The sequence below is a fragment of the Anguilla anguilla genome, chromosome 14 (genome assembly GCF_013347855.1).
Source record: "Anguilla anguilla isolate fAngAng1 chromosome 14, fAngAng1.pri, whole genome shotgun sequence".
Lineage (NCBI taxonomy): Eukaryota > Metazoa > Chordata > Actinopteri > Anguilliformes > Anguillidae > Anguilla > Anguilla anguilla.
In genome coordinates this window covers 25,561,354-25,699,914 of record NC_049214.1, presented here as the reverse complement: position 1 = coordinate 25,699,914, position 138,561 = coordinate 25,561,354, and the positions used below count along the sequence as shown (strand labels likewise).

The window sequence follows — 138,561 nt, the reverse complement described above, 5'->3', positions numbered from 1 at the left end:
CATTGCTGATATTCCTGTCTAACTGCACTGACTCAGAACAACAGTGCAGTCAAAAGAGACAACCCCATAGCACCATAGCAGCCAACTGCCACCAAACAATCAAATCCCAAATTAAAAAATTTAAATAAAACGCCCAACTCACCTGTCTCCCTGGCGGATGTTCTGGAACTGTTTGGCGATTAGGCAGGCAAAGAGGGGCCCCACGCGGCCCCCGGGGACAAAGGGCTCTACGACGCCCCCCAGCCACACGTCGATGTTGGCGGGGGTGCCGTACAGCTGCAGCAGCCGCTGAGCCAGATCTGTGTTGTTCATAACCTGGGCCAGCTGCTCGACATTCTGGGGCTCTGACAGGCCACAGAACCGTCGCCATTCGTTGTAGCCTTCAGTGAACAGAGGAACAGACAGAAATTACAGAGATTAATACAGTGTGAAACTGCACAGAGATTAACACGGTGTGAAACTGCACAGAGATGAACACAGTGTGAAACGGCACAGAGATTAACACAGTGTTAAACTGCACAGAGATTAACACAATGTGAAACTGCACAGAGATTAACACAGTGTGAAACTGCACAGCGATTAACCCTGTGTGAAACTGCACAGCAATTAACACTGTGTGACAGAAGGATGAGATAAAAATGCACAGAGGTACAGCACAGATTGCAAACTTTTTGGGGGCGAGTTGGACAAGGTATTGGAGCGGTTATGTAGGTAGAGGAGTTGCCGTGGGGACCAGGGTGAAGGTGCATAGAGAGGGGGAGGCAGAGGAGGTGCATTGGGGAGGAGAGCAGGGGCAGGAAGGGAGGTGGAGGCGCAGTGGGGTTGATAAAAATCCTCACCAGGGATGCCGTGTTCACGACTGCGCTGCATGTTCAGAGCACCCAGGTCCAGCGCCAGCCGACTGGTGAACTGGAAAAGCCTATCACGGAGTGCCTCCACCATCACGTGATCCTGCGTGTTCAGCTTGGCGGGATGGCCAATCAGTCCCCGAATCAGGGGGTCTGCCCCACCTGAAAGGTGAGGGAGAAATGCCTTAGCTGGGTGTGTATGGGTGACCCCAGAGACTGTAAAAAATATGGACAAAGCTACTGTGACGTCACCCATTGCCTCTCCGTGGGTCTGTAAAACACGTTTTGAAGCTCAATGGCGGGCGCAGCCATGTTCTCGATTTGGAGCCAAAACCATAGAGTTAAGCGGTCTTGTGATTTTTACAATGTGATTGACAGTCCGGTGCGGAAAAGCCCATCAACCTGAACGAACGATTGCAGAACGAACTTGAGGCTAGCTGACTGTCTACCGTTATGTTTTAAAATATATTATCAAATGTTTAATTTCCATCCGTGACTGTACTGTGTCATGTAATCACGTTATATGTATGACATTAATCATACAATTATGTTCAGTTATCTTCAATTTATGTTTCTCGGCAAAACGAATATGCTTAGCTAGCATATCAGCTTGCCAGTGAGCTAGGTAAGCTATCCGTGGTTAGCTCACGCATTAGCAATATGAACTACAGGGGAAGAACATCGACTGCACTGATGGTCAATCAATCAGATGTGTAGACTACTGGTGATTTGACTAGGCTAATTTTCATATAACTGTCTGGTAGACCTGCTGTTAACCAAGCAAGTTATCGTCGTAGGTTTTCGCCACAGTCATTGCTACTACTCCATAGCCGTTTGTGGTGTTTACTTGCTCTGTGACGCTAGCTGACCGATCGTTCGCAAGTCACTTTTTACCGAATAAAAATTAACACTGTCAGCGGTGATTAACAAATCTACCAAGTATTTTAATAACTGATTTACAGGCGTGTAAATATGACAACGCACTTTGAAGAGCAAGTTTTCCACCTGTTGCATAAAGACAAAAATAATGTACATTGAATTTCTAATTATTATTATTTTCTTGCTAGCTTCTAGCTTTGTCACATTCGTGCAGCATAGCCCAGGTAGACATTTACGGAATGTACACGACTGACAAGCCGTCAAACACGTTTGACAGATGGAATATTTGCCGGTTAGGGTTAGCTAGCTAATCAAATGGCTTGGTAGCCGAAGTTGCGAACTGTTTTAGCATAGGCTACTGGACTACCACATATAGCAAATAAGCGTTAGCTGATTACGCTTTCTGCCAACTAATTATTTGGTTAAGTGGGCTAAAGGAAATAGTAAAAATGACTCGGCTACCGCAAAACTTCAGAGGAGGATTATTTTATGGTCGTCTAGTGCAGCTGTAAATAGCACACGCTATAATGAAACCACTACAAAATGGGATGCCTGCATTTTCTGTCTTAGCACAGGTGGACCGTGGCCGGAGCCGCAATGTCAAGGCCAAGAGACGCCACCTCCTACCCCAGTGACCACAGATTGTAGCCCCTACTGTAGCTCAGTGCTCCGCAGTAATCCGGAAGTGACGCAAGCTGTACCTCATTGGTCCAGAACAAATATTGGCACTGTGCCCAAATAACGCAATAAATCATGAAATCGACCCATGGACAGTCATAAGACGAATAAAATACATCTATTATGACTATTTGTTCTTGTGAGAAAAAATTATTGACTTTGTATTTTGATCGCATTTGTACCGTAGACTTACATGGAAACCGGATATGAAAACACCTATACTGGAGCCATCCGTAGTAACGCTAGTGAGCAACCAAGAACTACAACACCAGGAAATGAGCTTCAAAAACGAAGTCTGGTTTTGGCCGCTTGGGTGACCCCCCCAAAATGTGTCCCATACAAAGGAACATTCTCATCAGTCACCATTATTCATCAATGCTTGTTTATCATCACTTATTAATGACTTCTATTGGAGTCCACATTTCCAGCATGCAGTGCCTCAAGTCTACAGCGAGTCCGCTCTAAAGACAGAAGACAGGCAGCTCTTCTACAAACCTTCAAAGACCACCCTCCAGGGGGTGAAGAAAGCCTTATGCAGCGGCACGCTGGGGAACTGCGGGTGCTCGTTGTAGTTCTCATCCAGTCGGAACATGAAGGGCTGGATGGCGAGGTGGGCGAAGCGGTAGGCAGCCGTGGCGAAGACGTTGGAGATGGTGGGGTCCACGTTCTCATCGTAGCCGGGGTAGGTGGAGAGTCGGCGTGACAACTCGTCAGGGCCGACGATGTGCCGGAGGTAATCCCGGAACATGAGTACCTGGAGGGCACAAGAAAGCACGTTAAAAAGCCCCAGATTGACCCACTGGGAAATATTGAGGATGTAGTCCAAATCTAAATAGACCCCATGTGATTGCTATAGTGAGACCTGTTACCTGATGGTAGCCGCCCATGATCTTGCGCGCCTCCTGGTAGAGCGTCTCGCTGCTCCAGTGCGGGTTGAGCTGGCGCAGTGCCCGCGCCAGGCGGTTGTGCTCACGTAGGAACACCGTGTGCAGGGAGGTGAGGCCGATGTTCTCGTCCACGCGGACGTCGCCTGCAAGAGGGCGCAAAATGGAGGCCTTAGCAGCCTCACCTAGAGCTTCAGAGCGCCTCCACGCCCACCGCTTCACAACAAGAGAGCCATTTACAGAACCTTCCAGATGCTTAAATGTAACTGATCTGAAATGTAATATTACTTTGATTTGATGTTGCATCACCATGTTATACCAGAGCAGTGGGTACCAGTATAAAATAACTGTGCTCTTATCCCAAAGGGTGCAGGTTTGACTCCCAAGGAGGGCATTGCCGTAGTACCCTAGAGCAAGTCATTTAACCTGGTTACTTCAGTATATATCTAAGTGATTGAAAGATAAATAGTTCAATTGTGTAAGTCACTCAGGAAAAGAATGTCTGCTAAATGGCAGTAAAGTAATGTCTAAAACTGTCTCCTGATATTTGAGCCTCTTATTACAACCTGTCCACTACCCTTCTCCTCAGACTTCATTGGTCCTCACCTGCTACGAAACATGGCACCTCTTCCAGTCCAGAAGTGTTGGTGACTTTCTGGCGAGTCGCGCACATGTTGGGCTTCATGTTGGTGAAGGGCAGGAGCTCCCTGCCATTGTCGTTGAATCTCTGGTTGACGCGCAGCAAGCCCCCGTCGTTGGTGAGGTCACGCAGGTCCCGGGCCAGCACGTCCTCCGAGCCGTACACCTGCCCCACGTCCAGGTAGGCCGTCAGGGAGTTGATCTGCTCCAGCACGTTGTTCGCCCCGAAGATGAAACCCGTGCTCCCAGTCCCACACGCCGGGGCGGAGCGGAAGAACGGGAGGCAGGTTTTGGAATTTGCGCCGAAGCGGGGGTCCTGCTTCGGGATCTGATGACAGACAGAGAGGGGTTTGGAGCGGAGGTTAATGCCGGTTTATAAACACGCATGTATCAGACACAAAATGGGGGACATAGAATCTTGTTAAAACAACAGCGAATATGTGGAGTTAAAATGGAGGGAAGCAGTTAGTGATGGATATGAAGAGGGAGAGGACAGAAGAACGAAAGAGAAGAGACATTGTGTAGTAGAGAAGGTGGCCAACCCTGGTTCTGTGGAGCCACAGGGACTGCTGGTTTTTGTTTTCGCCTTAAATACGACCACTTAGACCAAAGAAAAACCAAAAATAAAAGGTGAGTTGAGTTAACTGTGTAATCAACTACTTCAATTGATCAATTAAGTTAAAACAAAAACCAGCAGACCCTGCGGCTCCCCAGGACCTGGGTTGGCCCCCCCTGGTGTAGATGGTGTAGAGCACTGACTGGAATGGGGAAGCAGGGGTTAGCCTGCTCGCAGGTCGCGTCACAGTCGATGCCGTTGCTGAAGGAACGGATGCTGGGAGATGCCGGGGTGAAGGTCAGGTCGTGATCGTTCCACTGGCCAAAGATGGTCACCAGGTGAGTGAAGACCTGGTCATTCTCCACGCTTTTGTTCACTGTGGTCAGAATCCGATTGGAGACCTCTCTCACCTTGAGAAAGAGAGGAAAGGTGAGTGGGAGAATGCAGATGGTCTAAAGAATGATGGGGATGACTTACAGTACTGTCTCATTTTAAGTTTGAATATGTATCATAATTTTTAGCAAGTCCCTTACGACTCTTTAGAATGGTTTCAATAGCATAGGTATAGGTACATAAATAAAAAATAAATTAAAAAATAATAATAATAGTTGCAAACGGCAATTAAGGGTACAAGCCAATTGTAATGGACATGACTGAAGACGAGAGTAAACGTGTAGAAAACATTGCTGACAATGTAGTGTATCCAGTCTCTTGTGGCAGCCATGCTTCATCATGAGGCAGTTTTTCCTTTTAAAATGAGGTTAAAGCTAAAGAACAAACTGGGTGCGTTCTGAGGATCATGTCAGTATCAAATACACTTTGTGAGAAGAATATTCTTAGCTATTTTTCAATAGTAAACAATGGGTGTAAAGGCTGAATTTTCAATTCCTCTTAACAGCTTTGAGTTTTTTTTTCAGTTATTGACACCATTCTCATTTTAACTTGTTCATGGTGTTTGCCCTTTCATTCAGAAAATGATTTAAGCCAGTAGACCAAGTCTGGATTTAATTACATTTTTTTACAAAAATGGCCAGAAAATGCTATATATTGAATCGCTTGTAGCAGCCATGTGTTTAATTCGATTGTCTCCAAACTTGGTACAGATCTATGTCATAAGACTGTGTTCAGGCACACCCCAAGTCTGAGAATGATTAACTCAACAATGACTGAAATAGCCTTATTTACATATGTAGTTATTTACAGTGCTGAATGATTTTCATGGAGTGCGGTTGTTTGTTTTTTGACTTGTTCGGGATCTGTACAAACATGCTAGGTACCATTTTTCATGTAGGTTGGCCTTACGGTTCACAAGGAGAAGATTTTTAAATATGATATTTTTACATTTTAAAATGGCCAAAAATACTGAATATTGTGGCAGCCATGTTTTTAATCCGATCATGTTCCAAATCGGAACACATTGATGGTATAGCACTGCCTTTTGGCCCACGAAGTCTGAGAATAATTAGCAAAACGCTGACTGACATAGCTTCATTTGCATATTTTGTTATTTAAGGTACTGATTAATTTGCATGTAGCAGGGTTGTAATAGAAATAACAATAACAACAGGGTTCCAATAATAATAATAATAATTATAATGATTCTAATGATTATAAATACCAGGGGGAGTAAGAATCCATTGTAGCTTCTTTTGGGGTCCCATCCCCTGGGTTGGGAGATCCCATCGTCGTATTTAGGGGGCAGCCAGCGGGTGAAGGGCGTGTTGGAGGCCCCACGCCGAGGGTTTTTCCTGAAAAATAAATGAAAAGGACAAATAAATTTTTTTAATGGCCCAATTGTAATTCACTTTTGAATTATCAGACCTTGTGTGGGCTGTAGGGGTCTAGAGGTCTAGAAGGAAGCATGTCACTCACAGGTTGTTGCAGACGCTAGTGGCAGTTCTGTACGTGTTGATCTGTGGGGTGGTGCGGCAGGACGGGGGCCGAACTCGAGCTGCACAGCCTGTCAGACGGGCGATGGTGCCCAGTTCATCAGGGGTGAGCAGATCTGTAGCATTGAGCGAGCGTTTGTGCAGGTGGTGCGCCCTCTGCTGGATCAGTGTGAGAGTGTAGTCCATGTAGTCTGCAGCTCGCACTGCTGAGCGTGTGTCCCGGGCCGGCTGCTTCAGCAGACGCAGAATATCTGCAGGGCTGGCCGACCCCTTCTGCACACGAGACAGACTCCTGTCAGGGACAGACAGACAGACAGACAGAGAGAGGCACAGAGTTATGGACAGCCACATACCTGGCTCTTCACTGGGAGGAAGAGAACACACACACACACACACACACACACACACTCGAATCCACACAAACACACTACAGTGTGAAGTGACAGTGAGAGAGTCTTGTGCGCTTACTCTATTCGTGAGTATTTGTAGGCTTCATCAACGGTCCTCTTTGCATCCTCCAGAGCATGCAGAATGAACGGTCTCCCCAGAATCTCTTCTGCAAACAACATGCACATACTTCAGCCAATCACCTTGGAGCTCTGACAGTCTATTCTGAGTTATGCATTAGCATTTCTGGCTAGTGCTAGGTACAGCATGCACAATTCAGACTCATTGAGCATGGCACTGAGCTTATTATTAATATAACATCGATTTTGTGGGATTTTACATTTGTAACTGGTGGGATGTGTTTAAAGGAGTCATTTTATTATATATGAAATCATTTTATGGTGGTATATGGAAGTGTTTGTGTCTAAGCTGTGTTTGTGTTTGACTCTCTTTGTGGTTGTATTAGTTTGTCTCCTGACATCATCCTTGTGAGGGCTCGCTCACCTGCAGAAAGTTGGTAGGAGAAAGCCAGGCACAGCCCCAACGCCAGGAAGCATGGAGCACGATTCATCTCTGAAAGGCCAAGAGAGAGCCTGTACATCAGTTACTGCATTCCAAGACTCAGGGCCACAGACAAACTGTCACCACTGTGAGAAACATATCAGCTCAAAGGCGGCAGTGCAGTATGTTTAGTATTGTAACATATCTAAAGCCTCTAACTGAAAATATGCTGTACATTTAAAGCTGACATGCAAACACAATTAATATAAAACCCAACATAAAACCCAGTTATTCTTCCCAGACTGCTACTGCTAAGCAGCTTAGCAAAATTATTATATCTCTGTAACACTTTTGCTACCAGTTTTAATTTGTAATGCTCAAGAACATTGCAATCAGTGGTCCTTCTCAAATTTACAGCTGCATACAACAGTAATTGCAACACTGCAAACAAACAAACAAACAAACAAAAAATAGGATCAGCAGGTGGCAGTCCAAAGAGAAGGGCGGTCAGGAGAAGAGACAGAAGAGCTCTTTACCTGTAACTTCGAGTCGCTCTTGTGTACGGCCTTCTTGTGGAAAGGTTCAGATGTCTTGCTCCGTCTGCATCATTTTGACCTTTATTTATATCCCGCAGAGCCCGTCCCTCAGCCTCCCTGTCCTGTCACAGTTGATGTAAACTGCAGTTAAGTAACTTCCTTCTTCCTACTTCCTACTCAGACGCTGACCTTCCATCCTTGCTGCAAGTTCTGAGGGCGTATATTGACTGGATTTTTCTGAACCAATGATGGGAAGATTAAGCTGTTAGGTCGTTGACCTTGGGAGGTGGAGGGGGGAGGGGGCGGGAGGTGAGTGGGATGTGGTGATCCACATGCGTTGCCCATGATGTTCCATTATGTAGTCGACCTGGACATCTAGACATTATTTGCTGTAGCCTGTTGTCATTCCTGATTGTTTTAAATTGTTGTGATTCGCTTGTCCGGCCGCCATAACTGTGAAGTCCTTCAGTTCATCCTGAACCGATGTGAGGAGAAACCATTTATCCCTGACAAAGAGCCTTCTGAGTGCATGAATCTTCTGTCAGTTAAACTTTTGTTTTTGTAAAATGTAAAGTTATTTCTTATCAAAGGCCATAACGATTTTCCTTCACTGATAGGCCTTCACAAGGCATGTTGGCTTTAAAAGAAAATGAAACATTAAAAAATGAAACTGTTTAAATATTTATTAATGGGTTACATGTTGTAAGTGCCAAAATTGGGGGGAAATATAGCCTATGCCAAAGGATTACCATGTTGTAAGGGTTCATTCTACAGGAATAGTGGTATTTGGTAACTACAGTGTCTTGAAATGTATGTAGGGTACAGTATTAACCTTTTAACTTCATGTATGTATGTTATTTTTATACATTAACGCAAAGAAATATTTCACCATCCTTTTGTCACTTTTTTCCTTGTACCTTGTAACGACATAAAAGATGACATTGACCTATTGTTTGCTATGTTTACGGCAACCGGCAGTTAGCGTGCAAAACAAGTTTAACAAGTGACATTTTTTTCACGGTCAAGTTAGTCTTAAAGAGCAGTCAGAGATAACATTATTTGCACCAGGGATGAAAAGAAAATTACTGGAAACATTCCTTAGAGATTTGGGTCTGATTTGATGCTAATTCGATAGCATCATGCAGTACCTGCATATCTTTCAGTCCTGCGTTCATACTACAAACCTCTCATTCCACAGCATATCAATGGTGCTCTATTGGATTGTGATCTGGGGACTGTGCAGGACATTGGAATGAATTGAGGTCACTGTCACGCTCGTGGAACCAGCTCGAGGTGATGTGTGCTTTCTGACAACCTTACAAAATAGACTGCATAATATAGCATGATAATGATAAAAAATAATTTTATATCATGAAGATGGGGATTAGTACAGGGATCAGTAATGCGGGGCATTTGTCACAGAAGTCGCAGGTCTCATGAATTCTGTGACTTTCCCCATTTTTTACTATTTCAAATATTTCCACCATTTTTAGTGCTTTCTGTGATTTTTTTTGGCAGTTTGTGGTTGGTAATTGTCAACCTTAATGTAGCCAATTGCATTACTGCGCTTTTTAACAATAGCCTATTGCCAAATGCTGGAAGAACCAAAGTGTCACAATCTATACAGATTCTGGAATGTTCTGTGATCAAGATTCTCGCTCTTGTCAGTTGTTGCTATCAGATGTTTGACAGCCCCTATCAACAGTGTTGATATCAAGCTCTTCTTCCCCCATTACGGGAAGGATTATGATTATTATCAGAGACTCAAACCCCTTTTACCAAAACAAACTTCGAGGAAATAAAAACAAGCACACAGTAACCGGGCTTTACATCAGTAATTCAATTTGAATGTGCTCTATTTCTAACAACGTTCTGGTGAATTAAAGGCAGAAAAGTACGCTCTTTATATCTGTGTTGGACTGAATTAAGCAAATTAAATGCACCTACCTATCGCTCATAGGCTGTCCATAATAGCTCATTGATTTTTTATAATTGTTACTGTTACTACCGGCATGCATGTTGTTTCAATTATTTCCCAGTGCCGCACCTGAGATCTATTAATTAATTTAATGAATGAAAAAAAAAACTGTGATTTCTTTGACTTTTTTTTCAGTTTTATATGATTTTCAACTGCTCCGCGACTTCAGACAATATTTTCCATGACACCCAGCCATACTGATGAGTAATCTGAAATGCATTCCCCTTAAAATTAGGCAAAAATGAACTTTACAGCTGATTTTCTTTCAAATCATTTCGATTAAAATATTTGGTTGGACAAAAAAAATTGAACCTCTTTGCCCATGTCTGCATGCTTTACATATTGAGTTACAGACACATGATTTGCTGCTTGGAGGAAAAGGCTGTTTCCATTAATGAACAGGTGCACCTAATAAAATGGCTGTTAAGTGTGAAAATAAATATTGAAGGAGGTCACTTGGGGACACTGCTCAGGAGGCAGTACCTCAGACAAGCAGCTCCAACAGGCTCTGATTTAAATGATACAAGCTCTAGGTTCCATGATAAAGTACAAAGGGTGTGCTGTGTTGAAGGTGCAGCACTGGTGGCTTGGATATGGTTCCCATTGAGGAAACTTACAGATCATAGTGAAAACCTTCCGTGTGAAGAAACGTTCACTGAATGAGCACTCTGGGTGCCAATAATGGAGGGGAAAGAGGACGGATGGACGACAGGTGAAAGAAAAAATAGGTACACAGAAAATGCACCTGACAAAAAGGTGGAAGGAAGATGCTAAATGTTTGAAGTTAACAAATTACAGTTTAGCTGCACTTCCCAAAAAGAAAAAAAAATCAAATTATCAAGCTCTGCTATAAACAGCAAATTAGGACAAAATAACTCCCAAAAGAGAAATAAAAATAATTGACTCCAATTAAAGACAGATTTGTTCAATTGTCTTAAAGCTTTTATTTTGCTATTCGTATTTTGTCTTGATAGGAACTGGTAATCAGCCAGAAGTCAACTTTAAAACAGGGCAGTCGGTCACACAAGTACCACCCAAGCTGATTCTTAATCTCTCTCAACCAATGCGTGACGAAGTGACAGATTACTTATCAGAACAACACCTAAAGGTCCTTGGCAAAGGTTGCTCATTGGTTTCCTCTTTTGGCAATGACTACTGAAAGTCCCACACACAGCAAGTAGTCCAGAAAATGCTGCATTTCAGTAAGCCAAGAATACATTTCCTTCCATTTACAGGGCTTTACACCTGGAAATTAAGAATACGTTTCCCACATTCATATCGCGCCTATTGTACTATATTTTATTGTGCTTACAGTCACATAAAAAGAGGTAATGAGGTTAATCAATAGGCTCCTACTGTAATTAGGTCAAACGTGTTTCATTTCTTTCCTAATTTTTTCATCAAACTTATTAGCACAATACGAGTTTGGCTTGTTATTATTTTCCTTTGTCTTTGAATTCTTCATCTTCAAGCCTTCTTAATCTCCCAGATAGTTTGTTTTAATGGCCAGGTGTCTACACTTTCCTACTGATTCACCTCAGTCTTTAACTTGATTAGTTAAAAATAATTTACTAGTTTGCAATGTAGCATAAGAAGCACAATAAAGACATGGGAATTGTATTACTGTGGTCATGCATAGCTATTTATGACATTATGTGTTTTAAGAGGGTGAATAACCCCCCCAGTAATTAATAAAAAATGACAACTTGTTAAAGTTCTGAGATTGCAATTGTGGTAGAAATGAAAACCAGCATATACAAGGGGGTCCAAAGACTGAGTTTGAAACCACAGTACTAGGCAAATCATAGAACACAGTCTTTGTCCTCTCAAAACGTTCATAGTCTGTGCAGTAGATATATTATTGCATCATCAACACCTAACTTGGGGTGGTAGGCAAAATGTAATGGATCTAGGTAGGGGCTACCCCAGACCAGAGAATGCTAATCCAAGGCCCACTCAAAGGTGTGATGTCAGGGCCACTGGTCTAGATTCATTTGGTACTGACCGCTCTAACTTCTTATGGACTGGTACTATGCATAATTCCTTCCATATGGAAGGGATATCAAAAATGGACAGGGATAGGCTGAACATGTAATGTAGGAGGAAGACTACGATCGGCACACAGAGTTCATTCTTCTAAGCTGTTTCAGAACCTGCTCTTCGGAGATGGTGACAGGGTTTACAAAGACTCCTCATCTGATAATTTCTTGACCTGCTGCTGATCTGTAGACAATGCAGAGGAATTCAACCCATTTTTTAGGATGTTTGACAGGTCAAACCTGGTTGAATTCCTCTGCCTGATCTAGCCCTCCCTTCCTCCTTCTGTGCTTTTCTAATGGAACCGAATAAACGAATTTTCGAATAAACACCCACTGATGTTGCTTTACCACTGGAACCACACTCACTGATGTTGTTCTCTAATGGAACCATAGCCAGTGATGTTACTCTCTAATGGAACCATAGCCAGTGATGTTACTCTCAAATGGAACCATAGCCAGTGATGTTACTCTCGAATTGAACCATAGCCAGTGATGTTACTCTCGAATGGAACCATAGCCAGTGATGTTACTCTCGAATGGAGCCATAGCCAGTGATGTTACTCTCTAATGGAACCATAGCCAGTGATGTTACTCTCTAATGGAACCATAGCCAGTGATGTTACTCTCTAATGGAACCATAGCCAGTGATGTTACTCTCGAATGGAGCCATAGCCAGTGATGTTACTCTCGAATGGAGCCACATTGATTCAACTGCAAACTGATGGGTGAAATCAGCTGAGTGTAGAAACCTGAAACCATCTGTGTAAAAAGAAAGGAGTTTACTGACAGCAAACAGCAACAAGCCAAACCTGCATTGTCTTATAATAAGTTTAAGCACACAATTATGGTAAAACGTAAGCACATTTTCAATAACCTTAATTGATCAAGAGGCTTTGAGGCAATCGTTTGCAATATGGCACAGCATGACCGTGGTAATGTTTATAGTTCATTAATGCGGTTAAAGAGCATGAGTAGCCCTCCATGAACATACATAATTATTGTAAGAAAAATAAACAGTTTGTTAAAATTATTGGATTGCAATTGGGGTAGGAACAAAAACCAGCATACACAGGGGTGCTCCAGGAACCACTGATATTGATTATTTCTTTTGGAGCTTCTTATGATCTGTTAAATTCCAACATTTTAGAAACAAAAGAAAAATAAAATAAAGGAAGAGAAGAAAATGGCCAAGGCAAGCAAAAATAAAATCATCAAAAAGAAAAAAAATGATTATGTTTTTTTTTTTCAGTTTGATAAACGTCACACAAGGACGTCACACATTTCCAGAATTCAAACAATGGCTTTTGCTCATTGTTGTTTTATCGTTTAAATATGGCCTAACTGTGTGGCCATCCCAGGGGCGCGGCTGTTTGTGGTGCGGTTACACATCCCCTGCTTCGTCCCGCGCCAGGAGAGGCCTCCTGCTCCGCCGAGAGTCCAGGAGAGGCCTCCTGCTCTGCCCCGAGTCCCGGAGGGTCCTTCGCCGCCTGATTCGCCCCGAGTCCCGGAGGGGCCTTCGCCGCCTTCGCCGCCTGGCCCTCGCTCCTGTCTCCTGAGTCCCGAGTTTTGAGTCCCGTCCAGTTCCTGAGTCCCGTCCAGTTCCTGTCCAGTTCTCGAGTCCTGTCCAGAGTCCTGTTCCCTCGTCTGAGTCCAGTCCAGTTCCTGTGTCCCAGTCCAGTCCCGTTCCTGAGTCCCATTCCTGCCCTGAGTCCTGAGTCCAGTCCTGTGCCTGTTCTCCTGTCTGTGTCCAGTCCAGTCCAGTCCCTGTTCCTGTCTGAGTCCAGCCCAGTCCCTGTTCTTGTCTGAGTCCAGTCCAGTCCCTGTTCCTGTCTGAGTCCAGTCCAGTCCCTGTTCCTGTCTGAGTCCAGTCCAGTCCAGTCCCTGTTCCTGTCTGAGTCCAGAGTCCAGTCCAGTCCCTGTTCCTGCCCTGAGTCCAGTCCCTGTTCCTGCCCTGAGTCCAGAGTCCAATCCAGTCCAGTCCCTGTTCCTGTCGAGTCCAGTCCTGAGTCCTGTTCCTGTCGAGTCCAGTCCTGAGTCCTGTTCCTGTCGAGTCCAGTCCTGAGTCCTGTTCCTGTCGAGTCCAGTCCTGAGTCCGGTTCCTGTTCCTGTCGAGTCCAGTCCTGAGTCCCGTCCAGTTCCTGTCCAGTTCTCGAGTCCTGTCCAGAGTCCTGTTCCCTCGTCTGAGTCCAGTCCAGTTCCTGTGTCCCAGTCCAGTCCCGTTCCTGAGTCCCGTTCCTGCCCGGAGTCCTGAGTCCAGTCCTGTGTCTGTTCTCCTGTCTGTGTCCAGTCCAGTCCAGTCCCTGTTCCTGTCTGAGTCCAGCCCAGTCCCTGTTCCTGTCTGAGTCCAGTCCAGTCCCTGTTCCTGTCTGAGTCCAGTCCAGTCCCTGTTCCTGTCTGAGTCCAGAGTCCAGTCCAGTCCCTGTTCCTGCCCTGAGTCCAGAGTCCAATCCAGTCCAGTCCCTGTTCCTGCCGAGTCCAGTCCTGAGTCCTGTTCCTGTCGAGTCCAGTCCTGAGTCCTGCTCCTGTCGAGTCCAGTCCTGAGTCCAGTCCTGTGCCTGTTCTCCTGTCTGTGTCCAGTCCAGTCCAGTCCCTGTTCCTGTCTGAGTCCAGCCCAGTCCCTGTTCTTGTCTGAGTCCAGTCCAGTCCCTGTTCCTGTCTGAGTCCAGTCCAGTCCCTGTTCCTGTCTGAGTCCAGTCCAGTCCAGTCCCTGTTCCTGTCTGAGTCCAGAGTCCAGTCCAGTCCCTGTTCCTGCCCTGAGTCCAGTCCCTGTTCCTGCCCTGAGTCCAGAGTCCAATCCAGTCCAGTCCCTGTTCCTGTCGAGTCCAGTCCTGAGTCCTGTTCCTGTCGAGTCCAGTCCTGAGTCCTGTTCCTGTCGAGTCCAGTCCTGAGTCCTGTTCCTGTCGAGTCCAGTCCTGAGTCCGGTTCCTGTTCCTGTCGAGTCCAGTCCTGAGTCCCGTCCAGTTCCTGTCCAGTTCTCGAGTCCTGTCCAGAGTCCTGTTCCCTCGTCTGAGTCCAGTCCAGTTCCTGTGTCCCAGTCCAGTCCCGTTCCTGAGTCCCGTTCCTGCCCGGAGTCCTGAGTCCAGTCCTGTGTCTGTTCTCCTGTCTGTGTCCAGTCCAGTCCAGTCCCTGTTCCTGTCTGAGTCCAGCCCAGTCCCTGTTCCTGTCTGAGTCCAGTCCAGTCCCTGTTCCTGTCTGAGTCCAGTCCAGTCCCTGTTCCTGTCTGAGTCCAGAGTCCAGTCCAGTCCCTGTTCCTGCCCTGAGTCCAGAGTCCAATCCAGTCCAGTCCCTGTTCCTGCCGAGTCCAGTCCTGAGTCCTGTTCCTGTCGAGTCCAGTCCTGAGTCCTGCTCCTGTCGAGTCCAGTCCTGAGTCCAGTCCTGTGCCTGTTCTCCTGTCTGTGTCCAGTCCAGTCCAGTCCCTGTTCCTGTCTGAGTCCAGCCCAGTCCCTGTTCTTGTCTGAGTCCAGTCCAGTCCCTGTTCCTGTCTGAGTCCAGTCCAGTCCCTGTTCCTGTCTGAGTCCAGTCCAGTCCAGTCCCTGTTCCTGTCTGAGTCCAGAGTCCAGTCCAGTCCCTGTTCCTGCCCTGAGTCCAGTCCCTGTTCCTGCCCTGAGTCCAGAGTCCAATCCAGTCCAGTCCCTGTTCCTGTCGAGTCCAGTCCTGAGTCCTGTTCCTGTCGAGTCCAGTCCTGAGTCCTGTTCCTGTCGAGTCCAGTCCTGAGTCCTGTTCCTGTCGAGTCCAGTCCTGAGTCCGGTTCCTGTTCCTGTCGAGTCCAGTCCTGAGTCCCGTCCAGTTCCTGTCCAGTTCTCGAGTCCTGTCCAGAGTCCTGTTCCCTCGTCTGAGTCCAGTCCAGTTCCTGTGTCCCAGTCCAGTCCCGTTCCTGAGTCCCATTCCTGCCCGGAGTCCTGAGTCCAGTCCTGTGTCTGTTCTCCTGTCTGTGTCCAGTCCAGTCCAGTCCCTGTTCCTGTCTGAGTCCAGCCCAGTCCCTGTTCCTGTCTGAGTCCAGTCCAGTCCCTGTTCCTGTCTGAGTCCAGTCCAGTCCCTGTTCCTGTCTGAGTCCAGAGTCCAGTCCAGTCCCTGTTCCTGCCCTGAGTCCAGAGTCCAATCCAGTCCAGTCCCTGTTCCTGCCGAGTCCAGTCCTGAGTCCTGTTCCTGTCGAGTCCAGTCCTGAGTCCTGCTCCTGTCGAGTCCAGTCCTGAGTCCGGTTCCTGTTCCTGTCGAGTCCAGTCCTGAGTCCTGTCTCCAGCTCCCACCCTCTGTTCACTCCCTCCCCAGGTCGGCCTCCTGGGACGTCAGGAGCCGGTCCCTTGGGGGGGGGGGGGGTACTGTCATGGTTCTGTGTTTCTGTCTGTGTTTCCCTTGTTGGGCCGCCAAATGGCGGCACTTCTGTTTTCTGTCCTGCTTCCCTGTTAATTGTATGATTATTTTCAATTGTCTAATCATTGTTTTCTGGCTGTCTCGTTTTCCCTTCCCTCTCTGTGGCCTGATTGTTCATTGTGCCCTCCTGTGTCTCGTGTGTCGTGGTCTATTTAAGTTTCCCTTCTCCTGGACTCAGGTGCTGGATCCTTGTTGGTTTGTCGTTGGTCGCGTGTCTTTGTTCATGTTCCTGCCAGTGTGTACCTTTTCTGTGTTTTTCATTTTGAAGTTTTCCTTTGTGTGAAGAGTTGCCCTGCGAGGCCTTCTGTTCCCTTGTGTTCCCTTTTTATTTAGTAAAGTCTTTTGTTCCTACCCTTTTGGAGTTGTGTTTTTCCCTCCTCTGCATTTGGGTCCTAACCCTCCACGCACCCTGACAGCTTCAGTATACATTCAGCTGTATTAAACGGATAATGGGCGGACGATGTGAACTGCGTTCGGATAAGCGTGTGTACTGAAGGCTGAAGTGTAAATATAGCGGCTGGTAGTCCAACGAGTACGGAGCTTCTAACATGAAGGATGGAGACCCGAGGCTTTGGAAGACCCAATGAAGTATTAGCATTGATGTGTGATCCCCACTGCCGATTCGGGAGAGTCAACACACCTGCAGTTCTTCTCAAAAGGACAACATCTCCTGTGTGGCTTTGGCACACAGTCAGTGGGCACCGGGTCAACCAGCGGGGGTCGCTAGAGAGCAATGAAATGTGAACCCCTAATTGACCGAACCCTCCAGAAGCCCGGGCAACGTTCTCTGTAAACGTGAGTCACCCTACAGAGCTAACAGCCACAGTCAGCACTGGCACAGCACAGATTCGATCCAAGACAGCGGGAGGCCAAAGCGCTTCTGATCCTGAATTTCCTCAGTAAACATCAAGATTCAATTCCAATTTTTTATTTATATAATGCTTTTTATAAAGGGCATTGTCACAAAGCAGCTTTGCAGATATTGAGGCCTGGACCCACCCACCAAGACCACACCTAGGGTTTAAGTGGCAAGAAAAAACTCCCTGGCTGGTAACAGGAAGAAACCTTGAGCCCATCTGCTGCTGGCTGGCACCATTTAATTGGAAAAGAACTGATATATAATACATGTGTGTGAGCGAAGCTATGATGGATGACTCCGCTCTTGATGAGATATGAGTTGGAAGGCCAACGGGTGGCGCTGTCAGGCAGGGGGACAGGCGTGGAGCTGGAGCTGGACCAACTGTGTCTGCAGGAGGGTGGGTCAGTCGGTCTCATGGCTAATGCTCTGGACAGATGTCCGAAGTGAGGAAAAGGAGAAAATTTGTTTTTAATATTAAAGATGACTAAATGGATGATATGTAAACCATGGATCAGAGTGCCAGCAAGGCATATTGTAATAAGGTGTAAAAGAAGATGTAAAACGCGAGAAGCTATATTTATGCAGTTAGATCTCGGAAGCAAACTATGCAATTGAAACGCGCATTAACTGAAGCGCAAGTGCAAATAAATGTTAAATCTCAACTCCTGTTACAGGAACACCAAGCAGCTTTAACTGTGTGTTGGTTTTCAAGGTAGGTTGCGACAGATTTTTTTAAATTTTTTTTATGAATAGGGGTAAGTAACGTTTGGGGGGGGGGGGGGGTGGCACTACTGTAATAGCAGGTCTGATAGCTCAGCAAGGTCTCTATTAAATCACGCCGACAGTTTGAATGATATCAGTGCTTCGCCATCCTCATACTCACGGGAGCCCTTCACCATAGGCGTTTACTGCCTACAGCCGACAAACTGAGCCATCCACTCGAGGATACACCGCAATTAAATCAATTTCCCCAATGTCAGCACCGTTACAAAGCACAGCTTTCAATTCTCCTCAAGGAAAAGAGAGAAAATATGAAACTGAAAGCGAAATCAAAATTAATATGGACCAATGTGATGCATGGCGTCATCTACTCGTAATATTTTGCCTGATACGACTACAAATTGACCTGCAACTATTTTGTGGGATGAAAACCAATAAGGGAAATAATATTTCCACACGTCTTTTTAGCTACGGCTACACTGACCGAAAGGACACAAACGACGCAAGTTGGAATGCCGGAAGACGGCGCATAATCGAAATTCCCACATTATTTTCTGGCGCCATCTAGTGGTGGCTAAAGGGGAAACGGAGTAGTGGAGAGAATGTGCTGGAAACGGCCTCCTTCCGCCCTTCCCAACCCAACATACCCAGACAACGCGCTCAGCGCAAAGTGCCGCGTTCAGCGTGCCGCGCAAAAAAAAAAAAAACATTCTTAAAGTTTCGACTTGATATTTAGGGACACTCTCCTCGAAGTAGATAGCCGTTAAAAGTTTTGGCAGGTTTACAGCAAAAAAAAAAAAAAAAAAGAGCAGTTTTGTGAAAAGATGCACCCTAGGGCATTTTACAAGGCTGTCTTACGTAACACGTTTTTGTCCCTTTTCACACTACTTATTTACTTATTTATTTTTGTGAACAGACTGGAGTCCCCATTTCTAGGACAATCTGTCGTAGAATGAAAACGATAAAAAAAATGTGAGTGGAATGTATTTTTTCCACATTGCTTAATACCAGGGGTCAGTCTAAGGCCCAGAGGCCAAAACTCGCTCATTTGCTAGAGCTGAACAAAGTTTACCAAGTTGCATCTTCCACTCACCTGCAGTTAGTGGAAAAACAAAACTATAACTATATCACCCTACGGACTGTAAATGATTTGCTTCGGTGGCAAGGTCCCAGTGGCCATTCCTTCCCACCTCCAGACATGCTTAATTTCTGCAGTGCTTTATAATTTTACAGCTTTTAGCGTGACCTAATTATAGGCGTTGGTTGTACTTTCATTTTTAATTTGTCAACAAGATTATGATTTGGACTTCGCACAGAATAGGCTGTTGTCACAATGTTCAAGTTGGGACCCAAGCACAGAGAAAACTCCAGAGCCAAGGACCATGCCTGAATCAGAACACTTGCCTGTTGAGTATGCTTGCTGAGTACACTGGATGAGTAAGTTAAGTAGGCTAAATTTCTCTAAAGGTAGTGTACTTAAAATTGCAGGATGATATACTGATGATATGCTTCACTGAGTATATTCAGGAGCATATTTTTCAGGAAGAAAATGACCATTTTCACCCCTTAAAGAAACGCAGCTTCCCTGACATTTTCCTTGAAAATGAACAACAGCAAGGACACGTGAGCATGGCTGCAAGGGCAGAACGTCTTACGACACTTCCACAGTACGGTTGGGAAATAGTACATTTAAGATAGGATGTTTTTAGGATAGACTATAGTATATTTAGGATGGGATATTTGGCTGGACCAACAGCGGGGCCAGCCCTATAAACACAAATGTCTGTGACTGAGTGACTGAGTGATGAAGTTACACCATTGGTCGGCCGAATGAATTGTGTTACACTACACATCAGACCGGCACATTGCAGATGAACATTTAATATCCAGGAATTCGCATTATAGACACTACCACTTACTATCCCAAATTGGCCACAATTTCGCACACCCATACACGGTCCAGCCATATACTAGGTTTTGACTTGGTCTTGTTTTACTAAGTGATAGGCAGTATATGGAAAACAAGACCAAGTCAAAACCTAGTATATGGCTGGACCGTGTATGGGTGTGCGAAATTGTGGCCAATTTGTTACAGGGATAGTAAGTGGTAGTGTCTATAATGCGAATTCCTGGATATGTCCACAGCATGCTTAGTAGACATTACATAGGCTACTGTGGACACAGCAGTTAGGAGGTCTATAAGGCCACAACACAGGCAAAGACAAGACATACTAGGAATGGGGAGCTTCCGCCCTCTGGTGGGAAATGTCCGAAACTGACAGCCTGTAACAAAATATTTTGTTAATAAATAACTGATTGAGAATAACGGATTGACCGCGCGTTGGTTATATAATTGTGATTATGTGATCCAAAGTAAAAAAAAAAAAAGAGAAAGACGACTTGGTTGATACACGCAAATTATGTCCAAGCCAAGCCTATAGCCTGTATTTATTAGGCTATAAACATCGTTGCAGATCAATTTAGCGTAATAAAAATCAATGAATGCATAAACGAGCAAAATCTCTAAATGAGAGGAAAGCATCGTCGACGTTGCCTGACACAGCACATTAAACTTAGAAGCAATGAACCGAAATTTAGATATATGCATGTTCTTGTTTCCATGTGTTTATCAGTTCAGGTGTTAAGAACAGGCTATTATACAGGTTTACATTGCCTCAACTAGCTTATTAAACTCGGTTAGCCAACATTCTGAATTAGACCTAGATAGCAAACTAAGCAGACCCTATCAGCTATGTTTTCATTTACATTTAGGCCATATAATTTAGCAAACGTTTCATGTTTTAATCTTATTAGTATCTATTAAATTAGGCTATTAATCAGATAGTTCCCTTCATACAGATACGACTGTGCAATAAATCTCCACACTGGTGAATGCCACTATATTTATACTCCACACTTTAAATATACTTAGTATTGTACACACGCTATTCACAAATATATAGATTGAGCTATGGACCACAGAACACAATTCTGCACTACAGCGTGCATATAGGAATGGCACATTCCAAACACATGAAAGAGCGCAGCCGATGGTAGCTCCACCCCCCTCCCCACCATTACCGGAACCCCGCGAACCTATGGACAGTAGTGTAGTTCAAAAGGATAGTGTAATGCAAAAGCGGGCAATGTGTACAAAGGCTTCATCGATATAAAAGATAGTTCTACCCAAGGGGAAACAATAGGGGCCGTCACTAACAGAGTGTGTTTGCGTGTGCGAAAGGGGCTTTTAAAGATATTCCAAATGTGTAAGAAGAGAATCTAAATGCGTGCTTTAGGTTTAGTGAATGCTAAGGGAGACCTGCTCTACCTTGTACACCTGAAAGCCACAGAGAAGCAATCAGCAAAACAAAGAAAGAGGGCGAGTGTCCACAATCCACAGAATACAGTACAATTTCTCACGTAGCCGAAGGGTGCACAGTTTTCCACTTAAGAAGTTTGGTCCGTTGTTTTCTCTCACAACACATGCACGCACAAAGAGCACCTCTCGCGCTCGCGAATCGTGGAAATGAAGCCCCTTTATAAGGTCTGGTCATGTGGCCTGGAAGGCGCAGGTGTACAGTAGGTAATTTGGCAGATTGTCTGTGAGCGTTTGTAGGTTACATGCAAGGAAAGGATATTCGCTCCATATCCACCCTTATTACAAGCGTCACAGAATGCGCTAATTCTGTCTGAGAAAGATATTAGATTATTATTTTGTAGGTAAAGCATTTTGGTTTACTCTATCGGTCTGTATTTCCGAACTATGAGAATTACAGCCTGATTAAAGCGTTTTGTGTAGCACGAAGAGCTAGTACAAAACATTTGGAATGTTAGCTGTAATAATGGACCCTATTAAACTGGTTAACCAACTGTTAGCCTATAATCTGTGCGTACAGTTGCTAAGGGCATTCAGTATAACGCGTGCTGCCGCCAGAGTGTGTCCCATGTTACGGCAACATTGGACAGGTCGGACGCATATCGGCTTGATATGCTAAGACTCTATTTTAATTCATGGCCGTACATACAGTACTGCAAAGAGTCACAGAGAATGGATGGATGTGTAGAGCTTCCTCTTTTTCACTGTGTGTCTTGCGATAAAACCTGCTGACAGGAAATGTGACTCAATGCTGCCCCCCAGTGGGAAGTGGGTCGACTGTTACTGCAGATGTTCCTATGAGGAAGCACTTGACCAAGCATTTTTCATTAGTTAACCTGTCTGCCGCACGTTCCTGAACCCTACGTCAGACCTGAGCTTCCCCACTTGGCACAAATTGCTTCAGTTAATAATAACTTTGCCTTGCCAGTATGGGGACGGGTCTCCCTCTCCTCTCCCCTCTTCGAGGAACATCTTATTCTTTTCCCATAGACCCTTTGGCCATTAATAGAGCATCCCACAATTTTCCCAGAACACCAGTGGTTGGCTAGACCACACAGGTCCCTGAGTCTGTAAACTTACAGCAACAGTGTCAAAACCTTGGGGAAATGGGACAGGAGATGAGGGAACCCAGTCTCTGTTCTAAGTCTAGAGTCAGGCCAATGATATACTTGCATCAGTATAATGTTTCAGCCAGCAGCTGGCTAAGTGTTAGCATGTAGCCTCTGGGACTTTGGGGATGCCATGTCATCAAGGCCCGCCTGCTCTTATTAGGTAATATATTGTGTGTAATATAAAGGGTCTCCTCGCACAGAAGCATCACATACTGTGGGAAATCCAATCAAATTTGTGGGACTACGTGAGGGTGGACGATCATGTGTGACCATGTAGAATTAGTCATGTAAAGAGTCAAGTCACAAGTATGGACAGAACTTTTTAAATTATTTTTATTTCTGAATATAAAAAAGACAAAACGTTTTACATAGAGTTGGGAGTCGGCATTAAATTCAGGTTCCCGTTACACTTCAATGTTTTGACCCAAGCTTGTTTCATGTTGCGGCACCATTTTAAGATGAAAATTTCCCAGCCATTTAAGGTCAGCTTGTACAATCAAGCTGAATGTGTGTGCCCATCTGCAAAACTGCAGTGTAAACAAAGGCACTATTTCTTTGCTGTGCAGATAAATCCAAGGTAGCAGCCTAGGGTATCCAAACAAACTTCTAAAATATATATTTAAAAATAATAATTTTCACAAAGATTTACAAAGTGATTAGACAATTCAGTGTCTGCAAAGTCCTTATTTGACATCTAAGATGTCCATTTAAGGGCAGTCAAGCGAAGCATTGCTGGGTGGCAGCATGAGCATCGGTGATTCAACAGCAGAAGCAACAGTCATCCCGTATAAATAAAGGTTAAGCAAGGCTAAATTTAAAACAGAGAATATATAAATAGTGCATCGGATCAGGAGCAGAAGCCTGTCCTTTTCAGTTCCTTCTTTAGTGCAGTAGAGCGGAATTACAGGTAGAGGTGCTACCGTTTTCACGCCATGCTTCCGGAAAGATCGGGAAAGAACAGAGCGGCACCGGTGAAAGTCGGAAGCGCGGGTGACGTAAAACACCGAAAAGCCACTACCACGAGTGCACGCGGTAGGTCTGTATGCTGTGGCTAAAAGAGAAGAGCGCGGAGAGAGAGGCGCGCGTGAGCCGGAGTGCGTTTAGCGAGCGCGTTAGACACGGAGTATAAACAAGCGCGTAGCGGGAGCGTCTGATCTACGGGGTGAAGAGCAGGTGTCCGGAGAAGTAGCTGTCGGCGGTCATGCCGTTGCCCCCGTAGTTGGCCCGCAGCCAGACCCGGTCCCCCCGGCGGAGCTCCACCATGGTGCCCCCGGAGCTGGTGACGTAGCCGTTCTGCAGCGTGCTCAGGGAGTGCAGCAGCACCCGGCCGTTGTGGCACAGGTCGACGTTGCCCACGTTCTGGTACAGGGTGCAGAAGAAGTCGAACTGGTACACCCCGGGCACCGCGCAGGTGAAGTAGCCGGTGCGGTTGTCGTAGTGCTTCTGCCCGTTGTAGAGGACCTCCCGGAAGATGATGACCTGATTGGGGTCGGGGTTGTTGTAGCCCAGGCGTACCGAGAAAGCCGAGCGCTGGATGCCGGGGCCGGGGGGACCGGGGGGGCCGGGGGGGCCAGGGGGCCCCCTCATGCCTGGGGGACCTGTAGGGGAGGGCAGGGAAGGGACACAGCACTTTTAGCTAACTGCAGAAAATACAACATGGTTGCAGTTTAAACACCTGTTTAGCACATAGAGACACGCATAGACACACACACACAGAAACACACACACGCACATACACACACACACACACACACACACACACACACACAAACAAACACTTGCGCACACACACATGCACGCAGGCACACACACAGAACTGCACACCACCTTCTAGAGTAAGACGGAAGTATCGAATGCCCTGTTACCTCGTTCTCCTGGCTCTCCCCTCGGGCCTGGGATGGGGTCGGACCCTGAAATGTAAAATAAAAATGTCTCTGTGTGCTGCCTGTTTGATTATTGATACAGATGACTGCTAGTAGAGGCAATGCTTCCCACACAGCTGATTGGAAGAGCTGGATTCGCTTGGTGTGTTTGGACAGAGAACCCTGGTGGAACAATCAGGAAGTTTGGATTTGTGCCATTTTAGAAATCAATGCTCTTCGCCCACAGTAACAGAGAAACAGAGCCGTCAGATAAACACACTGCAGGATTGGATTTTGCTGTGGTTGATTTCACGTGAGATTGTGTGGGGCTTGATTGGTGAGAGAATGAACATGGCTTTCGATGGCCATGCAAGCAAGCAAACAATCTTCTTTTCTCTAACCTGAAATCCGCTGATACCAATCTGGTTGTCATCTGGGTCTGTAATGTCAAACATCATAAATGAGAAAGTGATGGTGACAGCAAGTTGTGTGAGTGCGTGTGTGTGTGTGCGTGTGTCTATGTGTGCATGTATTACAATTTTTTAAACCATACTGCTTCAGACAGTAGATACTAATAGACCATTAGTATTTATTCACTTGCAATATTTAGAGACTGAATATTACAAAGGCGACAGGAAAATACCTGAGGGCCTGTGTGTGTGTGTGTATGTACGGGGGTGTGGTGGGTGGTGTAGAGAGTGAGGTCTGGTGCAGGGGAACGTGTGTCTGTGTGTGTGTCTACAGTGGGTGGTGTAGAAAGTGGGGTCTGCTGCAGAGGGACGTGTGTGTGTGTGTGTGTGTGTGTGTACAGTGGGTGGTGTCGAAAGTGGGGTCTGGTGCAGGGGAACGTGTGTGTGTGTGTGTGTGTCTACAGTGGGTGGTGTAGAAAGTGGGGTCTGGTGCAGAGGGACGTGTGTGTGTGTGTGTACAGTGGGTGGTATCGAAAGTGGAGTCTGGTGCAGGGGAACGTGTGTGTGTGTCTACAGTGGGTGGTGTAGTGAGTGGGGTCTGGTGCACAGAGACGTGTGTGTGTACAGTGGGTGGTGTAGAGAGTGGGGTCTGGTGCAGAGGGACGTGTGTGTGTGTGTGTACAGTGGGTGGTGTAGAGAGTGGGGTCTGGTGCAGGGGGACGTGTGTGTGTGTGTCTACAGTGGGTGGTGTAGAGAGTGGGATCTGGTGCAGAGGGACGTGTGTGTGTGTGTGTGTGTGTACAGTGGGTGGTGTAGAGATTGGGGTCCGTTCCAGAGGGACGTGTGTGTGTGTGTGTGTGTACAGTGGGTGGTGTAGAGAGTGGGGTCTGGTGCAGGGGGACGTGTGTGTGTGTGTGTGTCTACAGTGGGTGGTGTAGAGAGTGGGGTCCGTTGCAGAGGGACGTGTGTGTGTGTGTGTGTACAGTGGGTGGTGTAGAGAGTGGGGTCTGGTGCAGGGGGACATGCATGGGACACTCACCAGCTTCGATCCAGGGCGTGAGGTCAAAGGCAGGGATGTTGTCGCAGTTGGCGTAGCCGGACCCACGGGGGCGGTAGAGGAAGGGGTCGCGGGGGACATCTCTGATGCCCGTGTTGTCACAGATGATGCGGGCCAATGAGACGCTGGCCAGGGAAGCCCTCTGTCTGCTGGTGAACACGCCCTCATTTTGCCACCATAACCTGAAATGTGTATCGGGGGCACGTTACTAACATTGCTGATATTCCTGTGTGACTGCACTGGCTCAGAACAACAGTGCAGTCAAAAGAAACAACCCCATAGCACCATAGCAGCCAACTGCCACCAAACAATCAAATCCCAAATTTAAAAATAAAAAAAAACTCCCAACTCGCCTGTCTCCCTGGCGGATGTTCTGGAACTGTTTGGCGATTAGGCAGGCAAAGAGGGGCCCCACGCGGCCCCCGGGGACGAAGGGCTCTGCAACGCCCCCCAGCCACACGTCGATGTTGGCGGGGGTGCCGTACAGCTGCAGCAGCCGCTGAGCCAGATCTGTGTTGTTCATAACCTGGGCCAGCTGCTCGACATTCTGGGGCTCTGACAGGCCACAGAACCGTCGCCATTCGTTGTAGCCTTCAGTGAACAGAGGAACAGACAGAAATTACAGAGATTAATACAGTGTGAAACTGCACAAGGGTTAACACAGTGTGAAACTGCACAGAGATTAACACAGTGTGAAACTGCACAGAGATAAACACAGTGTGAAACTGCACAGAGATAAACACAGTGTGAAACTGCACAGCGATTAACACAGTGTGAAACGGCACAGAGATTAACACAGTGTGAAACTGCACAGCGATTAACACAGTGTGAAACTGCACAGCGATTAACACAGTGTGAAACTGCACAGCAATTAACACAGTGTGAAACTGCACAGCGATTAACACAGTGTGAAACGGCACAGAGATTAACAGTGTGAAACTGCACAGAGATTAACAGTGTGAAACTGCACAGCGATTAACACCGTGTGAAACTGCACATAGATTAACACAGTGTGAAACTGCACAGAGATTAACACAGTGTGAAACTGCACAGCGATTAAAACAGTGTGATAGAAGGATGAAATAAAAATGCACAGAGACACAACACAGATTGCAAACTTTTTGGGGGCGAGTTGGACAAGGTATTGGAGCGGGTGTGTAGGTAGAGGAGTTGCCGTAGGGACCGGGGTGGAGGTGCATAGAGAGGGGGAGGCAGAGGAGGTGCATTGGGGAGGAGAGCAGGGGCAGGAAGGGAGGTGGAGGCGCAGTGGGGTTGATAATAATCCTCACCAGGGATGCCGTGGTCACGACTGCGCTGCATGTTCAGAGCACCCAGGTCCAGCGCCAGCCGACTGGTGAACTGGAAGAGCCTATCACGGAGTGCCTCCACCATCATGTTATCCTGCGTGTTGAGCTTGGCGGGACTGCCCACCAGTCCCCGAATCAGAGGGTCTATCCCACCTGAAAGGTGGGGGAGAAATGCCTTAGCTGGGTGTTTATGGGTGACCCCCCTCAAAATGTGTCCCATACAAAGGAACGTTCTCATCAGTCACCATTATTCATTTAATGCTTGTTTATCATCACTTCTTAATGACTTCTATAGGAGTCCACATTTCCAGCATGCAGTGCCTCAAGTCTACAGCGAGTCCGCTCTAAAGACAGAAGACAGGCAGCTCTTCTACAAACCTTCAAAGACCACCCTCCAGGGGGTGAAGAAAGCTTCGTACAGCGGCACGCTGGGGAACTGCGGGTGCTCGTTGTAGTTCTCGTCCAGTCGGAACATGAAGGGCTGGATGGCGAGGTGGGCGAAGCGGTAGGCAGCCGTGGCGAAGACGTTGGAGATGGTGGGGTCCACGTTCTCATCGTAGCCGGGGTAGGTGGAGAGTCGGCGTGACAACTCGTCAGGGCCGACGATGTGCCGGAGGTAATCCCGGAACACGAGTACCTGGAGGGCACAGGAAAGCACGTTAAAAAGCCCCAGATTGACCCACTGGGAAATATTGAGGATGTAGTCCAAATCTAAATAGACCCCATGTGATTGCTATACTGAGACCTGTACATGTGGCGCCCCCTGGTGGCGCTGTTACCTGATGGTAGCCGCCCATGATCTTGCGCGCCTCCTGGTAGAGCGTCTCGCTGCTCCAGTGCGGGTTGAGCTGGCGCAGTGCCCGCGCCAGGCGGTTGTGCTCACGTAGGAACAGCGTGTGCAGGGAGGTGAGGCCGATGTTCTCATCCACGCGAACGTCGCCTGCAAGAGGGCGCAAAATGGAGGCCTTAGCAGCCTCACCTAGAGCTTCAGAGCGCCTCCACGCCCACCGCTTCACAACAACAAGAGGGCCATTTACAGAACCTTCCAGATGCTTAAATGTAACTGATCTGAAATGTAATATTACTTTGATTTGATGTTGCATCACCATGTTATACCAGAGCAGTGAGTACCAGTATAAAATAACTGTGCTCTTATCCCAAAGGGTGCAGGTTTGATTCCCAAGGAGGGCATTGCCGTAGTACCCTAGAGCAAGTTATTTAACCTGGTTACTTCAGTATATATCCAAGTGATTGAAAAACAAATAGCTAAATTGTGTAAGTCACTCAGGAAAAGAATGTCTGCTAAATGGCAGTAAAGCAATGTCTAAAACTGTCTCCTGACATTTGAGCCTCTTATTACAACCTGTCCACTACCCTTCTCCTCGGACTCCATTGGTTCTCACCTGCTACGAAGCATGGCACCTCTTCCAGTCCAGAAGTGTTGGTGACTTTCTGGCGAGTCGCGCACATGTTGGGCTTCATGTTGGTGAAGGGCAGGTGCTCCCTGCCGCTGTCGTTGAATCTCTGGTTGACGCGCAGCAAGCCCCCGTCGTTGGTGAGGTCACGCAGGTCCCGGGCCAGCACGTCCTCCGAGCCGTACACCTGCCCCACGTCCAGGTAGGCCGTCAGGGAGTTGATCTGCTCCAGCACATTGTTTGCCCCGAAGATGAAACCCGTGCTCCCCGTCCCACACGCCGGGGCGGAGCGGAAGAACGGGAGGCAGGTTTTGGAATTTGCGCCGAAGCGGGGGTCCTGCTTCGGGATCTGATGACAGACAGAGAGGGGTTTGGAGCGGAGATTAATTTCGGTTTATAAACACGCATGTATCAGACACAAGATGGGGGACATAGAATCTTGTTAAAACAACAGCGAATATGTGGAGTTAAAATGGAGGGAAGCCGTTAGTGATGGATATGAAGAGGGAGAGGACAGAAGAATGAAAGAGAAGAGACATTGTGTAGTAGAGAAGGTGGCCAACCCTGGTTCTGTGGAGCTGCTGACCATTTAGACCAAAGAAAAACCAAAAATAAAAGGTGAGTTGAGTTAACTGTGTAATCAACTACTTCAATTGATCAATTAAGTTAAAACAAAAACCAGCAGACCCTGCGGCTCCCCAGGACCTGGGTTGGCCCCCTCTGGTGTAGATGGTGTAGAGCACTGACCAGAATGGGGAAGCAGGGGTTAGCCTGCTCACAGGTCGCGTCGCAGTTGATGCCGTTGCTGAAGGAACGGATGCTGGGGGAGTGTGGGGTGAAGGACAGGTCGTGATCGTTCCACTGGCCAAAGATGGTCACCAGGTGAGTGAAGACCTGGTCATTCTCCACGCCTTCGTTCACTGTGGTCAGAATCCGATTGGAGACCTCTCTCACCTTGAGAAAGAGAGGAAAGGTGAGTGGAAGAATGCAGATGGTATAAAGAATGATGGGGATGACTTACAGTACTGTCTCATTTTAAGTTTGAATATGTATCATAATTTTTAGCAAGTACCTTAAGACTCTTTAGAATGGTTTCAATAGCATAGGTATAGGTACATAAGTAAAAATAATAATAATAATAATAATAATAGTTGCAAACAGCAATTAAATGGTAAATGGTAAATGGACTGCATTTATATAGCGCTTTTATCCAAAGCGCTTTACAATTGATGCCTTGCATTCGCCAGAGCAATTAGGGGTTAGGTGTCTTGCTCAGGGACACTTTGACATACCCAGGGCGGGGTTTGAACCGGCAACCCTCCGACTGCCAGACAACCGCTCTTACCCCCTGAGCTATGTCGCCCCCTGACATAGCTTCATTTGCATATTTTGTTATTTAAGGTACTTATTAATTTGCATGTAGCAGGGTTGTAATAGAAATAACAATAACAATAGGGTTCCAATAATAATAATAATAATAATAATGATTCTAAATACCAAGGGGAGTAAGAATCCATTGTAGCTTCTTTTGGGGTCCCATCCCTTGGGTTGGGAGATCCCATCCTCGTATTTAGGGGGCAGCCAGCGGGTGAAGGGCGTGTTGGAGGCCCCACGCCGAGGGTTTTTCCTGAAAAATAAATGAAAAGGATAAATAAATTTTTTTAAATGGCTAAATTGGAATTCACTTTTGAATTATCAGACCTTGTGTGGGCTGTAGGGGCCTAGAGGTCTAGAAGGAAGCATGTCACTCACAGGTTGTTGCAGACGCTAGTGGCAGTTCTGTACGTGTTGATCTGTGGGGTGGTGCGGCAGGACGGGGGCCGAACTCGAGCTGCACAGCCTGTCAGACGGGCGATGGTGCCCAGTTCATCAGGGGTGAGCAGATCTGAGGGAGAGAGAAAAAGAGAGAGATTCTGTGAGCTTATGGGAATGAGAGGTGGTCTGTCTGTGTGTTTGTGTGTGTGTGTGTGTATGTGTGTGTATGTTTGCGTGTGTGTGTGTATGTGTGTGTGTGTATGTCTGTCTGTGTGTTTGTGTGTGTGTGTGTGTGTGTATGTCTGTGTGTGTGTGTGTATGTTTGTCTGTGGGTGTGTGTGCATCCGTGCGGGTATGTGTGTGTTTGCATGTGTGACTGTGAGTGTGTCTCAGACCTGTAGCATTGAGCGAGCGTTTGTGCAGGTGGTGCGCCCTCTGCTGGATCAGTGTGAGAGTGTAGTCCATGTAGTCTGCAGCTCGCACTGCTGAGCGTGTGTCCCGGGCCGGCTGCTTCAGCAGACGCAGAACATCTGCAGGGCTGGCCGACCCCTTCTGCACACGGGACAGACTCCTGTCAGGGACAGACAGACAGACAGAGAGAGGCACAGAGTTATGGACAGCCACATACCTGGCTCATCACTGGGAGGAAGAGAACACACACACACACACACACACACACACACACTCGAATCCACACAAACACACTACAGTGTGAAATGACAGTGAGAGAGTCTTGTGCGCTTACTCTATTCGTGAGTATTTGTAGGCTTCATCGACAGTCCTCTTTGCATCCTCCAGAGCATGCAGAATGAACGGTCTCCCCAGACTCTCTTCTGCAAACAACATGCACATACTTCAGCCAATCACCTTGGAGCTCTGACCGTCTATTCCAAGTTATGCATTAGCATTCCTGGCTAGTGCTGGGTACAGCATGCACAATTCAGACTCATTGGACATTGCACTGAGCTTATTAAAAAAAAACATTGATTTTGTGGGATTTTACATTTGTAACTGGTGGAATGTGTTTAAAGGAGTCATTTTATTATATATGAAATCATTTTATGGTGGTATTTGGAAGTGTTTGTGTCTAAGCTGGTGTTTGACGCTCTTTGTGGTGTGTTAATTTGTCTCCTGAGCACATCGTCCTTGTGTGGGCTCGCTCACCTGCAGAAAGTTGGTAGGAGAAAGCCAGGCACAGCCCCAACGCCAGGAAGCATGGAGCACGATTCATCTCTGAAAGGCCAAGAGAGAGCCTGTACATCAGTTACTGCATTCCAAGACTCAGGGCCACAGACAAACTGTCACCACTGTGAGAAATATATCAGCTCAAAGGCGGCAGTGCAGTATGTTTAGTATTGTAAAATATCTAAAGCCTCTAACTGAAATATGCTGTACATTTAAAGCTGACATGCAAACACAATTAATATAAAACCCAATATTATTGGAATTATTCTAAAACCGAATTATTCTTCCCAGACTTCTACCGCTAAGCAGCTTAGCAAAATTATTATATCTCTGTAACACTTTTGCTACCAGTTTTAATTTGAAATGCTCGAGAACATCTATCGGATGTCTTTCTCAAATGTACAGCTGCATACAACAATAATGGCAACATTGCAAACAAACAAACAAAAAAAAAAAAATAGGATCAGCAGGTGGCAGTCCAAAGAGAAGGGCGGTCAGGAGAAGAGACAGAAGAGCTCTTTACCTGTAACTTCGAGTCGCTCTTGTGTACGGCCTTCTTGTGGAAAGGTTCAGATGTCTTGCTCTGTCTGCATCATTTTGACCTTTATTTATATCCCGCAGAGCCCGCCCCTCAGCCTCCCTGTCCCGTCACAGTTGAGGTAAACTGCAGTTAAATAACTTCCTTCTTCCTACTTCCTACTCAAACGCTGACCTTCCATCCTTGCTGTAAGTTCTGAGGGCGTATATTGACTGGATTTTTTTGAACCAATGATGGGAAGATTAAGCTGTTAGGTCGTTGACCTTGGGAGGTGGAGGTGGGAGGGGGCGGGAGGTCAATGGGATGTGGCGTTCCACATGCGTTGCCCATGATGTTCCATTATGTAGTCGACCTGGACATCTAGACATTATTTGCTGTAGCCTGTTGTCATTCCTGATTGTTTTAAATTGTTGTGATTCGCTTGCCCGGCCGCAATAAGTCCTTCAGTTCATCCTGAACTGTGAGGAGAAACCATTTATCCCTGACAAAGAGCCTTCTGAGTGCATGAATCTTCTGTCAGTTAAAGAAAAGCACAGATAATGAAATTAGTTGAGCCTAAGTAATCCACAGGAGAGGTTCAGCTCCTGTTTACATTCGGTAATACACTTTCGTTTTTGTAAACTGTAAAAAGTTATTTCTTATCAAAGGCCATAACGATTTTCCTTCACTGGTGCGGGTATTCTTGTAACAGCCTGTTGCGGACGGTAAGGTTGATAAGAATCCTCATTAACAGAGTCAGAGGTGAGCCAGGTCCAGAGGTGTCTGCATTTCCTTATTGAGGGTGTTGCACGATTATGATGCCGGGAAGTTTAATAGAGATTAGCAGCACAAAACTGAAGTCCATATCGTCATCATACCAACCCGTAACAGGAAGAAAATCACAATCATAATTTCATGAGGTTTACCAGATTAGTCTCTTAGTCTCATTTAGGGCAAATCTTCGCTCCTCTCTGAGCAGGGTGTGTCATGCGTAATGCATAATTCTTGCACATAAAATGCACACCTATGTCTTTATAACTTAAAATCCTATTGTTTTTGAACTCATAATTTGAATCATTTATAGATGCATAAAAAATAGTTTTGCGCAAATCCAGAAGTAATGATACAATCAGCTATATGGTTGGGGTCCCACTGGGTTCAATTCTAGGACCTGTCCTGTTTAGTATTTACTTCAATGACTGTGCCCCAAGTGTGTCCTCCTGGAAATGAGTTGCAAATATATGCTGACAACACAGTGATGTGTATTTATTACCACTTTATTAGTTACACCTGCTCAATAACGCAAATAGCTTGCTCCTTGTGCTTACTGGAGCCGCTTATCTAACCTCGATTGACCTCGATTGGAAGTCCCCTCCTCTCCCCTTTCTCTCAGTATTCATATATAAACTCACCAGCCACTTTATTAGGTATACCTGGTTGTTAATGGAAATAGCCTGCTCCTCCAAACGGTCAATCATGTGGCTCCAACTCAATATATAAAGCATGCAGTCATGGTGAAGAGGTTTAGTTGTTGTTTGACCAGATATTAAAATGAGCAAGACCGGTGGTCTAAGCAACAGAGGCTGTGGTACAATTGTTGGTGCCAGAAGTGGTGGTTCCAGAAACAGCCCCACCCCTCTTGGGATTTCCTACAACAAAATGTAGTCACAATACGTGTTTTTTTTTTTAATCTAATGTCTTCGCATGTGCAGATTTGTTACATGTTTTGTGTTATTCGGGCAATATCTAAATATTTTTTGTCGATGAATCCGGGACAGTTTGCGTCATTGCCGAGTCGCTGTATCTCACGCGCTTAGTGGACGACCCGGACTAGACCGGACTTCATGCCGTTATAAGGGTCCCCTTTATCCCTACTGTGCAGTCTCTCTCCAAATTGTACAACATCGCAGTGTGCAAAAAACTGCACTTCTGCGCTTTCAAAACACTTTCCACCAAGCCCATGGAAGTCAATGCGTGACTCGGTCCACATTTTTTTTCCAGTCTGTGATGAAATTCAACACTGTCAAACAGACACAATGAATGTTACAACATCTTCTCTGAAGAGCATATAAGATTCCTTTATCAACACAGAAATATATTAGGCAAGACAGGGTTTTTCCTGGCTCACAATACAGCATAGGCGGTGGCTTGGTGACAGAGACTGTGGTCGGCCCAGCTTTACAGCCGCTGTCAACTCAGTGCATTGTCTCCCCATGTTTAGCTACATTTAGAATGTAAAGTTCTGTAGAATCTTTTTTGTCAAGTCTTCAAGACACCACCACAAGGCATTGGGATGTAGGCTATAAAATATTTTTAGCTACATTTAGAATGTAAAGTTCTGTAAAATCTTGTTTTGTCAAGTCTTCTAGACACCACCACAAGGCATGTTGGCTTTAAAAAAAAATGAAACATTAAAAAATGAAACTGTTTAAATATTTATTAATGGGTTACACGTTGTAAGTGCCAAAATTGGGGGGAAATATAGCCTATGCCGAAGGATTACCACGTTGTAAGGGTTCATTCTACAGGAATAGTGGTATTTGGTAACTGCAGTGTCTTGAAATGTATGTAGGGTAGAGTATTAACCTTTTAACTTCATGTATTTATGTTATTTTTATACATTCACGCAAATAAATTTTTCACCATCCTTTTGTCACTTTGTTCCTTGTACCTCGTAACGACATAAAAGATGACATTGACCTGTTGTTTGCTATGTTTACGGCAGCTGGCAGTTAGCGTGCAAAACAAGTTTAACAAGTGACATTTTTTTTATTTCAGGGTCAAGTTAGTCTTAAAGAGCAGTCAGAGATAACATTTTTGCATTTTTGACTAGGCTGACCTGATGTCCTGTTTCCCAAGCAGTTCTTTCCAGGCAAGATTTCTACATTCCCAAAATGGTTAGGCTTTGCTCGTTCCATAGACCGTATACAAATAGCCTAGTGCAATGCCCACCCCTGATTTTTATTTTTATTTATTTATTTTTTAATTAAATATATGGTCATGTTGATTGTTACATATAGTTGTATGTTGCTTGTTTGCATGCAACATGCTAGTCTTTTTATTTTTTTGCATGCCTGTTTTAGCTGCCTGCATTACACTGTAGCCTGCTGTCTGCTTCTATGTTAACTTGTAGCACGTGTTTTTGCCTATATGTCTATTTTTCCCCCCTAACCTTTTAATTGTTACCTGCCAGGCACTACAGTTGAATGTTAGCCAGCTGGCTAAGACTGATACATTTACAGCAGTGTTGATGAATGTGCACTATCTTAGTCAAATAGACTTATCTACACTCAGTGGCCACTTTTTTAGGTACAACTGACTACCACCGGGTAAAACCCCCTTTTTGCAGGCTGAATTATTTGCAGCATGAATGAAAAAAATTACTGCAAACATTCCTTAGGGATTTGGGTCTGATTTGATGCTAATTCGATAGCATCATGCAGTACCTGCATATCTTTCAGTCCTGCGTTCATACTACAAACCTCTCATTCCACAGCATATCAATGGTGCTCTATTGGATTGTGATCTGGGGACTGTGCAGGACATCGGAATGAATTGAGGTCACTGTCATGCTCGTGGAACCAGCTCGAGGTGATGTGTGCTTTCTGACAACCTTACAAAATAGACTGCATAATATAGCATGATAATGATAAAAAATAATTTTATATAATGAATATGGGGATTAGTACAGGGATCAGTAATGCGAGGCATTTGTCACAGAAGTCGCAGGTCTCATGAATTCTGTGACTTTCCCCATTTTTTACTATTTCAAATATTTCCACCATTTTTAGTGCTTTCTGTGATTTTTTTTGGCAGTTTGTGGTTGGTAATTGTCAACCTTAATGTAGCCAATTGCATTACTGCGCTTTTTAACAATAGCCTATTGCCAAATGCTGGAAGAACCAAAGTGTCACAATCTATACAGATTCTGGAATGTTCTGTGATCAAGATTCTCGCTCTTGTCAGTTGTTGCTATCAGATGTTTGACAGCCCCTATCAACAGTGTTGATATCAAGCTCTTCCCCCATTACGGGACAGCAGGGGCTTATCAGAGACTCAAACCCCTTTTACCAATACAAACTTTTAGGAAATAAAAAAAAGGCACACAGTAACAGGGCTTTACATCAGTAATTCAATTTGAATGTGCTCTATTTCTAACAACGTTCTGGTGAATTAAAGGCAGAAAAGTACGCTCTTTCTTTCTGTGTTGGACTGAATTAAGCAAATTAAATGCACCTAACTATCGCTCATAGGCTGTCCATAATAGCTCATTGATTTTTTAAAATTATTTCAATCACTTGTTACTGTTGCTACCGGCATGCATGTTATTTCAATTATTTCCCAGTGCCGCACCTGAGATCTATTAATTAATTTAATGAATGAAAAAAAAAACTGTGATTTCTTTGACTTTTTTTTCAGTTTTATATGATTTTCAACTGCTCCGCGACTTCAGCCAATATTTTCCGTGACACCCAGCCATACTGATGAGTAATCTGTATTGTATTCCCCTTAAAATTAGGCAAAAATGAACACTTTACAGCTGATTTTCTTTCAAATCATTTCCATTAAAATATTTGGTTTGACAAAAAAAATTGAACCTCTTTGCCCATGTCTGCATGCTTTACATATTGAGTTACAGACACATGATTTGCTGCGTGGAGGAAAAGGCTGTTTCCATTAATGAACAGGTGCACCTAATAAAATGGCTGTTAAGTGTGAAAATAAATATTGGAGGTCACTTGGGGACACTGCTCAGGAGGCAGTACCTCAGACAAGCAGCTCCAACAGGCTCTGATTTAAATGATACAAGCTCTGGGTTCCATGATAAAGTACAAAGGGTGTGCTGTGTTGAAGGTGCAGCACTGGTGGCTTGGATATGGTTCCCATTGAGGAAACTTACAGATCATAGTGAAAACCTTCCGTGTGAAGAACCATTCACTGAATGAGCACTCTGGGTGCCAATAGTGGAGGGGAAAGATGATGGATGGACAACAGGTGAAAAAAAGGTACACATTAAAAGCACCGGACAAAAGGGTGGAAGGAAGATGCTAAATGTTTAAAGTTAACAAATTACGGTTTAGCTGCACTTCCCAAAAAAAAAAAAAAATCTAATTCTCGAGCTCTGCTATAAACAGCATATTAGGACAAAATAACTCCCAAAAGAGAAATAAAAATAATTGACTCCAATCAAAGTCAGATTTATTCAATTATCTTAAAGCTTTTATTTTGCTATTTGTATATTGTCTTGATAGGAACTGGTAATCAGCCTGAAGTCAACTTTGAAACAGGGCAGTCGGTCACACAAGTACCACCCAAGCTGATTATTAATCTCTCTCAACCAATGCGTGACGAAGTTACAGATTACTTATCAATTATTACACCTAAACACCTAAAGGTCCCTGGCAAAGGTTGCTCATTGGTTTCCTCTTTTGGCAATGACTACTGAAAGTCCCACGCACAGCAAGTAGTCCAGACAATGCTACATTTCAGTAGGCCAAGAATACATTTCCTTCCATTTACGTGAGCCAGAACGCGACATTGTGTCAAAACGGTGCAAATTCTTTGCATTCCTCGCCCCCTTAGATAATGGGGAAAGCCTGACAGACAGAACAACAGTAGGTGACACCACACACGCTCTCACATTTGTTCTGACAGACTTCTGAAATTCAACACCGAGTTTGTGCAGCATCGAAGAAGGTACGTGCTTTCCACATAGAGTTACATAATAGAGACACAGTAACTTTCTGTAATAAGATGATATTTACCCCTGGTATTTCCCTCTGTTCTGCCACTCCATCTGTAACTCAATAGCCTCATAATTCAGGCGCCATACCCGTCAAGGGTGTGATTCTATTTTTAAAACATTTGAAATGTTCCTTGATATCATCTGATATGATATGATATCTTATCCTTCATCCACCTTCAGTCTATTACCTGAAGAGTATATAACTATTTAAATTTGATTAGATTGTTTGGCAGTAGATGGGACAACATGAGAATACAGCTCCTTTCAAATTGGAGAGCAAGGCCATGCATTACATTACATTACATTACAGGCATTTGGCAGACGCTCTTATCCAGAGCGACGTACAACAAAGTGTATAACCATAACCAGGAACAAGTATGACGAAACCCCTAGAGAGAAGTACCGGTCCAAGTACAGGGAACAACCGCATAGTTCAACCTGGACCCTGGTGGTTAAACTGATTAACACTATGCTTTTATTTTTTTATTTTTTTATTGCTTCTGAATGTTTATGGCAGTCTACATAACAATTCATGCCTGAAGTTTACCTTCATGTAGCATCGACAGCACTGTCACTCAAAGATGGTTCATCAAAACTATAGACCACTATAAATTAGAAGGCACTTGAACAGAGCTTTACACCTGGAAATTAAAAATACGTTTCCCACATTCATATCGCGTCTATTGTACTATATTTCATTGTGCTTATTGTGCTTAGTCACATAAAAAGAGGTAATGAGGTTAATCAATAGGCTCCTACTGTAATTAGGTCAAACGTGTTTCATTTCTTTCTTAATTTTTTCATCAAACCTATTCGCACAATACGGGTTTGGCTTGTTATTATTTTCCTTTGTCTTTGAATTCTTCATCTTCAAGCCTTCTTAATCTCCCAGATAGTTTGTTTTAATGGCCAGGTGTCTACACTTTCCTACTGATTCACCTCAGTCTTTAACTTGATTAGTTAAAAATAATTTACTAGTTTGCAATGTAGCATAAGAAGCACAATAAAGACATGGGAATTGTATTACTGTGGTCATGCATAGCTATTTATGACATTATGTGGTTTAAGAGGGTGAATAACCCCCCAGTAATTAATACAAAATGACAACTTGTTAAAGTTATGAGATTGCAATTGTGGTAGAAATGAAAACCAGCATATACAAGGGGGTCCAAAGACTGAGTTTGAAGCCACAGCACTAGGCAAATCATAGAACACAGTCTTTGTCCTCTCAAAACGTTCATAGTCTGTGCAGTAGATATAGTATTGCATCATCAACACCTAACTTGGGGTGGTAGGCAAAATGTAATGGATCTAGATGGGGGCTACCCCAGACCAGAGAATGCTAATCCAAGGTCCACTCAAAGGTGTGATGTCAGGGCCACTAGTCTAGATTCATTTGGTACTGACCGCTCTAACTTCTTATGGACTGGTACTATGCATAATTCCTTCCATATGGAAGGGATATCAAAAATGGACAGGGATAGGCTGAACATGTAATGTAGGAGGAAGACTACGATCGGCACACAGAGTTCATTTCTCTAAGCTGTTTCAGAACCTGCTCTTCGGAGATGGTGACAGGGTTTGCAAAGACTGTCTTCCCCTCCTCATTTCTTGACCTGCTGCTGATCTGTAGACAATGCAGAGGAATTCAACCAATTTTTTAGGAAGTTTGACAGGTCAAACCTGGTTGAATACCTCTGCCTTATCTATCCCTCCCTTCCTCCTTCTGTGCTTTTCTAATGGAACCACACTCACTGATGTTGCTTTACCACTGGAACCACACTCACTGATGTTGCTCTCTAATGGAACCACACTCACTGATGTTGCTCTCTAATGGAACCATAGCCAGTGATGTTACTCTCTAATGGAACCATAGCCAGTGATGTTACTCGCTAATGGAACCATAGCCAGTGATGTTACTCTCTAATGGAACCATAGCCAGTGATGTTACTCTCTAATGGAACCATAGCCAGTGATGTTACTCTCGAATGGAACCATAGCCAGTGATGTTACTCTCTAATGGAACCATAGCCAGTGATGTTACTCTCGAATGGAACCATAGCCAGTGATGTTACTCTCAAATGGAGCCACATTGATTCAACTGCAAACTGATGGGTGAAATCAGCTGAGTGTAGAAACATGAAACCATCTGTGTAAAAAGAAAGTTTACTGACGGCAAACGGCAACAAGTCAAACCTGCATTGTGTTATAATAAGTTTAATCACACAATTATGGTAAAACATAAGCACATTTTCAATAACCTTAATTGATCAAGAGGCTTTGAGGCAATCGTTTGCAATATGGCACAGCATGACCGTGGTAATGTTTATAGTTCATTAATGCGGTTAAAGAGCATGAGTAGCCCTCCAAAAACATACATAATTATTGTAAGAAAAATAAACAGTTTGTTAAAATTATTGGATTGCAATTGGGGTAGGAACAAAAACCAGCATACACAGGGGTGCTCCAGGAACCACTGATATTGATTATTTCTTTTGGAGCTTCTTATGATCTGTTAAATTCCAACATTTTAGAAACAAAAGAAAAATAAAATAAAGGAAGAGAAGAAAATGGCCATGGCAAGCAAACATAAAATCATCAAAAAGTTTGATAAACGTCACACAAGGACGTCACACATTTCCAGAATTCAAACAATGGCTTTTGCTCATTGTTGTTTTACCGTTTAAATATGGCCTAACTGTGTGGCCATCCCAGGGGCGCGGCTGTTTGTGGTGCGGTTACACATCCCACTATCTGGAATCCCGCCATGAACTGAGTGGGCTGTTCGTGATTTCTTTGGCCGCGGAGGAGCATTACGGTTTGGGAAATGAGCCTGCAGTCTTTTTGGTTCGATTCCTAGGCGGGGCACCCTTTTGCTGTAACCTTAAGTGAGGTCATTCCATTGTCCTGCACTGCTTCAGTACACATTCAGCTGTATTAAACGGATAATGGGCGGACGATGTGAACTGCGTCCGGATAAGCGCGTGTACTGAAGGCTGAAGTGTAAATATGGCGGCTGGTAGTCCAACGAGTACGGAGGATCCCTGTCACCGCTCTCTGTTCCTTATCGCGGTGCACCAGCTGAGGCCTTTCCTGGTCTGACCGTGCCTTACCGTATGACTGCGGGTCACAGGCAGCGCCGGAGTCCATCTTATATCACGGGGAGCCTGACTGAGCCAGGAACGGGTGCTGTGGCTCCAAACGCTGATCAGAAGGCCATAGACCAGTGGTCTCCAACCCTGGTCCTGGAGGGCTACAGGGTCTGCTGGTTTTTGTTTTCACCTTAAAATCAGCACCCAGTTGTGACCCAAGACACCAAGTGAGTTGAGTTAACTGTGTAATCAACTGCCCTAATTGATTCATGAAGTGCAGGGTCACTATGAAAACCAGCAGACCCTGTAGCTCTCTAGCACCAGGGCTGGAGAACACTGCCATAGGCCAAGGGGGTGTCCAGTCCTCTCCGCAAAGGGCCGGTGCTGGCGCCGGGTTTTTGTTTTAGCCCCGGCACTATGACACCTGATTCTACTCGACCGCAGACCACGATTAGTTCGTTAATTAGTTCAATCAGGTGTTGTATTGAAGGGCCAAAACAAAAACCTGAACCCGCACCGCCTTTTTTGGATAAGATTGCCGTTATTCCTGAAGTCTTTCAGGGTAGGCAGTGTAACATAATGGGTAAAGGAACTCGTCTTTTAACCAAAAAGTCACAGGTTCGAATCCTGGGTAGGGCACTGTCGTTGTACCCTTGAGCAAGGCACTTAACCTGCAGTGCTTCAGTATATATCCAGCTGCATAAATGGATGCAATGTAAAATGCTATGTAAAAAGTTGTGTAAGTCGCTCTGGATAAGAGCGTCTGCTAAATGCCTGTAATGTAATGTAATGGTAGGAGTGCTGATCTAGGATCATTTTGGACTATTAGCCCGTAATGGATAAGCACTGAATATAGACAGAACCAGAGATACCTGCTCCCCCGTGCTACCCCCCGGCTCATGGCGTCTCCGTTTGGTTTTTCAGTGCGCCCACAGTGTGAAGAATGAGGAAGATTAGTGATTTAGTTTGAAGGGAATTCCCTCCCTTTTCAGTCAGCTGCTGATCAAACAGTGTGACGCATTGGCAAAAAAACACAATGCCGTTTGACCTCATGGGGTTTTCGTAAAACACGGAACAAGAAAACCAAAGGGCAGCGGAGTAGACAAGAAACCGAGACGGCTGAGATGAAACAGTTGTACAGTTGAGATGAAAAGGAAATAAATGAATAAAAAAAAATGTGCAAATAAGTGAATTCATTGTTTAAGTTCACATATTTGCACATTTTTAAAATTCATTTATTTCCTTTTCATCTCAACTGTACAAGTTGATTTGTATCCTCTTCCTTTCCACATAAGGAAATGTCAAGATTTTGGCTTTACGGAAAATGCGCCCATTTAGAAATGATTTATGTTCTATCACGCAAAGTGAAAACCATTCATCATAAGGTGGGTGTTTTCATTAGGGTGTGTATCAATGGCTAATGTGATGAAAATGTATTATAATAATAATAATAATAATAATAATAAGTTAATGTAAATACTTTATCCTTTTTAATGAAATAACGGCCAATTAATGCAATAAAAAAAAAAATCTTGAATGGTTAGCATAACAACTTTGTTGCATTGGGGTTTGGCTGTTTTAAAATGGCACATTGAAGCCCAGAATTTAAGAATTTTATTCTATGCAGACCAAAACTAATGAGGGTCCCACTTGAAATGTCAATGCTTGGGTGGACACAGGGGGAGTCTTCACAGCCTTTTCACACATTTCATTGGAAAGACCTGAGGCAGTGTTACTCAGGGTACTTTCCAGAATATCTGCTTAGTGACGTGTTGCTAAACTCACATAATGGGGATCCTCATCCCCAGCATCTGTCCACAGAGTGACGTTTAGCACATTTCATAAGCACTTTTTCTTTTTTTTTTTACACAAATAGGTTATTACGGAGTCCTGAAGCTGGTGAGTGCGGCTAGAGTTTCAGGGTAAAAAAGGTTCCCTAAGTGTGCGGTACAGCTTCCTCCACACACAATTTGATTAAATGGTGTAAGGGAAAATTAGTTCTCATCTAATTTGGTTGCTGATTAGACAAGGGGTCACGGAATCTTGCGATGACTGAACATCCAAAGTCTGGTACATGCACCTTGGTGTTGAGCAGTATACTGGTGCCACGTAGCTCCGCCCCCCTCCACTTCCCTCCCTCCGGCTTTTCTCATGGGGAACTCACAGGTCCAGTATTTTATCATTACATAATTTATGGTGTCCTCAGGACTTGGAATCTGCTTTTCAGAAACTCAATATTGAGACTTCTTTGAATCCTCTTTCCTGGAACCTAATCTTGTGTGTCCTCCAAAACTTGAAACCTGCTTTTTATTTAAAAACTTAATCTTGAGTCTTCCTCAAGACTTGGAACTTCCTTTTCAGGAACTCAGGCTTAAGCTTTTCTTGAGAACTGAAACCTACTTTTCAGGAACTCAAACTTGGATCATCCCCAGGGCTGGAACCTGTTTTTCAGAAACTTAGTTCTGAAGCTTGCACCCAGCCTCGGGGGAGGAGCTGGGGCTCCAAATCTGAGACCTAAGAACACGTACCCCTGAGCCTGGGACACCATACCTGGGACTGTATGCACTAGCTATAGCAGGTTCTAATGAGCTGAGCTCCAAGTATTTGTGAGGCTGCAGAAGAGTTAGAGAGGAAGATGCAGACGAGGTGGAAATATGATGGGTCTTTAATAAACACTAGCACTGGTTAAGTTAATGAGAGAAAATATGAACGCATTCATTACCTCCAGCTTAACACAGCATCACATGCTGGCTAAGCCGAATTAACGTGAATGTGTTCACAGACAAGGTGAATGACCAAATGGTTCCAAACGGCAATGACTATGGAGAATGATTATGGTTAAGAAGATTCTCCCCGAATGCTCTTTGAGCTTCCCTTAAATACAATCCAAGGCTTCCACACCCTCAGTTCCCTTTGTTTGCCCTAATAAGGTCTGGCCAGGAATAGGCATCAAAACACCTTCTCCTCCAAGAATAGAGAAACTGCAGAGTATGCTCCTCCATGATCTAGTGATAGCAATAAGATTTGTTGTGCGACTGAGCGCGATCATAACTATCCTTCCTCTGGATACTTTTCTATGGAGGTCCAAGGTAATGATCCCCCTGCGACCCAGACACTCATGCCGGCAAACCCCTCTTTGATGATCTGTACTTTCTCCTACATTCCCACATTTATTCCTATCCCAATGAATCAGATCATTTCCTCTTCCACATTCAGTTCCACATTCATGCAGACATGCACATTTTTCCAACTCCTTCCCCTCTTCCACATTCAGTTCCACATTCATGCCCATTTCTTGTGCTGTGGCGCGCTGTCGATGTGTTGCAGAGTGGTTCATTTCCATCAGAGTCCAGTCTTGTCCTGCCCTATTGACCCCATTCACCTGGTATTGTCCATAGCCTGGTATTCCAGGAGGGAAATCTGCCTGTCCTTTTGACCCCTATGCCTGGTAGGTACATTATTCCATATCTATAATATTATGGCAAATATCTAGTTATGCAAACATCTGTAGGCGATTCAATAGGGACATATGTTGAAACAATACTGGTTTTGTAATTTGTAAACGCATTCATATCTCAAATGATAGATCACTTCTTGAGAATTTGGATAAAACAGGTTTTAATTTTGAAAATTAAAAATTTTAAATGTTAAGGAATCTAAACGTACACGTTTATAGAACAAGGTCTCAGCAATCAAGCAATATTTTGGTGCAACCACCTGATTTTGTAATTTTCATAAAATATGTGTTTTTCCTGTCATTGTCAACACAGTCAGACACAATAAAAAGCTAATAATTCCTATTTATTTAGTCTTATATAGATTTAGAGCTTTTAAATCATTGTGTCTACACCATAGGTACACATATATGCTGTTAAATGTTGAAAATTCACTTTTTTTCATTTTTTATACTATTTCACATTTCAGATTTCTTGTTTTTAAATGATTTAGTGGCGATATAATTATATATTATTTACTCCTTAATAATATAAGGCTGGTAAAAGTTTTTTCACTTTAACCACCCAGACCTCATAATTATTAAAAAGTAATAATACTTCAGAAGACTAGTTGTTTAAAGTTGAAAAAAAGAACCATTGCAAAAAGTTTTTTTTTTGTTTTATTTTTTGCTTTAACCAACCTGACTTCCTAATTTTTAATAAGTGACTTTTTTTTTTTTTACATGTACATAGTACAAGACTTTGAGACTTTGAAACTGTAAGAGCTGATGAAGCTGAGCAGATTCTCTCCAGTGCAGTCACCAACATTCTGCACAGGAGGGCTGACCTGTCTGTAAAACAATTCAACTGAAGTTGTGAAAGTTAGCCACTGGGTGGCGTTCTTTGGTTTACTTATTAGCAGAATATAGCAGATCATGTGTACTTCTGAATATGAACACATGCCATATGTTCTATGATATACAGTGTAAAAACATTAATATGACCAAATATTTACCACACTCTATAACATATTTCCACAGGGCATGGTGCTGCATTGTGGCTTTGTAAAAAAAAACCTGTCCAGGACCACCACAGGAAATGGACCGGCTTTACTGGGCATGGGTCATGTGGGCAAGCCTGTGGCAAAAGAGGCCTGAAGTATAACTTCATTGTGTCACTGGAATAGGTAAGGCAGCTTCTCTTTGTTCTGTTTATTTTCACACGACCACATCGCTCTCACAAGCATATCTGAGCTACCTGATGATTACATTTATCTCCTCTTTTCCCCACCTGCCCAGAGCGATAGCCATAACACTGACTGAGCACCCGCAGACGCAGACGCAGCTCCAGCTCCACACCGCCTGTCCCCCTGCCTGACAGCGCCACCTACTGGCCTTTCAGCCAGTCTCCTGTCATGAGTCAGCTTTTCTCAGCCTTTTCTCGTTCTCATTTAAATGATAAATGGTAAATGGACTGCATTTACACAGCGCTTTTACAATTGATGCCTCTCATTCACCCACTCACACACACTCACACACCAACGGTGAAAGGCTGCCGTGCAAGGTACCAATCAGCTCGTTGGCAGCAATTAGGGGTTAGGTGTCTTGCTCAGGGACACGCCCAGGGCAGGGGATTGAACCGGCAACCCTCCGACTGCCAGACAAACGCTCTTACCTCCTGAGCTATGTCGCCCCCATGTTTATTATACATGTATTATGTAATAAGTTTCAATTAACTGGTGTCAGCCAGCGGCAGATGGGCTCCCTCTCTGAGTCTGGTTCTGCTCAAGGTTTCTTCCTGTTACCAGCCAGGGAGTATTTTTCCTTGCCACTGTCACCCTAGGCAAGGGTTGCTGTAAAGCTGCTTTGTGGCAATAGTGTTTGTAAAAAGCAATATGCACATTGAACTGAACTGAACTGAACTGATACAGCACAGTGGTGCACTGGGCCTCACAGTCAGAAGGTTATGGGTTCTAATCCGGCCTGGGCCTTTCTGTGTGGATTTTGCATGTTTTACCTGTCCCTGTGTCTGCTTGGGTAATCCAGTTCCCTCCAAGTGACAATATAACTCTGTGTAGATGGTTATATAAAGAACCATGTATAGCTTACAAACCTCTAAGATTGCCTGTTTAAAACCGAGAAATCTCTTTGTATACAGAACCAAATGCAAATAGCCCATGAACTGTATACCTGCGAGCTTCTGATATGAAATAGCTAATATTATGACAAGAGCGCGAAGTGAATTTTCCCTTTCAGGTAAGAATGCAATGTTATGAAATCTCAAGAAAACCTCTAAGCAACTCCGATTGGTTTGTTTCATAGATAACGCCTCCTATGAATACCTGCGACATTTCTCTACTGAAAAGCTGCATTCCCTCACTTAATTCGAGGTTTCGAGCGGTTATTTGAAGACAGAAACGAGATGGCCTTTTTGAAGTTTGGATTTTTCATTTTCGTCGTTTGCTACAGCACAGGTAGGCTAAGTGCGATCACTAGGCCTACATCACGGGCGTTTGAACCTTTCTATGTGATATGGGGGCATTCAGCTTGCATTGGCCAGCCTAAAATTACTCATATTTTCAAATCATTCCGGATTTAATTGCATTTAAAAAAAATGTATTTTACTTCTGAAGGTCTATCAATTTCTTTCCAGGTAGACCTATAGCCTATATGTTCTGTTAATTGTATTTTCTCGTTTTCTTGTCATCATTGTATGCTTGCTGCAATTAATAATCATGTAGGCTATACCATCATTACTTGCGTAAATATTTCATTTTTTACTTCCACATATTTGATTTGCAAGTCCGATCACTTGCAGAGAGATTGATTGATTCGTTATATTTTGCATTTGAAAGTTTTCAAATGGTTGAATTGGCTAGCGGAAATTTGTACATCAACTGAGTCAGCTGTCCGCTGTGTTACATTGACATTAATCGTAGGTTGACCAGGTTAGACTGAATGTTGTCTCGTGCCTGTGGTGTTTTGCGTCTCTACAGCTGCCGCTGGGGTTATCGATGCGCGGTCCGGACGGGGCAAGATGTCAGCGGTAAGTCCCTCCGGAAATTCGCATTGATTGTTAAGCTGTTTTGATTGTTCACCAGAAGGCAAAAAAAAAAAAAAAAACTTCGACATTCCGTTGTAACCTTGCGGTTGCGATCGACATAGACCGCAAAAGCGTCGGCCTTCACTTTTCATCAGATGGGAGGCGTGATGACACGTTTACTGCCCGCTCTTTTCTCCTCTCTCCGATGTAGACGCAGGACAACTGCAAAGACTGTAAGCAAATCCTGGAGCTGTTCGTAGATGTGATCTCTGACGCCGACACACAGGTGAGCAATGCTCGTGCTCGTTGCCGTCGAGACGCATAAACGGAGGGGAGATTCTGTCATCCGCTAAACAACCTCAAATTGCATGTCGGTGAATGCATGAAGTCCGAAAATACGAAATTTTCATTGGATTATTCTTATTATTCACTGGCTGTCGCCAAGGAACTGTTTAACGTGCCTTTAAGCCAGCGGCAAATTAGGAACAGATAAACAGACCCAGGAATCAGTTGTTTGAGAAAGGTATTGCTGGGATGCTCTTCCTGCTAACTGATCCCGGGTGTAGATATGTCCCATCGTCTCAAATTCTGATCGCAACTCACTCTGCCTGGTTATACACGATGCATTAAGAAAGCTAGGGAGTGCCAACCGCCAATTTACAGGTGACATGTTTTTGGTTCCATGCCCAAAATAACACATTGATGACGGGACACAACTGGTGGACCGTGAAGGTAAAATAAGTTTTGGTTGGTAGGGCATTTTCTGGCAGTGCATCTGAGCTCTCCAAAATTGATTGGGGAGGTTGATGTTATAAACTCTGGGTGTATAAATACCAACAAAAAATACAATGCTATATGTGATTATAAGCTTGATTGCAGATACCTTTTTATATTTGCATGCAGAGGGCCGCATCGAGGCAGTGAAAATCTGCGGCTTTACGTGACCTCCCTTCCCTGCTATAGTCTCAAGAGCTCAAATTAACTCAGGGTAATGCTTTGGTTGGCCAATGAGGCTCACCTGCCTCAATGTGTTTGCAGTGATATGCTCTACTAGCAGTTGTTTTCGCTGTGGGTGCTTCTGGAGTTGGGGCATCCGATTCTGGGCTAGCTTTTGGGGAAATCCCGGGGGGCTAGTGCACCTGAATGACAGGACTGAAATAACTGAGATAGGCAATCGCATAAAAAGGGGGACAGTCACATGAGAAGTCTGGGTGTGGTAGCAGAACTGTGGTTTACCAACTATTATTGTTATTCTCCAGGCTGCCTAATGACTACGGAACCCTGGCTGTATAAAAATGCTCACGTTTAATAGCATCGCTCAATGCCCACTGTGAGTGTAGTGCAGTGGCATTTTGGACAATTTGGGGGGGGGGGGGGGACTGAAATGATTGAGACTTTTTTTGCTGATACCTTCACAGACCGACACTTACTCAAGTATTTTATTCCACCCATCCCTGTACCCTACTGCGACACCACCCCCCCCCCCCCTCCCTCCCTCCCTCCCTGCCACCCTCCCACAGGACAAGTTCAAAAGCATCCTGGATGAACTGTGCAACCAATTGCCAGACACCACGACCCAGAATGTCTGTCAGGACCAGGTCAAGCAGATCCTGCCCATGGTCATCCAGTTCCTGACTGACTTCATTGTGCGTACCCCTGCATGAGATAACACTGAACACTGCATACTGTGGGCATAATTCTGGGGGTGTTTCACAGATCGGGCTTATTGAGTTAGCTGGTAATTCTTTCTACAACAGTCCCATGTTCCAGATTTGGGAGGGTTCAGGGGTTTACTCCGTGCAGTTATCCAGCTAACTCAGTAATCCTGCTTTGTGAAATACCCCCCTGTTGCTTTTCGCAGAAAACGAATCAGATATGCACAATTCTGGGAGAGTGCAAGAGCCAATCACAGGGCATGGAGCAGGAGTTGCTGACCAATTATATCACTGAGGTCCGCCTATCACCTGGGCCAGGCACTATGACAGAGGTAACAGCAATGCCGTTTTTTTTTTTAAGGGAATTAATTAGTTGGATGTGTGTCTGTGTGTGAGAGTGTGTGCGGTGCACGTGTATGCGTGTGGGTGTGTGTGTGTGTGTGTGTGTGTGTGAGTGCATGTGCAGGTTCATGAGTGTGAGTGTGTGCGCGTGTGTGTGTGCAGGTGCACGTGTGTGTGTGTGTGTGAGTGTGTGCGTTGTGTATCCCAATACAGACAGGATCTTTGTCATTTGCAGATGACCAATCTGCAGTGCACGTTATGCATGTATCTTTTCAAAACTCTGGAGACTCTGTTACCCAGCACTGAGGTAAAACACTCATACACACGCACACACACACATACTCATTATCTCTCTCTCGCTCACACACACTGTCATATTATACACACACTATCTCTCACCCACACAGACACACACACACACACACTTTCATGTACGCTCGCTATTTCTCTCTCGCTCACACACACGAACACACACACATACACATACATTGAATCAGTAGAGTTGCTGTGATGCGTGTTAATTAATTAAGTTGCTGTGGTGCGTGTAAACTAAGTACGGATCGCTCCATGGCCAGGGCATTGTAATAAAGGTGCTGGCCCAGGTCTGCTGGATCCTCCCTGCCAGGCTGAGAGAGAAGTGCCAGGTCGTCGTGGAGCTGTACATCCGGCAGCTGCTGGACGTCCTGCTGTCTTGGTTCACGGCCAAGAAGGTGTGCTGCCTGCTTCAGCTTTGCCCCTTCCGGGGCCCCACCTCCCCAGGTGAGCGTCCTCGTCGCCGTGACGACAGAGATCCATCTCGTCATGGCCTCTCCTCTGGGTCGTTGTGTTCGTTTCATACCTCTCTCATTTCTCGCCTCCTCTCTCTGTCTGTTTCTCTTTTTCTCAATCACATTTCAGTTTTCTGTTCACTTCCGTCTTCATATTTGACTTAATCTGTGATCTCATCCCTTTATCCCCCCTCTCTCTCTCCCTCTCCCTCTCTCTCTCTCTCTCTCTTTCAGACTGCGACTCCTGTCAGACGTTGGCGAACTTGGCGCGATTCCACCTGGGCTCCAATGCCACGGAGCTTCAGACCTCCGCCTTCCTGGAGTCTGTCTGCCTCTCGCATCCCAGCTCAATCCCAGAGGTAAGCCCCGCCCCCTACACAAACCCCACCCATAACCCCTCCCTTTCCCTACGACAGCGCCGCTCCTACGCCACCACCCCCATCACCTACCTGTACTCCTGCACCCTCCCCCCTCTTTTGGCTCCGCCCCTACATCCCCTGCCCCCACACACACCCCCTCCCCTTCAGAAGAACCAGTTGTCCATATCATGTCTAAGCTGGTTGTGGTTGCCATGCCGATGCAGAGCTGGTCGTGACTGTCGGGCTGTGTAGAGTGAAGTCACTGTCCCAGAGCTGCTTGACCAGAGCCCTGTTTCACTTACGTGGCTAACTGAATTAACCTGGTCAATTTGTTGACATTTTTGAATAAACCCAGGACTTTCAGTTTCTCAAGGTGAGTTCACAGTTTAGCCAGACTGGGGCCAACAGTGTCTTAAAGCCCAGTGTCTTTAATTGACGTATGTGAACCGGCGCCTTGGTGTCAGTGGTCTTACCTGTTTTCTCTCTATTATTGGTTTCAGTGTGATGCTTTTACCCAGCGCTATGGGCTTCTTCTGCAGAAGGCCCTGACCAAGCCAGTGGGCATCCTGGACCAGTGTCAGGTATGATGAACACCGTCAGTAATTACACTCAACACTGTCTCTGTGATTGTCGTTTTTCTATTTCATTTGTGTGGCAGTCACCCACATACATTGTTTATGCTCATGAAATAGATATTTGTTTTGGATTCAAATACTTTTCTGTGCTCTGTTGATCTTGCCTGGTGCAACTGAGCCTGCCAATAGGACCAGAAGGTGGGGTTTGCACTTTTTGAGAGTATATCATTCGTTCCAATACACCAGACAAGATCAGTAAAGTGTAGAAAAGTAATTTAATCTAAAACAAATATGTATTTGACCCAGGTCTGAACCCTACCTCTTTCTCGAGTATAACAGCTGTGTCCCACTTTGTACTTGAACCTGCAATACCCTGGTTACACAGCTAGCTCCTTATACACTCACACTGCCTTGCTGCCACTGCTAATAACAGCCCAGCTATCGCCAGCCTTGGTGTGCGGTTGTAAGCTGAACTCTATGGTCCATAGGGTTTGCAGTTTGGTTGTAATGTGGCTGTGTGGTCCACAGGAGGCGCTGTTGTGTGCAGCAGAGGAGGATTGTGATGTGGTGGGCGGAGTCCCAGTTGACCCATGCAGGAGAGGGAGCTACAGATGCAGGGACATAAAAACTGCAGAAAAGTGCAATGTGAGTCCCCTTTACCCTTTACCATCAGTTACTACACCTGCAATCACTGCCATTACACCTACAAACAGAATTGCAAAAAGAAAAAAAAAATACTTTCTCTGATTAAAACAAGGGCTGCATTTCAGAGTGACAGGGGAGCAAGGCTCTGTGAAATCCTTAATATTGTCGGTGGGTTTACCACGTTCTGTCAATCACTCACTCAATTAAGGCCACGGAAGGAGCAATGTCTCCACCAATTTAGGTGCGAAGGACAGCACAATCTTCCTTCACTGAGTTTGTTGTCAGGTGGCCATTAGCATTAAGTCCAGTGGCTGCATTCCTGTTGCCACTCATGGTCAAGAAAAACTGCTTAAAATACATTTTTACAGACAACAAATGGCTCCAAGAAACAACAACTGAAGAAAGGGCCCACATAAAAGTTTTAAGAGAGCTAAACTTCTTTAAGCACGGTGTTTTCATAAGTTATGCCAGTACTGTACCTCGTCATTCAACAATATCAAATATCCTTTTGAGGATAGAATGCAGCCAGTGTGACTTCCAGAAGTCTAACGTCAGCCAGCCTGCTGATTGGTTGAATGTATATGTGTCACATTTCTTTTTTTCTCTCCCCTTGCAGTCTGTGTCCTTCTGTCAGAAGTACATGTGGATATAAGGCCCACTGTCCCAGGAGCAGTCCATCCCTCCAAATGGATGGTAAACTACCCAATAGCGTCAGGCGTGATGTGTAGAATTGGAGCTCAGTATTTTAGAACTGATAACGGGGACTGCCCCCTGTTATCAGTGATCATGCTGATAACACAGCCGCTGATATTCTTGTCTTTCCTGGTCAATATTGGTTTAATATTGAACAAATGTGAATATCACGCTGAGTAAATTCTGATTGGGTATTTACTGATTCAGAGTCCTGGCAGGAAAGGTTCTGTTCTCACGTTAGCGCTGATAGCGCTTCCCGAATTCCCACTTTTTTTCATTCAGCTATTTGTGTGCCAGATGGAAATACCCTCTCTTTCTCTCCCTCTCCCACAAACACTCACACACACACACACGTATACATGCACACACACACGTACTCACACATACACACTCACACACATACGTGCACACACCCATACACACTCCTGGTGGAGTATATAAATCTTTATGTTTTGTGTTCCTTCTCCACTGACCCTGAATGACAGAATGAAGACTGAATCGGAAGCATTCGCCGTGAGGACTCTGGGGCTGATTCTTCAGCTGTGTTTCACTAACCCTGCACTTACATATCAGCCAATAAGATGCAAGATTTCATACACATCACTAACCCTGCACTTACATATCAGCCAATAAGATGCAAGATTTCATACACATCACTAACCCTGCACTTACATATCAACCAATAAGATGCAAGATTTCATACACGTCACTAACCCTGCACTTACATATCAGCCAATAAGATGCAAGATTTCATACACATCGCTAACCCTGCACTTACATATCAACCAATAAGATGCAAGATTTCATATACATCACTAACCCTGCACTTACATATCAGCCAATAAGATGCAAGATGCCATACACATCACTAACCCTGCACTTACATATCAACCAATAAGATGCAAGATGCCATACATGTCAGTAACCCTGCACTTACATATAAACTAATAAGGTGCAAGATGCCACACAATTCGCTGACGATGCACACCCACATTAACCAGCAAGATGCCGTTTCTCATCAGTCATTTAGAGAGTTTGGCCAGCTGACAGCATCAGTATCCCACAACTAAGCATGCTGTGCCCTTTTCCCTGTGCATTGTGGGATACTGTTCTTATACACATACATTCTGACTGGCAATGAATGCATTCCTCTGTATTATCAGGGAAGATATTACGTATAAAGGAAGCTCATTGAATACCAATATATTTAATAATTTGTTAGTTGTAGATATGATTAAATTCATTATGCTATTTGGTACGAAGGCTAACTATTCCCTGAAATGAAATAATATCTACTTTATGACATTCTCTACACATTTTTGCAGTATGAATGCATTGGCTCAGATTTATGTTAAGGTTTTCAGCTTTTCAGAATCAATTGTCATTTTCTTAATGCCAAACACATGATTTGTTGCTTTTTTTTTTTTACAAAAAATATTGAATAAAGGTTTCATAAAAAAGTATTGTCTGGAATTATCTGTGTTGGATATTGTATAGTCAGGCTGCAATCAATAATATTAACAGCAGTAAATATAAGTTGTAAATATGTAAAGTATGTAAATATATAGCACAATGCATTGCTAGAATGCAGCCAGTAAAATAAAAACATTCAAACACAATAAAAAAAAGACATCAAGCAGGAATACTTCAGAAATGATTCAGCTTTTAATTAAAATCATTTATTTGAAGAGGCAGGAAGCATTTGACCCACTCTGTGGGTAGGAGGGGAAAACAAGGGCAAGGACCAAAGGCACTTTAGCAGTACAAATGCAGGGAGTTCATTCCCGCCCACGGTGGGAGGGGCTTGTAAACATGGCCGGCTTCTCTGTACAACACCGGCCTAACTCCGCCTCTCCCCGTGAACGCAGGGGACCTATTGGAGCATTCTTCAGAACAAAAACAAAAAAAAAACAAGACTAACAAACGTGTGTGACCAACAATCAGCAGGCGTCCTGCGCTCCCCAGTGGCAGGACAAAGAAGGACAACACTGGGAGCAAAAAGAATCCATGACACGATTTAAGTTAAAGCCTTTTTTAAAAAATGAATAAAACCTTGCAGAAGCAGCCATTCTGAAACTCTGGCTTCTCTGTACAAACTCCAGGTTTCAGCGGGATCTTTTCCCTTGCTAGGACCGCCCTTCCCCAGGTGCATGCTGGGAGCAGGTCCCCAGGTGCATGCTGGGAGCAGGTTTCTCTGTAGCTACACCTGCGTTCATGACCTGAAGGGGGTTCTACTGACGGGAGACTGGAAGAGACCAATCAAATTCCACAGGACAAAACAGGAAGAACCGTCAGGAAGCAACAGGGTGCTAGGGGCAGATGCTAGCGAGAACCGCCCACAGTCTCTACCACCAATCAAGTAACAGCAGCTTTCTGGCCTAGGGCCTTATTTGGAGTTAAAGGAGCTGGAGTGTGTCAGCTTGAGGTGCATAGTGTTTCTCAATTTACAAAAAAACAACATTCATCTCAAAATGTCCTCCACACAACAATTACAAGTGTGAGAGAAATGGGGATAATGAAGGGTAAGGGGAGGGGTAATGGAAGGTGTGAAAGCTCCTCCCATGACCCCCACCCCCAGGGTCATGATTAATGGGAACAAGGACAGGACCCCCCCCCCCCCATCCAGCGCTTGTAGGCTTCTCTGTAGCGTACGCCCACAGGCAGGGAGGGAGGGGTGCAGAGGGTTCAGTACTCCAGCTTTTTCGGGACCTCCCAAGGGAAGCTGGACCGCCCGAAATGGCCATACGCCGCCGTCTTCTGGTACATCGGCTTCTTCAGGCCCAGGTCCCTGAAACGACACCAGAGTCGTCCAATCAGCACGCGGTCCACGGCTCCGGAAACCAACCGGTGCGCCCGACCCGACCGCCGCCCCCCAACTCCGCCCCTTACCTGACGATGACCCCGGGCCGGAGGTCGAAGTTCCTCCGGACGATGTCCAGCAGCTCCTGCTCGCTCTTGCGGGACGTCCCGTAGTGGAAGATGGAGATGGAGAGGGGGTGGGCCACGCCGATGGCGTAGGACAGCTGCACCAGGACGCGCTTGCACAGCTCCGCCTTCACCAGCGACTTGGCCACCCAGCGGGCGGCGTACGCGGCCGACCGGTCCACCTTGGTGTAGTCCTTCCCCGAGAAGGCCCCGCCCCCGTGCGCCCCCCAGCCCCCGTACGTGTCCACGATGATCTTCCGGCCCGTCAAACCCGCGTCGCCCTGCGCAGAGAAGAGAGGAGGGCGGGGGGGAAAGTGTGAGTGGCAGTGTAGTATAATAAGAATACCTGCGCTTTAAGAATATCTTTTTTTTTTTTTTTTGGAGTTGTAGATATATGTATTCATGTTTATTGATCTAAAAATGGGTTTAGTCTTGATTGTCTCGTGATTTTTCTTTATGAGTTTTTGACTTTTAAAGGAATGGGTTTTAGTTGTTTTGGGAATTTTAAACCAATGAAGATGGTTTAAAATTTTAAACCAAAATAACGATGTAGTATAATGGGTAAGGAGCTGGTCTTGACACCTAAAGGTCACAGGTTTGATTCCCGGGTAGGACACTGCCGTACTTAACCTGCATTGCTTCAGTATATACCCAGCTGTATAAATGGATATGATATAATGTAAAAGTTGTGTAAGTCACTGTGGATAAGAGCATCTGCTAAACGCCTATAATGTAATAGAAAGGAGGACAAGAATTTTAAGAGCTTTCCGCTTTTTGTTTTTCTAAACTTCAGGGCTTTCAAGGAATTCAAGAGAGCGAGCAAAGCAATGTCCGGAAAACGAGGGGCGCGGGACCCCCCCCAGACGGCCGGGGGGGGGACTCACCTGGGGACCCCCGATGACGAAGCGGCCGCTGGGCTGCAGGTGGTAGACGGTGTCCTCGTCCAGGTAGACGTCTGGCACCACCGCCTTCACCACCTTCTCCTTGAGCGCGTCCCTCATCTCGTCCAGGCACACGTCCTCGTTGTGCTGCACCGAAACCACAACGGTGTGCACCCGGATCGGCACCATGGCGCCGCGGTCCTGCCGGTACTGCACCGTCACCTGCGTGTGTGCGCACGTAACTACGGTTACCAAAAAACAAGGGTGACCAGCACTGTGCTCAGAGTTGTCTCAGGGCAGACAGACCTGGGTCAAATATTACATTACATTACATTATAGGCATTTAGCAGACGCTCTTATCCAGAGCGACTTACACAACTTTTTACATAGCACTTTACATTGTATCCATTTATACAGCTGGATATATACTGAAGCAACGCAGGTTAAGTACCTTGCTCAAGGGTACAACGGCAGTGTCCTTACCCGGGATTCGAACCTGCGACCTTTCGGTTACGAGCGCAGTTCCTTACCCACTGTGCCACACTCCGTCCCAAATACATATTTGTTTTGGATTCAAATACTTTTCTGTGCTCTATTGATCTTGCCTGGTCTAATTGAGCCTGCCAATTTCTTCCAGAAGACAGGGTTTGCACTTTTTGAGAGTATTTAATACCAATACACCAGACAAGATCAGTAAAGTGTAGAAAAGTATTTGAATCCAAAACAAATACGTATTTGACCCAGGTCTGATTGGAGCCAATGGAATGTCCTCAAAAAGTGCAAAACCCCACCTTCTGGTCATATGGGCAGTTACACCAGGCAAGATCAACAGAGCACAGAAAAGTATTTTAATCCGAAACAAGCACTTATTTGACCCAGGTCTGTCTCAGGCACAGTGCCTCTCAATCGCTGCATCGACTTGCAGTACCAGTGTTGACCACGTGAGGGCACAGAAGCGCCTGCAGAGGGATTGCAGGTGATTTAAAATGGCGGCGCAGTGCTAACGTGCTGCGCTGCGTGTGGGACGGGCCAAGGCGGCGGTTTCCGGGCCGACCGGCGTGGCTCACCTGGGTCTTGGAGTCGGGTCTGAGCCACGGCAGGGTGCCGCTGCGCCGCAGTTCCGCCATCTTGGCGTTGAGCTTGTGGGCGAGGACGACGGTGAGGGGCATGCACTCCTCGGTCTCGTCTGTGGCGTAGCCGAACATCAGGCCCTGCAGGGGGCGCCATCCCACAAACGCGTTAATGTGAAATCGCACTCACGTACACATCAACACTCACATGTACGCAAACACACTCACGTGTACGTCAACGCCATCACGCATACGTAATCATGCACGCGCATACACTCGCAGACAGAGATGCAAGAAACCCATCTGCACACACACACGCTCAGACTCGACTCTTCACACACATTTATGCAAAAACACGTGTAAAACAAACACGTGTAGCACTCATCCGCACAACACACAAATTAACAGTGGGTGATTATACACATGATCACATTCATAAACTCTAACTAAAGCTCAAGTCTTCCACATTAAGAGGGGGTGGGGGGGTGGGTGGGGCAGACGTGTCTCACCTGGTCCCCCGCTCCCACGTCCTCCTCGGGCCGGTCCAGGTGAACTCCCTGGGCGATGTCAGGTGACTGCTGCTCCAGGGCCACCAGCACGTTGCAGGTCTTATAGTCCAAGCCTGGAGGAGGAGGAGCATGGAGCGATGAGGGCCGGGCTTAGACACCACTACCACCACCACCAACCTATCAGCAGCCAGTCAGCATCTAAACCCCATCTGTCTCCGTAACCAGACAGGACAAAGTTTCCCACTTTCTGACAATCAACTACTGATGGCAACTAATAGGCACACACTCATAAAGACAAAAAAATATTCCATAACAATCAGGCTGATTCACTACTGTGTGTGAGAAAGTGTGTGGTGTAGGTGGGTGGGTGGATGGGGGTTAACAACATTAGGTCACATCAGGAGCCGTGATTTAGAATAAATAATTAAGACCCAGTTCTGCAGTACCTTTGGATGAGTCGTCATAACCAATGCGTTTGATGGTTTCCCGGACAACCTTCTGGTAGTCGACGTTGGCATGCGATGTCACCTCCCCCACCAAGAGGATCATACCAGTCTTAGCTACCGTCTCTGGGGTGGGGGGGGGGGAGCAAAGGATGTAATTTAGCAAACGCCCATTTACATAAGTTGACCTATCAGCATTTACTTGGAAACACACATGGGAATTGACTTTTAATTTTACCACAAGACCATGTGACATGTTCCAGCCAATCAGAATGGCCAGGATGGGGTACTCACCACAGGCCACTTTTGCATTGGGGTCCTGCTTCAGATGGGCATCGAGCACAGCATCACTGATCTGGTCACAAATCTTATCTGTCGAAATGATTTTTAAAAAAACAAAGCAATGACACTTGCTTTCTCCGTTCATATCTTCTACTCTGCAGTGTCAACGCCAGAGACTGTAAAAAAAATACGCACCGGAATAAACAATCAACCTACAACTTTTGCTGTTGCCACTTCGGACCAGCAGAGGGCAAGCAAGAAACAACATGACTGCCAAAGAAGCAAAAAGGTTTCTCCGTAGTTTTAAGATGCATTTCAATCATGTATAATTACATGTGTAATGGAGAAAATGTTAAATATTTTTCCATTATCAAGTCATACAGATCTGCAGGCACAGGGCACCCGAAGACTCACAGCACAGACAACCAACCTAATCCGGGCCTAAACAGAACCGAACCTCAGAAAGAGTCACCTGGTAACTGTAAACTTCCAATGAGAGGAGAGCAAGGGCCATACTATCAACGTACCTGCATCTGAAATCCAAAAACAAATCCTACATTCAAGCATATAGGCTACCTTCCCTCATCCCCAAATCACAACAATGTGATGTACTGGCTACAGACTTGGTCTTCTGACCAGTAGACTGTCTTTTTTGCTTGTTTGATTTCATGCCAGTTCCAGGAGAGACACTTTGAACGGCCAAAAAAAGAAGGTTCTGTACAGGCCCGCATAAGGGCACCGTGTGCAAAATGTTTTGCAATTGATGCTGCGTTAGTTAGACGAGAGGTCTCCATAACAACCACGTTTGCCAAATGTTTAACTGCAATAATCTCCGCGAATAAAATATTGATACAACGCCCTCCACTCCTACATACAAAATAATTCGTAGCTATGTTTTAAGCAATCGAACATGTCTTTTTAGGTAGATTCTTGGCACGTGGTCGAGGGGTGCGCTGCTGGGGGAGGGTGCCAGCCCAACCAGTTAATAAAAGGAAACGTCAGCTTGCACCGCCTAGTCGGCTGACTGAGCGCAAGGCGCAATCATTTTGCAGGGATGCAGACGGGTTTGAGGCAGTTTCTCGTTGATTTGGAGACCGAGAAATATGCGCCACAAAACTCTGAAGTAGCCTAGCTTGCTACGCACTTACCAGTAGCGTGGAAAACTGAGGGACAAAGCAAGCGACCCGCGTCCCCATGACCAAGCAACAGTAACCAGCTCATATTCGCTAGCGTCCGAAGCCACATGCATCATGATTTGCAAAACTGTAGCCTACACTACGCGTGTGCACACCGACTGCCGCAGCAACAGAACAGATTGACTGCGGAACATTGTAAACCGGCGACCAGCTAATGCCAAGCTACACATTGTTTCATGAGCGCATCAAACCGCAATGCTAAACTGTCCCGTAACGTTAACGCTATCCGAGGTCAATTCGGTTGCAAAACTAAGTTACATAAAGTCAGAGGTGTGTGCAATATCTCGCTAACTAGCTAGTATCGACCACCCCGTCACATAGAACGCCGAGTTGTCTGAAGAGGGGCCTTACCGGGATGTCCTTCTCCTACGGACTCCGAGCTGAAAAGAAAGGAGTCCTCCTCGATTACCGAGTTATAGTAACCATTGATGTGCCCGTTCATCATCTTTCCGTTAAAAATTGAACCGTTAGTAACGCACTGACTCTTAGCTTTATACAAATCTGACTGCGCTATCGACCGCTAACTCTACACTATATAATTACAGCACAGCTGCTAGGTTCTCTAAGCCGCTTAAAGCTTCTCAGCGAATTACTGTTACGAATTCTAGGACTGCCGCCTTTAGATTTCTCCGTAGTGTTGTACCGACTGGTGGGCAGCAGCATCTCTATTTATCCAGCTTCGCCGGGGCCTCTCTGACGTCAACTAAACACGCTACAGCATCCACTACGGTTCGGCTACCCTACCCTATGGACCCCTAGATAAGAGAGCAGATTTTCTGATGAACAATTTGCTGCTGATACATTTCAACCCTCATTCCCAAGTTAAAATGTGAACCAAGCCAAACCCTTTACTCAACTCCTAATTCTGAATGAGCCTATGCTGCAACTTTTTCAGTTCTTTGAAATGCATGTATATAGGAACACTGAAATTAGTTTTTTTTTTTACCTTGTCTCAAGCTTGTGGAAGACCCATAGACTTTTGTATTATTGGTGTTTTTGGGTCGTTCAACAAGAATAGTGGTATTTGGAATTAATATGTCTTGAAATGCATTTCATTGTTGGCACTCAAAACCTAAAACCTTAACGAATCCACATAAATGCCAGCTTAATGTCTTTAAATAATTTTTTATATATATTCACTCATAGAATGCTTGCACCATCCTTTTTTGTCACTGGTGTTACTTGTACCTAAAACAACTTTAAAGGCTTTTCAGAATTGTGTTTCTTAGTCCAATCTCCACATATAGGCAAAAACAGTGTAGGTTAATGATAATATAAATAAAGAGTTTTGATGATTATGTAGTTATTTTAGTCAGGTATGTGCAAAGTTAGATTGTATGATTATGTTTTGCTATAATTATAATAAAAATAACTGAAGGGCAATCATAAAAAATTAATGGCACTACCTTAAAAATCGTTACTCTTGAATAGAGAGGCTGAATTGACAGTCATTTATGTCATTGATTACAAATATATATTTCTCATTACATTACTCAAATATTGTTTATTAGTAAAATAGCTGCTTACATTATTCAAAATCATATATTACATGTGATTATATAGTCTGTTCAAAGCATTTTGATTGGCTTTGGCTTGTCTCCATCAGGGAACCCTTTTTGCTTGTTTCCAGAACCCATGGAAGGTTTGAAAAGTATGAAAGATCACAAATTTTACTATTTCACCAACAAGCAATACAATGGGTTCCATTGCATTTGGGGATTTTCTGCTCTCCACAATTTTAGAATCAAACAATTCATGTGTAGTGAAAGTGCATTCTCAGCTTTTATTAAAGGGTGTTCTTACACATTTTGGTTTCACCGGGTAGAAATTACAGAACATTTTATCCATAACCTCCCTTTTCAGGGTACCATAATGTTTGGGATAAATGGCTTCACAGGTGTTTCTGCTTACTCAGGTGTGTTCAATTGTTTCATTAGTGCAGGTATAAGAGAGCTTTCAGTACCTGGTCTTGATTCCATCTGTTATTGGCATTTGTCAACATGAGGATCGGTGTTATGCCCAACGTGGGCATAACACCGCGTTGACATAAGTCAAGGAAGCCATTATGAGGCTGAGAAATAAGAAAAAACAGTCAGTGACATAAACTTACCAAAATCAACTATTTGGAACATCATTAGGAAGAAAGAGAGCACAGTGAGCTCAGTAATCACCAAGGGCCTGGTAGGCCAAGGAAGAACTCTACAGTTGATGACCAAAGAATTCTCACCACAATGAAGAAAAAAAACCCAAAAACCTGTCCAACAGATCACGGCAAGATTTAAACCACTAGTTAGCAGCAAAACAGGACGACCAGTTTACAGTTTGCTGAGAAGTACCTAAAAGAGCTTGTAGAGTTCTGGAAAAAGGTTATACACTCTCCTGAACTAAAGGTGAACGCACAGCCTACTTGGCTAGCTGACAAGAGTGATGGGGGAATGTGCACACTATAATAGCATGATTAAATCTGACACTTACACACATTCAGGTTATAATTTCAAAGTGAAGGGTTTTGTTACTTGTAAATTTGTCTATTTAATCCAGTGTCCCTGTGGCCTAATTTATATTGGATAAACCGCCAGACAGATCATAACAGAAATCTCATAACACAAGTGCTATAAGACGGGCAGATATGACATCACCTGTAGCCAATCATTTTCTTCAATGCTGTAGGACGGGCAGATATGACATCACCTGTGGCCAATCGTTTTTCTTCAAGCTAATCATACTGTTGCCATGTTGCGCTTGACAGCTCAGCTTGACAGAAAAGAGGTGATGACTGTCAAACTTTGCTCTTGAAGAGGGAGGTCTTTTTGATACATGCATGAAATTCATTCACCCCCATAGTCTCAATGAGTTTTATGATTTGAGTTTGCTGTCTTTATGACAGATTAAATAATGGAGCTAATAATGATGTAAAATGGTTCAATTGACATTCGGGTTGTTTGGGAGGAGTCTATGGGATACTCTTTTCTCTTTCATTATTTGCAGAAGTGCAAGAGATTTAAAAAATGGCAGTCAGTTGTTTATTTTTTTTTTTCTAGAGAAATGTATCAGCAGAAATTATGTATCAATGGATTAAATTTGCAAGTTAATTGCTAATTAAGAAGAAAGGTAGCTACAAGTTTAATATCTTTACTTGTCAGTTGCATTTTTTCTTGCTTTATATAGTTAACTCAGAGTATATATGTTTTTTTTTTTCTAGGAAGCAGCCAATAATTGCACCTTTCCTAGAAATAGAATCCAAGAGCCTCAAGGTTTAGAGTCCAAGCACCACTCCACATAAGATAAAAGGCAAAATGCTTTTACTGCCATGACGATAAAACATGCTGCTGTGTTGACTGTAGGCCTGCTGTATAAAGTGACGTTGCACATGTAAGCTAGCACAAACAACCGTCAGTCCATTTGCAGTGAATTTCAATACTGTATAACTTGCAATAGGCACACCACAATAAATTGTAATACTATTATACTATATAATACTGTTTCCATTTAGAAGAAAGCTTAACTACACATTATCATGGTATTGCAGCACCGTTTAAGAGTTGTGCAAGCGAGCGCTATTTTACTGCATTCCATTGTGACTTTTTATGGGACCTGTTCCTGATATGAGATTTCGGAAATGGTATTACTACACTAAAATCAATAGCCAATGGTCTGTCACCATTTTAAAGAAGGCCTCATGTTCCTAACTTTGCTATTTCATAGATATAACATAGATTTTATAAAGATAAATTTAAAGAAGGAAAGCATCAAACTACCTTCCTGAAAATAACCGTTAAAAAAAAAACAGGAATGAATGCGTTGAACATAATGGGCATGTAGTGCTGGTGGAGTTGCTTTGTGGTTGTGCAGTAAGGCTGTGTGGATGTGCAGTAAGGCTGTGCCTCAGGCACGTCCCTGTCTTTGTCTTTGAGGAGAGGAGCACCAGCTGCAGGAGACGCTCTACCCGCCAGGGCGGCGACAGACTCCGAACGATAGGATCGAGGCCCGAAACGAACGCAACTCTCGCACTTCTGAAAACCGAGCACCGGGCTGCAGCCATCGCCGGGCAGGTCCCGCTGTCTCCACCCCTGCGCTCACCCGATGTGGTCCGATTCCCCCCGACGTGGAGACCGACTGTCCAAGGTCAGCGGCGTGTGGACATTATCATCATTCCACTGTGCTCCGTTGGCCTTAAAGTCCCCTTCCAGCCATGGAGGTCCCAGGCCCAAGGGTTCAAAAGTTACCTCTCCACATTCCGCTTATGTAAACCTCGATATATCACCTCTGCTATCTCACCTGCTCCTCTTAATCTCTCTTGAAACCTTCTGCCACAAAAATTTGTCAGGTTAGGCATAACCAGGATCTGTTGGATTGTGGGAAAGTGACCATGATCAAAGTGTATTGACAGCTGTGTTTGTAGGTGTGTGTGTGTGTGTGTGTGGGGGGGGGGGGGGGGGGGGGGGGGCGGGGGGTACAGGTTAACAGCTGTTACATAATCCTATGAGGCTGGTTCTCGTACTTGGTCCTGTGGGACCAGTGTGCATGCTGGTTTTCATTGCAACCACACTTGCCATCCCAGAATTTTAACAAGCTGTTGATTTTTCGTAACTGTTTGCTTTTCATGTTTGGAGGGACTATTTACCCTCTTAAGGCACCGAGACAGCTGCAGTTAGAGAATACTCTCATACCATGTCTCTCATACCATAACCATAACCATAAAACCATAACCACTGAAATGGCCTGACATTGTTCACAATATTTCCCTGACATAACCAGGGCAGCGTGTAAAGAAAAAAAAACTTAAAAAAAAAAACATTCCTTTGATGCACCTGGAGATTTACAGACGCAATTCAGGTCAAGTACCCTGGTCAGCTATATAATGGTAGCGGTCTACTCAGGAATCAAACCCACACACTCTGACCTACAAGCCTAGCTCTCTAACCATTATACTCTGCTACAACCTAGTTCCCCCAAACGACTGACAAAAATGGCCGTTTTTTTTTGTCCAAGTCTTTAGCAATTTTCTCAGCATTCATGAACCATTTCTCCTCACGAGCCTGTGATCGACTGCAGAGGTGTCCAATCCTAACCCAAAAGGGCAGGTGTGGGTGCAGGTTCTTTTTTGTGTTAGCCCAGCACTAAAGGTGGGAGTATACTTGATAAGAGGGTGAAACTCATAAACAAATCGAACCGCAGCTGAACAGGGCGGCGCATACAAACGTGCCTATACTCCTCGCAGCTTCGAACCGCTCGTCTCCACACCAGCCAAGTCTTCTCTCAGATGTGTGCCTTGCTCAGCCAAACCGAATGACGTTCAGACCACATGACTTTGTGCACTCCTTCTGCGGAGCTCCTGCAGGCTGTGAGAACATGCCTTAAGATGGCCGCTGATTGACTTTCTGTCACCGGGGTCCATGCCTGCAAAGGTCCAGCCAATCAGAAATCATCCCCATGAATCCCCAGCCAATTGGAACCCTCGTGGAAGGAACAATCAAAATCAATGTACATCAGCTTCCACTCATCAGAGCAGTGAACCACCAACAATGATGAAACAAGACCAGGTTAAAACCTAGTATATGGCTGGACCTAACACACGTGATCCGGCTGACCAATGGTGTGACTTCATCGCTCACTCAGTCAGTCAGTCAGTCACTCACTCACAGACATTAGCGTTTGTAGGGCTGGCCCCGCTGTTGCGGTCCAGCCAAAAACCACTATATCATTTTAAGAGCCTATTTCTTCCATAATAATTCATAGATAAATTACATAACAGAACGTACTCAATTATAAGTCAAGTACATTTGGTTACGCAGAAGCATAAAATCAAATGGAAATCCAACATGAATCAAGAATTCATTCAGATAATGTTTGTCCTCCTGCCCAGTGGAGTTTGTCTCTCCATTTATTAATCATTGAAACATGAAAACAGATTTACATAAATAGCTAATAATGCCAGAAAATGCAGCGATCTCTTCTGCAGATGATTGTCATCTAATATAATGATATCTGAGAGGTAGACAGATATATATGTACAAATTATATGCTATTCTACAGCAAGCACAACAGGTAAGCCATCTGCACTGACATTCCTAAATATCTTACAGGCTATACACACACACGCACACGCACGCATGCACACACGTGCACACGCACACACACTCACACACATACAGACACACACACACACACACAGCTTTACAATACCAGCCCCTAAACCACAGATTTATAGAATAAAGAAGCAGGTTTTGTATAGCGAACTGATCTAGGAGACCCTGGTTCTGTTCTACTGACCACAGATCAGTAAAGCGTCAGACAAGATTACCCCTTCTCCAGACCCTGGTCAGAGGCCGCAGAAAACGCCCTTATTTGAGAAGGGAAAGGAGAAAGGCCCCATCCATCGGAATTCTCAGACTAACTTCTTCCGTGCCCCAGGGAGGGGCCTAGCACAAAGTTACATCCCCGGACTCGCCTGGTGGCCTCCCCCAGGGAAAGCGCCCGGACCCGGGCCCATGATGGCGGCGATCAGGGCCTCGGGGGCGCTGAACTCGCTCCCGGGCGTGCAGGGGCTGCGGAGCCGGGCGGGGCCGGAGGGGGACGGGGAGGCGGAGCTGGGGGACGGGGAGGAGGAGGAGGAGACCAGGCGCTCCCTCTTGCCGGCGGCGGCAGTGGCGGGGCGGGGGGAGGGGCTACGGCGGGCGGCATCGCGGGAGTGCGGGCGCAGGTTGAGCCCCTTCAGGCTGGGCAGGGCGGGGCTGCGGCTGCGGCTGCGTGGGCTGGGGCTGCGGGACTGCGGCTGCAGCAGGACCAGCGTGCTGTCGTCCTCTGAGCTGCTGTCCGAGCTCAGGCTGCACGCGGGCAGCTGGACCTGCAGCGGGAGAGGAGGGGGGGGGGCGTTTCAGAACCGGAGCGTTCCCATGACGATCAGACAGGAAAGGGAAGTGTAAAGAAGGGAGAAGGTCGTGACCTGGAAGGGTTCGGTCACTCCCACGATGGTGCTGCTGTGGTTGCTGTAGTAACCCAGGATGTACTCCCCGCTGCTCTTAGGCAAATCCTCTTCAGGGAAAGTGACCTGGTGGCACGGAGATCCCTGTGTCAGATGTGTGTGTGTTATGTAAATGTGTGTGTGTATGTGGTCTGTGTTTGTGGTGTCTTTGTGTATGTGTGTGTGTGTGTGTGTGTGTGTGGCATGCGTGTGTTTGTGTGGTGTGTGTGTGTGTGTGACATGCGTGTGTTTGTGTGATGTGTGTGTGTGTGTGTGTTTGTGCGTGTGTGCATATGGTATATGTGTGTGTGTGTCTGTGTGTGTGTGCGTGGCTGTGTGTGCTTACTTGGTGCTCCTGAGACAGGTAATCAGACTCCTCCTGCTTGGCCAAAACATACGCAACATAGTCCTTATGATGCCTGAATCCCACCTGGAAAAATAGCCACAGACGCTGATACTGACCCAGACACCACTGCACCATAACAGCACAACAAAATTTAGTAAACCTTACACATCACATCAATTACTAAAAGAGATCGCTGACTTTTCCCTTATTTGTATGTCGCGGGTAGCTCCAAAGTGCCCGCCTGGTGCAGTCGCCATGGTTACCTTGTACAAGCCAATCCAGTCGGAGGAGCTGCGGGAGAAGCCGGCGGCCACCACAAACCGGACCGTGGCGTCCGACGGCCGGCACCACCCCCCCTCGACCGCAAGCGTCACCAAGGGCACGTCCACCTTATAGGAAAACTGAGCAGACATGATTAATTCATCATAAACGTCAATTATGAATGAGCGTGCGCACTTAATAATGCATTAATTCGACACAACAGCGTGTTGTTGTTTCGTGTAATCACGTTTAAATGTTAACGTTCCATAATTCATGTAAATGTATTCCATTATAGAAGCACAGCAGTAATATAGAAAGCATCACAACAGTATAGTCGGACCTGGGTCAAATACGTATTTGTTTTGGATTCAAATACTTTTCTGTTCTCTATTGATCTTGCCTGGCGTAATTGAGCCTGCCAATATGACCAGAAGGCGGGGTTTTGAGAGCATTTCATCGGTTCCAATACACCAGACAATATCAGTCAAGCGTAGAAAAGTATTTGAATCCAAAACAAATACGTATTTGACCCAGGTCTATAGTATAGTAGAGTATTGTCTGTTGTGGATGTCTACCTTGGATATATTGCACACAGAAACGTTGCATGAGGCATTTGATTGGGTTTGTTTTTCCACAGCAAAGGTCAGGATAGGATGGCGCTCCGAAAGGGGGCAGAGCTCCGTGCAGGTGAGGCTGACCTGTAGGGAGAAGTCGGCGGAGACGGGCTTGTGGTCGCTGACGGTGAAGCCCATGTGACTGCGGTAGGCGCGCTGCGTCACCTTGACCCCGGCGCTCAGCCACGACGTCAGCCCGCGCTGCAGAGCGGCATTGTGGGAAGGCCCGGGGGAGGCCGACGCCCTGAGCCGCCACAGGATCCGGTCCGTCCAGGCCGGCTTCCGCTTCTTCGCACTGCGGAAATGGAGTGAGGGGGAGAGAGAGAGAGAGAGAGAGAGGGAGAGAGAGAGAGATGGAGGGGGAGAGAAAGACAGAGAGAGGGAGGGGAGAGAGAGAAAGAGAGAGAGAGACTTGCTTCTTCAGCCAGTTTTTTGCTGTATAAACAGGACTGTACTGTACTTCTGGTTTTGCACACTCATACACTCACACACACACGCACACTCATACACTCAAACACGCACACTCATGCACACACACATACACACACGTTTGTATTGCTATACTTGTGAGGACTTCCCATTGACTTACATTCATTCCGTAACCTCTAACCCTAACCCTAACCCCAACCACTACATGCCTAACCTTAACCCTAACCTTAACCTAATTGTAACCCTAACCCTAAGTCCTAACCCTAAAACAGCCTCTTGAACTTGTGGGGATCAGCAAAGGGTCCCCACCTTGTGTAATTTTCCTCATCTTTCTATCCTTGTGGGGACATTTGGTTCTCACAAAGATAGCAATACATGCCCACACATACACACACACACACTCAGCGCCATACCTGGTATCATATGTGTGTGTTCCCACATCAAACTTGTAAGTGGGAGGGAACTGAAGAGGCCCCTCCATAAACCCCTCCAGAATCCGAGCGCTCTGCTTCACCATGTTCAGCTGAGAGAGGGACAGACAGGCTCCAGGTCACATGTTCACTTGCAGCGTAAAATACCATCTGGAGACTGAAGAGTTATCTGACCAATCAACTGACAAGGCCGAAGAGGTTGAGATCCCCTGATAGGGTTTTAGGGTCTGGGGCCTGTTTCACAAAGCAGAGCCCTGTATCACAAAGCTGGATGACTCAGTTAGCTGGATAACTGCACTGAGTAAAACCTGGATCCCTCCTAAATCTGGAACATGGACTGAAGTAAAAATCAGCTGCTTTGTGAAATACCCCCCAGGCTTACTGAGTTAGCCAAATAACTGCATCGAGTAAAACCCGGATCCCCTCCAAAACTGGAACATTGACTGAAGTAAAAAGAGCCGTTCCGGGTTTTACTCTGTGTAGCCATCCGGCTAACAGGCCCCAGATCTGTCTGGGGACAGTGTCTCAGTCAGCAGTGTTTCTGTGTCGCCCTCTAGTGGTCCATGTGCAGTAAGACGCCCTTATACCTGGTCTCTCTCCCACAGCAGTGAGAGTGTATTGTTGTCGATGGCGCTCTTTACAACGTGCGTGTCATAGCCCTCGATCCTGAAGTTCAGATCCCCAAACCAGAAGACCACGCTGTGGAAGAAAACGCAAGACATGAGAAACAAAATGTCCGCCAGGAGGGCTGGCTCTCCCGTAAGGCAATCTGGCTTGAGAGACAGATGGAGTGAAATTAATTTAACAGCATTAACTGTGATTATTTAGAAAGGGTTATTATTTTTAATTTCACATTCTATATTTTTATTATTCCTTGTTGTTCTCACATTTGACAAGCATTTTGAACATAATAATAATAATAATTACATTATAGGCATTTATCCAGAGCAACTTGCACAACTTTTACATAGGATTTACACTGCATCCATATATACAGCTGGATATACACTGAACCAATGCAGGTTAGGTACCAAGCGTACAACGGAAATTGAACCTGTGACCTTTAGGTTACAAGACCCAACTCCTTACCCATTACACTACACTGCCGCCCCTAATAAGGTGCTAGTAGCCGGTGAGCTCACTTGTGATCCAGCACTCCCATGGTGACTCCGCCCTCAAACTGCTGCTGGTGCAGGATGGTCTCGAAGTCCTCCATGCGCTGCTCTGCGTTCTGCATGTGCGCCGGCAGGTGGCAGTTCAGGAAGCAGATGGGGTGGCCGAACACCGTCATCCTCGCACTCACACCTCCCTTATTTCCCTGGGGGAGGGGAGGGGGGGGAGCACTCAATACTCACACTCACACCCCCTCCTGTGGGGACAGTGGGTGTGTCTCTCTGTGCCAGTGGGCGTGTCTCTGTAGCAGTGGGTGTGTCTCTCTGTGTTAGTGGGTGTGACTGTGTACCAGTGGGCGTGTCTCTCTGTGTCTCTCTGTGCCAGTGGGTGTGCCTCTCTGTGCCAGTGGGCGTGTCTCTCTGTGTCTCTCTGTGTTAGTGGGTGTGTCTCTCTGTGTCTCTCTGTGCCAGTGGGCGTGTCTCTCTGTGTCTCTCTGTGTTAGTGGGTGTGTCTCTGTACCAGTGGGCGTGTCTCTTTGTGTTAGTGGGTGTGTCTCTGTACCAGTGGGCATGTCTCTCTGTGTTAGTGGGTGTGTCTCTGTACCAGTGGGCGTGTCTCTCTGTGCCAGGGGGCGTGTTGTAGTCTCTCACCCAGTAGCCCCCCAGGCCTGTGCGGGTGCTCTGTGTCTGCACACCTCTCAGGAAGGGCAGGTGGGGGTACCTGCAGAACACCAGGAGCTGCACCCCCTGCATCCGGTGCGAGGTCACCTGTCAGAGTCACGGGAGAGTCACGAGAGGGAGAGGGAGGGAGGGAGGGAGGGAGGGACAGAGAGAGAGAGAGAGAACAGATGGCATGGAAAAGAAGACAGCTGGGAGGGGCGTTTTGCGTCATAAAAAATGTAATATCAGACCCAAACATCGCGGAGGCAGCAACGTCCCACATCTGCCCTGGAGCTGCCAAAGACACACCCCCCCCCCCACCCACCCCCCACCCCCCCAGCCCCCACTTCCCATAATCCCCCAGGAGCAGATCTCTTCCAAATCCTGTGTATATACATGTGCGCTTTGTAGTATAATTCCATATATAAAAATCCAAAAGCAAAAAAAAACACACACATGATTCTATCCCTCTGTTCTGTGAAGGCAGCTTGGCTTCACAGCTCGCCAGGAGATATTTAATTTCTACCGGGCAAAGTCGAGCGTATCGGGTCCCACGGCCTCGTTCTCCTTCAGACAAATCTCTAAATGATTCATAAACAAGCCCAAAAAACAGAGTGCGCACAGACCAGAGGGGCCATAGGCAGTGTTAGCAAGAGAGGTGATTGATTTTGACTGTGTATGCCTCAGTGAGTCTCACACACACAAACGCAAACACACACACACACACACACACGCACCATCTGCAACGCGCTCTGTTTGTTTCCTGCGTACAGTCTCAGATGGTCTCCTCGGTAGTCTTAAGTGTTCTGATTGCTCGCTCAGAGTGATGTGTGTGAGTCCCATAAGGACGAGGATGGAAACAGGACTGACACGCAGGGAAACCCTATAAATAGAGTGAAAGACACACTCTCTCTCTCATTCTCTCTCTCTCTCTCTCTCTCTCTGTCTCTCTGGACTGGATATCTCTCTGAGAGAGAAGGAGAGAGGGGGAAATGTGAGACAGAAAGGTGTGTGAAGGAGAGAGGGAAGTTGAGAGAGAGAGAAACAGATGTTTCTTTTACCTGTATTTATCTTTATCTCTACTTCTGTGTTTCTTACATTTGCCTTTTCGTACTTCTCTTAATTTATCTAACTTCTTTATAGTGCTATTGTACTAAATTGTATATAATAGAATTTGCACAATCTGAATTTAAACTGCCATTTGATTGGAATAAAAAACAGAGAGAGAGAGTGTGTGAGAGTGAGAGAGAGAGAGATAAAGAGAGGAGCATACATGTTTATTAAAAGAGAAAAGCCTCTTAAATGAACGCTGCAGTTGGCTGTAATCATTGTGGTCAAAGGGCTGTAGCGTCCCAGGCAGCGTAATGATGGAGAGAACACAGGCTAAAGCAGATGGACCAGGCTGCTGCGGAGAGCTTAGCGGTCCAATTGGATTCCACTGGAAAAGGAGAGGTTATTACCCCGCTCGGAATCTCCGAGGGGTCCCTTTAAGGATTTCACTGACACAGATAAGTCCACACTGACCAGCACATATCCGAAGCGGGACAGGCTGTCCATGCAGAGCTCAGTCCACTGGTCTGTGAAGAGTACGTCCTTCAACCTCATGTTGATCATGGAGTTCACCTCCTGCAGCCTGAGAGAGAGAGAGAGAGAGGGGGAGAGAGAGAGAGAGAGAGAGAGAGAAAGAGAGAGAGTGAGCACAGCCTGTCCACAGAAACCGGCTGTCACAGGCAGACCTGGCTGCCCAGAGAGGACAGGCTGTGCTCCCACAGCGAACAGGGGGCAGTGGAGACAGAGCTGCATTTCCTCACAGAATGCACCAAATATAAGGAAATAAGAAAGAACCTGCTCTCAAAAATTTCCCAAATTAAAATGATATTGAAAAACTCCTCTACGTACTGGGGGAGAAATCAGAATGTGTGGCATTAGCCGCAAGATATGTGGCCCCCGGCCACAAAATGGGGGACAACCAGCGAAGCACCATCTCTGTTATTTGTTTTGTTGGTAGTTTTCCTTCTTATCGTTGTCCTTGTCATTCAGGTTTGGCTTTGGTTATTTATTTATGAATTTAAATAATTAATTTTATTCCACTGTATTAATTATATGTCCTGTGTGTCGTTGTTATTTGCTTGTGAATTGCTTTGGTAATATTGTCAATATACATTTATGCCAATGAAGCATTATTGAACTTAACTGAATTGAGAGAGAGAGGGAATGTGGTAGAGAGAGATAGCGACAGAGAGAAAGATAGAGAGGGACAGAGAGGGCGGTAGAGAGAGATAGATACAGAAAGAGAGACAGAGAGAAAGATAGGGAGGGGCAGAGAGGGTGGCAGTGAGAGACAGAGAGACAGACAGAGCGGCAGAGAGATAGAGAGAAACAGGGAGAGACAGAGAGAGAGAAAGAGGGAACGAGACAGGGGGAGGGAGAGGGAGGAGACAGGGTGCACTGCTTCGGGCTCACAGGCTCAGTTTAGATGACTCAGTGGAGTATGTAAGTGCACTGGCAGCGCTCGGAACGTACGATAAAACAGGAAGTCCAGTCCTGGGGGGGGGGCTGCTGAAGTTACAGCGTCGGCTCTTTTCCGCGCGCTTCAGCACTTAACCGCGTAAGTAATTGATTGGCGCCGGTCCACGCCGGCGGCGTTCGAGGCCCGGGCCGCGCGCGGGCCGCTGACTGAAAAGGGAAGCCACAAGAGCCAGCAGCAGACAGCGCTGTGCCCCTCCAGGACTGAAGCACGAGAGCCCTCTCATAAAATATTAACCGCCCGTCCTTTGATGAGAAGAGGAGGGGGGGGGGGGTGGAAAGAGGGAGAGTGGAGGTGCGGTGAAAGGGGGAGAGGTGCTGAGAAGAGGAGAAAGACAGAGGGAGGTAAGAGGAGGAGACAGGTGGCGAGAGGCGAAACTCACCCGACCACGTACATATCGGTGTTGCCGTCGGCAACATCCGGCCCGAACAGAGAGGTGATGTCGTCGGGCGGAGCAGCTGAGCCAACGTTCCACGTGACTATGTGCACCCTATCGGACAGCAGGGAGGAGGTCATGTGATTGCGTGTGCACCCTGCCAGCATGTTGGCTACAGTATAGCAGGACCTGCTCTCCAGAGGGACGCTGGCTCACCTGAAGTCCTCCAGTTCGCTGCTTGTTTTGTCCTTCTGGGGCGGGGTGTGTGCGGGACCCCCGCTGGGACTGGCCTTGGGAGGTGGGGGGGCGGGGAGCAGATGGGCGGGGCCAGTGGGAGACAGCCCCGCCCCCGAGCCCCTCCCTGCATGTGGGGTAGCGGAGCTGGAGACGGATTCAGAGGGCCTTGGGGGCGTGGCTGTGGGCGGGACCCCGAGTCCTGTCGGCCTGGGCCGAGCAGTGGGCGGGGCTGCGGGTGTGGCTATGGGTGTGGCTAGGAGGCCCCTGGGACTTCGTGCCCCAGAAGCAGCTGTGGTGATTGGGACAGTTATTGAGGCAGTACAGCTGACTGGACCTGGCAATAGGGGTAACACATGGGTACTGGCTGGGGCAGTTACTGTTGCCGAATGTCTGGTGGGAGCTGGCGGAAGAGGTAGCACTGGGATAGTTTTTGGAGCAGAATTACCGATTGGACTTGGCAACAGGGTTAGCGCCGGGGTAGTTTTTGGGGCAACAGGGCTAGTCTTAGGTGGGGCGCGGAGGAATGTATTGGGACAGTTACTGGGGGCATAATTTCTAGAGGGAGCTGCCAGTTTGGGTGGTGCTGGGTTGTGCGATGTGGGTACCGGTACTGGTACTGGCATTGGAACTAGCACCGGTACTGGTCCAGAAGCTCTCGCTGGCTCCCTCCGGGTCTGTAGCGCTGGGTCCATATCTCCGGCAGAGCGCACCAGAACACCGGGCTCACCGGGCTGAGTGAGGGACGCGGACAGGCCCACAGGATCGCTCGCTGTGGAAAGGCAGAGGGACGTCGGCGCGAGAGAGCCAGAGGACACGCCCCCTTAGCGCAGCCTTCCGGTCAGGGCAGCAGGAGAAGCTAACGCTGCACGAGAAGGTGCGTTAGCGGGCGAACACAAACCCAAAAACGGACACACTTCCTGTTGTGCGTGACAATGTCGGAAAACCACAGTTGTCTGTCAGATTTTGCGCATGGAGGTGTTCTTGTCCAGACGGTCCAGGCACAGCCGTCCACATTTCAGTGCAGGCAGAGCCCGTTAATTAATCGTGAACATCACAGACATGGCCTGGGAGCGTGCAGAAGTTTCTGGAAATACTTGTGTGTCAACACAAGGAACCTACCGCTCATGACCGACGCACCCCAAACTGAACTGAAATTTAAGAGGTTGGATGTATTCCAGAAACTCAATTTTTCGGGGCAGGGTACTCTGAGCACCGCACGGGCTCCCCCGAGGTTGCATGTGTGAGAGCGCAGGAGAGTCTATCTCCTCTCACATTCACGCTAATCTCCGTTAGCAACCGACACCACATCCACGATGTCTCTCCGTGACGAGACCACCGCAGACCTCTGCCAAACAGACAGCTGAAGTTTCACCTTCGCATCCTTCCCAAAGCCGGGACTGATGTCTAACACACAGAGACCTTGGACTGAACGACAGAGAGGAACGGAGCCTGTGAGACGGGACTGGCATTCCCTCCTTCGCTGTTTAGCAGAGAACAGCGTAGCCCTCGGCAGAGATAAACCTCATTGTCCGTGGATTTAATACGAGCCAGAAGAGAGCTACACAAAGGAACGCGAGCAGATCCAAAGCGGGAATGAGGAACCCAACCACTGCTACACCCCCCCCCGACACACACACACACACACACACACCCGAGCCGCCACGGAATGCAGATCTCAGGCAGGTACAGGTGACAGGAGTCCCGGCCGCTGTGATGGATATCTCAGTGGCACAGTGCTGACTGCGCACACGCGAAGACACGGACGGGCAGAGGACACGGGCGAGCCACTGCGGCCGACGCCAGCCTGCCCAGCCTCCTCCCAGAGACCGGGGGGAGGGAGCGGGGAACGGGAGGCCTCTTCAGCAGCAAAGGCTGGATGCAGTGAATCTCGTGTACATCATCAAGGGCGTAATCTATAGGGGGGGGGATAGGGGCTTTACACCCCCCCCCCCCCCCACAATATTACAAAACAGCCGAAATAACCCCCCCCCCAATATTACAAAACTGGCTAAAGTAACCCCCCCCTCTCATTAATATAGGATGGTGAGAAAAATAATTTAGTATAATAAAGATGGGGATTCCAAGTCGTGACTGGGATATGCTGATCAGTAGTCTGAAGTACAGCACTCTCCCCTCAGAATTAGACCATTTCACAGCTGTTCTTTTGACAAAATTTTGTTCTGGGGCAGCATGCCCCCCCCCCCTAACAGGGCCGCAGTTCTCGGGGTCTATGAATTTCAACCCCCCCTCAATATTCATACAAAACTTACACCCTTGTGTGTCATGGAAGTATAGAAATTGTACACTGGGAGTGCCCGATCCTGTTCCTGGAGATCTACCATCCTGTAGGTTTTCACTGCAACCCTAACAAAACGCACCTCATTCAACAGCTAGAAATGTCATTGAGCTGCTAATTAGTAGAATCAGGTTTGCCAAATTAGGGTTGAATGAATGTATGAGTCACTGAATTTTAGACAGCACTCTTCCGAATGCTCAAAGAGCTTCACAGGGATGAGTGGGAACTCACCCCACCCACCACCAAAAGCAATAGCACCAATGGTGTAGCACCCACCTGGGTGATGCACGGCAGCCATTTTGTGCCAGAACGCTCTCCACACATTAGCTAAGGTGAAGAGGTAGAGTGCATTTTTTAGCCAATTAAATGAAAACCTACAGGTTTTTTAGATCTACAGGAACAGGATTGGGCACACCTGTTGTACACAGTCTCTGATGAATAAACAATATTTAAAAAATCATTTTGAGTCAACAGGACGTGTGGCAGCTTCACCCTCTATGAAATTCATGAAGCCTCAAACCTGTCTCATTCAGACATTGCAGGCGCTGATCGCAGGCCACCACCAGGGGCTGCTGACAGGGCTGCAGACATGGAGGTCCCCATTAGCTCTGGTGGGGTTTGTGTAACGTTGTCTTTTCACACTCCTCAAGTCCCCATAAACCCCACACACAAGGCCAGGTTTTTAGTATCCCTGGTGTAACTGAGTCCCACCTGGTTTGGAATGCCCCAAAGTTCTCTGTATCTACTAAGACCTGGAACCCTAATGAACCATGTAAAAAATTGTTCCAGATAATTATTGGTGCCAAAAATTTCCCACAATAATTGATCTAAAAGAGGCAACGAGTAAAATCAAAATAACCTCCTTTGATTAACACCCATTATTTTAAACTATATTTCCCAGCACCCTGTTGGCTTTCTTTGTATCAAAAGCACAAAGCTTAGATGCTGAGAGACTTCTGAGAGAATCTGTTACTTCTCTCTTACTTCTCAGAAGACTTTTCTTTCTGCTTCATCTTCTCCCATGTGTTCAATTTTTAAAATACATTTTCATTTGCCAGGCTTCCACCCACTTCTATATTATTTTGGATTCCGTTTGAAATTTTGAATTACCATGTTAGTTTCAAAACTCTGTGCTAAATCCCCAGTGTATCATCTTGCATGACTTTGGTTGTCATCATGTAGAACATCAAGCATTTCAAAGCACATCACAGTATGAGGAGGCGACGGCGGAGGGAACCTCAGTCTGGAATTACACCGGAAGTGGATCGTTCGCGTAGCGAAAGTGGTGCGAAGCTCACTTCCTTTCGGCACCCACGCTAGTGGACTACAGCTGTTACACAAGCCTTGGTCAGGCTGCCAAGTGTGTGCGCAATATGTAGTGTACTTGACTGTAGTGTGCACTATGTGAACTACGGGAATGTAGTGTACACTATGTGAATGTGCTGCGTCCACAGTAATTCCAGCCTAACAACCCTGCTGCTGTAGGGGGGAAAGCAGGTTGCTCAGTTTCACCACACTCACAACCGCCGACGGTCAAACAGAGAGAGTCCGCACGACAAGCTTAAGGAACGCAACAACCGCAACACCTGCTAGATTACAACAGACCCCGGGCAGGTTCTCACTGAAACCACTTCACTGCAAAGAAAGAGAACTGAAAATATATACCGTTACGGGGTCGTCTGGGACTATCACAGCGCTGGGAAGAATCAAGAATAGTTTTAAAGTTGGTAACACGTTTCCTGTAGCTGGAAATTCAGTCTGGCGGAGAAGCTAATGAAGCCCTTTTGTTCGACGTGTCAGTGTTGCTGCGCCGCGGAGTGGGAGAGCAGGGTTCGGTTTCTCCTCCTGCAATTAAGCTCTCCGCCCCCCTGAGAGTCCTCTGCTCACCATAACAGCGAGTCAGCCGCCTAATGCTGTAACTCCACCGGGTTAGGCGTCGCGCTGCGGTCCAGTGTGGTCATGTGACGCCCTCGTAGACCACGTATATATATATACGTATCTCTGAGTTAGGGAAAGGCTCATTAACGTTAATATCGTCCCAGCCACAGCCCCCGGAGTGGGAGGAATGGCCAATGAGAGAGCGGATCGATGAGAACGGTCAGTAGCCCTTGGTTACTCTGTAAACCAGCAGAAGCCAGGCCCCAGCGTCTCCATGGCAGCACAGACTTGTGGGAAAAGTGTGGTTTACTTGCCTGGCAGCCATCCGCATCCAGAGTGCTGCGCTTACATCTGAACTTATAGGTACTCAGCAGCCCAATCACAGAGCCCAATTTTCACTGGGGCACCTGAGGTCCAATTTCTATAACGAGTCTGGAACTCCACTCTCACCTGTGAGTCTTGAGCCCAGAGTCCAGCACTCTGACCACTACTCCACACTAACCACTGTCAATCAAGGTCCGGACTGTAGGGATTTTTAAAGATTAAAATACCAGGTGCTTCTTTTTTTGTTTGTACAAGATTTTATATCCTTGTTCATGTTTTCATGCGCCATCAAAAGTTTATAATTTTGGTTATGTAGTGGCTTTCAATATTCTGTGAAAAATTTCAAACAAGATAGCACTAGCGCACATTCAGATGCCACAGAAGGTGTTTGGTGATTGAGAATGAAAATGAATTTAGTGTCTCTGCAGTATCGCCCTCAATAGAGATATTCTCTGGGGATAACGGCTATCTGCAACTGAAGAGAGGTTGTGGAGTGGGATGTGACTCGTAGGAAGGGCTCGAGGTCACAATATGCCCTCTCCGTAGAATGCAGACTACAGGCATCAACTCCTACATCACGTCAAGTATACATGGGAAAAAAACAGCAGCAACAGATATTTGAGGACAGATGGGATTAGTCACTATAGAGACAAGAAATGTGTACCGCTGAATTATGCGCTATTAAAAGTAAAACAACTATCACAATTGTACAGACTAATTGTCTGTACAAAAAATATCATTATGTGGCATTCAGGGTCGCGTAGCCTACAGCACTAGCACGTCATAGCGTTACCGATTTCTTACCTTCGTCCCAGCGCAAGTTAGGATAATGCCGTTTTTCTGATGATTCCGGCTGACCCAATATGCTGCTTACAGGTGAAGACGACGTTTTTTTAAAAAACAACTTGGTCCAGATATCTTATCAAATTAAAATATCACAAACCATAGCTGCGTGTCCACCCACAGGAGCGTAGAAGTAGAATGAGGCTTTTCCCAACCTGTCCTTGGACAGGATCTATAATACCGGGAAGAAATCCAGCACACTTGCTTTTACTTACGGAGGGGTGTCTGTATTCCAGCGTGCGGCAGACTGACGCGGCACGAGCAGGTGAGCGGCAGCGGGGCGGGGGGGAAGGGGGGAGGAATCGCGAGGCGCAGGTCCGTGCACGAGCGAAAGATGCAGTGCATGAATATGTGTCGAGATCGACGCTATCTGTCCACGCTTTTGAGCTGAAAGGGCACCCTGCGTAATGTGATTTCAGAAGTGCGTTGGCTCGTCCGCAGATCCACAAACTCCAAGGAGACTAGTAAAAAATGTCCTTCGTATCGAAGTCGGTCTCAGGTTATTCGTATGCTCAGACGCCTGGTCTGCGACGCTATGCTGGTAAGTGTCTGTCCCGCGAAGTCACCTCCGTGTTCTAAATTGCCCTCCACCGGCTCACCCACGACCGCCAGTGACAATGATGAACGAACTCGAAATAAACATCAAATATCCGTGAAGGCTGTTGAAAGATGTCCGGGAGGGCTGAGAGGGCATCGCTAACTGACAGCCAAGACCGGAGTTGACTAAATAAGCATTCATTACAAATAAAACGTAGTCTTTTAGTGTTGCCTTTCTGACACGTCCGTACAAACCAACGGGGGGCATAATTGAGCTTGCGGTGTTCAGAAAATTAAAGGGACCGGTTTCGAGAAAATAAAACCTACATTACCTCTTCCATGCATGCCAAATACTGCGGAAAAAACGCCAGCAATTAAAATCACCAAGTTAGGATCGCATGACCTGCATTACGAAGCGCAATTTAAAAAAGCTTATAAAGCCATTGTTCATGTACATACACATTTTAAACCATGGAAGTAAATGTGTGGGGTTACTGTCATAGTCTAACGTACATTTGTGCTCTCGCTGAGCAAATCATGTTAAATATAACAGTTGTTAGAGTTTAGATGTCACCAGAGGCAGTTACGTAATGGAACAGACACCCGGCGGCGATGCAGAAACAGCGACAAGACACGCGCCTGGATCACTTCACTCCACAAGTTTAGCGAAGTGTTGCATTTAAAGGGGTAGAAATGTAATCAGGACGACGTCGAAAATTACTCAAATGACGAGTTTTTGTACCACTTAACGCACCTGTCTTGTACTGTGTCTTTAGTATTAATTTTAAAATAAATAAACGTTGTTGACATCATTTCTTGAATGCCAGTTTCCAGCTGCTTTGTAGTCACAAAGGCGATTGAGCCTGCTTTCCCCCCATACCACTCTTAAAGGGTATTGACACGAGATGTATTTAAGGAAGCTCTGTGTGCGTGCGTGCGTGCGTACGTGCGTGTGCACGTGGTATGTTTTCCTCTTTCGGAAATAATATGTAAGACGGATATTAATATTCTCCAAAAATAATTCTTATTGCAATAACACTTTTTTCCCTTCTGATAACTGATTTAAACACTCCCACACTGGACAGACTTTTAAAGCAAGATGCTGTGTCACCGGCAATGTAGTGTAGGCCTATATGTTCATGTGGCCTTATTTATGAAGGGAAGACATGAAGACAACGAAGATGAGAGAGTAGGCTAACTGAACACAATAAAGTGCTATTAGAAAACAGGATACAGGATCTCTATTCTCCCATGGCAAAACATTTTCCTGATCACAGCCATTCTATCTCTATAGAAGGTTTTATGAACAGAAATTACTTCAAGGTGAGTCCTTTCGAATTTCCTCGATACGGTTCCTTTTGGTGTGCACGAGGAACTGGATTTTAAACTATTTTCTTGAAAAGAGAAAAAACGAAAAACAAATGGAATTTAAATGTCATTTTAATTTTTTTGATGGATATATTTTGCTCTGATGTTCACACACGTGATAAAAACAAAACAAGCTAACAATGGCGCGCGAGCGCGCGCACACTTATAAACATAAACACACAGCCACAAATTTTGTCATATACCATTAATTTACACTCGAACAAGTAAACTCAGCCAAGTCCAATTTTCTCTGTAAGAATTATAGTTCTATATGATGACTCATTCAAACATTGGTGCCAACAGTTTTCCTAATGCACTTCAACAGTTTGAAACGGAACAACAAACCGTTTTAATCAGTTGATGCGTTTATTTAGAACACTCTCATTAGGATGTGGTGTGAAGAACAGTTACACGAGATATAACGGCAATGCAATAGAGCTAGTGTAAACCACACAGGACTGACTTCGGGGGACTGCTGCCCAATTACGCTTCAGAGACAGGCAATGAAGTTGTATCAATATTTGAACTCTCTTCCCAGAAAGGGTACAGCTCAGAGGTTTCCTTTCAGAATTGCAGATGCCGAAAGGTCAGATCCGACCCCGCTATTCACCAGGTAAATCACAGCTGCTAACTTCAGTAGTGTGCAGTGCTTAAATAGACAGCCTATTGAAATGGTGGCTGAGAGGAAATGTTTTTTTTTCCTTTTCCCTAGGCTGCTCCCAGTGGGGTCCGTTGTACATTAAGGAAAGTGCAATCTCACAGAGCATGCAGTGTTTACAGACTGAAAGTAGAACCCGTTCGTCAGCAATTGACATACAACGACCAGCCCAGGCAAATTTATCATGATACAAAGATAATACATGTAAGACACACACACCTGTGCTAATGTGTCAATCTAAAACATGAAGCTCTTTCCTTGCTTCTGAAAAAGGGAACGCATTTCTCCCGCTGACCTGTATTTCGTAAAAGAAGGTTAGTTTAATAACTGGCGTATAATAGCAAGGGAACTGTTTTGAGCGGGTTCAAGTAGCAATGCAGAGAAACCAAGAGAGAGCTTCAGCCTCTTTGTCTTTCTCCCTTCCTTAGAGATTCTTTCAGACACATTTTGTGTGCTTGTCCCATTCGCCTCTCTCTGCCAGTCTTAATGGTTGGAAAAGAAAGAGGGACAGAGTCTGCTAAAGGTGAGGGGGTAGGGGGGGTTTGCTAGAGCACCTGGGGTCAGAAGCAGGGGGGTACAGTCCAGGTTCAGAAGGTCAAAGTCCCCCCAGTATTTTCTTCCAATCTCCTGGATTTTCTAATGAGCGCAATTCTTCAGCAAGGAGGTGGAACAAATTAGTGAAATCAGCTGAATGAGTTAATAGGTGGAAGAAACACATGGCGGGACTTTAACCTTCTGCCCCCTGGACCTTGCGCCTCTGGCCAGAAGTCGGAGGGACCGCAGCAGACAGGCCTTCCGCTGAGATGCATGGGTGAACGCACAACTCCACAGTCCGGCTTCCAGCCGCCATACGGATCACCATTCCCCCATATCCAAAATGAGGCCTATCTGACAGAGACAGAGACGGAGAGGGAGGGAGAAAGAGAGAGAGAGAGAGAGAGAGGGAGAGACAGAGAAAGAGTGAGACAGAGACACAAACAGAAGGACAGACAGACAGAGAGAACTCAACCAAATTATGAAAAAAAATCCTGTCCAGCAACAATAGAACCAAATCTCAAATTGAACCCAACCATTACTGAACCTTAAATAGAGCATATAGGCTACACTGGAACACTAGAAGAGTATTTCTTGAGCTACAAAGCACTGACAGATCCTAGGTTTAGTTACCATATCCAAGTATAGGTATAGTTACCATATCCTTTACAGGTGAGCACAAAGAAAACTGGAAATGAGAGAAATGAACAGAGAAATTTGCAGCTCTAGAACTCAAGTTTTTACAAAAGCATTCCAAAAAATATGTATGGAACATTTTAAAATCATGCAAAGCAACATGTGTCCACTAGGGGTCGTATTTTACAAGCAGAGTCTGATTAGATTTAATGGGTACATATCTTCATTCAAAATCTAAAATGCAATGTGCTGTTCTTTTCCAATTTCCAAATAATACGTCAGCACAGGAACAAGAGGCTGACCTCAAGCCATTAAGCAATTTGCTTTTTTTTAATATTTGAAATTAAAATTCCATTCAAACTGAGTGAATTACATCTATAGCACTGTTAAAATTGATGTGTGATTGAGTTCGCAACAGTACGTAATAATGAATTTGTCAACATAGCATAAAAGACACAGAATTTACATATCATTCAAGCATTTAGAGTACTGTACTATATGTAAGAATTTTATTTAGCAAATGCAGGTTTACTAAAAATAGCAACATTAATGCACAAGGCCAAGTAGAGGTGAGGCAATGGTAGGCTACAATGTGAGAGTGACACCCAAAAATGGGCTGCAGAACCACAAAATCTTTGAAAGTTTGTTCTGATTTAAAACAAAATTAAGAGATTTTTGATATGGAAGCCTTCCAGGGTTTGGATCAATTCCTCTTTTAATTCAGTGAGCTCAGGAAATAAATTCAACGACTTTAAAAATGCCCATAACGTTCTGTGAGAATTTGTTTAGTTCATTTCCTGAAGCTAATTGAGTTGAAACTGAACAGACCTCCCACCCTTGTTATAACTAACCCATTAAAATGTGCATTTATACTGAAATGAACCTGCGAGGTTCCCGTCTTTGGTTGGAACAAATGTTTTTTATTGATCGCAGCTATTCGTTTTCTCGGCTGACCAGCCAAGACGCCCCGGTGACTCAAACAGACGATTTCTGGCGCGATTTCGTCCGCACAGTCGCAGGTTTAACCAGAGCCGCCGAGCGAAAGGGCGGCCCCCTAAACGAAGCGGGGTGCCGTTCGGCTAATCTCGGCGGCGCGGCCGGCGGCGCACCATAAATAGACGCCCAAAGAGGATCTGTCTCTCCAGAGGCGGTGAGTGTGGACCTTTAATCTGAGCAGAGCAGAGACGGCCGTCTGAGAGCACGCGCGCTCCAGAAACAACAGTAACGGAGTGATCGAGCGCAAAGCGATGGAAAAGCTCGAGATAACATCTGCCTCGTACTTTTCTCCTCTCTCACACACCCTCTCTCTCTCCCTCCCTCCCTCTCTTCCTCCCTCTCTCTCTCTTTCTCTCTCCTTCCCTCCATTCCTCTCTCTCTTTCTCTCTCTCCCTCCCTCCCTCCCTCCCTTCCTTCCTCTCTCTCTCTCTCCCTCCCTCCCTTCCTCTCTCTCTCTCCTCTTTCTCACTCAGTCTCCTCTCTCCCTCCCTTCTTCTCTCTCTCTCTCCTTCCCTCCATTCCTCTCTCTCTCTCTCTCCCTCCCTCCCTCCCTCTCTCTCTCTCCCTCTCCAGTGTCTGACAGTGAAGGCCGGGTGGCTCCTTTTAAAGTGCAGAGCTCCAGACTGCCGAATAAAGAAATCCCTCCCCTGTGCCAAAATCAGCCCTCAGTAATTAGGCCGTGCCTCTGGAACCCTGCGGAACAAAGAACAGAGGAATGCTGGGATATTGAGCGCATTAATCACCAAAGGCGCTGAACGCGGAAACACACTTAGATAGACCAATCACTGAAATACAGTAAAACACCAACATTTCCTGAAAAATAAAACATTTTCACATACATTTTTGAATTATTCTGTATCCTTTGTCTTAAAATCTACAAACCCCGCATGGTTTCTTTCTGGGAAATTGATCCCTTTTTTGGATTCAGGGTGACAGGACACATCAGCACATGAGGATGTCAAAGAGAACAACCGCTGCCCGGCCTGAGCACGCAGAGTTACTGAACACCGTCTCCTACACCCAGTACACACAACCCAACCAACACGCGACACGCCACGGCCCGCGTGAAGTTCGGCGCCCTGCCGACCCTCACCCTTAAGCGTGAAGGAGACGGGGCACAGGGTGAGGGGGGCAGGGGAGTGTCTTTAGCAGGACTTTTTGGTTTTGACCAGCCCCTTCTGCACGAGGTTCCTGTAGAACTCCTGAATGTAGGTGTAGACGCACTTCCAATCGGGCTCGTGCATGCGAACCATGTCCTCCACGTCCAGGAGGGCCGGGCAGTCCGCTAGCGTTCTGGAAGAGAGGAGAGAGGGCGGGATGGGACGGGGGGGACGGGACGGGGGACGGGGGGGGCGAGCGGTCAAACAGAGACAAATCCAGGATGTGAAAGGAAGACAAATCAGAATGAGAAAGAAAAATGACATGAAGGAAAGCTAAAGGGAGACATGGCGCTGTGGGGCTTCATGCTTATGCTGCCTCCTGTGAGCAGGCCTAAGAGGTGGTCGTGGATTTTAGAGCTCTCATACAGCAGCCCGTGCCCGTCTGCACTGGCACGGAATTAACAGACCGTCTGGGCGGTCTGGGCACCATCAAAAACCTATAATCGAGGGATGACACCCATGAGAGAAATTAGATCTTTGAAAAGTCAACAAAGAAACTATTGTCCCTGCGATACAAATTTTTCACTCAAAGCATCTTCTGTATTTAGTTAGGGTGCACAATAACCCTCAAATAACACCTGTAGCCTTCTAAACAAAATCTTCAATATTGCAGTCAAAATTGGACATCAATAATGAACGAGCAATGCTATTCTTCAATTCTTCCACGACTGCACACACACACCCACTATGAAGTACATCCTTTTGTCCACAGGCTGTAAATTTAGAGCCCCCAGCTACAAAAGAAAAACAAATATCAGAAAACAAATAACTTCTGTGAATATGAAAGACATAAACCGAGCCTTGATGCGCTGATATGAAATAAGGCGACTCAAAGTGTTGCTACTTTTATGTTTCCTGTGCTAGGCGTAGATAATTTAGTTTGGATTCATCCTACAAAATACAAAGGCTCCTGACACCTTATAAACAATTTGTGTGTGTGAGTGTGTTTGTGTGTGAGTGTGTGTGTGCATCTGCTTATGTGTGTATGTGTTTGTGCTTTGGAAAGTGTGTGTGTGTGTGTGTGTATGCATGCATGAGTGTGTGTGCATGTGTATTTGTGCGTGATTGTGTGTGAGTGCGCGTGTGTGTATGTGTGCATGAGTGTGTGTGTGCATGGTGCGTGTGTGTGTGCGCGTGTGTGTGTGCGTGTGTGCGTGTGTGCATGAGTGTGTGTGTGCATGGTGCGTGTGTGTGTGCGCGTGTGTGCATGGTGCGTGTGTGTGTGTGTGCGCGTGTGTGCATGGTGCGTGTGTATGTGCGCGTGTGCGCGTGTGCGTGTGTGCATGAGTGTGTGTGTGCATGGTGCGTGCGCGTGTGTGTGTGTGCATGGTGCGTGCGTGTGTGTGTGCATGGTGCGTGTGTGTGTGCGCGTGTGTGCGCGCGTGTGTGTGTGCGCGTGTGTGTGTGTGTGCGCTCACTCAGCCGAGCTGAAGGCCGTCTCAAAGTTGTGTCTGCGGTCCGTGGGCCGGAGGGAGGAGTAGTCGAAGGCGTGGGGGAAGAAGTGGTGAACGAGAGCGCAGAACGCCAGGCCATCGCTCCAGCTGGAGGAGAAGTTCTGAATGTTCACGTTCTGTAGGAGAGGTGGCGGGGGGTGAGACTGCAGCCACACCCAGCAGGTTTTTGTTTTTGTTTTTCAGCGCTAAAGACAAATGCATAAGCTAATAATTAAATGCACTTGAAGTGCATGAATGAGCGGGATGCCATTTGGCAGTGTGGGTTCATTACTCAGCGCTAAGTGGGTGGGTGAGATACAGTCCAACTTGCTGTTAGATCTGGACCCACACGCACGCAGGCACACACACACACACACACACACACACTATCGCACTCTCTCAGGAGAGCGTAGGCATACACACATATATACACATAATTTCTCTTGCACAAAAACAAACACAGGTAAACATGCAAATAGAAACAGACATACATACACACAGTCACACACACATACGCAACGCACATGCGCACACACACAATCGCATTAGCTCACGAATACCCTCACCTGCATGAACACACGTTATTGGACACATACACAAACACCCACACACTCACGCACACACATACACAAACACCCACACACACACACACACACACATTCTCTCTCTCTCACACTCTCACACAGAGAGGGGAGGAGCCTTGCACATCGCAGCAGAACCACTCTGACCTCATAGGAATGGGTCTTGGCCCGGCACCAGTCCAGCAGCATCTGTTTGACGTTTTTACTGTTGGGGACACCAGACCCAGGAGAGCGTGATATTTTGCAGACCTGGCTCACAGGCAGTCTGAAAGAGAGAGCTTATACATTATCATATTTTATTTATTTATTTATTTTTTTTGTTGTGAAGAAATAGTGCCCAGTTTATCTCCATTGCTATTTTAATGTAATTTTCTTGTTCTGTTTATCACTGTACTTATTGTGTTTCAGATAACACTTTGGAAACACGTGTGCACGTGTGTGAGAGAGAGAGAAAAACAGAGAGAGCAGAGAGTGAGAGAGCCAAAGAGAGAGAGAGAGCCACAGATAGAGATAAAGAAATCAGTGTGTCATATGAGAAAAAAACAATGCACAGTTTCAGGAAAGCAGATATAGCTCCCGGTGTTTCCATCCATCCCTCCTCATAGGGCTCCATCTCTCTTAACTTCAGGCTCCACCTCTCCATCTCTCCCTCCCTCCCTCACTCTCTCCCAGCCTCAAGCTATGGCTCTCCATCTCTCTCTCTCTCTCTCCTCACCCCGTGCCTCCGCCCGCCCTCTCCAGTTTCTGGATCACGGCCTGGCGGGTCGGGGTGACGGAGGATTTGGGCTTCATCAGCTCTTTGCGTCTCTCCGCCTGCCGCCTCTCCAGCTCCTTCAGCCCGCTGCTGCTGCCGCCGCCGCCGCCTCCTCCGTGCAAAGGGCTTTCATCCTGCCGGTCGAAAATACTGAGGGGCATAGAAAGAGCGGGAGAGAGTGAGAGAGGGTAGAGCAAGAGAATAGATCTGCTCTGTGTAGACAACCGGTCCCGCTGTGCCATAGAGAGCAAGCGGTCAGAGCGGTACCTGGGTCTACTGGAGCAGTACTGTCAGAACTGGGCCCTGGCAGTACAAGAAAAAGGATTTGCCCGAAAACAGGGGCCAGACCTCATTCGCCCCTCACTCGCCGTGGGTCCTACTGCTGGTTATGCATCTTCAGACAGAGCTAGAACTAGAGTAATGGAATTGCTACCAGCAGAAGTGTCCTTTGCGACCCACCTGCCCACTTTCTTTTTGCTGGTGGAAGAGGAGGAAAGCTGAGTTGGCACTGCCCCTTCTGTGGAGTAAAAAAGAATACAATAAGCAAATGGAAGATAAAATGGAGTGTGGCACAATGGTTATAGGGCCAGCTTTGCAGACACAAGGTAACAGGTTTTAAAGCACATTTGCAGACAACACCAGCAGTCTGACAGCTGTTTATCTGAACTCGGCAAAAAGACTACTGAGGCAGAGGTCACAGTAGAGTGAATCAGATGCATTCAAATTCAAATCCACTCCAGGACGGGTGGATTTGTGAAAGAAATCTGTGACAAACAAATGCCAGACAAGACCTCTCTCCTCAGTTAATGTTCACATCTTGGGAATTATTTGAGACCATCCAAATAAGTCCATCCGGAAACAAGGCAGAGGCATTTTACACAATGCAGGCGTCCTGCTGTAAAATGTTCCGTGAATCAGGAGGCGGTTCTCAAAGGTCAGGGGTCACTCACTGTGTGCACTGCTGTCAGTAGTCTTCTCAAACTTCTTCAGCACCCCACCTGCATCGCCCCCTCCTGGCCGAACCTTCAGCTCCACCTTCTGCTCCTCCTTCGGCTGCTGTCGAGAGGTGCGCTCCTGCTCTCTCTGGTCTGCAGAGATGACGGAGGGAGGGAGAGGGAAGGATGGAGGGAGGAGAAGAGCAGAGAAAGGTTGTGGAACACAGCAATAGATTTTTTGCGTGAGAAGCCGGTTCAGAGAAATAAAACATATGAGAGAGAGGGCGAGAGAGAGAGAAGAAGAGAAGAGAAAAAAGGTATCACAGAACAGCTCAGTTAAAAAAAAAATAAACAAAATGACCACAAGACCAAGTTCACTGTGGAACAGACCCATACCTGTGTCCTGCTGAGAGAGTCCTAAGAGAACCTCTGCAAGCAAAGCAGGAATAAGAATCAGACACAGAAAAGGGGAATGAGAGAGACATACACAAAGAGAAAGCAAGAAAGAGAAGAGAGAGAGTGTACAATACTAGATCATTTTGATACAGAACAAAAGGAGGAGGCCTACAATGGAGACAGAGGCAGGCAGGCAGATGGATGGATGTCCGTTCAGCCTCTCCTCCTCCTCTCTGATCTCACCTCTCTTCCTCTTGCGCAGCTCCCTCATGGCGGCCCGGATCAGCTTCCTCTCCTCAAAATCCGACGTCTCATCCAACTGTTCCCAACACACCACCGACACCAAACAACAAACGCACATCGGGTGAGTGTGCTCCCCGTCGCTGTCCCAGTGTTATTCTGACCTGGGGGGAGTGGTGCTGCTACTGGAGGGGGGAGTGGGGGCATGCTTGCTATCGCTATTGGAACATTTTGCGGACTGTGGAGGAGGGGGAATAGCGGACTGGGGGGTAGTTCAGATGACAATTCATTACAAACTATTGGTACATTCTTCCAATCAATTAATCAGACCGGACATTATATTGTCCAGGACATGGACAAATACTCTGAAAACCTGACATTCCATTCAAAAACCGAATATCTTGCAACTCTACTGTACGTCTGAGTGCATGTGAGACCAATGGCAGAGAGGGAGAGAGAAAAATGTGTGTGTGTGTGTGTGTGTGAGACCAATGGCAGAGAGAGAGAGAAAAATGTGTGTGTATGTGTGTGTGTGTGAGACCAATGGCAGAGAGGGAGAGAGAAAAATGTGTGTGTGTGTGTGTGTGTGAGACCAATGGCAGAGAGAGAGAGAGAAAAATGTGTGTGTATGTGTGTGAGTGTGTGTGTGAGACCAATGGCAGAGAGGGAGAGAGAAAAATGTGTGTGTATGTGTGTATGTGTGTGAGTGTGTATGCGTGTGAGTGTGTGTGTGAGTGAGTGTAAAAGAGTGAGTGACTCGTTTACCATCCTGTCCAGGGCTTCCTCGTCCTCGATAGCAGCCAGTTGCTCAGCTGTAAGCTTGGCGACGCTCTCCTTGGGGGACCCATTGGCTGTCACTGTCTCCACCACAGGCCCCGCCCTGTTTTTGATGGACCCCGCCCCCTCATCCACAGAGACCTCCCCCTCCTTCAGCTCCACCCCTGGCTCCATCTGAAACAACACAGGGAGAGTGGGAGGAAGAACATTTAAAGAGGAGAGGGAACGGAGGATGGCAAAGAGCACAATAAAAAACAGATGGAGAAAGGAGAAGAAAATGACAGCTGAGGGAACAGACAGAAGAGATGGATAATGATGTTTCGAAAAGAAAAGGTGCTGATAAAAAATTAAACAATGGAAACACTTAGCCAACGTACTCTTAATAATAACAGGGTTACAGGACCTTCTGCATGGTGCTGTAAATGCTCAAATCATCTGCTCGAGTGTCTGTGTGAGAATCTGTAGCAGACTGTACACTGATAAGCCAAAACTGAGAGGCCTATGTACAGATTTGTAAGTCAGAGATCAAAGGTCAGTTCAGTTCAGATGCCTTTATTGCCATGGCAACCATTACACTTATGTTTTCAAAGCGTAAGCTGGAACGATACACTACTCACAAATAACCAATAGCAAACTGAGCTACAAAAATAACATAAGTAATAAAACTTGAAATAAAAATCACATTTTTTTCTGTGAGCCAGACATATTTTCCCAGAACACGGCCCAGATATCAGTGCGGCAGCTTCTATTTGCCGCACGTTATAAATCCCTCTGGTGCTGCTAAAAGAATTACTGCACTTCTGAGGCACAAACCGGTGTGCACTAACCGCCCAAAACCACAACACACAACATAGTCATAACACACAACACAGAACACATACAAACTATCAAACCAGTGCAAAACACCACACAGGTCAAACTATGTAGCGAGGGCACTGATCCCCAATGATCATCGCTACCCTGCTGCCTGGGTCTGGCTAGGTGCTCCCAGCCACACCCTTAGCCTGTACTCATCATCAATCCCCATGCCACAAGACTTCATGGGGGGAGGGGGGCAAGCGGCTTGTGCAAAGGAAAATATTAAGGTGAGGGTAAAGGTGTGCCTTACATCCCTACACCCGCCATCTTGGCACTGCCGGGTTGATTCCAGTGGCTCGAGCAAACCCACAACGACCTTCTCCTGACTTCAGGAGGCTGCCGGATTTGGAATCCGCCTATGCGTGTCCCCTCCACAGATCTGTCATCAGGGCTGTCTCCCCTAGCCACTGTGCCAGTCAGGCTTAGCCTCGTGACAGAGGGGCAGTGGTTGGTAGATGGTGAATACATGGGAACCACTGCACCACCAACATTCCCTCCTTATTTGGCCAGTGCAGCACTATAGCAACAGTCACCACCACAACACTTGCGGCGCAGCAACACGGAACTGTAGTAATAGTCCCTCCTCACTACACTGGCAGCACAGGAACACACGGCTATAGCAACAGTCACCGTCACAGGACTGACAGCACAGTAACTCAACTCGAGAGCAACTGTCACCTTCACAGCACAGCAACTGAGAACTATAGTAACAGTCACCATCACAGTACTGACAGCACAGTAACTCAGCAGCAACCACTCTTATTCATCCACCATTACATTATGTTAGTTCATTATAATCATGTTCGTTGTATATCACTTCAAAGGATATGTCTGTCTCTTTCTCACAAACTTACACAAACACACATATAGACTAAGTGTGTCTCTTACCTTCTTAAATGCTGCTCAGTTCAAACGGCTTTCTTCATTTCTGAACACTATGACACTGTGAGTGTGTGTGTCTGTACCTAAGTCAGTCTTCCCAGCGTTCCCCCTTCTCCCCTCTGTGATGGGGGAGGATCTGACATTGACAGACAGACTGTCTGCTCCAGCCAGGGCATGGATTTAACCCCCCCCCCTCCCCCCTTTAATCAAGAGCTCCTCTGATCCCCTTCGATCCCAGATTACATTACAGTAGCCGATGTCACAGTAACTAACATACAGGTGAGAACAGAAAACGAGAGGTTATGCCCCCCCCCCTCGAACCCTCCTGTAACCTGGGCGATCCAGACGCCAGTTATGCTTTGTCCAATGGAGCGACTGGCCACAGTCGGCTCTGGCAAAACAGGCCTTATTATAACGACATTACTCTGCATTTCAGGACATGAGTGTGTAAAAATAACCTCCCTCCCCTCCCTCTTGACTTAACTCATCCAAGTTTTTAAGTGCAGTTTAGCAGTACACTATTCAACCAGCTGCTCAATAACAGTTTAAAACTGACAGAAAGTATTTCCATGAGTTTTGCTGTGTTACTTCCCTCTTTTTTTTTTCGCTCTCTGGGGCATACGTCAGAGCGAGCACACATTTTGGGTTACAGTGCTCCTGTTGGGGTGCATGGTGCAGTGGAAACATGAGAGGCGGAGGAAAAAATGATTGCAGAGAAGAGATGAAAAAGAAATTAGAGAGAGAGAGAGCTCAGTTGCTAATGTATGTAAGTACCAGATGCCCTAGAGGTAGCAGAACAGCGAGGTCTGGCTGGTATGCAGAGTTTGATGACCTAATTGAAAATATAACAGAGCAGTTCCTTTAGCCGGCACCAAGATAGAGATAGACAGAGAGGGAGAGAGACAGAGAAAGAGAGAGAGAGAGATTGACAGGAGCTGTAGCTCAGTTACCGTCACCTCTTCTGCCCTGTAGCCAAGCCCACACGCGTCTGACCAACTGACCGAGCGTCTGACTGAAACACAAACACCCAGAGGAAAATTTATTGATAGCTCTACTTTAACCCCTCCCACCATGGCACAAATGTACGACATCATATAAACAGGAGATAGCATCTGTTTGACTTAACAGTCAGTGAATTCATCGTAATGTATACAGTGAATGGTGGAGTTTATACTATAATGAAGCGCACAGACAGCGTTGCAGACGTTGTGAATAGTTCTCTCCCCTGTGAGGACTCTTCACAAGAACAAAAAACTCCCAGCAATAAACAGTCTTAAAAAACACACACACACACACACACACACACACGCACACTAACCCTCACACACACATACACGCACACACACACACACATACACATACACAGTGGAAATGTCCTCCAACTGGCACTTCCACTGGAAAAAAGTCATGACAGAATGAATTCTAAGCTCATGGAAAGATGTCCCTCAATATATCTTTCAAACCTAATACTACTTACTGCTACAGCCACACAAGTCAAAGTTTCAGGTCAAATTTTTATATAGAAAGCATGCACACAAACACACACACACACACACTCACATGCAAAGGTTAAGAAAGCACAGTCTTTGCCAGACAAGTGTCCACTGGGTGCTTGAGGGCTCCAGTATTTAAACGGAACACAGAGGAACCTGCACTTACCTGTTCTTTATTTTGCGGTGCTGTTGGATGAGCGGGTGGTGGTGGTGGTGCTGGTGTTGGTGGGCGCTGAGGGTGGTGTTCGCAGCGGCGTGTGTGTTCACGGGGTTCAGTTCTTCACAGCGGTTCGCCTCGCTCTCTCCCGCTCTAGCTGGGCGTGCGCCACTCTCTCTCTCCAGGGTCCTCTCCCTCCTCTGAGCCAATGAGCCGGACCCTCAGCTTTTCAGTCCTACCTGAGGCCACGCCCCCGCGCCTCGCGATTGGTCGGGGGCCGGGCATCGGGCAGGCAATTCCACACCGGTACTCAGATGCCACTCCACACGAGCTGAGGAAGAGGAGGGTAAGAAGAGAGGGAGGGACACTTTCCCCAAAGATTCTCTTCAGACCAGTTTTACAGTAACTCACACAGGCAAAACTCCCCCAGTCTGTCACACGCAAGGTATCCTCCCATCTCCTACAGCCAAGGAGGGTTTAAAGAGGTGCTGTGCTGCGTGTGTAGCTGAAGAGGACAGTTAAGTGTTAATAGAAGGAAAAGACTTCTCGTACTCTGAGGCAAAAAAAAAAAAACAGTGTTGCGAGGAAACATTGCTGTGTTTACAACCGACAGGAGGCAGATGTAGTCACACACACACACACACACTTGTAATGTGCCTTAAACTGTTGTACACCATAAAAGGTCATTTTTTCCATGCTTCCACGGGAACGATTTATACGCGGCAGTTCGTGAGGTCGCAGGCCCGATAACTCAGAATAAAGCGACGCCGCTCTTGGATTCCCGCGAGGGAATGTTCCCTCAGGAGCATGTTTGCGTTTGTGTTGAAACGCTCCATCTAGCACATCCCACTCGTGTGTGCACAGCCGGCGTGAATCACACCCCTGTCAGGAACATACTCCGCGTTCGGCGGTACGTGTACATGTGAACGCCGCACGCGCCCCGTGTGGAGGTGCCCTACATTCAGGAACTTTGACTTCGCTTGAAATCCTACGCAAGCCCAATGGAACATTACAAAATGGACACATAAAACGAGCATTAGATGACCGTCCAGAAATCGATGTTTACGATTCACGGAGTCAGGACGGCTACGGCACTTTGACCTCTCGCTCCTCCTCCGTCTCCTTCCTCTTCTTCCCTCCTTCCTAAATAGACGTCAACTGCAGCGCGTTAATTACGATTAAACTGGACTGTGCGGTATTATTTGATTTAGCTTAACGCCTTGCTGCGTGACACGGTACACAGATTGTTGAATGTTAAAAATCATGCTTAAGGACTGCCGGGTGGCACGGTTTTAGAGCACGGATGGACCATGCCAACACACAGCGCCAGCATTGCCCAGGGACGGAAGGGTTTCAGTCAGCTGGGACTATAGCTACCAGCCATTCAAACTAAAGGAGCATGTGCCCCCCACAGATTTTTAAGTTTTGCCCTCTCTCAGATATAAAATCCATCCATCCGTCCATTATCTGTACCCACTTATCCTGGGCAGGGTCAAGAGGGGTGCTGGAGCCTATCCCAGCATGCATTGGGCGAGAGGCAGGATTACACCCTGGATAGGCCGCTAATCTATCTCAGGCCATCAGATATAAAATTAACCTTCTTTTAAATGTATTATTTATGCACAATGACCTCAGATTATACATGTGCATCTCTGCCCGGGCTCGTCCGGGATTTGAACCCGGGGCCTCTCGCACCCGAAGCGAGAATCATACCCCTAGACCAACGAGCCCCCATTCTATTCAAAACCTCCTCCAGGACGGTGTTCAAAACAAGGACCTGGCTAGAGAGAAATTGGGGGTGGACCACTGGAAAGAACTCATCATATAGTCCACCCCCCTAGGAGGGGCACCCGCTCTTCACCCCATCCCGAGCACACGTATTGCTGTTTTATTATCCTTAAAATGTATTTTAAGTAAGTTATGTCTTAAAATAATTATTGTTGTGTGATTATTAGTTAAATATACACATGAGTGTTGGTATTAGGTTTCCTTTTTCTGTGTTTCTTAATTTCTTGAAATTTAGGGAATGTCCATGTTTAAATGTATTTTTGTTCCTTTTGACCTTTTAGAGCAGTGGTGTCAAACTCGTGCCATGGAGGGCCGTGTGTATGCAGGTTTTCATTCCAGCCTCAGATCTTGATTATATAATTAGTTAAATTATTTGCTGAATTAGGGATGCAGGTTTGTGCACAATGGTGACCCGACGTCTATGGTGACCCGCATTGTCTAAATAAAAAAATTCTTATATTCTGTGCTTCAATGCAGTTAAACGCATATGGCTGAATGAGTAATTGGACTCAATTAAGGCAGCATTAATTGGTTGGAATGAAAACCTGCATACACACGGCCCTCCATGGCACAAGTTTGACACCACTGTTTTAGAGGAATAACGTTTTAAAAATGTAAAATGTTAAAAAACCATTAAAGATACATTTTATAGATTATACAGAGTCAAGAATCTAAATTTTTCCAAATATGGTTACTTCTTCCTTCCCCCCAACCTCCAAGATACCAGCCGACCCTCTGAGCAGCCAACCTGCTCCTTACTGAGCAGATAGGGAGCACATGAGTGCACAGATGGAAAAGGTACATATACAATGGATTAGACAAACACACAGAGATGTAACACTGAATCAGACAAACAGACAGAGACAGAAACATAAACGCAGAATCAGACAGAGGGGCACATAAACCATCACGGTTGGAGAAAGATTAATGTGGGATTTATGTAAGAGTGGGTGCGTTGCCATGACGGCGTTTTTTATTGCGTGTGCCTCGTGAAAATGTCAATGAACATTCTCGTGTTTAAATGCGCTCCGGCAAATTGCAAATCTGTATTCGCATAAAGTTCATGAGTGAGTGAAAGTTCAGCTCGTTTAGCAGATTTACGTTTGACTCAAATGTCTCTCCACCTCACGAGACCGAGGAACATCGACTCAAGGCTAAGAACGAAGAGGAAAGAGAGCCACCCAATGGCCAACAGTAGAACTACAGCAGCCTTATATGACCCTTCCGTACAAATCCCCAACCGTACACACAAATCAGCACTTGAAAGTTACGTGACAATCTACCACTTTGGACATTACACAGAGCCAAATAACATCTTACTAACGCAGTTAGCTCAACAGCGTGGGCAATAACGTCATTGTACATTTTTGTTGACATTGTCAGCTTTGGAATTTTCAATTACATTGTCATCATTTTAGACACTTTTTGTACTGATAAACCAACTAAAAAAAAAAAAAAACACTATACTAAAACAAGATTGAATCTGAAGCAGATAAGGCAAGATTTGTTTTTATTAAAAATATATTTTGGCCATCATTTTTTGTATTTGTGAAGAATGTGGTGCCCTGGTTGAAATTTTTCCCATATTTTGGTCAATTCAGCTTGGGATAATAATAAAAAAAGAATCTTTGAGCAAGAATGATGTCAGTGTAATGTGTCTGCTTTTCTGCATCGTTTTTCAAACTAGCATTTAGCATTACTCACGACAGCACTGCCCAATCATATTCAAATCCACTGCATTTGCAAACCACAGCTGTAAATCCTAGTCATAAGCCACACCACACGTACGGTTGCCAGACTAAAAACTTGATTATTGATCCCACCTTTGCTGTGACTATAAGGTCGCGGACAGGCCTGTGTATACTACTGGTCTTTGACTCTGACTACTTGGGCATGCCCAGTACGGTAAATCTTACTGCAGTCTCCTGATACGCATAATTTAATTCTCTAAACAACAAACCTCAGCAAAACGCATTCTGTACAGCATATCAGCATTCCATTACTGAAATCATATACTACTTGCCACAGTTCAAAGGTGCCAAAAGTCCTGTGGTTGCAAAAAAAATTCTTCAGTTTTCAGTTTCTCTGTGTGAATTAAGTCACAAAAAAAGTGCACAAAGTGCCTATTGTTCACAAGACAATGAGAGTGTATGTACATAAAACAGTACTAGAGTGTACTTTCAGTGCATTCTAGTGCATCCTTCATTCGGAAAGTATGAAAAGGTAGAAGGTGCGATCGGAGACAAATGAACCCATTAAGGTGCAAGATCACAAATATGCGATTAGAATGCTCTTAACTGAACATTCTAATGCTGGTGTAACAATCGCCACTGGTACTAGAAAGTAACCGAGTTCTAGAACATTCCAAAAAACCTTCTCTTCAAACGGTTAAGAAAGCCGAGCTTAATATTTAAGCTATATTTGAACCATAATATGTGTATCCTATTGGATTTTTTTAAATTTTTTAAAGAAGACAACTTTGAATGCACCCCGATCCTTAAAATAATAATAAAAAACATGTTGGGTCTAATATTCTGATTTGTTGACAAAGCTATATGTTATACATGTACACACACACATTGTGCATGCTTGCTAGCAGTTGCTCAAAATCCCCAGCAGATGGAGCACAGTCACACAGTTCTATTGTTCAAACCTTGCACCATTTGTTTCCCATTCACAATCAATTGAAATAAAGACAGACAATTTGTTTCTTTTCCTGCAACCAGTATATTTAGTCAGTTTCCCATGATTGTAAAATGCATAAATATAATAAAATAATTTACATCTAACATTTGCTTTGTAAACCCCTCAGACAACACCGATAACGTAAAACGAGTAGCCTCGCTACAAAGGCAACATTTCCAGTGCAATTTCTGCTTCACTTCAGACAGGAGGACGCTAGCGTCTCACACGCGGTCCTGTCTCTCAGTAGGCCTCAGCAGAATCCACTGAACAGGCAGCCGCCTGGCTAATCTACCTCAGAACCTTCACACCCTGATCCCCAAGAGCACTGGAGAGGCAGCCCGACTAATCCATCACAGAACTGTTAAAAATTCTATTCCAGCAGAGCCACTCTCTCGACCTGCTCTGAGTATAAAAACCGGTCCAAACCGGTATTTCCCAACCTTGGTCCTCAGGAGCATGCTGCTGCAGCTGGCATTCATTATAACAGCTCTTAATTAGACAGGCTTAATTGAGTGGTTACTGCAATACTGATCAAGACTCGACATCAATTCACAGTGGAATGCGTCATTTGCACTTTGAGGAAGAAAAGCGCTGAATTTTTAGTAAAAGACAGTACCTGCCAATTAAATCCCATCAATTTGCCCGTTAAAATGAGTAATGTCAATGAACTTTCCATTTCTATTCACTTAAAAGTTTAGTCAACAATCGGTTTTGCGGTTAAGAGAATTCAAATGAATGACAATGTAAATAGGCCATACAGATGATGCAGGTGAGTGCTTACTTAGGACAGAAAACGGCTTATACAGCTCGCCTACAGGACCGAGGCTGGGAAACACTGAGCCGCAGATTAAGCTACTTTTATAACAGACTTACAGGAGCTCAATGGGGAGAGTGTGAAGACAAGTGCATGGCATTCTCATGTGACCAAAACAGGGCATTCGCCACCGTTTCACTTCCTGGGTCAAATGTCGCAACACATCCAGTGTCGTACCATGCGGAGTGCATGCAGCCAATGAGGGGGCGGGGGTAGGGGGGACAAACCTGGTGGCTGAACAGTTTTTACGGTTAAATTCCTCACATTTAAAAACAAAAAAATGTAAAAAAAAAAATTACAATAAAAACAAACGAACAAAAAAAAAAAAAAAAAAAAGTATCTGAAGTTACGGTCAGGACCGGACGTTTAGCAGAGACTTCCTGTCCCCTGTGCGCAGAGAGACAGCGGTGGGAGGTCAAGGTGAAAGGTCAGGGGTGGGCGAAGAATTAAGCCTGGCTCACACGCGGCCGTTCCCGTGGGCGCCCCAGTGCACTCTGGGAGATTTCTCACAGCCCGTGCGAGTTCCGCACCCACGTCTTCCAAAACACAGACACGCCCCTCACACCCCACCACCCCCGCCCCCAACAAGGGCAGGGAGGGACACCAATACTGCCCCAGCCTGGCATTATAAAAATTTTGAATAAAAATAAAAAGAGCTGAAAGCACATAAAAAGATAATTCACTACGAACTTCGCTGAGTAGCCCAATGAATTCTAGCAAGGAAGAGGAGGGTTATTGTTTGGGGAGGGGGGCAGTGGGGGCAGGTAGGCATGTATAATGTGGGGTATCTGTGAGACTTTGTGCTAAGTTTACAGGCTTGGGGGGAAGGACACTGGAGAGGCGAGCGGTGGTGTTGGGGGGGGGGGGGGCAGGTTGGTCTCAACAAACTGTATTCAGACGCTGAAACCATGGCAACCGTGCAAAAATGAAATGTCAGTACTACACATGATGAGGTAATAATAATGAAATAATAATAATAATAATAATAATAAGTCTGCAATTCAGAGCCCACTCACGATCATTGTGCAATATAAACCAAAATAAAATTTAAAAAAATAAATACTAAAAATAAATTTTAAAAAAGAAAAAAGGCAACAGAAACCCTGTTCAGCTCTCGTGTGCAAAACTGTGTCCGTTGAAAAGTAAACGGAACTCTGGACAGACAGCAGCGAGCCAAGCTGAGCATCTCTGTGCTTTACAGTAGCCCCTATATTTACAGAAAGCTGCCTTAAAAACCAGCCCAGACGTGTGTGTGGGGGGGAGGGAGGGGGGGTGACAGTACTTAGTGCTTCTTGTGCGTCAGTTTTCGGAAGGAAGTGCAGGGCGGTATTGACACCCCCCCACCCCCCACCCCAGCGTTAGCCTATGGTGGTTTCACAGTGCTGATACAGAACAGAGAGGAGAGGGGGTCACATGGATGCTGGCTGGTCTCATTATTTTTTTTGGGGGGGGAGGGGGGGGGGGTATGGTGGTGGACAGAACGCATTGGCACCAGATACAGAGGTATACAGTGAGACAGGGACAGGTGATATATCGCGCCGATAATCATCAAATGCAATACCGGTCACAGCCACCGTGTGGCACATTACCTTTATTTTCATCTTTTACCTGACAGGGCAGTAAACTACCTCACTTCAGAGGCCACGTGAAATGCTTCTGGAAAAACCACACAGCTGTTATCTGTTGGGTGACCATAAGACAGCCAATCGGCAGGAAGGCCTCGCAGCTCCATGTGATTGACAAAAACACATCACATGATCACGTGGAAGCTCTATGACCTTGGTGTTCATTGGTTGTCTTATCAACACCCAATAGATAACAGGGTAACATGTTTTTTTCCTCGGGATGCATTTCACAGTCTCTTTAGTTTGTTTACTAACCGCTTCAGGTATAATTAAAGAGAAAAAGAGAAAAGAAAAGATAAGGCACAATATGGCGGCTACAACCGCTATTGCATTTGATAACTATCGTTGTGATATATCGCGCATCCCTACAATGAGAACAACCCATAAGAGGTCAAGTAAACGTCCCAGGCACCATGACGACAATACCAGCCAGACTTATGCATGGAACACACCCCTCGCCCCTGGCAGCCGCCAAAACTGTTCTGTTCTCGTAGACTTTCTGTGGCACTGGGACGGCTGGGGAAGGGGGTGAGGGTGGGGGCACAGATGCAGGGGGGAGGGGAGGGTTTGGAGGGAGGGTTCACTGCAAGCACCCCAGTCCGCCACCAACCTCTACGTCCCTCCCTCTCTCTCCTCCACCCACTCCCTCAGTCCATCTTCCCGTCCGCTTTACGATCGGCGTCTCCCTCGCCGCCACCGCCGCCCGGCCGGGCCTCTCCCTGAGCCTGCCCCGCCCCCGCCCCCGCCTCTGCCCGGGCCCGCGCGGCCCACCGCGAGTCCAGGTAGCGCCCGATGAGCTCGGAGTTCTGGTACATGAGCATGCCGGAGAGCGTGAGCGCCGCCCCGGCACAGCTGAGCGCCGACAGCTGGCTCCCGAAGAGCAGCTGCGAGAGCAGCAGGTTGCCCACGACGCTCAGGTTGCCCAGGATGTGCAGCGTGACGGCGGAGGTGAGCGTGATCACGCAGCAGCTGGCCAGGTTGTAGAGCACCGAGCCCAGGCAGCTGAGCAGCACCAGGAGCCAGAGGCGCCGGTCGTACTGCGGCGGCCACTCCAGCCCCGACCAGTTCTCCAGGACCAGCGCCGCCACCGCCAGGATGCAGAAGCTGGGGATGGACATCAGGTAGAGCAGGAACACCGAGTTGATCTTCTCCTCCTGGAGGAGGATACCTGCGGCGCACACAAAATGGACGCCTTTTTATTTCCATTCAGCAGGCGCTCTTATCCAGAGCGGCTTGCGGTCCGGACACAAGTACAAAGACCAGGGATCGAAGTGCAGCAATTCCATAGAAGAAGCCGTACAGTAGTTCCAAGAAAGACAGCGAGTGCGAGTAGTTCAAAGTTGGCTGACAACTTGTCAAACAAACCACTGAACATTAAAATAAGTTATACAAGCAACCAAAACAAAATTACCCTGATGAGCATTAAACAAGCAAGCGCAAAACTAGCATTAGCGAGCATTGAACTTCCCGAAACGAACAGCAGCAAACAAACAGACGCAAGACAAAAATGTACACCTACATCAGATAGATCACCAGGGCTCTCCTTCTTCTTAATGATGTCCTAAACAATTGGTTTTGTTAAGACTTAGGTTTGGCCTATGTCGCTGACTGTTCTTTTTCCCCTTATTTCTCAGCCGCATATTGCTTCCTTGACTTTCATTGGCACAAATCTGGTCCTCATGTTGACACACGCCAAGAACAAATTTTAAAGGCAAACAAAAGGCTAGAATCAAAACAAGATACTGAAAGCTCTCTTATACCTGCACTAAAGAAGCAATTGAATACACCTGATAATATCATATATAAACATTCTTATATCTACATAAACATAAACATACCTACATACATACAGCGCCACTCTGTCCAATATGCAAGAAAAACAGCATTGAGCCCAGACTAAAGTGAGAGCCCCATCTTAGCTTATAACCGGTGTTTGAAATACAAAATACGCCATCCTGGTCTGTGATTACAACACACATACAAATATACACACTAACACACATACAAACATAGCCACAAGCAGAAATTATAGGGTCAGTTGGAGTGTGCTTAGCTGGAGTTTAAACCTCAGTGAAGAGCACAGAACTGCATTACAACTGGAACAGTCATCGTCCAAAGCTGTGGAATAAGGACTAGCTGTTCCAGTTTACATTCAGTTCTGTGGTTTAGAGCTTTAAACCAGAGGTTTAAACTACAGCTAAGCACACTGCAATTGACCCATAGGGTCTGAGCCCCAGCAAACAGCCCCAATGGGAAGAAAATGAACACTAAAAACAAAAACTTGCACAATTACCAGAAGGCATTTTCTAGTATTTGTATATATATAGGCCAGGGACCCAAACAACATGCACACGTCAAGATGGGTGTGGACTTCAGCTCCTGACCTATAAGCGGTTAAGAAGAAGCTGCAATATCTTCATGGGTAAAAGGTAAGGATGGCATTTTTCATATTTAGCAGGATAGCCTGTCCACTCTGGAACAAACTCTTGGCAGCTATACGTCACACTTTAAATGTAAAAGGGCTTAAATCCGGCTGAAAGCAGCCAATCCAGTAGAGATGCTAATCTGAGTGCAGTAACAGGTTATGAAACGTGTGTTTTTGCATTAGAAACCACTTTATCACAAAGGATGCGTAACTATGTTCAACTTTTATGGCAGTTCATTTGAAAATGTGTCTCACAGTGTCATAAATGCAACTGGCTGAGCCAAAGGCACAAAATGGAAATCATTATAGAGTAACACGCAATGCAAATTACACCGTAATGAGCACTGCTGTCGTACAAGACAGTCAGCAGCCTCAACAACTTCCTCCACCCACCTGGATCCATGGCTCGGCCAGGAATCCACAGGGTTGCGAAATTATTTCTGTGTGGCTGCGATTTAAGCTAACATGGATCAGCTGAGCTCAATTTTGAGGGAAAACCAAAACAGGAAGGATCACATTCCTTCGGGATGTCTTGCACACCAGAAGCAAAATAAAAAACATGAAATGCTGACCTAGGAGGACGCATTATAATCACTTAAGATTTAAGAGTTCTTACAAGTTACCAGAACATATACCGAGTGGGAAGATTTTTCACCCGCTAAAAAAAAAAACAGCAGATGGTGGTCAGAATACTGAATTCGGCACTGTGAGTCAGACCTCCCGAAGGTCTACGACCAGGACCTTACTCATGGAATGCTTGTATCCAATAAATGTATGTTGACGTCATATGAGCCGTCTGAACTTGGGTATTTGTTTTCCACGTTGCTAAGGTTACTTTAAAATGTATTAATTCATACATACATAATATCAGCTAATATATTTTAAACCGCACACTAATCTGCATTTAAAGTAGGTGTTTTTAAACATTTTCCCACGCTACCAAACTAAGGAAGCGACGGCGCTTCGCACCTTAGCAGTGAGCTAAATTTAATTAGCTGACTAGCTAGCTACATGTTTTTTGAATTCACCATGCTAGCCCACAACAAACACGGACCTGACCCAAAAATTACGGGACGCAATACGATAGAATAAATAACACCAGTGGCACAATATTAACATTTGAATTGCGAGTTACTCACTCTGTTGAATGCTCTTGACTCCTCGTAGCATGGTGGCGGCGAACACAAACAAGCAGCCGGTCTGGTCAAACTGAACCTCGCCCATGACACTGAAGGATGCGCCCAGGCAGATGGGCATCATAGCAGTGTACTTCAGGATGTGGTGCTGCTTGCCGAGGACCAGTGTGGAGATGGCCAGGGTGAAGAGCGGCGTGGTAGTGTAGATCATCTGAGCGAAGGACAGTTGGACGTAGTTGAGACCGACGTTGCCGAAGGCTATGCTGGCGCAGAACGTCAGGCTGAGCAAAAAGACCTTGAACTTGGCGCTGGCTGTCAGGTCTTGCTCACCCCCCGCCCTGTGCTGGACCAGCCGTAACTTGATCAGCCCGTAGTCCACCACTATGGCCGTCAGCATGTGTAGCGCCGACAGCAGCAGCGGGTACCTGAAGTTGTACACGGCGAAGATCCATTTGTTAAGACTGGATATAGTGGTCCCCGTTACCAGCCATACGAAGACCGCGGAGAGGAGATGGAGCATCTCTAGTGCCGGCCGTGCTGCAGCCGGAGTCGCCTCGAGCTTCGGGAGGCCATCGGCGGTTATCATGTTCGCTTCATCCTCTCTTCTGAAAGCCAAACACATAATACTACGTTCGTGACGAAAGTCGCTTTTTTATTTTTAAAAGTTAGCTACGTCTAAAGTTCTTGTTTAAAATGGAGTATTCTTCTTCAGGGTTCAAGTGTCAGCGATAACCAAACTCACTGCAAGCTATTTTTCCTCTAGCGGCGCTGCTAGTTAAGACTGCCTGTTGCTATGATGTAAACACGAACATTTTCTCCTCGGCAGACACGTGTTATTATTTTGCGTAGAAGCCGGGGGCTGGTGTTGTAACCCGATACCTCCGTCAGAGGCCGAGCAGATCGCGTTGCTGCTAGCGCCTGCTGCCTGCTAGCAAGCTGCAATCATCCTGAAAATTACATGCTGGTTTCCTCCACGGGGACTTATGTGATTGGTCCACAAGACGAGTTTATTTTTATACAGCCTATGGTTTAAATACTAACACTGTATTCTCCGTCGAAAAACAAACACGACACACGGGAAACTCATATCTACATGCCCATGATACATGGTTTTGTGGCAAGGTTCCACATTATTCACGAATGACGTGCGCCCCGCACAACAAACAGTGGCTTTCCCTGCAGCAAGCTACAGCGCCGCGGTCCATAATAGAAGCTTACTTCACTCGAAAGGTCCCGTGATCCCGGCAGGATGGATCGCAGCTATAACAATTGCTAGCGAGCTAGCCAGCACCATTCCCTGCTGCATTTCCATGTAGAGGTAATCTGTTTTCAGTTCCACCCAAAGCAAAGAAACACTGGTTTTGAAATGTAAATCGCTAATGTTAGGTCCGCTGATCGCTGCTCGACGATATTATCGTTTAGCTAGCTGGCAGTTTAAAACAAGCACTCGTTCATAATGCATCACTCCCTTCAGCTGCATTCTGCACCATAAACAAAAGACATTTAAAACATGTAGCTCGCTAGCAGAGCCACATAATGTAAGGACAATTGAAATACAACCCATTTTGTTTTACCGTTACATCCAGAATTCGAACAGGTTACATTAGCAGGATAATTTCCAGTGGGTCTTCATATTCTTTCGACGGGGTTTTGTTTACATTCAGAAAAAGAAAATAGCCTAAACCAACTAATATAGAAGGCTAGCAGTCACTAGACGCTAGCACGTTAACAATGACTGATCGTATTATAGGCTACGATTAAACTCATTTTTTCATTAACGCCAGCCTTTAACAAATCGCTATATATCGGAGTGTTTTACAAGACCCCCGTAAACTGTTTAAAATTTGCGGCTGTATTGCCCTTGTGATCCTAATTAATTATAGCCTAATTACAGAGTGATTTCATAATATCTGTTCCCACGGCCACAACGCAAGTTTAAAATAAACATACTTAGACTATAGCCTACTAGGCAACTGCATTGTAAAATGTCTTCAGTGTTTTTAGCCTACAGCGCGACATATCTGATAGGCTACAGTCCTACAGAATGCATGCGCCAACAGCAATGCAAGGTTCCAGAGTCATTTCGGAATTTCCAACATACCTATTTCGTCGTGTAGCTTTGTCATTGTGGACGCGCCGTAGCTACTTGCCCCAGCAGTGAAACCTACAGTCAAGGCTTCGCCGATGGTCGCTCTTGCTGTCTGTCAGCAAGACCAGTGCTGCCGCACGCACGTCGCTGAATTTAGAAACACTTCCAGGCACAGTGGGGTTGGATGTAGAGGTGACCCCCGTCAGTTTGCTAGGCCCTGGCCAGAAACGCAAATAAGCAACAGCTGGAGAACGCACAACTAAGACGCGCGCGCACAAAGACGCAGCGTGTGGCGCAACGAACCCGGCGCAGTCATCGCGTGTTCCGTGTCGAAGGCAATTGAACCCTATCAGTAGAATGCAAGGATGCTATTTCGCCTCTGATTCCAAGGACAACAATTAAGCGGCGATACGAGTGATTTTAAATCTCCTCACACCCAATTATGTTGCTGTTGTTTATTAGGAAGGGGGCAGGCAAGGGCGAATAATCATGACGTAGTCAAACTTGTATGGATGATGACCCGATAACTGTTCATCGTTACTATTCATTAAAAATTTTATGAAGTGTATCGGGAATTCACTTATAGCCGGGGTACAGAAGGAAGAAGGAACCTTGTAAGGCGTCCAGATGAATCTATTCAGGGACTGTGATTTTTAGACTGAGGTCCCGACGGAAGCTCTCCCTCTGGAGATTCCACGTTTCTTCCTGTGGCGACATTGTTCACCTTGAAGTTTTGACCAGACCCGAAGACATCGTTCCTGCATTTTGTGGCTGAGCCAGCAAAATGGCATTGTCTCTGAAGAGGTGTGCCACTGAAACCCAAATTTCCACCAGTATCACCACTTTATTTATTAAACTGGGCAGATCTTCTAAATCAAAGGTCAATGAATTTGACGAAGTATGCCAACAAATCCAAGTTTTGAGCTGAATAGATTAATTTATTATGCAAATTCAATTTTAATTGCAATGGTAGAAGTGCACTAAGATAGAAAGGCCAACTGACCAAGCATCAAAAGCAGTGTGTAGCCAGGAAACAGCAAGTGCAGAACCAAATCAAATCATAGTAAGCCACGTGGTCTGAAACTGTGTAATGGTTTTTCACGTTTCTGTTCACAGTGTTCATAGCCAAAATGACTGCTGGCAGTCAGGCAGTTTTCATATTTGACTGAACCCCTAACACGTGTCATTTGCATTTCATTTGTTTTTTGTATTTTTTTTTTTTTACCATCTCTTAAATTAACCAGAACAGTGATGTCATGTCTTATTTGAAATCCTCTAGAATTTTTTTTTTTTTTAAATTTGGTTTCAGCACACCCCTCTCAAAGCACTGCCCCAGAGGAGAGGTGAGGAACGCTGTCGGGTCTGCGGGGGTTGAACAGGGGGTCTCTGTGGCTGTTTTTTGTTTTTGTTTTTTTGGCACTGGGGCCCCAGAGCTGGGAGCATGCGCAGCTGTGGAAGTCACATGACAGGTGGTCAGGCGGTGACCTCACCATAGTAACGGCAGTCTTCAGTCCTGATCTGATGACGAAATAACGGAGACCTCTAGCGATAAACTGGCACGCTCCTCCAGAAGTTATACATTTCAAAATTCTAATTCAGTTATTAATGTTGCTTTATCTGATCTGATCTTATTTCACTAATAGCACCTGTTGTACCTGCGTGCTGCTTTTGGAAGTCATAGAATACAAAAGGAAGTATCAATCCTAAAATATAATTTAATTTACTGTCATTTGCAAATGGAGAGATTTCCCGGTCTGATTTATTTCACTCAGTCAGATTTGGGAATGGGGCCACAATTTTGCATTGCATAGCTACGACAACTTCACTCCATCAGTCTCTTTGTTTTTATTCAGTAGACATGGGACAGGGAAGTGAAGGGGGGCAACAGAGCAAACCTTCTGTCAGGTGGTACAAATGCCCACAAACACACACACACACACACACACACACACACACACACAGAAAAACACTGTCCCCAACGACAAGTTGATTGAATTGGCAAATTTATTGTCTTCATTTAATTAGTTTTAAACCAAAATAAATGTTCAATTTAGAATAGATAAAACTACCCTTTAAATACTAGCTTCTGCTTGCATTCTCATGGTTTGTGTGTGTGTGTGTGTGTGTGGGTAGAGGGGTGATGATATAAGAGCAGCAGGTGCAGTAATAAAATAAGTCCGCAATAACACCATGTGTCCTCTCTCATCCCTTCTGTAGAATGCCACTGACATCTTTAAGTTCAGTTGAAGTTCTTTTTAAACCGTGATTTTTTTCCCATCAAAGAAACTGTCCATAAGGAACACATTTTGTGTCTTTTTTTTTTTTTTGCATGTGCAGTTAAATTCAAAGCTTCCTCCTTGAAGAGCCCTTTTTTAAAGTAACGTTCAGTTTGAAAACTAGTGCTTTTCACACGAGGGTGGTCTTAGGGGTGGTGGACCGTGGACTGGATAAGGGCCGCTTTCATAAGCAGCTCAGCTTTAAGCCCAGCCTGCCTCAGCTGTATAAACGCGTAACTCGGAGGAATGCTAGCTATGAAGGTCACGGAGCGAGGAAACTTTGAAGCATCTATCTCTGCAGAACATGAACGCCGCACAAAACGGCGTGTATTTCATTTCTGGCAAATCTTCTGCATTCTTAACAGTGGCAGTTGATAGGCTCAGTGTATTGCTGCTCTGAGGCGTGGTCCAATCTAATTACATTGGCTAAGAGCTGCATATGAGAGCCAATGGTCAACGTTAGCTAGAAGCCATGACTCAGCTAGCCACTTAGGCAGACATAAACCAGTGAAAAGATGTGCTTTCTAAACTCTGATCTTCGTTTACAAGTGTTCCACCCACGACCACATTCCACATCTACTTCCATGTTTCGGGGAGTACTTATAAGACATAGTGACGCTGATAATTTTCTAAGGAAATAGTTCCTGGATACAATCTGTGAATGCTCCACATGCACTGGACAGCACAGCCTACAGCACAGAACCTCTTGTTGTTTCTCATGGTTTGTCCTGGTGGAGGTGGTTTTGAAAATGGATTCAAATGTGCCAAACAAGACGGCTGTTTCATAAGCTGGGACACTGGGCCGAGAAAAGGTGCATTATGGGTAAATGTGTTTGAAGCTCCTGGTTTTGGAAGGTTTGGAGGGCTGAACTAGATGAGCAGATTCAGGGATCATACATGTGCATTACACACACACACACAGACGTACCACACCTCAGACAGTCCCCGCACATAGAACCGGCTCCATTGCCACCTGTCAATCATTCATCCACCCTCCACCCCACTCTGTGATGTCACAGCATCAGAGGCGGAGTCTCAGAAGATCTCGGGACACATGCTCCAGTCCTGACATTCCTTAGCCTCCCAGTACCCGCCCTTATACACAAAACTGCTCTCCCCAGTGAAGTGGTCTGTCCTTCTCTCGAACCACAGTGGTCGGTGGCCATCATCCACACCTGTGAAAAGAGAGGGTTTACTCCATGTTGTCAAAACAGCCAGTACCTCTGCAGCACATACTATAGTAACTAGGACACTTGGGATTGAATGCCTCAGACACATGCTCTATGAAGCCAAGGTAAGGTTACTACTTTAATGCGTGTTATGCAGTGAAGCGCTCAATAACACTCATTCATTTAAATTCTTTCCATACTTCTACAAATCCATCGCCCCGGCTATTTCAGCCCAGCTCTTCCTCTCTCACCTGCCTCCCTCCTCTTCCTCCTCTCTCTCTGCTCCTCCTCCAGGCGCTGCTTCTCGGCGCTAGCCTCGCTCCACAGCCCCGCCTCCATGAGCCGCTGGTCGGGCCGCAGGCGGCTGTCCGTCGGTCCCACGCCCTCCTCCGGCTCGTTCAGGGTCAGGGCCAGCGAGGAGAAGAAGTACATGTTCTCTGCATTCTCCCTGCAAAGGCAGGGAGAGAGAAAGGGGGAGAGAGGGAGAGAGAGAGCGGAGGAAAGAGATTTTTTATCAGTGTTGCTTGGAACACGTACACGGTAAACGTAGAGTAACGTGGGCGTGGCTTGTGATGTAGGAGGGCGTAGCCGCGGACTCACGGCAGGGGGTACTTTTTCCACAGTTGCCGTGGCGACTCGGTCTGGTAGACGGTCTTCTGTCCGCCTGTTGCCTGGCTGCTCCCGATGATCCTGGCGCTCTCGATTTTGTCATCCCAGGTACCAGACAGGACGAAGTGTGCTGTGTTCTCACTGTCCATCACCACACCTGTCACCTGCAAGTATGGAGGGACGGGGACGGGGGGGGGGGGATGGCGTTATCTATCTATCCAGATTTATGTCTATACAGATTCGCTTGAACAAGGGTAGCATCACCAAGGACTTTAAATCGTCATAGGAACAGTGCCATTGCATGTAACGTCCAGCAGAGAGCATTAGTGCACCATCAATTCATGTCAGCAGAGTGCCGCAGTGCAGACAGAAGCATTTCAGTAAGATCTACTGTGCGGATTGGTTAAACTCGGTGCAAGTGGCAAAGCTGATTGGTCAGTCTCGCCTTTCAGTGCCATAAACAATATTGCTGGTCAGCAGGTCTCGAGCGGTGCCGATTGGTTAGTTGCAGTGCAATCAGAATAGACCATTGGTTAGTCATGGTGGGATTCTAAGTGCTGATTGGTTAATTGTACCTTTCGCGAGACGTCCCTGGAGAAGTAGCTGTAGGGACAGAAGGTGAGGCGGCAGCTGTCCTTTGTCACATGATTTACTATTTCAATGTCTCCTGACTGCAGAGGGTGAGAGAGAGAGAGAGACAGAGAGAGACAGAGGGAGAGAGAGAGGTAAATTCCATTGCAGCTATATTTAATGACTAATAAGATGTCTGCTCCATAATGGTGACTATTGTCATTTGCTTGGAAACTGTAACATTAAACCAAATCACATCCCTCCCCCATATATAGACACAGATTTACATACTGAAAATTGATTGTGTGTATGTGTATGTGTATGTGTGTGTATGTGCGTGTGCTTGTGCGTGTGCAGGACTGTGTATGTGTGTGTCCGTGTGTTTTTGTGCATATGTGTGTGTGTAGTGAGTGTATCCCAGCTAGATTATTAAGTACAATGAGGTACAGTAAAGTGAAGGTCTCGCATCATGTAATTGTGACAACACACTCTGGCGATGCAGCCCTCATGTTCAAAACAACGACATCGCCCTTAGCTAGGAGCGATTTCGCCTTTAGCCGAGTGGTAACAGGTTTGTCTTTGGAGCCTTTGGGCGAATGAGAGGCACAGGTTCAAATCTCACCTCGGGCAATTGCTTCTAACTTGTCACGTGTGTGTGTGTGTGTGTGTTACAGACATGCCTTGCTGCTGGTCACATGATTTGCATATTAAACAGTTAGAGGCGGTACAGGTCATGTGATATGAGGCGCACCTGGTCTATCCACAGCTTTCCCAGGATGATGTTGTGCACTGTGGAGGTGACCTTGCTCCAGGTGTAGTGGTTCCCACTGGCGTGAAACTGCAGGTGTATCGTACCTGGAGAGACACGCAGACACGGACAGACGGATGCATTTAACTGTCGTTCCTGATGAGTGGGGTGGGGGAGGTGTGGATGAAATGTAGAGCAGTGATGTTGGCTTTGATCTGTGAATTGGTGTAGTGTTCTGATTGGTGGTGAGATTCGGCCTGTGATCTGATAGGTCCTGAGATCTGTGCTGTGCAGGTGTAAGCACATGCAGCTATGAAATGTCTGCTAAGTGCAAACACGTGGCGGACCAATGAGACTTACCCAGAGGCCTCACGGAGACACACTTCCCATGGAACTTGCTGTCGATGGTGATTTCCTGCCACAGGCTCCACCCCCTATGGGACCACACATGGTGGGCAGCAGCAGGGGGGTGGTGACTCACCTGGGGAGGGCATGAGTCAGGCTGGCTCAGTATGTCCCTCTCTCACTGAAGACTGACTTTTAAATTAATTGATTGATTGATTGATTGATTGAGTGATTGATTGATTGATTATTAAATTGTCCCGCATCATTTCAGATGCCCAACCCAAATGGGTTTAAAAGATACAAATATACATATAAATGATGCCACCCATACTTTAGACAGTAGCAAGAATTAACAATCACAAACCTACGTACATACAAAAAGTCATTCTAAATAAAAAGCACTTTAAACCTTTTTTCCAGGCTAATTTGCTATTCCATAAAATTATTTTCTAAACATTCATTTGGCCATCTCCTCATTTATCTATTATACTCCTTTTTCACTGTAGAGCTGTGGGAAAGCGGTGCCATGCATGATTTGTGGGTGTGTGCCTGTATTTGTATGCAAATACTATCTGTGTGTGAGTGTGTATGTGCATGCATGAACATATGTGTGCCTGCGATTGAGTGTGCATGCATGCAATTTGCATATGCAAGTAATGTGTTCACGTGTGTGTGTGTGTGAAAGTGTGTGGGAGTGTATTTGAGAGTGCACATATAAGTGGGTGGGTGTGCATACGTATGCGTAGTAATTAGCGTACACGTCTGTGTGTGTGTGTGTTTACCTGCTCACACAGAGAGCGGTAGCCGCAGTCCTCCAGACGGTCCAGCTCGTAGGTCTCCCCCAGGAGGGGGTTGAAGGGCTTGGTGGTGCGGTGGGCGGTGGTGGAGTAGGAGGAGGCGGAGAAGGCCGCCACGTAGCACAGCTGCTCCAGCGAGCTTCGGCAGGCGGAGGCCGAGTCCAGCAGCTCGCTGTACTCCAGGTCCTCCGTCAGCCTCTGCAGCATCGACAGCGGCTCGTTAAAGTTCACCTGCAGGGGGAGGAGTTACAGCGGCTCGTTAAAGTTCACCTGCAGGGGGAGGAGTTACAGTGGCTCATTAACATTCATCTGGCAGGGGGGAGGAGTTACAGTGGTTCGTTAAGGTTCAGCTGCAGGGGGAGGAGTTACGGTTAGAGTGTTCACTGACCCATTGCCACTGAGACACAGTGATAATACGGATTTAACACACGCACATGTGCGCACACACACACACACACACATGTACACACACACACACTCGCGCGTGCACACGCACATACAGGCACACACACAGTGTGAAGAGAGCTCTTACAGGCATTGGGATCTTGGACAGCTCCTTGCCCAGGCAGTTCTTTATGACACTCCACAGGCTGAGCGCGTGATTGGGCTTCTCTGGAATCTGTCTCCGCCTTCGCCCTTCCCTCAAATGCAGTTCCTTAAGACGCCGTTGCCCCTGGAAACACACATGCACACACGCAGTTATTAATACAGCTGCAATTCCTCTTACAAAACCTCAACTGCTGTGCATGTGTGTTTGAAAGAAAAGGATTCTGTGTGAGCTTGAGTGTGAGAGAAACTGCTTCCGTGTGCATCTGTAGAGGTATGTGTGCTGTACTGTATGTGTTTGTGTGAATGAGTGACCCCTACACTTTCTGATAAGTACCTTGGGATGTTTAATAACCACTGTAAAGTCTGGAATACATAGTTGTCTTCCAATAGCTCAAAACATTCCATACGGTGCCTTTTTTAATCTGAATTATTAGAGAGAGAAGAGGAAGTCTAGGGGCACTCACTTGGCCCTCTTGGTTCCAGTTGTTAGGGAGAGCTCCATTCGCCACACTGTGGTTACTCCCTGATAGTCTGAAACATGCAAATGGATCAATACACACACACACACACGCACACACACACGCAAACACACACGCACACACACACACAAATGCACACGCACATGCACACACACACAGACGCACACGCACACAGACGCACACGCACACGCACACACACACACACACACCCACGCACACGCACGCACGCACACACGCACACACACACACACGGTGAGCAGAGGCAAATCTCCTGAACAGGCAAGGCAGGGACCTGCTTGGGGCCCCGCGTATTGGTGGGCCCCCGAGGGCTGACTTTTAGGAATTCTGGGTAACAAGATGAATGTGGAAAGTCGGCCAGAAGGGCCCCATGGGAGGTTCTAGGCCCTACGGCCCCGCGGTCCGTAGAATCGCCTGAATTGAGTACCTCTTTAAGCATCAGGGCAGGGGAACGTACAGTACGTCTTTCAAAACAGGTGTTCCCCCTGGAGCAGTTTTACGATGACACATAATCCAGAACCAGGGCAGTGCTCGGAGGCCAATGTCTTCATTTCAGAGCGCAGCACTACTTATTGCTAAAAACAGACCGTGGACCAGTTCTCAAATCCCCTGGTGGGTTTACATACAGGGAGGAGCGATCTTCAGGGAGAGAGAGAAATGGGTGACCGGGGCAGCGGAGGAGAAGTGTGCTTTACTCCGTCTCTCCGTCTCTTGCTCTGCTACCGTTCTTCGCTCACCTGCTTTGGGGGTGGTCCGAGGTCATCATGGTGATGAAGGCCGGTGAGTCGTCCATGGGGTGGAAGAGCTCCATGTCCTCCTCTTCATCACCAGGTGTGTCACCCTCTGTGTCTGCCTGCAACCCCTCCTTGGACAAAACGGGGGGTCCTGTGTGTTAGAGGGCATTGGGGGGCAGAAGAGTGCATTGGGGGCAGTAGAGTGCATTGTGGGCAGTGGAGGGTATTGGGGGGAGCAGTAGAGGGCACTGGGGGGCAGCAGAGGGCATTGGGGGCAGTAGAGAATGAAGTGAGGCAATAGAGGGTGGTAAGCAACCCTGGTGGTACTCACTCTGTAACACTGAGGAGGTGGAGGCAGCTGCCCTCTACTGGTCAGTCAAGGTTGTTGCAGGGGGTTACAGTCGCGGTGCTTGCAGTCGTTTGGTCCGTCCTCTCTGTTTCAAATCTCCTGTGGGCGTGTCATCATCTGAGTGGCCTAAGCGGGAAAGGAAGGCTGAGTGATTGGTCACTGACTGACACATGTTTGTACAACAGGAAGAGAGGAGTAAAGTGCCACACAGAGTCAGTGGGTCTCCTGATTCAAGGGAATGATAAATGCTAGTCCTGACCAAGACACTGTAAAGCAATGCTGTACGGTAATACTCACTCATACTGTTATACTGGTCATCAGACAGTTAATCTGATTTCACAAACAGCTTGTTCTTTAAAATTCCAAAAGCATTGACAGTACCACTGGACATTTAAAGATGGGAATAATTAACACGTTTAGGATGAGAGTGACTCAGCCCACATACAAATCCCCTGTGATGCAGGTAGTTCGGTTTCCAGCCACGGTACTTTCTGTACTGTGGGCCCCATCTCTCTCATCTCCCATCTGTAACCATCTCTGCCTCTCCACTGGCTGAGTAACGCGAGAAAACAAGAGGGGGGAAGACTACCCACTCTACTTTTAAAAAAATAACATTCACTAAATGCCTTGGTTATGAATCTCAAGCCACACGCATTCTCATCTCACGCCCCTTGCTCTCAACGGCCCCTTCCCTCACCCCGTGCTCTCCAGCGTTAGGAGGTTGTGAATGAATGCGGTTGCCCTGGAAACAGATGCCCACACAGTCTGGAGGACGGGTTATTTTTAGAAGTCCTGGGAAAGAAAGGGTGACGCACTCCGCGCCTCCGGCTTCCCGCCGCGCGCATCACAGAGACGGCACCGCCGAGGCGGAGGGACGTCAGAGAGGTGACGGACTCGCTAACGTGTACGGCCCGGGGAGGGAGGTGTTCCAGGCCTCCTGGAGATCCAATTACACACCGGCGCTGCGGACACTCAGTCAACATACAGGAGGGCACTCGCACACCGGCATTGCCAGTACCCAATCACACACTGACGCTGTGCGGACTTTGTCACCCACTGACGCTGCGAGGAACACAACCACTCTACAGGGATGTAGTCATACATTGACATCACTGGCACACCGGTGAGACGCAATCACACCTTCATGCTGTCACACAATCTGTCACACACTCTTTGTTTTAAGGAGGAAAAAGAACGCAGGTAATTGCCTTTTCCTTTCCTCTCTGTGCCCCTCCCCCTCTCCGTACTCCACCATACACAGCTATGGTGAGGCACATGACTCATGCTCGTACCCCAGTGTCCTGTCTGTAGGTGTCCTTCAGAAGCACAAAGCCTCTCTCAGTACTGCAGTGCTAAGCAGGTGCGCTGCTGTGCTTTCAGTTCACCCTGCGGACCAGCTCTCCGCTGGCTCAGTGTCCCTTCACCCTCTTAGCTCAGCTGTTTTCTACGCCTCACGGCACAGCTCGCAGCTTGTGAGCTGGCATTATTCTCACTGGCGTCTGGCTCCTCAGCGATTGGTGTGATTTCCGGCAACATTAGAACACTGATACACATCAGGTTTAACACAGTGAAGTGGGCGGGGCCTTGATGAAGGGGTCAGGGCTTAGGCCCTGTGATTTTTGTTGTTGTTGAACTTTGCCTTTTTAGCTGTGCTTCATAGGCCAAATGCAAATAGTAGGCAGTTCCATTCACTGCTTGCGTAATTAACCGTAGCTATAGTAAATCAGACGTTAATTTCAAGCAGACTGCGAACGCACTACCATACCCTCGGCATCCCTCAAGTTGTGCTGCGAGTTTTATGTGCGTAAATCTGGCTCTACATTTGGCTCCATGTTTGAGGTCACAGACAGAATTTCAGCTCCTTGAGGAAGAATAATGGAGGGAACGAATGCATGTTGGGGTGTGTATTACAGCGCCCCCCTGTGGTGTGCGTTTGGACAGGCAAGACAAAACAATACAGCAGCCCTGTTTTTAATGATGCTGGCTGAATAAATAGCCCTAAAGCCCTAAAGAGTGTGACATCGGTAAAATGCCAATATCGATCAGGTAAATTAGTGAGGCTAATTACCCAATGGGACTTTTATTGAGCCCGGTAGGGTTACTTACAGAATTTGCCAGGCTTAATGGCTGGGCCTGACATGAGTTAATTATGGAGTGTGACATGAGTTAATTGACTGGGTGAGATCAAATCAGGCTTCCACAGATTTACAGCAATCTGTATGCTGAAGGAGGTCTTTGTTCTGGAATCCAGCTGTCAATGTCTAGGTCTGTGGAAAGGAAGCATTCTAAAAAGATATAAAAGGGGTTTTAGAGTAGGAAACAGCACATCTGTGCTGCAAAATAAACACACCTATACCAACGCAAGGATTTCACTAATACAGTCTAATACATAGTTCACAGGAAGCAGAAAACTTAATTAGCCACCATGTGAAGGAACAGGCCACTTTGCATGTAGCGCTAACTTTGGACAATAAGACTGCAAGGCACATCACTGCAGCAACTCTTTCTGTCCCTCTCTCCCCCCTCTCTCTCTCTATCACTCTCTCCCTGCACCTCTGTTCCCCCTATCTGTCTGTCTTTCTCTCCCTCTCTCTCTCTCTTGCCCTCCCCAGGACCTGCCACCCATCCCGTGAATCACGCCTGACTCATCGATCCGAATGCACCTGCAACAGCAGCGCAGAACAGTAATGAGTGATCACATTGTAATCGTCAACAAGTCTCAGCGAGAACAATCAGATCACCAAGCCTGAATCCACACAGTGGAAGAACAATCTGTGTGATTATGTCATTAAAGTGTGAACAATCATGAACAATTTCAGCCCGCACAGAAGTGCCCTGGTCTTAGGGTGAACATACTGACCACTGCAGAGGGTGTTAGGGGATTTAACCCCCCCAACACGGTCCCGCACCAGGACTAATTCCACCACAGAGGAAGCATGAAGCCACGTGCCGACGGGCGTCATGTGAAAGGTATGAACAGCAGCTGTTGTTGCGCAGTCCTCCGAGCCTTGCGATGATGTAAAGGGGGGAAACGTAACCGTGAGCACTACTGTGCTCAGCCAGGCTTACAGCTCTGGTGATGGGACCGGCCTTCACTTGCATAACCAGCATTTCAACACCAACCTCCTTACAGCACTTCACACTGAGTATCATGTGGAGGCTGGTGCGTGTATACAGTTAAATAGCAGTGCCATTTATACTCGCAGATATGGTTACATAACGTACATGTGCAATAAATAGGTACGTACGGTCCAGTGGCTACAGTCTGACCCCTGCGTAAGGTTCATAATGTATGCAAATGTGTGTGTGCATGTATGCATAAAACCGTATGAAATTCAACTACCAGCAAAATGGCGGAAGGTGTTTTGAGTCTGTCTTACTCAGAGAGTGGGTGTGTTTATAACAGTCTCCCAGCCTTGGTGTCTGACTGACAGAATGACACCAGTGTAGGTGAAAATTAGTGGTTGTAAATATCACCAGTTCTGCTGCAGTGCTGCGAGAGAGATCCGGTATAGAAACTCTTTTAGCAAAACCACAGAGACATATAGGCAGTCAAACGGATGAGAGAAAGAGAGACAGTTGGAGCCCAGTGTGTGATTGGTCGGCTTCCTACTAACATGCCAATGAAGAACACTGTGCAACAGACCATTAGAACGCTAAAGGCTATTTGCTCTGTGACACCATACAGGGAGAGTCAGTTGGATAAAGATATACCTGCTAACAGTGCTGGACAGGAGAGAGACCGATGGGGATGTTGCTAATCATCTGGCGAGAGGATAAAAAGCAGGCCAACGCACAGCATCATACACACACACACACACACACAGTATCGCACATACACAGTATCACATTGTTTAATGTACAGCAAGCCATACTCCAATCACCTGCAAACACACACACACATACACTACACACACACAGTATCACACACACATATAGAGTATCACAGCATTTCATTTACAGCAAGCCATACTCCTATCACCTGCAAACACACACACACACACAGTATCATACATACACACACACACACACACACACACACACACAGAGTATCACATCATTTCATTTACAGCAAGCCATACTCCAATCACTTGCAAATACACACACACACATACACTATACACACACAGTATCACACACACGCACACACACACACACACACACACACATACTGTATCGCATCACTTCAATTATTTTACAGCAAACCACTTTCCATTCACCTGCATACAGACACTCTCTCTCTTTCTCTCTCTCACTCACTCACACGCTCACACACACACACACACCTCCACTCACAATAGCACCTAACTCAGCTCCCGGCTGCTTGTCCTTATAAACCCCAGGACAGCAGTAAAGGCATCCTACTCACACACAGACAGATCCTCTTCCCATCCCTGTCCTCACGGGGAGCAGCGCTGGTCCTCCCGACGGGCAGATTCCTCTCGGCGAGAAGGCTGAGAAAGCCACAGATTCCTTCCGCCTTCTCACCGTGCGAATGCAGGAGGCAGGGGAACAGGGAGAAGGACACGGAAGGGAGGGAGAGGAAGCAGAGAACGAGAGAATGCGAGAGAGAGAAAGAGAGAGAGAGAGAGAGAGAAAGAGAGAGAGAGGGAAGGAGGGTCAGGAGAGAGGGAGGGGAGAGTAGAGAGTGAGAGAGAGAGAGAATGATGGAGGAAGGGGAGGAGGGATGGAGCTGTGGAGGAGGAGGAGGAGGAGGAGGTCAAAGCAAGGGGAGATGGTGCTGTAAACTCCTGGTCGCTGGAGACAGCAGTGGGAGTCAAGCTCTGTGTGTTTGGCCCCATGGACAGGAGCTACTCCATTCCCATCGCACAGGGAATGCACAGGTACAATTCAGGGACTGGCTCACTGATCCGGCTCAAAGAGCAATGGTCCAATAGGTCCTGGGTTTTTCCAAAAGTGCTTGTGGTAGCCATAGTTACAGTCCGGGTAACTATCCACCCCAGGTGTACGTAAATATCATGAGAACCTTGCAGGGTGTTGTGTTATATTCCTTTCATACAAATGCACACACACACATGCACGCACACATTTGATTAATGTTATCACATACATTTTTAAAAATAATTTCATGTTGAGTGTGGAGGGCATTTGCTGCAGGAGGTTATCCCTTATTTATATCGACACACATTAATCGCTCACAACACTAACAAACAGCCCCAGGACAACTGGCAGGTTAAAGGTGAGTTATAGCCTCCCTCCTCGGCTTCAATCCCATAAACCACCACTGGGGCCATGTGACTACCGGGGAGAGTGAGATGGATGAGGAGGGTGAGAGGTAGCAAGGAGAGGAAAACAGACTCATAGAAAATAGTGAAATAGCTAATCTTGTTGACCTCCTGTTGGCTTGAAATCTGCCGATCCAAACCATAGACCCATTGAGGTCACTCGCAATTGTCATGTCAATCTCACTGCTGGTTTTTCTTTAATAATAAAAAATTATTGGCAATTACAAATACAGGGTGTCTTTCTGTGAAATAAATTGTTTAGTGAGAGCACCCTCTTGTGGCAAAAAACGATAAGACACCTAGCATTGACCTCAAGGCACCGGGCTGCTCTGGGGGGTGGAGACCAAGGGCTGGAGCTCCCTTCGGCCAATCAGCTTCAGATGATAGGTGATCCGCCCCAATACTCAGCTCGAGGAAAACCAGGTTCATAAAATGGACCTATATATATCATCAGGTCAAGTCTAACTGTTATAGTGAAGGTTGTTATGTCTCAGTGTAGACACTTTGTGGTCATGCTTTCCGGGGTGACCATATAAACACGTTACTGACAATAAGAAAATATGACATAGTTATGATGTTGATGAAGACTTGGCAATGTTTATTAAAAGAATACAAGCAGTGACAGAGAGACAGTGATACGACCTAGCAAAACCTTCACGTACAACAGCCTCAAAGGGTTTGTGGAGTCAATTGAACAACATTATCAGGGCTGAATGGTTTAAATACCCTTGTTCACACAGTGCTTTCTGAAGCAGGAAACAGAAATGTATTTTCAAAATAATGTGATGTCATTTAAGAACGCCAGTGTCTGGCCTCCCTAAATCAATTAGTCTGTCAAGCAATAGGCAGTCAGTTATTCCAGTTTCCAGAAATGTAGCTAGGAAACAGTTTGTTGTAGTGTTAATTAAGTCTCCTTGTTTGGAACAGTTCTTGCTCACCCACGCGCAGATGCTATTCTACAACGGAGCGCTATGCTGATCAGTAGCAATGAGCGGTTGCTTGTACTTATAACCTGCGTTGTCCTTATGATAAGTTGACTGAAACTATCCAGGCTGCAGGGATGGTTGATTTGCCAGTGATTGAGACTTGACTGGATAATCGTACAGACTGTTGAACAGTAATGATCACGGTTGTGTTCACCTGGTCAGTTCCTCAAAGTCTGGCACAGTTTTCCTGGGTTATTTTGGTTCTTCTTGTTCTTGCTCTTCTTTGTATTTCCGGAAGGCAGGAAACCTTATGGCATATTTGTGTTCCTTACTGCCCTAAATGTGAATTACAACTTACTACACACTTGTCACTACATCAGAAGGTGTAAGTCCATGGAGGCTATGAAACTAAGCACTGCTTTTACTAACTCCTATTGTTTGAGTATACTCTTCATCATAACTGTCTGTGTTCACACTTCTGACTGCACTGTGAATTCTCTTTTTCTTTCTTCTGAGTACTTATTACACTCCTTAATAATGTCTGACCTCTTAGTTCAGCTTCTAGATGAACATAGAACTTCTGCAATAAAAGCAAGAAATGGCTGCCTTTCTCAAAATTGCCTGGTACTTGTAACTTTGACCACAGGCAGCCTTGGGGGGGGGGAGGGGGGGCTACCATCCATGGGCCTATTAAATTTAACTGCTCCTCTGACTTTTTTCAAGGCATTCTGTGGTGACAGTTTTTGATCAGCCCTCATTTTTTATCAGCTGGCACCACCATTACATAATCCTCACAGCCCTTAGATTAAGTCACGTGGCTCCCCCCACAGTTACACTTGGGTTCTACCACACTGCACAGTGAAAGTTCAGGATCCCCATTTCCATTTCATCTTGCAGCTCCACATACTGTGGCTACACGATCAAAACGCTGGCATTTGTAGTAGCACAAAGGAGAGTGCGCGTATTCTCTGACTTGGAAGCTCATGTATCCTAGACTCTTTTTGGAAGTGAATCCTCCTTGAATGCAAGCAACACAGCTGTGCTACATTCCTTAATTCTATGTTGCCTACGGACTCAATCTCAGCTCCCTTCAAATTATTCAATAGGACACTCTCAGTAATCCCAGGGCTAACTTTGAGATATGATGCCTTTCACAGGTATGAAGCACTCAATTGGTCTGTAATTGTTCAGAAAGCAAATTATTATGGCCTTTGTGCTCAGATTTACAAAAAAAAAAAAAGAAAACTTTGGCATTCAGTATGTCAACCATTTTGTCTTAACTCTTCAGACAACTTGAGAGGGTTTGGAGCTTTGTCACTCCTATCCATAAACTTGACAGTGAATTTAAATGCTCGACCTGCACTCCCAAACTTACGCAACTTCTCATAGACTCAACTGGATATCCCGCTCCCTCATAATCATTGTCTCCTGCCTTCGACCTGCCCGCCTTCTATCACACTCTCTATCTTTCTATTCTAGCTGCCAACTTTTCCCAAGGAAAGTTGCTAACGCATGCTCAAAAAGCCGCTACAAATTGCTAAATAATATCACACGTTAATTTGCATGCTTATTACGCTATCACGCACGAGTTGCCTATGCCTATTTTCTATATAACTGGTATATTTAATTCCGTGTATGTCCTAAATTTGCCGGTAGCTAATAAAGTCGCTAAAGGGGGTTGAAAAGTCGACAAATCTAGCGATAAAGCCTCCAAGTTGACAACAGTGTTCGTGTTCCCTCGCACTGTGGTGACGTCATTATGGAAGATTCCATGTAAAGGTAACAAGAAAGTTTGTAATCTTTATCCTTTTCCTACTGATCTTTTAATGACAAAAAAATCTAAAATAAATAAACAGTACTCATTATACTTATTATTAAAATGTATCTATAATTCAAATTATACGTTAACAATTTGGGGAGCAAGCCACGTTTATAGAAGTGTTCCCCATCTGGTAGCAACGGTTGGTAGAGGTCCGAATCCTAAGTCTGAGTTTGCGCACCGTCGTGGCACACTGACCGAAGACCGACGAAATGGCGTCTGCAGCTGGTACGTACCACGGCTAAACGATCTGTAGCTAACGAAATAAATTTAAATGATATAGAGGGCCAGCTTACTATGTATATGATCATGTCGCTAGAACTTATCGAGCAACTGATATTATTTCATTTTACTAACTCTTTAGTTGGGGGGGATGGGTTGCAATGCGATTTACCCCCTCCTCCCCGGCTGGTATTTTGTCGATAGCGTTAATTTAATTATATTCATATGGAAAATTTTTCACAGAAAGGAAAGCACATACATCGTGGCATGTGCTGCTTTGATAGTTTCATAGCACGGGGCTTGCATGCGTTTAGTTTAAACGTGCCAGCGTGTTTATGATTTGGTTATGCGTTTGGCCCTCCCATTCATTTCTGGCTAACGTTAGCTAGCTGGCTACTCGGTGAGCGTGTGCGCAGAATTGAGCGATGCCGGCAAAATGGATCACGAATCGGCCAAGTAAAAAGTCTTTATAAATGAGTTATGTTCTGAGAAAAATGTTTCAGTTGACGCTTAAAAATAGCGACGCGCTCCATTTTACTTGCGACCTTGTTGTCTACGTTAGTTTAGCGGCAATTTTACGATGCCGCGTAGGGCCCATCTTTGTTCTGATTCCATGTCCATTTTCAGGATTGCGGCCTACTCCACTTGGCTAAATAACGGCTCAGGTCAGCGGACAAAATTGATCCAACACAATACAGATCGCGGTCAATCTTTGTTTTAGCTGTGGGTGACTCGGGAGTCGTCAGCGTTACTATTGATGAAGACGCGCGTGGTGTTTTTGTTAAGTTAACGAAGTAGCCTGCTCTAAATTGAACCAGAATCCACATGGTCGAGACTGAAACCGGCTGATCAAACGCAGTCGCTGGTCTTGTTTGGTTTTAACGTTACCGATTGTATTCAGGCGCGATGCTGGTGTATGGGTCTTGAGAGTTATTGTCGACAAATTGATACAGTTCATGTCGTGAGAGAAATGGCTACTAGCTAAGGATAGGGAAAGGTGTGCGTTTTCTGTGATGTCTGAAAGTTATTGTTATGCGAATATTTTCCTGACCGGTAACTTTAGTATAGGGTCTTTTTGGTGAGGTAATGGCAGTAGCTAATGGAGTTTACGTTTAATCTTTTTTTCAGACTATAATTCATACAGCCAGTCCGGAGCCCAGCAGGGGTAAGTTGTAAATCTTTAAATGATTAGACCTGTAACATGACTAACATTATTTGTGCTCATTGGAGATTTAAACGTAGGCTACTGAGCTCCAGAACTGTTTTTCTTTAGTCATGATTTGAATTGGGAGCCGTTTCATGGCTATGTACGTGTCCAGTAATGCTATATTGAAATGTACTTTCTGTACTGTTGCTCAAAAGGTGTAAAATTCAAACGTTTTTGTCACAGTATGACGCTCCAAGTCTGATTAAATGGCTCGTGACAATTCCCTCTCAATTTTGGAGCAGGAAGGTGTCTGTTTTTTCATGAATTTTTATCTAATGTAGCATGAGAGTTTCTTTTGAAAATGCACCTAAATAATGCATTGGTGATGTCACTTGAGTAATGGAACCCTGTGTGTGTGTGTGTTCAGGTACGGCTCCTACGCGGCCCCGCCCTCTCAGAGCTACGGCCAGAGTGCCCAGGTGAGACCACCCTGCCTGTGCTGCGTCCGTCCGCTAAAGCCAGCCATAATAAAACTGTGCTAACAGGTTGCACTGCGTGCTGCCAGGCAGTGTTCATATGCTGCTTTAAATTGCTTTGCTTCTTTGAGTGTCCTTTAGCGTCACTGGCCTCTGGGTCAGAGGACGGGCTTGGATTGTCATTTGGTCTCCATTTGACAAGGAGTGTGTAGATTTCAGTGTGGTTGTTTGAGCATCCAGTATATGGCCCCAGACTCGACTCAGACTAATGTTCGCCTGTAGTCTGCACCTGTAACATGGTCGACTTGACTTATTTTTATTCATTTTTTGCACCCGCTTGCATTCTTGTTTGAATGAACGATGTTTGGAAATTTGAAAATGTAAGCCTTTACCAAAGTCAGTCATTCATAATTCCTTCAAAAGACCGACCAATTGTTGGAGGTCAGATTCAGCGAGGGGCGGGTTTTGGACAAAAGTGGGTAAAAAGTGGGGGGGGGAAAACGTCCGCCTGAATGTTGTGGTTGACTGGTGTCTCCATTTCCCGTAGCAGCAGGGCTACGGTCAGCAGCAGGGCTACGGGTCCTACAGCCAGGCCGCGGACTCCGCCTACACCCAGCCGGGAGCTTCCGCGGGCGGGTACGCCCAGCCCTCGTACGGCTCCTCCTACGGCCAGCAGCCCCCGGCCTCCGGTGAGTCCTTCGCCCTCGGCCAATCAGCACGCGTGCATTTTCAAAACTGGCCAATGAGAACTTGGCCCTCCGAGAGTCTGCATGGTCTCCATGTTGAAATGCAGAAAGTCAAACACTGGAGAACAGCAGGGCAGAACTGACTTGAGATATTATCTCAGCCAACACAAAATGTTCTCACAACGTTACTGCAATGTTTTGTCAATGTTATAACATTGTTACTACGTGGCAGCAACATTGTGAGAACGTTTTTTGTTAGCTGGGATGCATCAAACTTTCCCCTGTTCTACTCGGTTAGTTTGTTCAAGGGTGCTGGTGCTAATGTAGGATGTCAGTTTGGAAACCGGCCTCTGAGGATCAGCTTTTCCTACCGCTGGTCAGAAACGCAGTGCCGCTCCAGATGGACGGATGAGCGAGTCTGGAGAGCAGCTGCATGGCGCTCAGCCCAACTCAAACTTCAATTCTAATGAGATACTGTGCTTTGTATCAGTGTTCTCTAATTCACGTGGTAGCGTGAGTTCTTAAATGTATTCAAAATACATGGACAGAGGAACTCGCACGCAGCTTAAATTCAGGATAAATCCTCTGAATTAAGTCATACACCCAAGATTGTAAAAAAAAAAAAAAAAAAAAAGAATAATAATTTTTAGGGCATACTGTAAAAAAATAAAAATCAATGCCCAAGTGTGTATGGTGCACAAGAAAAGCAATCCGAAGTAACTGAGTCTTACCAGGGCTTACATTGTGAATCTTGCTGGGACACATTAAGGCCACCAGCAGGCGACCTTAATCGGTCTTCCTTTGTCTGCATAGTTTAAATGGCGGCGTTTCAAAATTCCATTTTGAAGTGATGTTCTGCCAAAGATTGCAGCTGGGTCCGAGTCAGGAATGCATCATTTTTAGATGGGGAAAGGTCAGGAAATGGAAAGGACTTTGATTTATGCTTTTTAACAGGAGTCGTATTGCGAAGCGATCTCTCGTGCAGTGGCACGTGTAATTTTGCGCGAAAGCGCCGGAGGTACCATTTTGAACCTTGCAATGTTACGAGCATCGCGTAAAACTAATCGCGCACAAGATGGCCGTTAAGGGTCGCCCAGCACATTTGATACAAAGCATCAAAATCCATTTTTAAAAGCCTTTGTCTTTTGCTAGTGTTGAATAAAGCAGTCTCTTGTTATGGCAACTAGCTGTTGATTAACTCATTTTGTTAAGATGTATTTAAGTGTTGAGTCCAGGTTTGTACCTGTGGTCCTTCCCAGTGGTTTGAAGGCAAATGGGTCTTGTGCGTGTTTTCGTCCTCAGTCTATCCCTAACCCTGCCCCCCTCCCTCCCCCCCCAGGTGGGTACAGCGCCGCCCCTGCCAGCCAGCAGGGCTACAGTCAGCCCGTCCAGAGCTACGGCGCCAGCGGGTACGACACTGCCTCCACCGGCGCCACCTCTGCGCCCTCCAGCCAGACCCCCTACAGCGGGCAGGCCGGGTACGGGGCCCAGCCCGCCTACCCCGGGTACAGCCAGCAGCCCGCCTCTGCGGCGCCCCCTAGGTGAGGCCGCACACGCTATCCTGTTTCTCCTTCCTGTAAAAGACACGGCCTCTTTCCATACTGGTCTGTTTACATGTCTCGCATACCATCCCGTAAGAACACTGGGTTGAGTCAAACTGGGTCATTATTAACGCTTTCAGACTTTTCCTTTAGCAGTCTCAGGGGCTCAGTAACGTTTGGCTTGGCAGGTTTTGTTTTCCGTCATTTCTGTTTCCCTCCGAAAATACCGGTTGGTCTCGTTTCCTCTCGCTCAGCTGGAGACGCTCGGTCTGACGGCCAGATTTAACTTTTAGAGCCCACGAGCTGAGCGAGCTCCTGGAGACAGCCAGCCCCCATGCTAACGCGGGCCCGTATAACCCTGCCTACAGCCAGAGCACTTACGGCTACGCCCAGCCCCCTGGCCCCTACCCGCCCTCCAGGTAAATGTCTGCCCCCTGCTGGTGGGCTCCTGCGTTGCAGGTTTTTTTTTTTTCTTTCTCTCCCTCAGACACCGGTGGCTCTCTCACTCTGGTGTTAACAGGCCAGTCGCCTGGCCCTCGGTTCCCTGGTGCTTCCCGCTTATGAATCGCAGTGCACGTGCCAGGAGGGGGGTGCTGTAAATCACCGGCGTGATTCCCATCACTCACGGGGCTAATCGCGGTAGCAGCGCTTCACTGAAAGGGGCTACGTCTGTTTAAGCAGGGTGCATGATTTATATCCCCATCAATTCCAAATCTCAACCCGTGTAGATTTTCCCATTTCCCCTGATTGGGACTACATTTCCCAGAATCCCATTCTGCGGCCCCTCTCCAGATAAAGCTGGCATTGATTGTGCTTGAAGAGTTTTCCAGACCGATCAACGTCGCGCCTCCGTCCCTTTTCCTCTGCGTTTACGTGTCGCTCTCGGGTCTCCAATAAAAGCATTCCGCCTTGTTTCCATAGCTACAGCGCCAGCAGCCAGCCCGCCAGCTACGAGCAGAGCTCGTACCAGCAGCCCCAGGCGAGCTCGTACTCCCAGGCCCAGGGCGGCTACCAGGCCCAGCAGGGGGGCTACAGTCAGCAGGGAAGCTATCAGCAGCAGCCCCCGCCACCCCAGCAGGCCCAGCAGCAGCCCCAGCCCCAGCCCACCAGCTACCCGCCCCCCTCCAACTCCTACGGCCAGCCCCCCTCCTCCCAGTATGGACAGCAGGGCGGTGCTGGAGCCAGCTACGGCCAGCAGAACGACTACAAGCCTCCCAGCCAGTATGGTACGTGTGTGTGCGCGCGTGTGTGTGTGTGTGTCAGATTGTGTGTGTGTGTGAGTGAGTGTGAGAGGGAGTGTGAGAGTATATGTTCGTCTGAGTGACAGAGAGCGATGGAGATGATGTCGTTGGTTTATTACATTGCGAATGTCTTCGTACCCTTCTGGTTGCTGACGGCTCTTCCGCGCCCCCACAGGTAGTTACCGGCAGGAGCACCCCAACGGCATGGGCAGCGGCGGCTACTCCGGGCCGGAGCCGGGCGGATTCGGTGGCCCGGGCGAGGGCCGCGGGCGGGGCAGGGGCGGATTCGACCGGGGCGGTTTCGACAGGGGCGGGATGATGCGCGGCGGGATGAGAGGGGCCATCAGCAGGGGCGGGATGGGGTAAGTTCTCGTCCGTTCCCGAGACTCACCGCGCTCCCCCTCCCTCACAGGCACCGGCACAGGCCACACGGGGCTGAAAGCTGCACCCCTAAAATAAACCCCCCCCACCCCCCTTTATCCCAGCCCACCCACAGCCAGAATATCAAACGTCTTCCCCCAAAATGTCCCCTAGCGTCTGAGCTAGACGCTGTTCATCCAACAAGGTAAATACACCTATTGACTCTCACCTGGTTTCTCTTGATATTAGTTATAAGTTAAATCTCTTGTGAATGTATAGTGTCTTCTGTAGGAAGTCAGCAAGTGCACTTCTAATGAGTGCCCTTTACCTGGTTTCTCAGTGAGACCATAGGTGTACTTCGTGACCTTCACTGGGTCACTCTTGGTACTAAATGTCCCTGTAGGTGACCCTTACTTGGTATCTTGGTACGAAATGTCCCTGTAGGTGACCCTTACTCGGTCTCTTGGTAATAAATGTCTCTGTAGGTGACACTTACTTGGTATCTTGGTACTAAATGTCCCTGTAGGTGACCCTTACTTGGTCTCTTAGTAACAAATGTACCTCTGGGTGACCCTTATTTGGTCTCTTGGTAACGTCCATGTAGGTGACCCTTACTTGGTCCTAAATATCCCTGTATGTGACCCTTACTTCGTCTCTTAGTAACAAACGTCCCTGTAGGTGACCCTTACTTGGTCATAATGTCCCTGTAGGTGACCCTTACTTTGTCTCTGGGTAATGAGATGTCCCTGTAGGTGACCCTTACTTGGTCTCTTGGCAATTAGATGTCCCTGTAGGTGACCCTTACTTGGTCTCTTGGTAATGAGGTATCCCTTCCCCTGGTTTCTGTTGGTAACCGAGCCACTTTCAGCCCTGCTTGCTTATGGCCAAAGGTAAGGTGATAATGGGTAATGGAGGTTGTCAGAGGTCATGGGTCAGTCTGAGAGCTGCTCTCACAGCACTGGAGCAAACACTGTCGTGCTCGTTTTGTCGGCAGGGGACATGGCGTTGATTTTAGCAACGGCAGCATTCGGTCATGTGACCCTGAGCTTACAAAGCTCTCCTTGTGTGAGCCCGGTGGCCAGAGTGGAGCGAGTGTCAATCCAACCGCAGCGCGTGCAGTGTTTGCTCCAGGTCTCGGCCCGCATGCAGGATGTGACGGCCCAGCGGCCTCTGGGGCCCGGCCTCTAAAAGCCGAAAGTGGAGCCGCTCCGAGCCCCAGCGTAGGGGGGCTGCTGTTGCATCCTGCATGGGCTGCAGGGCGTTTTTACACTACAAACCTAGAGCCACCCGGGACCCCTCTAGCTACTTTCTAGTGGCATCTTTTCAAACCATAATGTAATGTAGGTAGGCTGTTAAAAAAAACATCGATATTTGTGTCATTGTAGATGGGGAAGATATGGGCTGTGTAATATCTAAAGACAGACATGAGTAATACTGAGTTTTACATACCTGAGGGGTTCCTATATGTCTATATATATATACATATGTGTGTTTTTAGGGGGTTTACTGTGAAAGAAAAAAAGGTGAAAGCATGAACATAAAAAAGGGTACATGTGGTGTTTTTATAAAAAAAAAACATTAGAAAACATTTTAAACCTTTCGGTCACTTGTGTGTGAAACTGGAGCTGGTTACGATTGACGGGCAGAACAGAAAATGGCGTTAGGAGTTGCGTGTGTCTGTGGAAGTGCAGGGAAGTTGGCAGTTACATGCCTTCCACTGTGAGTGTGTATTGTTTGCACGTATGTGTGTGAGAGTGAGTAATGCTTTCACCTTTTGCCCCTTTACACAGGTAAGAATGGGGGGTGGGGGGGAGGGAGGGGAGGGAAGGGTTTGGGAGTGCAAATGTTTTTTCTGTCTTCTTGAACGTTTAACATGCTGTCGCATTTATACGCTGCAGGTTACAAAGTGCGCGCCATGTAAGCACAGCAGTACTTTTACAGTCACAGCCCTGAGCTGGGAAGCGTAATCACAAGAGGGGCTCTTAGAACCAAATGGGGAGAGAGAGAGAGAGCCAGAGAGCTCAACATGAAGTGTGTCTGTGTGTTTAAAATAAAAAAATTCAACAACAACAAAAAAAAAAAACAATGTACTTTTCAAAGCTGAAATGTAACCAAACTTTTTTAAAAATATATATATATATATATATATAAATGAAAACCGTTAAGGATATGGTGGTACGAAACTTTTTGTTTTTGTGTTTTAGAATTGTGTAAATTACATAAACTTTTTTTTTTTCTTAACTGCTAAAAAGTGTAAACCTAAATGGTGTAAATGGTTATATTTTTAGTTGCATGCACGGGCTGCTTTTGTAAGGTCATTATTCCAGATGCTTTTCTCCCGACCTGTGGGGCTGTTTTATCAGTAGCTGTTAATTTCCGGGTGGGGGGGGGTGGGGGTTTCTGTTGGGACATTGGGGTTCCAGAGCTGGATGGTTGAGGCTTTTCCTCATGTCTGTATAGTTCCTTTTGTCAGATAAAACTTGGGTCATTATTTTAGGTCATAAGAACTGCATCTGAAATATAACTGGATTTTTAAAAAAGTGTTAAGACAAAAAAAAGCCAAGTTTAGTTTTCATTTGTTTTTGTTTTTTTACATATTTTGTTTTACCCCAAATGGTATTCGCTCTGGATAAGAGCATCTGCAAATGATGTTAATGTAATAGAGTACCCTTCTCCCTTTAGCAAATGTACAGGTCCACCCCATGTTTAGCCAAGTCAGGGAAGAAATGTATGGATATAGAATTTAAGGCCTTAAATCCTGTAAACCCTCCCCTATGTAAACCCCTACCTGTGTTTAAAAAAAACTTTGATTTTGGGGAGGAAGTGAGGTTTTGAGAGCGCCCCCCCTCCCCCTCCCCCCACCCCTAACGAGCTGACTGGGCTCGAGGTGCTGAAGCTGCTCGTTAAGGGAAATCGCCTTCATTTCTTCGTTTATTTCCCCAGCATCGCTGGAGACAGAGGTGGCTTCATTAAGCCTGGTGGTAAGTTAATGAGTATTACACTGGCTAGTTCTTGAAAATAAAAAAAAACATTTAAAAAAAAAAAAAAAACGCACTTATTTTGTGCAGAATTTCTTAGTCGAAAAGGTCTGTTGCAGGTTACTCATTTTGGGGTGACAAAGGGGTTCTTTCAGTTAAAATCCTACAGGTTAAACATTCATTGCCGTACTGTTTGGGTATTTTCTCTCGTTTACATCACAAAGGTTACCATGGGAACGGTGTACCCTTTTCAAATTGATTATTTGAATCTTGGGAACTGAGCACTGCTCAGTTAAACAAATTTTTTTTAAATGTAAATGAATAGTTTGTAATAAGTTAGTAGGGGGAAAGTGGAGTCTTTGAACTCCTTGAATTCTGCCTCTCTGTGGGTTTTGAAATCCATGTGTTTTTGAGTTACTTTCTCCTCAATTGGGTTTGACTTTAAACAAGTTTACAATGAGAGATTTTTCCAACCTGACTCCATGCAAAAATTTGTTTGTAAAGGTGTGTTTAGTGAGTTTCTCGGGTTGTGAACGTGCCAAAGCCCAGAAGAGTCTTGTGTTCCTGGGTAATGACACAGCAGGAGTGCTGAGGTAGTGGATGGATGGGACTCTAAACTGACCTCTCCCCTTTCTCTCTTTCTCCCCTCCTCGGACCCGTAGGACCGGATGGTGAAATGGGTGAGTACCCCTTTTTATCACAGCCTATTTCTCCATTTAAAAAATTTTTTTTTTTTACACTTTTTCCAAACAACAATCAAAGAGCTGATTGGCCGGCTTGGCCCTCCGAGTGGCGTGTAATTGGCCCTAGTTTCAGTCAGTGGGAGTCTGTCATCGCAGACCAGCGGGGTACTCCTAATGCACATGGAGTTTGTAGGGGAGAGATGGTGCTTGTTTGCTTTCCAAAGTTTGAGGGGGACATTGCATTAGCAGGCTTAGATACTAGCTGGACTTCACATACAGGAAAGTGGGGGGAAAATGGGGGTTCGCGGTGGGTTTGGGTGGGTTTGACTATGTAATCTTAGGGTTGTAGCTAGGTAAGCTGTTTATCTTAGTTGAGTTATTGCACTCATGCCTACTCAACTATTGCATGTATGATTTGCATAGACTGCTTTGTTGCTGTTTTTGTTGTTAATCAGATTAACCTTCAGGGTCCAAGTTAAACTACGCGGTCGTTCCCTGCACTTGGAACTGTACTTCCCTCTAGGGTTTTCAACACACTTGTTCCTGGTTATGGTTATACACTTTGTTGTACGTCGCTCTGGATAAGAGCGTCTGCCAAATGCCTGTAATATAATGGGTTTCGAACGCTAACGAGCCGACGCGTCTGTCCTGACAGTTCGGATGGAGGAGCAGGACGACTCCGAGAACAGCACCATCTACATCACCGGCCTGACGGAGAACGCCACCCTGGAGGAGATGGCCGAGTTCTTCAAGCACAGCGGGATCATCCGGGTAAGGGCTTTTTTTGAACAGCGGGCGAAGGAGCGACCGCGCTGGGGTCGCCGTCGGCCCGAACGGCGTCTCTCTAAGGCGGGCGAACGGCTGACCCGAACGGCTCTCGCTCCCCCCGCAGATAAACAAGCGGACCGGCCTGCCCGCCGTCAACATCTACACGGACAAGGAGTCGGGGAAGCCCAAGGGCGACGCCACCCTGTCCTACGAGGAGCCGCCCTCCGCCAAAGCCGCCGTCGAGTGGTTCGACGGTGAGTTGCCACGCCTCCCTTCACCGTTTTTTAGTCATGTTCCAGTTGTAAGGACTGAGAAGCATTTGGGGTTAGTGGGTTTAATGGGTGGGTCTAACCAATGTCTTGTGACAGGAGTAGGGTAAAGATGAAGTTTCTCGCCTCATTCTGCCTTATTTCCTTAGTCGTTGATTGACGTGTATTCCACTGTTATTGATGCCCTTTTCCACATGTTAAATTTCTCTGAAATTCTAGATGTATACTCAGTCTCAGGTAGACTACTGCATCCATTTTGTGCTCGCGAGCGTGTGGCGTAACGTGCTGTTTGTCGCCCCCTGGTGGCCCTGCAGGTAAGGACTTCCAGGGGAAGAAGCTGAAGGTGTCGATGGCGCGCCGCAAGCCCATGATGGGCATGATGAGGGGCGGCATGCCCATGAGGGACGGCCGCGGGATGATGGGCCGAGGAGGTGCGTTTGACCCGCCCCCTCCGTTTTCGCCTCCTTCACCTCGCAGTACACCTCACATTTAGCAGACTAATCTAGGGCAGTGTTTCTCAGCTCTGGTCCTGGGGACCCACTGCCCTGCATGTTTTACATGTCTCCCTGCTCCAACACGCCTGACTCAAATGAATGGGTCGTTATCAGGCTTCTGCAGAGCTTGATGACGACACATTCATTTGAGTCAGGTGTGTTGGAGCAGGGAAACATCTAAAACAATGCAGGGCAGTGGGTCCCCAGGACCAGGGTTGAGACACTGATCTAGGGGGACTTGGACACCTTGCATTCTTTGTACATACAGTCCATTTTTAGAGCTGGATAGTTTTATTGAAGCTATTGAGGTTTAAGTACCTTGCTCGAGGGTACAGCCGAAGTTGTGTAGAATCAAACCTGCAACCCCCTCTCCCGACAGGGATGATGGGTCGCGGCGGGATGGGCCGCGGCGGCGAGCGAGGCGGGTTCGTCCCCCGGGGCGGGCCCCGCGGAATGGGACGTGGGGGCCCGTCCGGAGGCAACATGCAGCAGAGGGCCGGAGACTGGCAGTGCCCCAACTCGTGAGTACCCCCCCACACACACCGGTCCCGCTTTAGTGTGCCCAACTCGCAGCGGGGGGACGGCACTGACCCTCTCACTGCCACCACAGGGGCTGCGGGAACCAGAACTTCGCCTGGAGGATGGAGTGCAACCAGTGCAAGGCCCCCAAACCAGAGGGCTTCGGCCCCCCGCCCTTCCCCCCTCCAGGTAAGAACCCTAACTGCCCCGCCGTGTGGTACAGCTCCATTAACCGCACAGCCTCCGTATGAACCACGGTGGGGTGCACTAGAAACTGCACTGGCAGAATTGGCTGGGAATGGCTGCACTGGCGCTTCTATAAGAAAATGGAAGTCTAACCGTGATGGGTTTTAGGTGATTTACCATAAATGGGGTGGGATGTGGTGGTTATGTTTATGTGGTTGACACTTCCTGCAAGTTTGTAATTATTTTGATGTCTTTGAATTTGGGGGAGTGGGCTCTTTTTAAAAATGAATCGGTGGCTTAAGTGCACGTGTAACCTGTGGGTTGTGAACCTGTCTGTCAGTGCTGACCGGTCGATTTGCCGGGTCCGTACTGATTGGTCTGACGGGTCGTTCTCGCGTGATTGGCAGGCGGTGACCGCGGCAGGGGCGGCCCCGGCATGCGCGGCGGCAGGGGCATGGACCGCGGCGGCCCCGGAGGACCCGGAGGACCCGGCGGGTTCAGGGGGGCCCGGGGGGGCGGAGACCGCGGCGGGCCCGGAGGATTCCGGGGAGGACGCGGCATGGACAGGGGAGGTTTCGGCGGGGGGAGGGGCCGGGGGGGCCCCCCGATGGAGGACATGGGAGGACGAGGAGCCCGGAGAGGCATGGGACCCCCCGGGAAGATGATGGAGATGAAGTGAGTCTCAGATTTGTGTGTTTGACTCCTTCAGCCGAGTCATACAGTTGATGAACTCAGTTTGTTTGACTCAACTTCAACTGAGCTGTACAGAAACAAGTGAAACTTGATTGTGTGTCTCTGTGTTCTAGCTGAGTGTTTTAAGTAGCATTTTTCATGCTATAACCCAAAGCAAGACCAGGCTGCCCCTTTTCCAATAAAAATTCAGTGATCCTGACTGCACATGGTCATTTCCATGGGCGGGGGAATGGATGAGTAACCGCCGCGTTTCTGTTGTGTCTCAGGGGCGACCATCGCCAGGAACGCCGGGACCGACCGTACTGAAAGGACCACGCCCACGCACAAATTCCCCGTTCCGCACAGGATTTATTTTTTAAAATATTTTTAAAATTCCCATATTTATAGATTATGGGATTGTTTTGCATTGTTTCTGCATTTAGTAGTCAGTGATCTTATTTTTGTTCTGATGTTCTATTTTATTTTTTATTCCGTTTCTTATTCGCATTTTGTTTTTGTTTTTTTCGTTGTAACCAGATGATTGAGTGCATGCATGCTGTCTGGTGCCCTCGACGATTTCAGGAGATTTTGTGAAATGTTTGTCAAAAATGATTTAATGTTTTTAGTTTTTTATTTTAATTTTAAAATGTGTTCCCTTCCCTCTTGACACCATGTATTTCCTTTATAAATATTGAGAATTAAAAAAACGTGAACCTGAACCCGTTTTCTCGCCTGCTGATTTTGTTTGCCTTGAAATTATGAATATGGCATAATTATGACATGAAGGAAATTTATGTAAAAATTATGTAAAATACTGTTCTGTCGATTTGGGCCGATAAAACCACTTGAGGACAAAATCGGAGCATGTGCATGTATTGGATTTAAAACCATATAAGGTGGCGGCCCAGTTCGATGTGATTAACATATCGTGATGCGTCACATCGAAAGCCTGAGCGACGCGAAAAAATAAATGGGAACAACTCTATCGCTTTGTCCTCACTGGTTGCATGACACCGAACATACATTGCGACGTAAATCCGCCGTCTCGTCGCTCGCTTGTCTCCATTTCAACATTTGGCTGGTGTACAGTGTTGCTGTTGGTGAAACTGCATTTGAACTTTCGCATTTCGTTCGTGCTCAAGAGACACCGTGGACATGGACGAAGAGAGTCTAATAAATGAAATCGAGAAGCGTCCACTTCTGTTTCTGGTCATTTATACAAGAACCTAAACAAAAGAACCTACGTGGCTGGAGATTCTTTGATCTATTTCACCAAACAAGTGGGCACTTAAAGATCTGATTGTTTAATCTTATTTAAAGATGCACTACTCTAATTTCCATCCAGGAAAGGTAGGGGAAATGTCGCAAAATAAAGTGAACGCCCACTCTGCAAGATGATTGGTTCCCATTTTGTGACTGCGACACTCGGATCCTATCGGGATACTTACCAAAACTATATATCATCGGGCATTTGCTCGCTCGCGCTTGTTGGCTTTGGAACCAATGTTCGACTGGAAACGTGTGCATAAAAAAATAAAGATTTGGGTCACTTAAAGCTGCCTGTGCCTGAACGAAGCCTAAGGGCGCTGTGTAACAACGGCCTTATTTATGCAGTAATATACATTTGCTTAACCTAACTAGAGTTTAAAAAATATTGCACTGGCAAGTAGGCCTGCTATAATGTGAAGTGGCGTGTAGCCTACATCTCCGGCGTATTCCAAAAGAGACCTTGCTCTTTAGATCACGATTTTATACGCATATCTCGTGAGTGTGCCTTCAAATAATCTTGATTTCAGTCTCAGATTCACACCATCTAACTCTCATAGACGTGAAATACGGGTCATATTCCATCTGGCGGTACCCCTGTTTTGAACAATTCACTGAAGTGGCCTATAACCTCATGCATATAACGTTCCGATTTGCAAAATAATAATAATAATAAAGTAGTACTACGAGTCAGAACTGAAATGTAACCATTTTCAGCTGCATCTATGTTCACACCTACACAGACAAACAAGGACGTTTAACCACAGAACAAATTCTTCTATTTTTTTTTTTTTTTTTTTTTTTTTAACAAAGCAGATATCTATAGTGATCTACAGTCAAATGGTTTTCATCTGTCACAATATTGTACATTCGTGATGACGTTTTCCATCAATATTTCCATACGGAAACCAAACTGGTATTGACACTGACGGCCATGGCCACAATTATTATTTAGCTTTGTGTCTTCAATTCTACCGTCATTCCTTTCTTTTGAACTCACCCTTTGTGTACAAAGGCTCCACCTACCTGAAGCCTTCCTGTCATTCAAAATGTTCTTTCAAACGATTGGAGAATACAAGGCCACAGTTTCGTCCAATGGTGTACTAGCAAGATGTTATAAATACAGCAGACCGCTGCCGCTGCAGATATTTGTGTATTACTTTGACCGACACGAGCAGGAGCAGCAATGAGTGGACGAGGCAAAACTGGTGGGAAAGTTCGGGCGAAGGCGAAGACCCGTTCTTCTAGGGCAGGCTTGCAGTTCCCTGTCGGCCGTGTCCATAGATTGCTACGCAAAGGCAATTATGCTGAGCGCGTTGGCGCAGGAGCGCCGGTGTACTTGGCCGCTGTTCTGGAGTATCTCACGGCGGAAATCCTCGAGTTGGCTGGCAACGCAGCCCGGGACAATAAGAAAACTCGCATCATCCCCCGGCACCTTCAGCTGGCTGTCCGTAATGACGAAGAGCTGAACAAGCTTCTGGGCGGCGTAACAATCGCTCAGGGTGGAGTGCTACCGAACATCCAGGCCGTACTGCTGCCCAAGAAAACCGAGAAGGCCGCCAAAGCAAAGTAAATTTACCAGAATACCCATTCCAGCGAACCAAAGGCTCTTTTTAGAGCCGCCCACTTTTCATTAAAAGCGCAATGTTTCATTCCAAATAAAATGTTTCACCTTTTTATTCTGATACGAGGAGGGGAAGGAGATTAATTTAATTAAGCGAGGCAGTGACCAAATACGGCGAATTTTGCTAAAATTCGTGTTGGTGAATGATAATGTTTTGCGTCGTTTATACGCCGTAGATTAAGTGTAGGCTATTGCAGGCAGATGTGTTATCGAAGACTAGTAGGCTACTTCCTCGTATGAGAGGTCTAGCCTCGCTGTTTCGGAAACGTCTTAAAAACATCGTAACCGCGAAGTGTAGTCGTTTTAACATTTTTTTTTTTGAGGGAGGGGCCAGATGTGCATGTAACTGCTTCCATTGGTCTTTAAAACAAAATTAACACGATCCTAGTCAATTGCATTTGGTCATTGCTGTTATAAATGACTTGAAAGACCGATAGATCCATAAAGGAGGGTAACTCCTACCGGCGCATTTCGTAATTGCAAGGGCTGAGCTGCATGCGATTTGTGACAACACGATGCCTTCATCTCCCAAAACTGAAACTATTTAATCACAGCTTAATTTGAAATGAACGGTTACTGCTTTGATAAGCAAATGCGAATTATGCTCCTACTGCTGAGCACAGGGCCAACGCACATTTAGCCTGACTGATACTTACCCAGAGTGACTTATACAGATTACATTTTTAAATACAGTGGATATTTACTTGCGCAATTCAGGTTAAATGACTTGCTCAAGGGTAAAATGGCAGTGCGGCCAGTGACCCAAGCTGTGAATCAAACGTTGGGATGCAAGCCCACCCAGCCTAACCATTATACTACGCTGGTTCACTTCGTCAGCGTGATGTCCCATAATTGTTTCCGGTAAATTCCGGTTAGACTTTTTCGTGGCGCGCACTGGACAGCCTTTGAATTCGGATGTGTAGCCTACATAAACAGTGCAATTGCAAAGTCCTTTTACTCACTTTGCAAGTAGGCTACTACAGATGGTTAAAAACTGAAAACGACACGATTACATACATTTGAAGCATTAACAGCAGCGGTACTGCCTATTTATATATATACATGATAGTGTTACCTTCGTTCAGGTTCATTCATACAGCTCTGGAAAAAATGGAGACTACCCC

General features: G+C 46.3%; 10 protein-coding genes, 2 long non-coding RNA genes and 1 other non-coding gene across 30 annotated transcripts in view; 5 read left to right on the top strand and 8 right to left on the bottom strand.

Moving 5' to 3' along the window:
* LOC118212144 (eosinophil peroxidase-like) overlaps positions 1–7,891 on the bottom strand; it is an 11,028-nt gene extending 3,137 nt beyond the window's left edge. For both annotated transcript variants that reach the window (XM_035389775.1, XM_035389776.1), the window contains exons 1-11: positions 7,798–7,891; positions 7,265–7,333; positions 6,842–6,929; positions 6,357–6,665; positions 6,103–6,232; positions 4,688–4,894; positions 3,896–4,256; positions 3,275–3,435; positions 2,901–3,159; positions 840–1,010; positions 143–380 (exon numbers count right to left, since the gene is read on the bottom strand). In XM_035389775.1, coding sequence (XP_035245666.1) covers positions 143–380; positions 840–1,010; positions 2,901–3,159; positions 3,275–3,435; positions 3,896–4,256; positions 4,688–4,894; positions 6,103–6,232; positions 6,357–6,665; positions 6,842–6,929; positions 7,265–7,331 — 1,991 coding nt within the window. In that variant the 5' untranslated portion in view covers positions 7,332–7,333; positions 7,798–7,891. The remainder of the gene's footprint in view (positions 1–142; positions 381–839; positions 1,011–2,900; positions 3,160–3,274; positions 3,436–3,895; positions 4,257–4,687; positions 4,895–6,102; positions 6,233–6,356; positions 6,666–6,841; positions 6,930–7,264; positions 7,334–7,797) is intronic.
* Positions 7,892–22,559: 14,668 nt separating this feature from the next.
* Positions 22,560–31,840, bottom strand: LOC118212145 (eosinophil peroxidase-like). Of its 3 annotated transcripts, XM_035389779.1 has the most exons (16): positions 31,767–31,840; positions 31,223–31,291; positions 30,804–30,891; positions 30,454–30,629; positions 30,056–30,188; positions 29,801–29,930; positions 29,051–29,257; positions 28,292–28,652; positions 27,668–27,828; positions 27,267–27,525; positions 26,871–27,041; positions 25,935–26,172; positions 25,564–25,763; positions 24,516–24,553; positions 24,118–24,162; positions 23,759–23,850 (listed from the first exon to the last, which is right to left on the bottom strand). In XM_035389779.1, the coding sequence occupies exons 2-16, from the start codon at positions 31,287–31,289 to the stop codon at positions 23,836–23,838; spliced, it is 2,289 nt and encodes a 762-aa protein (XP_035245670.1). In that variant the 5' UTR covers positions 31,290–31,291; positions 31,767–31,840; the 3' UTR covers positions 23,759–23,835. The 3 variants fall into 3 exon arrangements, with proteins under 3 accessions (XP_035245668.1, XP_035245670.1, XP_035245669.1); XM_035389777.1 differs by lacking the exon at positions 24,516–24,553 and having other exon boundaries at positions 22,560–23,850; XM_035389778.1 differs by lacking the exons at positions 23,759–23,850; positions 24,118–24,162 and having other exon boundaries at positions 24,169–24,553.
* Positions 31,841–46,435: 14,595 nt separating this feature from the next.
* Positions 46,436–47,361, top strand: LOC118212469. The gene is made up of 3 exons (XR_004762235.1): positions 46,436–46,505; positions 47,028–47,077; positions 47,286–47,361. It is a non-coding gene; the product is annotated as an uncharacterized LOC118212469 (long non-coding RNA).
* Positions 47,362–47,776: 415 nt separating this feature from the next.
* Positions 47,777–53,518, top strand: LOC118213026 (prosaposin-like). The gene is made up of 10 exons (XM_035391619.1): positions 47,777–47,806; positions 48,595–48,720; positions 48,936–49,061; positions 49,307–49,378; positions 49,647–49,830; positions 50,073–50,197; positions 50,698–50,778; positions 51,301–51,417; positions 52,034–52,110; positions 52,596–53,518. Exons 1-9 carry the CDS (start codon positions 47,777–47,779, stop codon positions 52,067–52,069), a joined length of 897 nt encoding a protein of 298 aa, XP_035247510.1. The 3' UTR covers positions 52,070–52,110; positions 52,596–53,518.
* A 238-nt stretch (positions 53,519–53,756) lies between these two features.
* Positions 53,757–60,205, bottom strand: LOC118212312 (S-adenosylmethionine synthase-like). Of its 3 annotated transcripts, none has more exons than XM_035390053.1 (8): positions 59,768–60,205; positions 58,233–58,396; positions 57,942–58,064; positions 57,496–57,608; positions 56,984–57,127; positions 55,920–56,138; positions 55,000–55,316; positions 53,757–54,898 (listed from the first exon to the last, which is right to left on the bottom strand). In XM_035390053.1, exons 2-8 carry the CDS (start codon positions 58,363–58,365, stop codon positions 54,796–54,798), a joined length of 1,152 nt encoding a protein of 383 aa, XP_035245944.1. In that variant the 5' UTR covers positions 58,366–58,396; positions 59,768–60,205; the 3' UTR covers positions 53,757–54,795. The 3 variants fall into 3 exon arrangements, with proteins under 3 accessions (XP_035245944.1, XP_035245941.1, XP_035245943.1); XM_035390050.1 differs by lacking the exon at positions 59,768–60,205 and adding an exon at positions 59,369–59,735 and having other exon boundaries at positions 58,233–58,310; XM_035390052.1 differs by having other exon boundaries at positions 53,768–54,898; positions 58,233–58,310; positions 59,768–60,198.
* A 5,058-nt stretch (positions 60,206–65,263) lies between these two features.
* LOC118212209 (inositol polyphosphate 5-phosphatase K-like) lies at positions 65,264–79,975 on the bottom strand. 3 transcript variants are annotated; one of them, XM_035389891.1, is made up of 13 exons: positions 78,930–79,975; positions 73,353–74,142; positions 73,143–73,250; positions 71,758–71,866; positions 70,225–70,341; positions 69,604–69,779; positions 69,049–69,160; positions 68,444–68,553; positions 67,686–67,896; positions 66,990–67,127; positions 66,727–66,810; positions 66,363–66,467; positions 65,264–66,263 (listed from the first exon to the last, which is right to left on the bottom strand). In XM_035389891.1, exons 1-13 carry the CDS (start codon positions 79,057–79,059, stop codon positions 65,850–65,852), a joined length of 2,604 nt encoding a protein of 867 aa, XP_035245782.1. In that variant the 5' UTR covers positions 79,060–79,975; the 3' UTR covers positions 65,264–65,849. The 3 variants fall into 3 exon arrangements, with proteins under 3 accessions (XP_035245782.1, XP_035245784.1, XP_035245783.1); XM_035389893.1 differs by having other exon boundaries at positions 77,335–79,062; XM_035389892.1 differs by having other exon boundaries at positions 78,676–79,062.
* Positions 79,976–80,678: 703 nt separating this feature from the next.
* Positions 80,679–93,493, bottom strand: smtna (smoothelin a). 5 transcript variants are annotated; one of them, XM_035389879.1, is made up of 12 exons: positions 93,119–93,493; positions 92,410–92,471; positions 89,708–89,893; positions 88,946–89,021; positions 88,703–88,735; positions 88,322–88,459; positions 87,831–87,888; positions 87,333–87,521; positions 86,765–86,882; positions 86,022–86,173; positions 84,537–84,736; positions 80,679–82,165 (listed from the first exon to the last, which is right to left on the bottom strand). In XM_035389879.1, the coding sequence occupies exons 3-11, from the start codon at positions 89,891–89,893 to the stop codon at positions 84,589–84,591; spliced, it is 1,098 nt and encodes a 365-aa protein (XP_035245770.1). In that variant the 5' UTR covers positions 92,410–92,471; positions 93,119–93,493; the 3' UTR covers positions 80,679–82,165; positions 84,537–84,588. The 5 variants fall into 5 exon arrangements, with proteins under 5 accessions (XP_035245770.1, XP_035245768.1, XP_035245769.1 ...); XM_035389877.1 differs by having other exon boundaries at positions 80,679–82,161; positions 93,119–93,491; XM_035389878.1 differs by having other exon boundaries at positions 80,679–82,161; positions 92,416–92,471; positions 93,119–93,491.
* A 1,274-nt stretch (positions 93,494–94,767) lies between these two features.
* Positions 94,768–94,839, bottom strand: trnap-cgg. The gene has a single exon. It is a non-coding gene; the product is annotated as a tRNA-Pro (tRNA).
* Positions 94,840–100,668: 5,829 nt separating this feature from the next.
* On the bottom strand, positions 100,669–106,286 carry slc35e4 (solute carrier family 35 member E4). The gene is made up of 3 exons (XM_035391618.1): positions 105,684–106,286; positions 103,586–104,187; positions 100,669–101,189 (listed from the first exon to the last, which is right to left on the bottom strand). Exons 2-3 carry the CDS (start codon positions 104,166–104,168, stop codon positions 100,669–100,671), a joined length of 1,104 nt encoding a protein of 367 aa, XP_035247509.1. The 5' UTR covers positions 104,169–104,187; positions 105,684–106,286.
* A 1,698-nt stretch (positions 106,287–107,984) lies between these two features.
* LOC118212733 (oxysterol-binding protein 2-like) lies at positions 107,985–118,917 on the bottom strand. 3 transcript variants are annotated; one of them, XM_035390946.1, is made up of 12 exons: positions 118,684–118,917; positions 114,297–114,440; positions 113,969–114,116; positions 113,199–113,265; positions 112,718–112,858; positions 112,171–112,416; positions 111,404–111,524; positions 111,047–111,150; positions 110,301–110,396; positions 109,717–109,889; positions 109,368–109,564; positions 107,985–109,122 (listed from the first exon to the last, which is right to left on the bottom strand). In XM_035390946.1, the coding sequence occupies exons 3-12, from the start codon at positions 114,040–114,042 to the stop codon at positions 108,983–108,985; spliced, it is 1,359 nt and encodes a 452-aa protein (XP_035246837.1). In that variant the 5' UTR covers positions 114,043–114,116; positions 114,297–114,440; positions 118,684–118,917; the 3' UTR covers positions 107,985–108,982. The 3 variants fall into 3 exon arrangements, with proteins under 3 accessions (XP_035246837.1, XP_035246836.1, XP_035246838.1); XM_035390945.1 differs by having other exon boundaries at positions 113,969–114,096; XM_035390947.1 differs by having other exon boundaries at positions 113,969–114,093.
* Positions 118,918–122,454: 3,537 nt separating this feature from the next.
* LOC118212731 (RNA-binding protein EWS-like) lies at positions 122,455–135,266 on the top strand. 5 transcript variants are annotated; one of them, XM_035390941.1, is made up of 17 exons: positions 122,455–122,533; positions 123,656–123,692; positions 124,102–124,153; positions 124,701–124,839; positions 126,176–126,377; positions 126,671–126,796; positions 127,299–127,603; positions 127,794–127,980; positions 130,922–130,959; positions 131,619–131,636; positions 132,295–132,410; positions 132,532–132,661; positions 132,991–133,107; positions 133,550–133,691; positions 133,781–133,878; positions 134,283–134,550; positions 134,835–135,266. In XM_035390941.1, the coding sequence occupies exons 1-17, from the start codon at positions 122,518–122,520 to the stop codon at positions 134,872–134,874; spliced, it is 2,031 nt and encodes a 676-aa protein (XP_035246832.1). In that variant the 5' UTR covers positions 122,455–122,517; the 3' UTR covers positions 134,875–135,266. The 5 variants fall into 5 exon arrangements, with proteins under 5 accessions (XP_035246832.1, XP_035246833.1, XP_035246831.1 ...); XM_035390942.1 differs by having other exon boundaries at positions 124,698–124,839; positions 126,746–126,796; XM_035390940.1 differs by having other exon boundaries at positions 124,698–124,839.
* Positions 127,987–130,121, top strand: LOC118212734. Its single transcript, XR_004762295.1, has 2 exons — positions 127,987–128,504; positions 128,689–130,121. It is a non-coding gene; the product is annotated as an uncharacterized LOC118212734 (long non-coding RNA).
* A 1,682-nt stretch (positions 135,267–136,948) lies between the features above and the next one.
* LOC118212323 (histone H2A-like) lies at positions 136,949–137,477 on the top strand. The gene has a single exon (XM_035390077.1). It carries the CDS (start codon positions 137,000–137,002, stop codon positions 137,384–137,386), a length of 387 nt encoding a protein of 128 aa, XP_035245968.1. The 5' UTR covers positions 136,949–136,999; the 3' UTR covers positions 137,387–137,477.
* Positions 137,478–138,561: the final 1,084 nt, after the last annotated feature.

Coding starts and splice junctions, on each gene's coding strand:
- LOC118212323 (XM_035390077.1), top strand. CDS start 137,000: ATGAGTGGACGAGGCAAAACTGGTGGGAAAGTTCGGGCGAAGGCGAAG.
- LOC118212209 (XM_035389891.1), bottom strand. CDS start 79,059: ATGCACTGCATCTTTCGCTCGTGCACGGACCTGCGCCTCGCGATTCCT. Junction 74,143..78,929: donor TGGAATACAGACACCCCTCC/GTAAGTAAAAGC, acceptor GCCTTTCCACAG/CGAGCGATCCTGTGGGCCTG. Junction 66,468..66,726: donor ACCTGTCTCAGGAGCACCAA/GTAAGCACACAC, acceptor CCGTGCCACCAG/GTCACTTTCCCTGAAGAGGA.
- LOC118212733 (XM_035390946.1), bottom strand. CDS start 114,042: ATGGAGCTCTTCCACCCCATGGACGACTCACCGGCCTTCATCACCATG. Junction 112,417..112,717: donor TGTCCAAGATCCCAATGCCT/GTAAGAGCTCTC, acceptor CTCCCCCTGCAG/GTGAACTTTAACGAGCCGCT. Junction 109,565..109,716: donor TGGAAAAAGTACCCCCTGCC/GTGAGTCCGCGG, acceptor CTGCCTTTGCAG/GGAGAATGCAGAGAACATGT.
- smtna (XM_035389879.1), bottom strand. CDS start 89,893: ATGGAGCCAGGGGTGGAGCTGAAGGAGGGGGAGGTCTCTGTGGATGAG. Junction 88,736..88,945: donor GCTGCGCAAGAGGAAGAGAG/GTGAGATCAGAG, acceptor CTTTGCTTGCAG/AGGTTCTCTTAGGACTCTCT. Junction 87,889..88,321: donor TACTGACAGCAGTGCACACA/GTGAGTGACCCC, acceptor TTTACTCCACAG/AAGGGGCAGTGCCAACTCAG.
- LOC118212312 (XM_035390050.1), bottom strand. CDS start 59,465: ATGTGGCTTCGGACGCTAGCGAATATGAGCTGGTTACTGTTGCTTGGT. Junction 57,128..57,495: donor ACGTGGGAGCGGGGGACCAG/GTGAGACACGTC, acceptor CGCCCCCTGCAG/GGCCTGATGTTCGGCTACGC. Junction 56,139..56,983: donor GACCCGACTCCAAGACCCAG/GTGAGCCACGCC, acceptor GCACACACGCAG/GTGACGGTGCAGTACCGGCA.
- LOC118212145 (XM_035389777.1), bottom strand. CDS start 31,289: ATGAATCGTGCTCCATGCTTCCTGGCGTTGGGGCTGTGCCTGGCTTTC. Junction 30,892..31,222: donor CTCCTACCAACTTTCTGCAG/GTGAGCGAGCCC, acceptor TGTTGTTTGCAG/AAGAGAGTCTGGGGAGACCG. Junction 27,829..28,291: donor GGTGCCATGCTTCGTAGCAG/GTGAGAACCAAT, acceptor GCCCTCTTGCAG/GCGACGTTCGCGTGGATGAG.
- slc35e4 (XM_035391618.1), bottom strand. CDS start 104,168: ATGATAACCGCCGATGGCCTCCCGAAGCTCGAGGCGACTCCGGCTGCA. Junction 101,190..103,585: donor AGTCAAGAGCATTCAACAGA/GTGAGTAACTCG, acceptor TGTGCGCCGCAG/GTATCCTCCTCCAGGAGGAG.
- LOC118212731 (XM_035390940.1), top strand. Junction 127,604..127,793: donor CAAGCCTCCCAGCCAGTATG/GTACGTGTGTGT, acceptor GCGCCCCCACAG/GTAGTTACCGGCAGGAGCAC. Junction 133,108..133,549: donor CGGGATGATGGGCCGAGGAG/GTGCGTTTGACC, acceptor CTCTCCCGACAG/GGATGATGGGTCGCGGCGGG.
- LOC118213026 (XM_035391619.1), top strand. CDS start 47,777: ATGACGGGACACAACTGGTGGACCGTGAAG. Junction 49,379..49,646: donor CTCTGTTACCCAGCACTGAG/GTAAAACACTCA, acceptor CTCCATGGCCAG/GGCATTGTAATAAAGGTGCT. Junction 51,418..52,033: donor AAACTGCAGAAAAGTGCAAT/GTGAGTCCCCTT, acceptor CTCCCCTTGCAG/TCTGTGTCCTTCTGTCAGAA.